The sequence below is a fragment of the Oncorhynchus clarkii genome, chromosome 24 (assembly GCF_045791955.1).
Source record: "Oncorhynchus clarkii lewisi isolate Uvic-CL-2024 chromosome 24, UVic_Ocla_1.0, whole genome shotgun sequence".
In the NCBI taxonomy this organism is placed as follows: Eukaryota; Metazoa; Chordata; class Actinopteri; order Salmoniformes; family Salmonidae; genus Oncorhynchus; species Oncorhynchus clarkii.
The window spans coordinates 25,985,141-26,117,596 of NC_092170.1; the positions used below are offsets into that span (position 1 = coordinate 25,985,141).

The 132,456-nt window shown below is 43.7% G+C and overlaps 4 protein-coding genes and 1 pseudogene across 12 annotated transcripts in view; 1 reads left to right on the forward strand and 4 right to left on the reverse strand.

Annotated features, from left to right (window-relative positions):
* LOC139383202 (unconventional myosin-XVIIIa-like) overlaps nucleotides 1-10,439 on the reverse strand; it is a 198,639-nt gene extending 188,200 nt beyond the window's left edge. For all 4 annotated transcript variants that reach the window (XM_071127667.1, XM_071127665.1, XM_071127664.1 and 1 more), the window contains exons 1-2: nucleotides 10,356-10,439; nucleotides 4,583-5,789 (exon numbers count right to left, since the gene is read on the reverse strand). In XM_071127667.1, coding sequence (XP_070983768.1) covers nucleotides 4,583-5,617 — 1,035 coding nt within the window. In that variant the 5' untranslated portion in view covers nucleotides 5,618-5,789; nucleotides 10,356-10,439. The remainder of the gene's footprint in view (nucleotides 1-4,582; nucleotides 5,790-10,355) is intronic.
* Nucleotides 10,440-19,263: 8,824 nt separating this feature from the next.
* Nucleotides 19,264-19,948, forward strand: LOC139382620 (phospholipid scramblase 1 pseudogene; annotated as a pseudogene).
* A 23,810-nt stretch (nucleotides 19,949-43,758) lies between these two features.
* LOC139382621 (galectin-9-like) lies at nucleotides 43,759-48,271 on the reverse strand. The gene is made up of 7 exons (XM_071126723.1): nucleotides 48,233-48,271; nucleotides 47,455-47,543; nucleotides 46,375-46,582; nucleotides 45,643-45,762; nucleotides 44,733-44,821; nucleotides 44,268-44,424; nucleotides 43,759-44,021 (listed from the first exon to the last, which is right to left on the reverse strand). Exons 1-7 carry the CDS (start codon nucleotides 48,269-48,271, stop codon nucleotides 43,875-43,877), a joined length of 849 nt encoding a protein of 282 aa, XP_070982824.1. The 3' UTR covers nucleotides 43,759-43,874.
* Nucleotides 48,272-59,157: 10,886 nt separating this feature from the next.
* LOC139383130 (kinase suppressor of Ras 1-like) lies at nucleotides 59,158-120,647 on the reverse strand. 6 transcript variants are annotated; one of them, XM_071127471.1, is made up of 21 exons: nucleotides 120,256-120,647; nucleotides 98,375-98,515; nucleotides 74,639-74,777; nucleotides 74,137-74,539; nucleotides 73,764-73,900; nucleotides 73,496-73,565; nucleotides 72,955-73,038; nucleotides 72,803-72,864; nucleotides 72,571-72,683; nucleotides 72,265-72,445; nucleotides 71,608-71,649; nucleotides 71,171-71,228; nucleotides 70,949-71,006; nucleotides 66,367-66,603; nucleotides 65,435-65,631; nucleotides 65,169-65,265; nucleotides 64,933-65,072; nucleotides 64,287-64,418; nucleotides 63,340-63,475; nucleotides 62,990-63,123; nucleotides 59,158-60,068 (listed from the first exon to the last, which is right to left on the reverse strand). In XM_071127471.1, exons 1-21 carry the CDS (start codon nucleotides 120,388-120,390, stop codon nucleotides 59,990-59,992), a joined length of 2,775 nt encoding a protein of 924 aa, XP_070983572.1. In that variant the 5' UTR covers nucleotides 120,391-120,647; the 3' UTR covers nucleotides 59,158-59,989. The 6 variants fall into 6 exon arrangements, with proteins under 6 accessions (XP_070983572.1, XP_070983574.1, XP_070983576.1 ...); XM_071127473.1 differs by lacking the exon at nucleotides 71,608-71,649 and having other exon boundaries at nucleotides 120,256-120,609; XM_071127475.1 differs by lacking the exons at nucleotides 98,375-98,515; nucleotides 120,256-120,647 and adding an exon at nucleotides 91,844-92,048.
* Nucleotides 120,648-128,639: 7,992 nt separating this feature from the next.
* Nucleotides 128,640-132,456, reverse strand: part of LOC139383131 (WD repeat and SOCS box-containing protein 1-like) — a 37,154-nt gene continuing 33,337 nt past the window's right edge. Inside the window, exon 9 of the mRNA XM_071127478.1 lies at nucleotides 128,640-131,456. Within this exon, the coding sequence (XP_070983579.1) occupies nucleotides 131,294-131,456 (163 nt within the window). The 3' untranslated portion in view covers nucleotides 128,640-131,293. The remainder of the gene's footprint in view (nucleotides 131,457-132,456) is intronic.

Below are 132,456 nucleotides of genomic sequence, written 5' to 3' on the forward strand. Positions count from 1 at the left end.
GTCTCCTGCTTCCTGTCCTCCTCACATTCCTTAGCTATGGAAGAGGATAATTTCAACATGTTGTTCTCATTCATATGGCTGAGGAGGCTGCACATTCCTTCATTAACTTTTAGTTAAAAAAAAAAAACATGATAGTTGATGTTTATGAAACAGACTCTGCATTGAATGTCTTTCTACCATGGGCCTGGAGACCCGTTGGAGAGTCGTTCTAAATCAAGAGAATGTGAAGCGTACCTCCTGGCTGTGTTGCGCCATTACAGCCTTTGTTGAACTGAGAAATTACCGTTCTGTTGGTTCTCCTTAATTTGAACGGATGACCCGACCGTACAAGCTGTTGATGTTTGTTTTAAAAGACAAAAGGGATGGAGAGCTGGCCTTCTGCTTAGTGAGACTGGGACATATAAATCAATAACGGACGTAACCACACATACACAACCCAACCCCCAAGCAGCCCTCACTTCCTGTTTGCGTGATGGAAACAGAGCGCTCGGCCACTTGGTTAAAAAACAACTCTCTTATCCACACTGTGACTCAAAGTCTTTTAACAAGAAACCAACTCTAGTGCCCAGGGAGGGAGGGCCCACATTCCCAGTCACTCTCCGTCTCCGCAAGAAAATACATTCTTTATTTTTCTCCCCAAAACTCCAGAGAACAACATGTGGCCAGAACACGGCTCGCGCTCAGCAGATTAATTCCATTGCGGTTTGGGGAGATTAGACTTTCATTAGGACTTTGTGTCACAAGGGCCCTTGTACCTCAGCCAATTGAGGGACACAAACAAAAAACTCAAAATTGGCCTCCCTACCTCCCTTAGGGGAGAGGACCGCTCGCTACGTGATAGAGCTACATGACAAGCGATAACAAAGACACAGTATTGTAGAGGGGGCATCAGCTGGAAGATGACAGATGGGAGTGGGAGAGTGCTGGCAGGGGTGTGGAACAGAAAGGGAGCAGGGTTGATTGCAGAGAACAAAGAAGGAGGAGGGGGGGGGGGGGGGGGGGGGTCGATAGTTACCTATTGCAATAATATTTTAGACAATATTATAATCAATACTTATAAATCGATAGGCAGCTGTACCTACAGTATTTTTTATCCTATAGCTTGTTCTCCATCTTTAAAAAAAAAAATTGTGAGTCAACATGTTTTCAGCACATGTATTTCCATGACTGAGCAAAACAAATTTTCTCATGCTCTCGCTTGTCTCTCTGGAGCAGGCAATATGTTTGGAACATCAAATCACAATAAAATCACTTTATCGAATTGCAATACATGGTGTGAATCACAACATATCCTACCACATATGCCACACTTGCCAAATGCTATCATGAAAGAGGACCGCAATGGAAATAATTTCTAGACTTGTGTTTATCATGGATGATTCTTAATTAATCAAGAACTTAATGTTGTATGTGTACCTTGTTTAAAATGATCAAATAAACTAAACTAAAAAGCAATACAAACCGTATAGTATCTTAAGTAAAAGATATCTTACTAATATCGTATTGTGACGTCCCTGACAATGCCCAGGCCTACACCAAAGCACACTTCTCAGGGTTTTGACTGCATCATCATGATCTGTCAGATTGAGACTCTAACCCTCTCACAGCAGTGGAATTCAGTCTGCGCCTGGGATCTAATTCTGATCTACTCTCCCTGTTTCTGCTCTAGGACACAGCAGTGGAATTCAGTCTGCGCCTGGGATCTAATTCTGATCTACTCTCCCTGTTTCTGCTCTAGGAGACAGCAGTGGAATTCAGTCTGCGCCTGGGATCTAATTCTGATCTACTCTCCCTGTTTCTGCTCTAGGAGACAGCAGTGGAATTCAGTCTGTGCCTGGGATCTAATTCTGATCTACTCTCCCTGTTTCTGCTCTAGGAGACAGCAGTGGAATTCAGTCTGCGCCTGGGATCTAATTCTGATCTACTCTCCCTGTTTCTGCTCTAGGAGACAGCAGTGGAATTCAGTCTGTGCCTGGGATCTAATTCTGATCTACTCTCCCTGTTTCTGCTCTAGGAGACAGCAGTGGAATTCAGTCTGTGCCTGGGATCTAATTCTGATCTACGCTCCCTGTTTCTGCTCTAGGAGACAGCAGTGGAATTCAGTCTGTGCCTGGGATCTAATTCTGATCTACTCTCCCTGTTTCTGCTCTAGGAGACAGCAGTGGAATTCAGTCTGCGCCTGGGATCTAATTCTGATCTACTCTCCCTGTTTCTGCTCTAGGAGACAGCAGTGGAATTCAGTCTGCGCCTGGGATCTAATTCTGATCTACTCTCCCTGTTTCTGCTCTAGGAGACAGCAGTGGAATTCAGTCTGTGCCTGGGATCTAATTCTGATCTACACTCCCTGTTTCTGCTCTAGGAGACAGCAGTGGAATTCAGTCTGTGCCTGGGATCTAATTCTGATCTACGCTCCCTGTTTCTGCTCTAGGAGACAGCAGTGGTTTAGGCTACACCACACAGGGAGGGAGGCGCAGAGCCAGGAAAAGCACAAAGAGAGAAGCTGGCCTCAAACTGAACAGCACAGCAAAGTCCTTTTTTGTTTATTGGTAAATTCCAAAATAGAACAATGCAGAAAATACCAGAGTGAGGAAGACAGGAGGGGTGGAGGGAACAGATCATTTTGGGGGAACGGATTATTTCCCCAGTGTTTTTCAAGTATCTCCAAGGTGACTTATTTCGCATGACCCGAGGTTCTCAGTAGCCAGCCATGTCTTCACTGTGTAGCTTAGACAGGTTTGCTAAGACAAGCTTGTGCCTTGGTATTCCATGTCCTTTCACAGACTAGACTAAAGAACGAGTAAGGTTCTCCTATTGGGACAGCTGAATAAACCTTTTGGAACCCTTTTTTCTAAGAGTGTAGGCTTTTTTACCTGTGCATTAAGATTGGTCCATCTAATGCCCTCAAGCTTCAAATAACCAATTATACCAGGCTGAAGGTCAGATACAAAAATCAAGAGGAGCAGTTTGATGTTGGGTAACAACAGAAATGGCCATGAATTGCCAGTGTATGTTACCATTTAGTAAACCTAGTTATTAGGCACAGAGTATCCTTCATGTTTCAAAACACTCCCTGACCCTAAGTGCAATCAGACCACTGTGTGCCACCTAACCAGGGACAAGGCCTACCACACTACACACATAAACACAGACACACAACACACTATCAAGTATCCAGACACATAATTGTACACACACAACCAAAAACACACCCTTTTCACCGCTCCACAAAAATCCACTATTGCACTGAACAGTAACATAACCGTCTTACTAACCAACATCACAAACATCCAGTCCACAAGGCTACAAACAAGGACAATTCTTGGATAGGAATATATTTTTTTTTTAATCCCTGATACATAACTTACGCAGCAGTAAAACTATTTGCAAATGACTGAACAAACATGATACATTGTTCTTGAGTGGTTACAGGACATGGTGAACACATAAAACACACACTGTTTATAGCAGTGTAATACACGGAAGTCATCACAAACGGATTTAAATCCAACTGTTGCAAGTTGCATGAGAAGGGTGTGGCCCATCTTTCCTAACCCTAATGTGATTAAAGAAATAAGTCTTATCCAACCTACACACAACCTACACACACACACACACACACAGGTTGTAGAGCCTAGTTTGCCTTGACCACACTTTATCTTTATCTTTGTCTGAACTCTGAACTGGACAGCAGTTCCAGAACAGCAGCCTGTTCACACAAACACAGACACACCCTTTACTTATTTCAGCATGCAGACATACTTACATACAGACCCACACACTTACATACCTATCTACACTCACAGAAGCTCCAACCTGGGCAGAATGCCTTTCTTATATAAAACCAACGAGGAAGCAGAGCATAAAATACAAGATTAGCCTCAACAGCTTCCGTTTAATATCAACCGGGCGGTCCGGGCAGGATTTGACTCTTCTGGGGCTGGGCTGCACACACCAAGGTGACATTTCTACATCAAGCCCAGACACCCACAGAAAAGCATGGCTGAAACCTAAACATTGCAGAAGGTCTGTAAGGAGAGGAATAAATATAGCAAGCAGAGCCTCATAGAAACTGCTTCAATCCATCAGAGCTGTGGTAAGTTCGTCACTAACTTTTCTCAAAATAACATTTTTATTCAGTAAAAGTTTTTTTTACTTCACAGAAAAAACACACTGGACTTGGATTGCCCTGTGAAAACAATGAGAGACTGTTAAGTGTCTGGGCCAATCCATAGGTTGGGCCACCTGTAAACGACTTGTGTGGGGACTGGGAGGGAAATGTGGTTATTTGTTAGACCTAGTTAGAGAGGAGCAACAGTGATCATCATCAGACAGTTCCAGAGTTACAACACCCATCCTGCTAAAACATGAAACACAACCTTGGCATTGGTGAATCATTCCACCAAGTTACCACACTGACTTTGCTCACACCCACACTAATGAGTGGGATGTGTTGGGAGGGTTAGGTCCAATTCACCCGTACCTTATAGAAGAATCAGCCTGTGGGTTGCCTCTCTAGAAGTTGTAGGTATGAATGGGATGTCTATCTAGGTGATAAGGGGAAGAGTGATTGGGGATAACTTACATCCAAGGCCTCCCGGCGCAGGCCGTCTGTGTTCCTCAGCCAGCAGCGGCTCAGCTCACTTAGCTCCAGGATGGCCTGCACCTTCAGCCTCACCGTGTCCCCAGACTGACGGATCATCTCCACAATCTCGTCCCGGGTCTTGTTCTCCACGTTTCCCCCGTTGATCTCCACCAGACGGTCTCCCGGCACCAGCCCCAGGGCCAGGTCCTTAGCGCCGGCCCCGGGCTCGGCGAAGTGCACCACCCTCCGGTAGACCCCGCCGTCGGCTCCGCGGTCCAGCATGGTGGTGCGGCGCAGGGAGAAGCCGAAGTCACCCGTGTTGCGACGCTGGAGCTCCAGCTCCCGCGGCTCCGGAGACTGTGGAGGGATGACGGCCGGGAGCCTCAGGTCAGCAGAGAAGGTCTTGTCCACCACCTCAGGGATGCGGGCCTTCTTGACCTGTACTGGCCAAGGTGCTGGCCCGACCCCCGGCCCAGGCTGCTGGAGGCTGTGCTTGTGCTGCGGTTCGAACACCTTGTTCTCCACCTGCGGGGACGGAGTGGCTGAGTTCTGTCCCGAGGGTGTGGAGGTCTCTGAGGGGCTCTCCTCTTTGCTCCTCTGAGAGAAGGAGAAACGCTTCATGACCTGAGAGGAGTTGTGCTTGGCCATCGAGCCAAAGTGGGCCACGCGGTCTCGTACCGAGCCCCGGTCCTTTTCCATACTGCCACCCCCATCACCTTTTAGGTCGTCGGTGGAGCTGGCAGCGCTCAGGCCGTCTGCGTCCAGCACCATGCTACTGCGGTTGCTCAGGCCGTCTGACTCGATGTCAGTGAGGCTGAGCTCGTGGCTGCTGGCCACCTTGATGGGAATGGGGTTGGAGATCTCCAGCTTGTTCTTGGAATCCCGCTTGGACTCCCTCTTGAGATTGAAGAAGCCACGCCTCATACTCATCTCCTCCAGGCTGCACAGCTCCGCCGCAGACATCCTCTCCTTCTTGTCCTTCTTATCCTTCTTCCCTCCATCCTTCTCCTTGTCCTTTTTGATCAGACTGAACATGGTGGTGTGGCTGCTGTGTTGCTCCACACAGTTGGTTGTCCTACCGGTTTGGCTCCTGTTTCTTCATGCAAGGGGGATTTTTCCATACAGAAGCAGAGGTCCAGTTTTTTTGGGGGGGTCCAGTCTTTCGTAACCTCTAAAAAGGGGTTAAGCTGCCACTAATTAAAATGCCCTGAGGGAGAGAAAAAACATGTTCAGTCAATATTCACATCTGGCATAAGAGAATGAGTAACAGAACTTTCATAAATACAATTAGATCACACACAATATATCACTCCCAGTGAGGAATTTGTCACAGAAAATAAAATAGTCCATTTAATAAACACCCATTTTATTTCTCCTCCTAACCAAACATCACATTTACATATTTAGCAGATGTTATTGCGGGTGTACAGAAATGCCTTTTGAGTAGGACTATAGACAGAGTGACCCACGACTTAACCTTTTGCAACAGTCCATTAGCATGCCACACAAAGCACTAGTCGCTTATTTGAACATGGAAAAATATTACACATATCACAACCAAAGAACAGTTTAAGTGATCTTGGCAAAAGAGAAACATTCCTAGCCTCCATTAGAGCTGTGTTTGCCAAAACCACAAAACTCAAGGAAGATATTTTTGCCAAAGAGCCACTCTCAACATACTGCAGAAGGCAGGCAGGAGCACATTCCCAAAATCTGGGTTTTATTACTATTTTTCTGCCTCAGGGGTGCTACGCGGACCTAGGGCTGTTGCGGTGACCGTATTACTGCCACACCGGCATTCACGAGTCACGAAGACAGTCAAATTCCACATGACCGTTTAGTCACGGTAATTAGGCTTCTCCGAGCTCTGATGCTGCTGATGGTCATTAGTAGCCTACCAAACTGCTTACTACCTTGTACTCAGCACTCTATTGTCCCTCTAATCACTCTGACATCAAAGCAAATGTTTTCAAAAATCTAATCAAACACTTCATGAGAGCCAATAAGCTCATGTTCGCAACATTTCTATAGGCTATGCAATTGCAGGAGAAAACAGAGTGATGGCCTCTATTAAAAAGAGGAGGATCAGATTTCTACAGGCTAGGCTTACTATATTTATTTCTCAACTTTCCTAATATTAAACACATTGCTCATATTTACAACAGAAGTATAAAAATAAACCAAGGGGAAAAGAGTACATAGATGACATGTATCTATTTAAGTACATAGATGACATGTATTTTTTCCCGCTGCCCCTGTTTCGATACAGATGCAAGATAATGGTCCATTCTAGATCAAAACAAATGTCACACCCATATTATTTAGTATATTTAAAGACAAAATTAAATGAAGACTAGTCTGATGGGTGACAATATTATCCTATCACTTGTGAATTATATATTATCACTTGAATGATGCCCAGCATAAAAAACAATGTCTTTTTTTGTGAATTGTTCGAATCATAGTCACACACCTCATGTAGCCTAGCCCATAGGTCTATATGTTTGAATAAAGTTTGTATAACTAAAGTGGCCAAATAACTTTGTTTAATTAATCACATTAATCTGATTGACAAGGGGTATAGAGCCTAACTGGAATTTATAAGCAGCGTGTGAGTTTCAAGTTTGGGGAAGATCATTTTCACCATAAATATGCACCTTTTATAATAAAAGCATTACATGCATAATTGCATTTGCGGTCACTTTTGATAATGGTGTTTTCCGCTAATGGAACATTCGCACTTATAATCTACTACCATGTGCGCATTGCTGTGCTTATAATGTGAAGAAATAGCATAATAGTTTATCAACATTTTGGTCTCCCGAGTGGCGCAGCGGTCTAAGGCACTGCATCTCAGTGCCAGAGGCATCACTACAGTCCCTGGTTTGAATCCAAGCTGCATCCCATCCGACTGTGATTGGGAGTCCCATAGGGCGGCGTACATTTGGCCCAGTGTCGTCCAGGTTAGGCTTTGGCTGCGGTAGGACGTCATTGTAAATAAGAATTTGTTCTTAACTGACTTGCCTAGTTAAATAAAGGTTCAATAAAAATAAATTAAAAAAGCTCAAATGTTCTGTTCTGTTGCGTCAGCCACATTGCATTAAAATTTTTTGGGGATGCTAGTGGTTGTATTAATTTGTGATCTATCGTATCCCACAACTGTCCCAGACTATGTTTGGAATATTTATTTCTCACTATATATGGAATATTTATTTCTCGCAGTTTTAGAATAGGTCGACTTTTGTACTATGGGGACAGTGGTTTGACATAGGCTAGTGCTTTTGTTGTTCGTTAGGCCAACTCATCTTGTTGGCTGATGAAAAGTAAATGTGGACAGTTTTTCCAATATCTTCAATATGCACCTCGGAATTGGATAAGGACACGCACAGTTCCGTCCCCGATGTGTCTGCCTTAACTTGTAGCCTGTGAGAAAGACCCGATCACGTGACGGATTGTGCTGCACAACGTAGCACTCCGGGCCACAAAAGTTATGGATTTTGTTAGGGTGCATTAGGGCCACAAAGGGCATGCCGCCATGAAATTCGAGACATTATCAAGTGCTTGTCAAATTGTGAATGAGAGACTGTTGGAGTGTGTACAGCCTGCGCAAAAAACAAAGCAGAGCTCATGCCATTCAAGCGACGTTTTTCAAATGATCATTAGTCGCATCATATAGCCTTACAACGAATTAAAAATCCAAACATATAGCCCAATGTTTGTATAACAACTAAAGTTACATTAATAACTCTAAATTTGTCACGACTTCCACCGGAGTTGTTTATACTGGTGTTTTCTTGAATTAAATACCTTGTCCACGCATCTCAGCTCTCCTGCGCCTGACTTCTTTCACCAGTTACCCACAGCCTTGACAAAATTAAGCATAGGAGTACCTATTTATTTATTAACCGTTCAACACAGAATAGCCGCATGTACGCACTCCCTCAAATCGTTTGTAGAAAAAATATATAATTTATTCAGGTTTGTTCAATTGTATTCTTCATACTACAAAATAATGCCATAGAATTATAAGCAAATCTTGTCTACTAAATGAACTAGTGTAGCCCACAGCCATTTGGCATAAACCACATCAGGACCTAACAAAAGGACAACTTAGAATATGCTATTATTTTCTTCTGAAATAGACTATACATTTTCTTCATATCATGCTTCTTAAGACTTGTCTAAAATAAATAATGGATTTATTGAGAAGGTGTAGGCTATATTACATGGATTTATTAGCCTACAATCCATTTTAAAAAGTCTGTGTGGAAGCCAGAAGATGCTAAATGTGTTTATGTTAATTAACGGCAATTAATGTGAGAACGACAGTTATTTCCTTGACAATCACCAGCTGACGAAATTTCGTGACCGCCACAGCCCTATGCGGATCACCCTCTCCATGGTGTAGCATAGAATGACAAACAGCCTAAGGCTTTACCCCCAAATGATGTAGGCTTAAACTATATTTCAGCCTCCGTTTCATGTGTGTAAATCACAGTCAATGTAATCCAAAACCCAAATTGACTTATGATAGCAGATATTTTGAATGTGAACTGTTTAGACTAGCTGTTGTTTCAGTGAGGGATGGGGGCGCTCAAAATGGGTCAGAATGCACACAGTCCCACTCTGGTAGTCAATGGGGTGAAACTTTGGTGACAAAGTTCCAGTTCTATCTGACATTCCCAGAGTTCCCAGCAGCAGGAGACCCCTACATCTAAACAAGCCTCTAGCAAGGGGCCAGATTCTTGCCCCCCAAAAAACAGGAAGCAAGGTTTTTTCAGGACCAGCTATAAAATGGTCTGGAGGATAACCATAGACAGAAAAACTAGAAATAACTCATATGTTCCTCCTTGTAGGAGAAAATGACCAGACAACAAGCATAATGGACATACTCTAGCAATGTGAATATACTACACAATACATAAGCTTTATTCACTTCTAATAACGGGCTTGGCAGCTACAACCACATGCACAGTTAAAAATATACTGCCAATTGCAACACTTTACATCAGTCCCCCTTTAAAGGAGGTAGGCTACTAAAAGTTTGGGATAAGTAAGCTGTCTCACTTTTTGGCAGCATGTCAGCAAAAAAATGCCATAGAATCAAAGTTGCATGAAGCTCCCAAACCGCTTCATTATCAGCTGACATATTTCATACACTTTCGTGGTTATAACCAATCTTGCTTGTTGCTACAGATGTTTACACTGTTTTCTTCCCACCACCGCAGGGATGCTATGGGCACATAATTTCGCCACTTACATCAAGGCTTTATGTTACAACAATGAAATGCCCGCTGAAATACCAGGCACTCTCCACTACGCTAGCGAGTGAGGTGTCATCGTTCCCCATTCACTCAATGGACAGGGGGAAACAAAAAGCGAGACAACTACTAGCTAGCCAGCTAGCTGATGTCACATTGGGAATTATACTATTTTACAGGCCATTGTTATTTACTACAACTGTAAAGTATTTTCCTCTAAACCCGACTGTAACAGAAAAGCCCTGGCTACAATACTCCATTGACAAAAATGTTATTTTGAAACTACCAATGCGCCTTTAGTTAGCTTGGAGGATTAGCTGGCATCTGTTCTTTGCCAACATTAATTATGGTGTAGGCTATCAGCTACGTTAGCTAGCTGCTACAGCACTGGGAAAATATTTTGGTATTTCGGAGACCTCTATTCATAGCTATCTTGCTAAGCCATTCTGCTTTCAATGTTTAGCTCAAATTGGTGCATCGATTCCATCTTCATGAAATGATGGGTGACTAACCTTTTTTAGTGTGTTCTTCCTCTGTGTCGGTGGGTTGACACTGGTGTGTTCGATTCCGAGGCAGCTGTGTTGATGGGATGCAGCTCATGCTAGAAAGCAGCTGCGTTGACTGTTTATGATTAGCTAGATAGCTGGTTACAGCATGCATGCAACATCACTGAAAATCTATCGAATAGTGATTCCTGCTGGCCAGTTGGGTTTATTGCAAGTTGGACAGGATGAACTATATATGGAAGATGAGATTATGACTTTATGATGATAGATTTCTATTGGTTGCTGTTGCATTTGATATTTTCTGGGTAAAGTATTAATGCATACACAGTTAATAACCTAGGAGTGACTGGTTTGTTTATTTGGGATTCATTCAAACAAGCACTATTAGGCACCATTTCGTACCAGGTTACCAATACTTTTATCACCGACCCTATCTTTTTGGGGGCCCTAAGCAGAATCCGGTTTAGGGTCCTCCTCACAGTTTGTGGGGAGACCCTGAACATTGGGGGGGCCTAAGTAGTTGTTTATTTTGCTAATAGCCCATTAGCTGCCTTTGTGGTGTCGGTTTACCTTAGTGGAAATTCACACCACACCTTCGCTCATGCGCAGTGAACTGTTTGTCTATACGTCTGGTTGCTGCATCAACTGTAAGCCTAAAAGGTGGAAACATTATGCATGGTAAAGTCATAAACTATAAGGTATAACAAACTTTATTAAATAGTAGGCCTAGGCTTCTTTGAAGCTTACGTAAAGCTGTAAACTGCTGGATATAAATGTGCCAGACAGTTACTCCGTTACTGGTAAGGCAGCGTTGCTAAGGGAAATAGCTCTTTGTGTGATGCTGTAACTTGACCTACGTGAAAGAGAGGAAGGACCCTTGGATTCTGTAGACTCACAAAGGAGTTTGAAACAAGCTGAAGTTTAGTTTTGGACAACAATTTCCTAAATTGTCTAGTAAATGTCATTGTCATAGATAAAAAATAGGAAGGAAAACTAATTTTTGCATTTTGTATGTTCGATGGTAGATTGAGTTTCAATAGTGGAAGTGCCTTGTTCCTTATGGCCACCCAATGATGGTTTGACACTTCCTCAGGACAGATACCCCAGGCACCCTTTAACTCAGTAGAGGCGCCTGGCCATAATGCTGTCTTCACCCCTCTCACGAGCCCCAGAGTCCCCCACTACCCCCAGGCTTTATGCCCCCTGTGGTGGAGACATCAGAATTAGCTAAGTAACATAGATAATTAAGATGTCTTGTCGGCAGAATATGCCTACATGATTGAACTGTTGAAACTCTTTGTTATTAGAATGTCTCCTTTCGCACTCTGGTGTTGGCAGCTGCACTTCCTCCCTCAAATGGGCCTCAGCCACCTTGGTTCCAGAGAGGGGAGAAGTCAGGCTTGTCTATCACATGTCCCTGTTGCTATGCAGAATTTCTGCAAGGAGTATGGCAAAGGAGGTCAGAAGGAAACATTGTTTCCATATGTGAACTGTGTGTCTTTATTGCAAACCATGTGAAGGGATGCGTGAGTAATGGGGAACCAATCACTTGTCTCCACAATGTCTGAGCATCAATCAACTCCTCCTAGGGGGAGATTGTTCTCTCCCCTAGCTCAAGGTGGAAACTAAGTAACAACAAATGTCCAAAGTTCTTAGTACTAAACAAAACAACAAGTTCCTTGTATTTGGGGCCTAAGGTCTGGCACTGGATGTGTGGGGTTAGTGTCTGGAACCATTGTGCGTCATCCATTGTGCGTCACCATTGTGCGAGATTGCACCTATCCTGACCTATCCTGAGATAGTATATAACTCAGAGGCTCACTCCACTCAGTGAGTACTCACTCCATTAATTTGTGTTTGATGTGACCTGCTCCCTTATTAATAAGTGAATAAAGATTTTGTTTAAGTATAACTCTGACTTGTGTGATAAGTTTGGTTGCTCCTGAAGATCTGGGTAAACTGTATCTCAGGGGAGCCGCACACCGGAAGGAGCAGCTGGACTGCCTAAGATCTGAGAGAAAGCGGACACCGGTGGATACCAGATTCCGAACATAGTATTGAGAGAGGGGAGCAAGATGTTCCACCAATATCCTGATCGGTGATTGACCTTGTCTCTTCTCATTATTGAAAAGGAGGTAAGGGAACCACACAAAGTCAAGTTTTTAAGAAAAGCCTCTGTTACGTAGGCTCCGAGTGTGGTCCTGTGTGAGGCGGCACCTTGGAGGCGTAAGCAGGGCCGAGTCAGAGGAGAGTAATCTGAGGATTTGCAGACTCAACGATACTCTGTCACTGCTCGGTTGCGGGCGACCTAGAGCTGTCCTGACACTGAATTGATTACAGTGGGGATTGGTGCGGTCTGTAGGTGCGAGGGGCCAGGGTGACTGTGGGTTCTGTGGGAAGCATGGTACCTGGTGAAGTCCCATTGGATGAGGGACCGCTGTCTGAAGGAGGTATCTACGTGTCTAAGTTACTGATTGATCCCCAGAAGTGGTTAAATCCATTTATTTTAAATGTGCTAGCCAGGTATGCCCTGGGTTACGATAGTTAGATGTTATTGTGAGTGTTTTGTTATTCCGGGCACTTCACCTGAGGTGGAGGTTAAAAGATACGAGGTAAGATTGGATTTTTGGGACCGTGTTACACAATTAGATAGAAGACACAGTACTCTGTAGGTAGTTTTGTACATTTGGATAGACATAAGAGAATCTATACAACAGTAATTGCAGTAGGCGATATCCTCGTGTGGAGATAATACCCCGTTCTGGGGCCACTAATTAGGCAGTATTTTAATGAAGATATGAATTACCCTGTTCATATGGATAAAATATAAAATCATAAACAGTGCTAACTGGTTTTCTTTGTTTTTCTACCCCTGTGTGTGTCTGTGTTATCTTTGAGTGTGTGTGGACAAAGAACCAGGCATTCCAGACCCTCCTACAGGAGCCTTGAAGGTCACGGTAGATAAGTGGGGAAGGGATATTATGGCATAGAGAGGGTGGTTTTCCTTTGACAGGGACACTAAGTGTGATGCTGTTAGACAAGGTAAGACAGAAATTGGTAGAGAAAGAAGGTAAACTAGGGAAAATGGATCAAATAGACAGGGTAAAATTCAGGAAATGGGAAATGGAAGCTGACAAACAAAAGGAGAAACAGGACCCATTTCAGGGAAAGCCCCATCAGAATATGGTATTTCAGACTGAGGAAGAAGAAAAGAAGAGAAAATATGAAACAGTCAGAAAGAATAGGAAAGATGATGATGACAGAGACTGTCCCCCTCCCTATGCTACTCCTCAAACTCTCTATCCAATGTTGCCTCCTCTGCCGCCTCCTCTGCCGCCTCCAGTTGAACCACCGGATGCCAGACCACTGCAACCTGCTGCCCCACCCCCTGTCTCTCCCAACACCCCGGTGATTGATCATCTGGCGCGGAGGCTGACTGAAGTCCTGACAGGGTCTGGGGTGACCCCGGCCCGTCCCACTGAAGATGCAGTGGGGGGAGCACGCCAAAAGGGAACGAAGACCAATCCTTTTCTCAAGACTCCTCCACCCAGCTCCAGTGAGGAAAGTGAGGACGGAGGGGCACCCCTGCTGACTCTCCTGCTGAAGGACCATCTACGGGCCAGGATGGAGAGGCGTGCCTCTACCCTCTCCCCGTACAACCCAGCATCAGGCCTACATCAACAATATCCTCTAATGGCCTGTCCCAACCTTCAGCCTTGACCTGACAATGCCAATGACGCTGCCGCCACAGCCTGGAATCCAATTGTGAATGTCCAGAGGACGTAAAGACATGATGAAATCAAAGACATTGTAGAAGACCTACCAGACCCAAGTATGGACGCTGTGAAATATTCAGCAGAGATGAGGGTATTGGTGGGTCAGTACAAACCGAGATAGCCCATATCTGTAAAAAATAAACTGGGACTCAGTGCTACGGTGGGGGTAGGACGTGGGGTGCTACAACTGTAGGAAGCTGGCAGAAGTGCTACAACTGTAGCTACAACTGTAGGAAGCTGGCACAAGTGCTACAACTGTAGCTGCAACTATAGGAAGCTGGGTCATTTTGCGGCTGACTGCTCTGAGCCACAGAAGAGCAAAGGCGGGGCAGACTGAGAAGGGGGGCCCCAAAGGGGGACCCCAGAGGAGAGGGAAGTGGAGCACCTCAAATCGAATCAAATCAAATGTATTCATATAGCCCTTCGTACATCAGCTGATATCTCAAAATGCTGTACAGAAACCCAGCCTAAAACCCCAAACAGCAAGCAATGCAGGTGTAGAAGCACGGTGGCTAGGAAAAACTCCCTAGAAAGGCCAAAACCTAGGAAGAAACCTAGAGAGGAACCAGGCTATGTGGGGTGGCCAGTCCTCTTCTGGCTGTGCCGGGTGGAGATTATAACAGAACATGGCCAAGATGTTCAAATGTTCATAAATGACCAGCATGGTCAAATAATAATAATCACAGGCAGAACAGTTGAAACTGGATCAGCAGCACAGCCAGGTGGACTGGGGACAGCAAGGAGTCATCATGTCAGGTAGTCCTGAGGCATGGTCCTAGGGCTCAGGTCCTCAGAGAGAGAAAGAAAGAGAGAAAGAGAGAATTAGAGAGAGCATACTAAAATTCACACAGGACACCGGATAGGACAGGAGAAGTACTCCAGATATAACAAACTAACCCTAGCCCCCCGACACATAAACTACTGCAGCATAAATACTGGAGGCTGAGACAGGAAGGGTCAGGAGACACTGTGGCACCATCCGATGACACCCCAGGACAGGGCCAAAAAAGGAAGGATATAACCACACCCACTTTGCCAAAGCACAGCCCCCACACCACTAGAGGGATATCTTCAACCACCAACTTACCATCCTGAGACAAGGCCGAGAATAGCCCACAAAGATCTCCGCCACGGCACAACCCAAGGGGGGCGCCAACCCAGACAGGAAGATCACATCAGTGACTCAACCCACTCAAGTGACGCACCCCTCCTAGGGACGGTATGAAAGAGCCCTAGTAAGCCAGTGACTCAGCCCCTGTAATAGGGTTAGAGGCAGAGAATCCCAGTGGAAAGAGGGGAACCGGCCAGGCAGAGACAGCAAGCACCTGCATGGACGCCCCCCTTTCAACAACAGCCGTGGCAGCCACCCCGCAACCAATGGCAGGGTGGGTTACCTCACGGGGTCCACAACAGCAACAGTGGGGCCCACAAGAAGTCCCTCAAGGCTGGGGCCAACCTGGGGCTTGGCAGACGGAGATACCTGCACAGACGACCCTGTACAATCCAGGACAGGGACAGGAGGAGTATTGATGAGGAGACAGGGACAGTTGTGTTAGAATCATCAGAGCAACCAGAGCATTTGTTTTTAAGGAGTCACACTCTTCCCAGAGTAGGGCCAACCGTGGAGGCTTGCGTCAATGGTTAGTCAATAATATATCTTGTTGATACGGAAGCGACAATGTCTGTGATTGACTGTAAGGCTAATAAGAAGCCTCCCATGTCTAGTGAAACAGTCCAAACTGTAGGGGCTTCAGGCCTCCCATTCAGAGCTCATGTAACTGTGCCTGTTTCCTTTTGTGAAGAGAAATGTCAGCATCAATTCCTCTTCTCTGATCACTGCCCTGCCAATCCCATGGGCAGAGATGTGTAAATTGGGTATTAACATAATAGTTGTACAGTACAGGAGAAGAAGGAGGGGGAGCAATTGATGCCGATGTAAGAACTGTGTGACTGGTACTATTCAGTGGATATTGATAATGAGGTGCAAACTTGCACCTCCCATTTTGCACCATTGACAAGATATCTCCATTATGAGAAGCAATGGCTATGTGCTACATTACAGGATGAGTCAGTGCAGTGTGAGGGTTTATACTCTAGCAGTGATTTCTGTGCTTTAGGGGTTAATCTAACCCCTGCACAGAAAGAGCTCTACCTGTTTGAGGAGAGCGCACCACATGTGTCCCTGGCAAAATCAGACAGAGTAGAATGGGCGGATACTGGAATGTGGATGAAATGCTTGGTTGATGCTATTGACGGGGAGATGCGCCCTGATGGGTTAAATTATTCACCCAGCACACTGACAAGTTGTTACCCACTCAGTTGGGAAACGCCAACTGAGAGGGGTGTGCATGGTGTTGATCAGGTTTCTTTTTCTACCAATATCATGTTGTTGAGTGAAGACTCACCCCTCCTGAGAGGGGTTCCTGAATGCCTATGGGCAAGGGAGAAGTATGATTTGGGGAGAATAAAGGGAGCTGAGCCAATGGTAGTCACTCCTAAAGATACCAGGCGCCCATCTACAGCACAGTATCCACTCAGTAGGGAGGCAATAGCAGGTAGTACTCCTGTTCATGCATCCCTGTTAGCTAATGGCACTTTAATTCCCTGTCCAGAATCACCCTCTAACACCCCTATCTTGCCTGTTAGAAAACCTTCAGGTAATTGGAAGTTTGTCCAGGACTTAAGGCCTGTGAACGATGCAGTTTTGCCCGTGCCACTGTGGTTCCTAATGTTACTGCTCTGTTGGGGGCGGTACCACCCACAGCAGAGTGGTTCTCTGTGATTGATTTGGCTAATAAGTTTTTTTTACTTCTCCCGTTGCAGAGTCACAGTTCTGGTTTGCTTCACGTTCCTCGGAAGGAGGTACATTGAGTCCCCCACAATTTCTTTCAAACGCATTGGCACAAATGTTGGAGGTTTTCATTCCCGTGGAGGGGAGCACTCTAATATAGTATGTTGATGACTTGTTATTTTGCTCTGAAACTCTTGAGGTGTATGAAACTGATACTTGAGCTATTTTGATCTTTCTGGCAGAGAATGGCCACAAAGTATCAAAAACAACCAAAAAATACACCAATTAAAATTGTATTTAATTCAATTTAAATTAAAAAAATAATATATATGACAGGGTACTGTAGGGCATGGCTGCCTGACTATGCCGAGGTTGTCCAGCCTCTCTTAGATCTCATTTAGGGTCACAAGATGGCTATGAATGATAAGATAAAATGAACCCCTGAATGACTGACTGCCCTGACGCAACTGAAACAACTCATGACTACTTCTCCATGTCTGGGTCTCCCTGTGCACATTCTAAACCCTTTCAATCTGTTTGCGGTGTGTGTAAGAAGAATGGGTTTATGTCTTCTGTGTTGACTCAGGACCATGGGTGGGAAACAGAGACCAGCGGGTTACTATTCTAAGCAATTGGATGGCATGGCGAGAGTGCCTGGTGTGTCGTTTGACAGCGGTTGCTGCAGCTACCGAGGCTGTATTGGCGTATGCTGACATCGTTGCTATGTGTGAACTAACTGTGCATGTACCAGACGCTGTTTATGCCCTCTTCTCACAGGCCAAGACTGCTCATCTGACTCCAGAAAGGCACTATCAGAATGTGCTTCTAACCATGTCTCATGTGACCCTGAAAAGGTGCACTGTGCTAAATCAAGCTACATTGTTACAAACTAAGAACAGGAGAAACCCACGACTGCACAGCGCTGGTGGAGCTTGTATCTAAACCAGATTTGACTGATGTCCCTTTGCAGAATATTGAATTGGAAATCTTTGTAGATGGCTCCGCTCAGAGGTCTGAGAAAGGAGAACCACTTGTTGCATATGCTGTAACAACAGCGGCAACCACACTTGAAAGTGCTAAATTGCCACCACATCTCTCAGCGCAGACTGTAGAACTTTTTGCAATCACAAAAGCTTGTATAGTGGCGAAGGATAAGTCAGTTACTACCTACACTGATAGCCGCTATGCATTTGGGGTAGTACATGATTTTGTTACATTGGGAAACAGCGTGGGTTCCTCACGTCCTCTGGGAAAACTATTTCTCACTGGAAACTTGTTGATAACCTATTGAAAGGTATTCTTCTCCCTTCTGAAATAGCTGTATGTAAATGTTTGGTTCATACTAACTCTCCAAGGACAACATAATGGCTGATTTGGCAGCCAAAGTAGCAACTGTGTCTACTGATTCTCCTGTGTTGCAGATGGGTTCACATCCTATTATGAATCTCTTCTCCCCCAATGACATTTCAGACTTGCGATCTTCTGTAGGTCCTGTCGAGCTGAGGAAGTGGAAGAGGCTGTGTACATATGACAATGTGCAGAAACTGTGGTTGGGCCCACAGTGGAAAGTCAGGTATTTGAGAGAAAGAGATATGTAGTTAATAGAAAGTAACAAAGAAAGTGGGAAATAAAGGAAATGAGAAGTTCATTGGAAAGTAAAATTGAAAGTATAAATTCATATTTTGAATTGTTTGAACATTATGATGGTGAAACTCATGGCAGGAACTGGCCTCCCCTGGGTCACGGTAATGCCACTCACATTGATGTACATGAGGGGGCGGGCACACATAACTACTGGGTTGGCCCCCCATGAGATTTTGACCCCTTTCCTACAGAACAAGCTGAACCTGATGGGCTGTAACGATGACATAGTAAGTTATTGTACTGCTCTAAACAATGTTCTGAAGACTATTTTCCCCAGGGTGAAAGCAGCTCTGCCCCAGCCTCTGGTGGGGATCCTGCACAAACTGCAACCAGGTGACTGAGTGGTGGTGAGACCTGAGACGAAGGCATTGGAACCACCAGAGGTGGACTGGACCATACCAGGTGTTGCTGTTCGCGTAGCTAATAGGTCTACTTGAATCCATGCCAGCCACTGCAGGAAGGTGCCATACTGCCCACCAAACCCTGAGGATGGAGGATCCGAGACTACACCCCTCATGCTCCTGTGATGATCCCTGCCCCTCCTGGCTTAGGACAGGCAATCATGGCCGAGGGGTGCAATAATGCTTCCCACCCAGCAAACACAAGCCCCGGTGTCCCTCTATCCCCAGTCCTCTACCCCGCACCCATGATTCCCAGAGTACCTCTAACCCCAGGCTTTGTGCCCCCTAGGGATCCTGTGATGATGCCTGCCCCTCTCAGACCACAAGCCTGCCCTCCAGGACTGGAAAACCTGACTAAATTGATCAGCTCCTCATCCATCAGAAAGTTAATCTGGCTGAAGTGGTTCTGGGCTGGGAGGTGAAACATAACTACATTGTAAAGAACAGTGTCGGGCAGCAAGTGTTTGCTGTAGCAGAGAAGGAATGCTGCACTCTACAGTTCTGGGCCGAGACCGACCTTTCACCCTTCACATCCAGGACAACCTGGGAGAGGAAGTGATGACCCTGATACGGCCTTTGAGGGGTGACTGCTGCTGCTTCCCCTGCTGCCTGCAAGAGCTGGAGGTTCTGTTCCCCTGGTAGCCCCATAGGCAATGTGGTGCAGGAGTGGCACCCTTACCTGCCCAAACTCACTGTGCAGAACAAGAGGAGACAGCCCCAGCTTAAGATCCATGGGCCAAATGTGTTTGTCATTGCAGTTCAGATGTCAACTTTGATGTGAAGTCTCTGGATGAGACAGTGGTGGTGGGGCAGATCAGTAAGCAGTGGGTTGGATTCCTGCGAGAAGTCTTCATAGATGCAGATAACTTTGGAATCTCCTTCCCTATGGAACTGGATGTGAAGGTAAAGGCAGTGTTGCTGGGAGCCTGCTTCTAAATTGACTTTATGTACCTTGAGAGAGGTAGAAGAGGTGGATTACATTCCTAACCCTATGGGTGATGTTTTCTGCCCACTGAACAACACTAGGATTGAAATTAAACAAAACCAGTGTGAATTTAGGACGTCCATCCATTGATGCTCAATGTAAAGTATGATGAAATGTGACGTTAATAGAATGTTAAAGGCATAATCTGGGATATCACCTGCTGCATTTATTCAATGAAAAGAGTTTAGTATGTTTAGTATTTCCAACCTAGCCTACAGCAAGGATTTTCTTAAAGAGCTCTGGATGTGTTTCCTTAGTAACCTCACTAGCTTGTCTGTACATTCTCCCGTCAACATGCACAGATAGATGTTTTAACACATAGCTACATTTCGAGTAGTTTCCTGATGAAAATGAATAGGCTGAATGACTGATGTATCAGTTTAACGATCTACTGACATGTGACCAGATACTCTTCACTTCCGTAGGCTATGTGGGTGTAGAAAAGTGCTTTGGTGCGCTCCAACACAAGTGCGTCCGAAGGCTTGATTTTTGTTCCCTCTACGAATGCACGCAGCAAGAACTTGTCTATGGTATGCTCGCGTTCCTGAGGAACGAAACAGCGCTCGCTAGCAAATCCCAAGGCTAGCACCTACCTGGCTGTCGCGAATAGAATTCACTGCCCATCAGTGACGTGAAAAGACCTTTTGGGGGCCATGTACTCAAACAAAAAAAAGGGCACACCCAAAAAATGTGTCCCGCAACCACGGTCACAGACTCGCTTTATTACAACAAGAGGAGACAGCAGCACAATCTGATGAGTAAAGTATTTTCATAACTATTTTAAACTGGAATAATTGCTACACTTATTACCAATGAACAACACAATTCCAGTCAAAAAAGAAGAGTGTAAGAAATACTGTACATATATAGGATCTTAATTTGTTCACCCTGTTGCAGGAGTACTTTTCTGAAATGCAGGAAATGTAAAACTTGTAGTGTATTTGAGGTGTCATGTATGCACCTGGAGTGCCTGAGGGTCGCACTGTTACTAATTCCTACTTGACCATCTGTACTTGCACTTGACATCTGATACATTTTGTTATTCTACCCAAATCCCTGCCTCAGTGTGCTAATATATTAGATGGTGTCAGAAGTTAAAAAGTAATACAAGGAAAGCTCAGCATTCCGAAATATCAAACAAATGAGACCGCCAACTACTCTGAACCTAGAGGGAAATGTAGCCGAAAATTGGAGTGTGGATCCAGAAATTCAACCTTTATATCAATGCCAATGGCATCTCCAAGAAATCCGGAAAAGTGAAATGTGCGACATTTCTGCACGTAGCCGGAGATGATGCAATCAAGGTATTAAATACTTTTGATTTGGATGATGATGTAGAGGACTTGGATGTATTAAAATAGCTTTTCCAAACATATTGTGAGCCAAGAAAAATGTGGCTAGTGAATGTCAATGAGAAAAATACTGAGAATTAGCAGTGGCCAGAAACACTGAAAATAAACAACCACAAAGTTACTATTAAGCTGGATACAGGAGCTGAGTGTAATGTCTCGTCCATGAGAGACTTGAAAACACTGACAGTGAATGTGAGTGGTGATTCCATGCAAAAATCCAACTGCTAGTGACGTCTTCAGGCCACCAGATGGAGCCAAAGGGTAAGAAAACACTCAAACGTCAATACAAAGAGAACGTGTTAGACCTGGAATTTCAAGTGATAGAATAAGATGCACCTGCAATACTTGGAAGATCAGCTTGTCTGCAAATGAGCTTAATACAGAGAATATTCAAGCTTGAACAAAGGACAGAGACTGACATTTTGAGTGAATATGAAGATTTATTCACTGGACCTGGATGTGTTCCGGGAGTTCATCACATACAAATAGACCCAGAAGTCACACCAGTGGTTCAGTCACCCAGAAAAGTGGCATGGATGTCGTCAGGCAAACTGAACCTACTGAAAGGGTAAACAACTTGGTGACAATCGTGAAGCCAAACAAATTACAGGTATGCAGGGACCCACAGGATCTAAACAAAGCCATCAAGAGAGAACATTATATTTTGCGTACCATTTAAGAGGTAGTTTCTGAAATGCCTAACGCCAAGGTATTTTCAGTAGTTGATGCAAACCAAGGCTTCTGGCAAATCCAACTGGATGAAGAGAGCTCCCGACTCTGCACGTTCAATAAGCCGTTTGGGAGGTATTCATTCAAGAGACTGCTGTTCGGAATCGCGTCCGCTCCAGAGGTGTTCCAGAGGTGCCTCACCCAGCATTTGGAAGGTGTCATAAACATCATGGATGACATTCTTGTCTGGGGTGATGACACCAAACAGCACGACCGGAGACTGAGGCAGCTACTAGACAGACTGAGAAGCATCAACTTGAAACTGAAAGTGCAAAATCAGAATGACAGAAACTCGCTAAATTGGACATGTGTTAAACAAAGGCCTGAAACCAGACTCCGAAAAGGTCAGAGAAATACAAGAAATGCCAGAGCCAGAGGACAAAGCAGCACTTCAGAGGTTCATGGGAATGTTGAAGTATCTCGCAAAGTTCATCTGAAATCTCTCAGATATCAGCACACCACTGACACACAACTGCTGGAAGGAGACATTCAGGAGTCTTCACAGTAACAGCTTCAAAAGCTTGAAAACACTTGGCAGCCAGTGTTAAAGCACTACGGTGTAAATAAAAATCTAAACAGTGACACTATCTGTGGATGCCAGCTCAGAAGGCTTGGGAGCTGTGATCCTGCAAGATGGTCAGCCAATCGCATATGGGTCAAGATCCCTCAGACTGTCAAAAGAGATACGCTCAAATTGAAAAAGAGCTACTGGTGATGGTGTATGACTGCGAGAAGTTTTATCAGTACCTGTATGTAAACCAGATCCAGGTGGAGTCAGACCACAAGCCCTTGGAAACAATCTTCCAGAAGTTGCTCCAGAAAACACCAGCCAGACTGCAAAGGAAGCTGATTAAACTACATTGATACTGTCTACATGTGACATACAAATCAGGAAAGGAGATACACATCGCTGATGCACTGAGCTAAGCACACCTGAAGGAACAGATAAAGAAATTACTGGATGGTGAGCTGGATGTAATGTACATTGCTCATCAACTTCCTGTTTCAGAAGAGAAATGGCAGCAATTTAAAAGAGCAACAGCAGAAGATGAAGAGTTAAGACTGGTCACAGAAACAGTTAAATAGGGGGCCTCCCGGGTGGCGCCGTGGTCCAAGGCACTGCATCGCAATGCTAGCTGTGCCACCAGTGATTCTGGGATCGATACCCAGGCTCTGTCGCAGCGGGCCGTGACCGGGAGGTTCATGGGGTGACGCACAATTGGCCTAGCGGTCTTCCGGGTTAGGGAGGGCTTGGCCGTTTTTCTTAATTTATTTTTTTATTTCACCTTTATTTAACCAGGTAGGCTTGTTGAGAACAAGTTCTCATTTACAACTGCGACCTGGCCAAGATAAGGCATAGCAGTGTGAACAGACAACAACACAGAGTTACACATGGAGTAAACAATAATGTAATAATAATAATAATAATGTACAGCTGCAGCGATCGGTTAGCTGCTCAGATAGCAGATGTTTAAAGTTGGTGAGGGAGATAAAAGTCTCCAACTTCAGCGATTTTTGCAATTCGTTCCAGTCACAGGCAGCAGAGAACTGGAAGGAAAGGCGGCCAAAATAGGTGTTGGCTTTAGGGATGATCAGTGAGATACACCTGCTGGAGCGCGTGCTACGGGTGGGTGTTGCCATTGTGACCAGTGAACTGAAATAAGGCGGAGCTTTACCTAGCATGGACTTGTAGATGACCTGGAGCCAGTGGGTCTGGCGACAAATGTAGCGAGGGCCAGCCGACTAGAGCATACAGGTCACAGTGGTGGGTGGTATAAGGTGCTTTAGTAACAAAACGGATGGCACTGTGATAAACTGCATCCAGTTTGCTGAGTAAAGTATTGGAAGCTATTTTGTAGATGACATCGCCGAAGTCGAGGATCGGTAGGATAGTCAGTTTTACTAGGGTAAGTTAAACATAATGGAGTACCGTGATTAATGGACAGTCCAGCAGGCATCAGCCAAGTGATCATAGTGTCCAGGGGGCAGCAGTAGATGGAACAGGGAAGCCGCCACTACATAACGACACGGCGTTTAAAGTTAGTAGCCCGGGGCTAGTAGGAGCGTCTGCTCCGACGGAGGCCGGTTGAAGGCACAGCGGATAGAGTATTCGTCGGCAGACCAGTTGTGGTGGTGCGGCGGGCGCCGTGTCGACAGAGAATCCAAGCCAGATGGTGAAAGAGGTATTGTAGAATTTAGTTTGCTAGCCGGGAGATGCGCCTGGCTCACGGCTAACTGGTGCTAGATTCGTGGCAGTGGCGTTAGCCACTATAGCCAATCGGTAGCAGCGGTGATCCGGTGCCAAGGTCCAGAGTTTACAGCAAGGATCCGGTGGAGTATTGGGCTCTAGCCGTGTATGAGTGGGGTTCGGGTGAACAGCTCAGTAGGCCGGGAGGTGGGCCTCAGGGATAGCTTCAGTACTGGGTGCCACGGTGAGTGCACGCTAGCTGTGAGCTAGCTAGCTAGCTGCAAGCTAGCTGTGAAGATCAGAAGTAGTGGTCCAGGGATTACGGCAGGAATCCGGCATTGTTGTGGAGAGACAGTCCGATACTGGTAGACTAGTGAGTATTATCCAGGCTAAAAACAGGGCTGGTATCTGTGCAGAAGGTAAAAGCCGCAAGCAGTGGCTAAAAATGACTAAATAGCTTGTAACTAATTAGCTGGTTAGCTTCTAGAGGTTCTTGAATGTGTTATAAAATTGAAAATAATAGCGAATCCGTATCACATTGGGTGAGGCAGGTTACCGGAAGGTATAATCGAATTAAAAATCGAAAAGAGATTGAAAATAAATTGAAATATATATATAAAAAAATATGAAAAATACAAAAGTACACAAGATGATGAACAAACACGTCTTCACTGCTACGTCATCTTGGATCTAGTGATATCCTTTTCTCATCACGCACTAGCGACTCCTGTAGCGGGCCGGGCGCTGTGCACAGTGTTTCCTCCGACACCTTAGTGTGGCTGGCTTCCGGGTTGGATGTGCGTTGTGTTAAGAAGCAGTATGGCTTGGTTGGATTGTGTTTCGGAGGACGCATGGCTCTCGACCTTCGTCTCTCCCGAGCCCGTACGGGAGTTGTAGCAATTGGATACCATGAAAAAGGGGGTAAAAAAAAGGTTAAGTGATGGACAGACATAGGGTTGGAAACTTTCCGGTAAATTTCCAGAATTTTCCTGGAATTTTTCTATGGGAAGTTAAGCCCGGGAATTTTGGTAAATTTGCTTAAATTCATTAAAAAAAGTTAGCTTATAACGTAGAATTCTAGGTATTGTGGCATATTTTGGTTAAACTATCCCCAATTCAATGAAATTGCAACCCTCTGCATGCACAGTGCACTCTTCCATCACATGTACAGCTGATTCTCAAGATCTTGCACACTAATGAGATGCTACTGAGTCCACACTACTACACTGTCTGAGCCAAGGACTACATGCTTTCTGGTAAGAATTGATTACAATACTGGGTGAAGTGAATATATATGACATACATTAACGGGATGATATGACAACAAATTGCAGGGCGCCAAATTCAAAACAACAGAAATCTCATAATTAAAATATCACAAATATACATGTATCTTATACCGTTTTAAAGGTAATCTGGTTGTTAATCCCACCACAGTGTCCGATTTCAAATAGGCTTTACAGCGAAAGCACCACAAACGATTGTTAGGTCACCACCAAACCACAGAAAAACACAGCCATTTTTCCAGCCAAAGAGAGGAGTCACAAAAAGCACAAATAGAGATCAAATGAATCACTAACCTTTGATGATCTTCATCAGATGACACTCATAGGACTTCATGTTACACAATACATGTACGTTTTGTTTGATAAAGTTAATATTTATATAAAAAAATCTTTACATTGGCGCGTTACGTTCACTAGTTACAAAAACATCCAATGATTTTGCATAGCCACATCGATTCAACAGAAATACTCATCATAAATGTAGATGACAATACAAGTTATACACATGGAATTATAGATATACCTCTCCTTAATGCAACCGCTGTGTCAGATTTTTAAAAAAACTTTACGGAAAAAGCAAACCATGCAATAATCTGAGACGGCGCTCAGAAAAATAATAAAATTAGCCGCCATGTTGGAGTCAACAGAAACCAGAAATCACATTATAAATATTCCCTTCCCTTTGATGATCTTCATCAGAATGCACTCCCAGGAATCGTAGTGCCAAAATAAATGCTTGATTTGTTCGATAATGTCTGTTATTTATGTCCAAGTAGCTACTTTTGTGAGGGCATTAGGTACAGATATCCAAACGCTCGTGCAGGTCAAGCATGACTTCGGACAAAAACTTCAAAAAGTTATATTACAGGTCAAAAAAACATTTCAAACTAAGTATAGAATCAATCATTAGAATGTTTTTATCATAAATCTTTAATAACGTTCACACCGGAGAATTCCTTTGTGTGTAGAGAAGCAATGGAACGCAGGTTGATATCATGTGGAATGCGCGTGAACAGGAAATGGCTCTCTGCCAGAAACCTGACTCATTCAGCTCTTATTCAGTCCCACAGCACAGTAGAAGCCTCATTCAAGTTTCTAAAGACGGTTGACATCAGTGGAAGCCCTAAGAAGTGCAACTTCATTCATATCCCACTGTGAATTCAATAGGGCCTGGGTTGAAAATCGACCAACCTCAGATTTCTCACTTCCTGTTTAGATTTCTTCTCATGTTTTTGCCTGCCATATGAGTTCTGTTATACTCACAGACATCATTCAAACAGTTTTAGAAACTTCAGTGTTTTCTATCCAATACTAATAATAGTATGCATATATTAGCAACTGAGACTGAGGAGCAGGCCGTTTACTCTGGGCACCTCTGGGCACCTTTCATCCAAGCTACTCAATACTACCCCTGCAGCCATAAGAAGTTAAATAATTTCTAACTTGTTAATGTGTTAATTCACCTGTTTCCATACATGTTTCATTTTAAAACATGTATCTTACAAAGGACTTGTTTAATCTAACTGCTTAACTATTTATCTGTACGTGGAATTGTATTTGGGGTTTTTTGACAAAAAAATGTCTAATCTTTACAGGAAAATGCCACGGGCACTATCTGATGTGTGGAGAAATTCCACTGTAGCTAATGTAGAAGGAGAAGCTGTGTACATTTACAAATACTGTGCCAAATCATATGTGAAGCATGTAACAAAGATGCAGAATCATCTGGCCAAGTGCATAAAGTTCCCTCAGCGCTCACAACAAGCAACCTCTGACAAAAGTTCCTCTACTTCTATTCGAGTTGAGAATTATGAATCACACACCTTGTCGATAGCAACAGCTCATGGTCCTCCTGGAATCAGAAGTTTTTTTGACTCAATGGAGGAACGTAGTCAGAGAAATGCTGATGAATGTCTTGCTTGAACTGTGTATGCAACTGGTTCACCTCTGATGCTCACAGGCAATGTGTATTGGAAGAGATTTCTGAATGTTCTTTACCCCACATACACCCCTCCAACCAGACATGCTTTATCTACTCATTTGCTGGATGCAGAGTTCAACAGAGTTCAAGTGAAGGTCAAGAAAATCATAGAGAAAGCAGACTGTATTGCAATCATCTCTGATGGGTGGTCGAATGTTCGTGGGCAAGGAATAATGAACTACATAATCTCCACCCCTCAACCAGTATTCTACAAGAGCACAGACACAAGTGACAACAGACACACCGGTCTCTACATTGCAGATGATCTGAAGGCAGTCATCAATGACCTTGGACCACAGAAGGTATTTGCACTGGTGATAGACAATGCTGCGAACATGAAGGCCGTTTGGTCTAAAGTGGTGGAGTCCTACCCTCACATCACACCCATTGCTGTTGTTGTGTCTTTGGCTATGCCGGATTAAGTGATATGACATGCTATTCTATAAAATAATTTCTCTGTAATTAATATTACCTGATTAAGCTAATCAGTTAAATAATTAACTAGAAAGTTGGGGCACCACGAAATAATGTTTATAGAGCTGTTATCTTCCGAATAAACTCTTAAAGACCTGGTCATCTTTTACGTCAGTAGCAGTCAATATTTAATCCTCACCTTATTTTGTCTCATCTGAGACCACCCCTCATCAGTGTCAAACGCTCCCTAAAACACTTCAGCGAGCAAGCCTTTCTAATTGGGCCGACTCTTTTCTCTGTATACATCAATGATGTCGCTCTTGCTGCTGGTGATTCTCTGATCTACCTCTACGCAGACGACACCATTCTGTATACTTCTGGCCCTTCTTTGGACACTGTGTTAACCTCTTGAAACTAGGGGGCACTATTTTTATTTTTGGAAAAATAATGTTCCCAAAGTAAACCGTCTATTTCTCAGGACCAGATGCTAGAATTGTGCATATAATTGACAGCTTATGATAGAAAACACTCTAAAGTTTCCAAAACGGTAAAGATATTGTCTGTGAGTATAACACAACTGATATTGCAGGCGAAACCCTGAGGAAAATCCAATCAGGAAGTGCCTCTTATTTTAAAACCGTTGTTTATCTATGCACCCCTGTTGGCCATTGAAAGGGATATCAACTCGATTCCTTTTTGTACGTATTCCCTAAGGTAGTTTCACGCCTTTATGTTGAAGAATGAGCGTAAATGACTACATTGCGTAAGTGGCCAGCTGAGGGCTCTCAGAGTGATTCTTGCATAAAAGACAGAGGTAGTCATTTTTCCTCTCGCTCCTACTGAAAAGCCAATTTTCCCGGTTTATATATTATCGAATAGATATTTGAAAAACACCTTGAGGATTGATTATAAAAAACATTTGCCATGTTTCTGTCGATATTATGGATATAATTAGGATTTTTTTTTGCCGTTGTCGTGACCGCTATTTCCGGTGGATTTCTCAACATAACGTGACCAACAAACGGAGGTATTTTGGGTATAAAAATAATCTTTATGGAACAAAAGGAACATTTGCTGTCTAACTGGGAGTCTCGTCAGTGAAAACATGCGAAGATCATCAAAGGTAAACGGTTAATTTGATTGCTTTTCTGATTTTCGTGACCAAGCTTCCTGCTGCTAGCTGGACATAATGCTATACTAGGCTATCGATAAACTTACACAAACGCTTGTCTTGCTTTGGGTAGTTCCAAGAGGTTAACAACCCTCCAGACGAGCTTCAATGCCATACAACTCTCTTTCCATGGCCTCCAACTGCTCTTAAATGCAGGGAAAACTAAATGCATGCTCTTCAACCGATCGCTGCCCGCACCTGCCCGCCCGTCCAGCATCAATACTCTGGACGGTTCTGACTTAGAATATGTGGACAATTACAAATACCTAGGTGTCTGGTTACACTGTAAACTCTCCTTCTAGACTCACATTAAGCATCTTCAATCCAAAATGAAATCTAGAATCGGCTTCCTATTTCTCAACAAAGCATCCTTCACTCATGCTGCCAAACATACCCTCGTAAAACTGACTATCCTACCGATTCTTGACTTCGGCGATGTCATTTACAAAATAGCCTCCAACACTCTACTCAGCAATATTGTCTATCACAGTGCCATCTGTTTTGTCACCAAAGCCCCATATACTACCCACCACTGCGACCTGTATGCTCTCAACTGCTGGACCTCGCTTCATATTCGTTGCCAAACCTACTGGCTTCAGGTCATCTATAAGTCTTTGTTAGGTAAAGCCCCGCCTTATCTCAGCTCACTGGTCACCATAGCAGCACCCACCCCATAGCATGCGCTCCAGCAGGTATATTTCACTGGTCACCCCCAAAGCCTATTCCTAATTTGGTCGCCTTTCCTTCCAGTTCTCTGCTCCCAATGACTGGAACGAATTTCTAAAATCACTGAAGCTGGAGACTCGTATCTCCCTCACTAACTTTAAGCATTAGCTGTCAGAGCAGCTCTCAGATCATTGCACCTGTACATAGCCCATCTGTAAATAGCCCATCCAACTACCTCATCCCCATATTGTTATTTTTTTGTTGTTGCTCCTTTGCATCCCAGTATCTCTACTTGCACATTCATCTTCTGCACATCTATCACTCCAGTGTTTAATCGCTAAATTGTAATTACTTCGCCACTATGGCCTATTTATTGTCTTACGTCCCTAATCTTACCTCATTTGCACACACTGTATATAGACTTTCTCTATTGTGTTATTGACTGTATGTGTGTTCATTCCATGTGTAACTCTGTCTTGTTGTTTGTGTCGCACTGCTTTGCTTTATCTTGGCCAGGTCGCAGTTATAAATGAGAACTTGTTCTCAACGGGCCTACTTGGTTAAATAAAGGTGAAATAAAAAATAAAATAAAAAATAACAAGTTGATTTCAGTGTTTATATTATTGCTTTCCGCTGTTTTTTATTTTGGTGTTGTTGGTGCTGGAGAACACACAGATGAGTAGTTTTCTTTCAGGCTGACACTTTTCAGGTTCTCTGTCCACAGGATAAGGTAAGTCCATTTTGGTTTCGGAGTGTCTCTCTGGGTGTGTGGTTTCATGTGTTTTTAACAGGTGTCTCTGGTTCCTTCTGTAGATCCTCTCGTTTGGTGTTTGGTGTTTGTACTATGTATGAGTTGGCCGGTCATGTTTTCCAAGTACAATTGCTGGTTGCAATTTGCTGTCTTGTCTGATCCTGACTCGTTCTCCTTCCTTCATCACCAAAATCTTACATGTGCCTTGGTCAAAATAGTGTTTTTGTCTCTGTTGTCTGCTTGTGAGACGGCTCTTGACATGCTGCTAGAGTCCTGGCTTTAATAATCTCTTTGATGTTGGTATCTTTGTCTTCAGCCTTAGAGAGAATAAAGTAGACGGTGCGCGTCAAACGTCTGATTTATGACCCTATACCAGATGACGCGTACATGCCCAAATATGGGCGCCAGGACATCCTGGCGGGAAGGTGTCACGTGTTTATGGCCATATAATGCATCCTGTTGTCACGTGTTAGAGGGTGTGTTATTTTATATCTATATTGCATCTATTCATTTGAAGTTGTCATGATGATTGATGTATAGGGACCTGGTTGAACTGGGGGGGATGTGTTTGAACATTTCAAAGAGAATGACCCCACACCCACCCTATTTTATTGCCCTTAGGATTGTTGTCTATGAAGCAGGAATGTCCGGGGGGTTGGGTTTGCAGCAGACGCATTATAAATAAAGCCCAGAACAACACATGCGGCCCCAGAACACTAAACAAGATTTTAAAAATAAAACCCAGAACATTAAACAGAAAATGATGTCTCCTAGGCCAATTCTCGGGGTGCTATGCGTCTCTTGTCACGAATCCAATGATAAAAGCATCGAGGACGTTTTGTGTGAGGCCCTTGAATGTTTTAAAGGAGTTTTTGATATGAGTGATGTATGTCTTACATATTCCAACCTGAGGATTCTACGGTGAAAAATTTCACAGACAGTGGACCCAAACCCCTTTATCATGCAAAACCCGGGAGTTTTTCTCCTTCGCTGCGTATGAGAGAATGGCTTAAGATAAGGCTAGCGCTCTGTCAAATTGAACAGGCCCTGAGTAGTACAACCCTGCCAGGATATGCAATGGAAGAGCATGTGTGCGGGCGCAGTGATTTGAAGGCCATAAGAATTGCTTCAATGGCGTATAGCCGAGTCCAAAGTGACAATTTTAGCATGTGAACAATTTGGTAGTACAAATGCAACGAAGTCTGTCAGTTCATATGTATTTTCCAAAGCCTGCAAGGTAAACTTTTTTTATGCCAGTGTTTAGCTTTAAATGGATTGATTACCCTATATACATAACCCTGATGAATAAGCTGGACAGTCTTTTCCAAAATCGTGAACAATTACGGCGCTGGCCGCGTCTATCCTTAAGACATACCCAGGATCTACATGCCAGACGTTTGATCTATCCCTGGAGGGAAAACTTACGGAGCCTTGACGGAGTGTGTGTGGGATATCCTGTGAGCAAGAGAGTCTGTCTTGACGTTGGTGAATTGGAGACGGATGGCAGTCAGGGCTAACCTGCCCCTTTATCTGTAAAAAAGGAATAGTAAAAATGTTTTAAATAATTATATCATTTTTTTAAAGGTCTGTACTAAATATTATGAATTAAATAAATGGTTTTAAAGAGGTATCTCACCTTTAACGAAGGGGCTGTCTTTTAGCTCTATCATTATGAATGTCTCTGAGAAAAATAATTTTGGAAAAGACTGTGTGTGTGTGTGGGAATGTGTGTGTGTGTGTGTTTCAAAACAAAAGGGGGTGGGGGTGTGTGTCTCTGCATCCGGCGTTTGAAACCAAAAAAGTGCGTGAGGCTGTTTTAGAATTGGGTGTGCGTCTCTTCAAATGGGCACTTTCGATTAATTTACCACATGCCTTTCAAATACGTATTTATCTCACCACCAAGGACGTGGGGGGCTAAAAAGTCAAACAACCCAGGCAGAATATATCTTGTCTAGACAACCTACCGTTTAAAACATATGTTATTTATAATCAGCCCATATACAAACGCCCCCCACCCAGGTCTATACATTTTTTCGGACACCCCCCACGCTGCTACCCATGATGGTGTAGGAAATCAAAAGGAAATACCGGCAGGCAGAATATGTCGAGACAACCACCTGTGGTTTTGGGGTCTCTAAACATTCAGAGGCAATATATGACAATTTTTTTGCATACGGGATGCCGCCCGAAAAAACATCACCCCCGCTCTGTAAGCGGGTGACAACACATCCACTCTGTACGAACGGCCAAAAGCGCAACTCCAGACACCAGGCCAACAGCCCAGAAGAGTTATCAACCCAAACAGCTAAAAGACCCTCCGTGAATCCGTCCCAATGGAGCTTTCTGAAGGTGAGTTCAGATTAGATTAGATTAGATTCGATTAGATTATTAGATTTGGAGGCGGGGAATTGTATGGATATTATTGGAATATTAAACAGGAGTTATATGTTTTTTAAACGGGGGGATTTTAGGTAATATGTCATATGCACGTATTATTGTAATTTAAAAATGTATACATTTAATATAAATACCTGTTAATATTATCTAACGTGTGTAGGGTATCCATCCTTTACGCAGTTGCTCCAGGGAATAAATGGTCTGGAACAGCCTTTGTTAGAAGGGGGTTCAGAGGAGCAAAACGCATGCAGCCAGTCCCCATCACACTATTGTCGACGTAAGTCCAATAATAAAATACATAAGAATATTTATACATTAAAACAAAAAGTGTACACCCTATATTAAAAGCTATTTTTGTGTTTACAGCTGACAGACCGCCAAGAAGGATAACGGCTGCATTATTTACTCTGAACGACTATGGCGGAGAAGATGACATAGATGCTATTCTCCCGTTCTGTACGAACGTTTTTTCAAACACACCGAGAACCGAAGATTTAAACGTCCCATCAACCCCCCCTGGAACCTCCACCCGCTTGCTCCATATTCCAGACCCAAACAATCAAGGCACAACTCGCGCGCAAGTACATTGCGCAGAATCACCCCAGACCGTAAAGTGTTACTGGGCAGGGAACTTACTGCTTCAAGAAACGGCGCTACATGTACACGGTATGAAGCCATTATACACTGCTAAAAAAAATAAAGGGAACACTAAAATAACACATCCTAGATCTGAATGAATGAAATATTCTTATTAATTAAATACTTTTTTCTTTTCATAGTTGAATGTGCTAACAAAATCACACAAAAATGATCAATGGAAATCAAATTTATCAACCCATGGAGGTCTGGATTTGGAGTCACGCTCAAAATTAAAGTGGAAAACCACACTACAGGCTGATCCAACTTTGATGTAATGTCCTTAAAACAAGTCAAAATGAGGCTCAGTAGTGTGTGTGGCCTCCACGTGCCTGTATGAACTCCCTTCAACGCCTGGGCATGCTCCTGATGAGGTGACGGATGGTCTCCTGAGGGATCTCCTCCCAGACCTGGACTAAAGCATCCGCCAACTCCTGGACAGTCTGTGCAACAGTTGGTGGATGGAGCGAGACATGATGTCCCAGATGTGCTCAATTGGATTCAGGTCTGTGGAACGGGCGGGCCAGTCCATAGCATCAATGCCTTCCTCTTGCAGGAACTGCTGACACACTCCAGCCACATGAGGTCTAGCATTGTCTTGCATTAGGAGGAACCCATGGCCAACCGCACCAGCATATGGTCTCACAAGGGGTCTGAGGATCTCATCTCGGTACCTAATGGCAGTCAGGCTACCTCTGGCGAGCACATGGAGGGCTGTGCGGCCCCCCAAAGAAATGCCACCCCACACCATGACTGACCCACCGCCAAACCGGTCATGCTGGAGGATGTTGCAGGCAGCAGAACGTTCTCCACGGCTTCTCCAGACTCTGTCACGTCTGTCGCATGTGCTCAGTGTGAACCTGCTATAATCTGTGAAGAGCACAGGTGCCAGTGGCGAATTTGCCAATCTTGGTGTCCTCTGGCAAATGCCAAACGTCCTGCACGGTGTTGGGCTGTAAGCACAACCCCCACCTGTGGACGTCGGGCCCTCATACCACCCTCATGGAGTCTGTTTCTGACAGTTTGAGCAGACACATGCACATTTGTGGCCTGCTGGAGGTCATTTTGCAGGGCTCTGGCAGTGCTCCTCCTGCTCCTCCTTGCACAAAGGCGGAGGTAGCGGTCCTGCTGCTGGGTTGTTGCCCTCCTACGGCCTCCTCCACGTCTCCTGATGTACTGGCCTGTCTCCTGGTAGCGCCTCCATGCTCTGGACACTACGCTGACAGATACAGCAAACCTTCTTGCCACAGCTCGCATTGATGTGCCATCCTGGATGAGCTGCACTACCTGAGCCACTTGTGTGGGTTGTAGACTCCGTCTCATGCTACCACTAGAGGGAAAGCACCGCCAGCATTCAAAAGTGACCAAAACATCAGCCAGGAAGCATAGGAACTGAGAAGTGGTCTGTGGTTATCACCTGCAGAACCACTCCTTTATTGGGGGTGTCTTGCTAATTGCCTATAATTTCCACCTGTTGTCTATTCCATTTGCACAACAGCATGTGAAATGTATTGTCAATCAGTGTTGCTTCCTAAGTGGACAGTTTGATTTCACAGAAGTGTGATTGACTTGGAGTTACATTGTGTTGTTTGTGTTCCCTTTATTTTTTTGAGCAGTGTATATATATATATATATATTATTAGTTATACTTATTTTATTATTCATACATTTTTATGATTGAATATGTTAAAACAATGACAAAGAATGTTTTTTCAGACTCCAACGAGACAGGCCCGGAAGAATCTGAAATACCTGGTGAAAAAAGTCAAGAGCCCCCGGTTTCCACGATTCGTCAGAACAGCCCTCGTCAAAAAAGCCGAGGTCATTTAATTATGTATTGTTAATATATAATATTATACCTGAAATGTATGACATTTATCTAATATATTTTATGTTTAATAACCTATTTTGTGTGTATTATTTTCTTTCAGACTCCTCCCCGGCGTATAACGCCACAGAACCCCCTACACACCTAGAGCACGCTGAGGATTTCGGCTCACCGGACATTCACAATAAAACGCTGAAACAGGAGGATTTCACCATTTTAAATGACATTTCAGAGGTAGACGACCTGCTATTATGTGAAGCAGCCAACCTTCTTGATTCCTCCAATTCTTTGGTGGAAACACCCGAACCTGAAATAGAACAAGCTAGGTTTTTCACAGCCTTTTGCAGCGCTCTAAAATACAGAAAGATTTTGCTCCACAAACGAATGGGGGCTTTACTCGAGCGACAATACAGTCAGGATCTATCCTTCTGGCATAGAACAATGCCACGTTTGTTAAACAGCAATCCGATTAAAAAATGCAAATACAGGCACTAAAAACATGTATGTAACATGTATCCTTCCAGAATACCACAAGAACACACATCCTTAATTATCCAAATGGCTGAGCCAACAGACATAATTGAGACAGTTGAAACCCTGTCATCCCAGATACCGCCCGAACTCCAAGCTATAATTAACCATATGAATGAGGCTGGGGTAACAGACATAATACGGATAGATAAAACCATATTATCCCAGATTCCCGCCGAACGAATAGAAATAATTAATCGTATGAATGAGTCAGGGGCGACCGATGAAAACCTGTTATCCCAGATTCCTGAAGCCCTCATATCATTAATTAACCCGATAAATGAGAGCCTAAGATCTTCTACACTGGACCCCCCACAAATCCCGCCATTAACTCCCATGTCCGAAGAGTCTGAAATGCAATACAATGTTTTTGAGGAATTGGAAAATTGTCTAATAAATCAGGAGGGCGATGATATCGACAGAAGTGTCCCGGTTGTGTACCAAAATAAATTCTGCAATACAGAGATTCAACAGTTTTTCAATTTCACATAGGTGAATCAGAATCTTGACTATGCAATGTTTTATGTAATGATATTGGATACTCTGAACGAACTGTTAGACAGGGAAAGAGATTATGGCGAACCTCGTGATGTCTTACAGTTGGACATTTGTGGAGATAGCCTGCATAACACTGTATCTCTCATTTTACCCAATGGTGAAGCAGATCTTGAACAATTTATAGCCCTGCTGGAACGACTTGTTCAGTCAAATTTATCCTTCATAGCCGATAGGACTCTCGAGCTTGTAGTGCAAATAATACATCAACCCCTGGGTGGCGGGGGTCAGAGAAGGAAACTAGATAGCCTAATGCAATCAGAAATCATAAGCAATAAAAGGGCATACCTCATAAATGTTCACAATCCAGGTAATAAGCTATGCTTTGCAATAGGTCTAGCACTTTTACTCAACCCTGGATGTACGGATCTAGAGGCGTTACACAAGGCTAGAGAGCTCAAAACGGCCGTGGGTCTCGGTATACAGGATGCGGTGGCTTTCTCGGACATAGTCAAATTTGAAAACTTTCTGAACATCAAGATTGTGGTTTTGTACCACAGTAGAGCTAATGCAGCTCTCTTGAAATTCCAAAACAACCACCAACCTCGCCCTCAGATTCTGTACTTTTATGTGCAAAACGCGTTTTTAGGCGCACCATATGTGTGGCCATGCTGCCATACCGGCTACACCCGAAAGGGGGGGTGGGGCACTCGTGCCATTATAACTGTCTGGATGAAAATTGTCCGATGCAGCTCTTAAACCTGACACCCTGTGCGGATTGTCACCGCACATGTCGTTCGGCCTACTGTTACGAAAAACACAACATTGAAACATGGCCCAAGGCCTGTAAATCTGTAAGCAGTTGTGACATTAACAAGAAATGTCCAAAATGCCATTGCAATTACAACCTTAAAATAGACAGCCCTAAAGCTCATGTGTGTGGAATCATACATTGCCCAATCTGTAAAGGGCCTTTGAAAAGCAGAGATGCTGAAGTGGTTCAAGAAGTGCCACACGAGTGTTATATTCAGCCCTTGGCTGAAGATGAACATTCAGATAAATAAGTTTTTTATGATTTTGAGACAAATCAGCAATCAGGGATTAATTTGCCTATTTTTGTATCTACCCTGACTTTCAATGGTGAAAAGTGTTCGGCAGAGGGACCCAATTGTGCACTGCTCTTTCTAAAACACTTTAGAAAACCCCAGTACAGAAACTTCACGTTTATAGCACACAATTCTAGGGTCTATGACTCCTACCTTCTTTTGAACCCCTTGATACAGCAAGGCGTTGCACCCAGCTCAAGGTAGTAAAAAAGTGTTTTGTAGACCCCGCCTTCAACCAGAGATACATTGACAGTTTAAGCTTCTTACCCATGAGATTGGCTCAAATGCCAGAGGCAGCTCACAAGGTTGCTGAGGGTGGCATCAGTTTCTTAAGGCCCTGGCAATCCTCAACATTCCCCTCTCGGGGGTACCCAACTATAAGCTTCGTCAACAGATTCAAGCTTTAAAACAAAAACCTTCAACGAGCTACAGCACCCCTAAAGATGTCCCAACAACCCGCCCCCCTATGAAAGGGCTGATGATAACTCATTTACCCCCCTGAACGTCTCCGGACCTTTTCCTAATCCCGATCTCTCAGGGCGGTTAGACTTTTTAATGACTTTTGAATGACTATGATTCAATTCAATACATTTTATTTGAAAAATTAAGCAATTTAACATTTGTGGCATTCTTGAACCATTTGACGTGAGCATACGCCTTGATTACACGGTCTTAAATGACACATATTTGAACACTTTTGATATTTTCTAACAAAACAAGCTACAACGTTATCATTACTTCTTAAATCATCATTATAAAAGAGACATAACATCTTCAAAAAGAAACTCCCCGGCTGCTCCGGCCATTTCTCAATAGGTAATTCATCACAAGCCAACACTCCACAAAATTGTTTTCCAATCAATCAGCTCATGAGCCCTTCCAACGCTTGGGTATTCATGTCTTTGCTCACCGATCCTTAATAATAATCCACCAAGACCTGTCTTCGGGCATTCACCTCCAAGATTGAATCAGAGCATGCATAAACAATCATGCTAACTGTACAGGCTAAAGGTGTACGGAAACGCATTTCCAGCCTGAGGTTACCTTGGGACACCACAGACAGATTTCCGGAGGTGTCATCATCAGGTGATAAATTGAAGCATACAATGTGTAAACCTCTGCAAAATCATTTCTGTCAATAGGTAAAGAGAGATCTTTTAGATGCCTCCCGGTAGCCAGGAATAGATTGTAAAATTCTCGCACAGATATGTTGTTATTAAATTGCGGTTGGAAAGCCTTAGCAGGGACCTGACGTCAGTCCTGACCAGGAGCTACATACTCTGCATTGAAGTGTTGAAAATTAAATGGGTTTTTATGTAAGCTGCCCGTATTAGAGGCGTGATCAACCAAACCTATAACAATGTATAAGGGTAAAGGGCCTAGAAAAATGTTTTCTTGACTGCAGATTCTTTGGAGAGGGTAAAAGGCATTTCCTTTCATCAAAGCCTGTGAGTGACCCAGGCGAACTGCCAGAGATAGACACTTTTTTCATAAAAAGCGTTGCCCCCAACACTTTAAACTAAAGTCCCCGTCCTGGGCAGACATCAAGCAAAACTCATCCTTGGCCCTGGTTAATTTTAGTCTTAAATCAACCGAATTTAAGAGTAAACGTTCTTGACAGAAAATGTCAGAGTGTATAGGCCCTAGCAGATGAAACTCTCGAGATTCGGCACAGTAGCGAGCGCCTGCCTCCAGTCCTTTGTTTGCACCGGTGGAAGGGTCTATCGATTCCATAGAGACTCCTGCAGTATCCATGCTAAACAGCCCAGCGCTGAATTGTGTCTTGAGAGTGTCTTCGGAGTAGTTGAGTAAACACTCCATGATGGCCCAATAAGGGTATGTGGCACTGCTTTGACTGATTAGACGTTCACCCAAAGTCACATCCACTTGGGAGAAGATGGTGGCCATGGGGTAATTAATGAGACTCACTTTGGCATCGTCTGCAATATTAGTACCATCTCTTTTGGTCACTTTTAGACGTCAATGCACCAAGGTGTTGTTGAGGTCCAGATAGTTGTCACCGTGGCCCGGTATGGCAAATTCTATGGGACCGTTGTCTGTAATGGCAGAGAGTGGGGCTATCTCCACATAACTGGACCTCTCTACTGAATGTTGGGTTAAGGGGGCCGTGAAAAGATCGAGCTCTGTCTTTATAGCTTCAGAGGACATGCGGTGTAAAAGAGCCATGGTGCTTGTTCTTTTAGAAAATATTTTAGAGTATTCTTTTTACCGTTTTTGGTCCAGACCTCCTCACTTTACCACATCTTTGACTTACTGGGTTTCTTTTAACAGTTAACCTCCGCTTTTTAGGGGCAGCCCTGCGTCTTATACCCGGAGGTCTCTTTTTTGGTCTTTGAGACAACATCATAAGCCCCGAGCCTTCTTGATGCTAGACATCTGGCGACGCCCTTCGGGTCATAGCATTGGCTACAACCTCACTTACTATATTTTTAGCCGCTGATTTTAAATGTGGTTCGGCTATGCTGAGGCCTCTCTTCATAAACGGTAAAACCATCTTAAAGAGGTTACGAAATATACCGCCTATCCCCGAACCGTACATGGTCGGGGATCCATAATAGCCGGGTAACCCATTACTTGAGCCACATAGTATGAAACATAGCGGTTAGGGTCGAGATGTTGGTGGTCCATAACCCTTTTAATTGATTTGTTTTATGTTTATAAAAATATGTAATACTAATAATATATTATATATGTAGAGAGGTTTTGGTGGGTCTAAAGTGGAGCTTTACAATCGTTTTACCATAAGTAAATTCAATGTTTTCGTTCTGATCTGTTTTAAGCTCAACCAGAATGTTTTCAATATATTTCTTGCTTACAGGTACGTAGTGTGGCTTGTCGTAGGTGACAGTGACTATATCGCCATCCTTTCCATCTATATGAACTGTTCTCAGGAGGGGCACAGAACTGTCTCCTACCCTTTGATAGGATATGATGTGGGTATACACAAATATGTTGTAAAATCCTGCATGTATATCCACGGGGAATGGGAATAGTTTATCTTTCACATACGTCCATTTATTGGGACCCATCCCCAACATGTAGGCTAAATTACCGCTGGTCTTTATACCCCCATCAGCATCCCCTGAGATTTGTACACGTTTATGTATAGGGTTGTAGATCAAGAGTAATTTCCATATTGTTCTGGGTTAGCAGTTCATTCAACTCTGAGACGATCCTGTCGACGGTTCTATAGAACCCTTTTAATAAGTTTCGCAGGTTCCGATATGCTTTTGCAATAAAATACACGGTCCTTATCCTTGATATTATACCAGCTATGGGGGTATGTAATCTCGCTGAGACCTACTTCCCAGGCCTCTGATAACTCTATAGGCTTTGGAAAATTTGTTGTATAATTCGAACTTTGGTTATTACGATATGTGCAGACGCATTACTGGGGAGTCAGGTAGAAGCCGCTGTGTTCCATAATGCACTCCTGTGTACACGCGAATGATGTTGTATTTATCATGCATGAGGGTTTAAGTTAACCCCTGATGCCTCCACCACATCGTGCTCTAATACCCAACTGTTGAACTTTTGGGGCCAATTTTTCCAGTGGACCAGCACCCATTTTGTTTTACCCTTTTCTCTCTTTTGATCTAGAATCTCCTCCACGTGAAAGACTTTGTCTTTACCCAACTGTACCTTCTGTCATTCCTTCTCATAAAAAGATCCCTCTATAAGCTCCCCGTCATTTCTTTAAACTTGTAGACGGGGTATGCGCGGTAGACATTCGGTAACGGTGAACACCTCTTCGCTGTAACCTTGCTCATATTTTTTGTCGAAAACACCCCTCAACTTGGAAAAACGCTCCAAGTCCCCCACTATGAATTCTAAAAATTCTTACAATGAAGGGGGAACAAACCATACAGATTTTTAAAGACTTGAAAAGAGTTTTCAGAAGAGACCTCGGAGGGCTTCATCCGTATACTGTTATGGTAGCTGTTGTTGTACCCCTTTACTAAATCTTGAACTATATCGATATATCTATGCATGTTGTGAGCTGTAATATATTGCCATATCCGCTCCCTCAGAGTTCTGTTAAAGCGCTCAACAACTGAAGCTTTCAAATCAGAGCCTGTAGCAAAATGTACTATATTGTGCTTCTTCATGAGTTTCTGAAAAGTATTATTAAAAAAATATTTTCCGCCATCAGTCCGCACTTTCTTGGGGGCTCCTCCTTCCTTCAAGATAGAGTCAAAGTCCCGGGTCACCTCTGCCCCGCTCTTATTTTTTTAAGACTCATACAAATGCTATTTTAGAGAAAATGTCTATAACCGTTAGCATGTAGCGATTTCCGTCATTTTTATCTGCAAGGGCCTGCATGTCACATATGCCTCGAGACCGTGATATACAGGCCTAAAGGCTGAGACAATAAGAAGACACAGTGGCAGAATAAATTCAGCCACACCTTTGTTTTATCACAAAGCCGGATAGCAACCTCTGTCCAGTGAAGTCCACAAAGCATATTGCATGTACAGTAACAGACAGTTACATTACCTACAGCATGGTCAAGCAAGTTAATGTTTCCGACATTTTCGGACCACTAAACAACTATTGATTTAGAACCACAGAGATTTACCGCAAGTCGCAAAGATAACAGGAGCTGCCTCCACTATTCCAGCACCATTTCAACTTCAACATCATCTAATCACCTCTGCTTAGTCTAATACAGTGACAACTAAAATGTAGTCCAATCAATTTAAACTAATATGATGTGGCTATCCATGGTTCTGATTTCTGTGTGAGTGTATTTTATATGGATGATAAATGTAGGCCTACTCTGTTTTTGCCAGGCTATTACCCTCATGTAGGTCTATATCTGTATAACAGACGCAGTAGCCATCTGACTGACATAAGGAAATGCATGTCGGCATGGGCGCAACTTTGGTTTTAGAAGTGGGGGGGGACAATCTTTTTTTAATACAGACAACCTACCCGACCGCTCGGAGGCATGGTCCTAAAGCAAACAGGTGCCTCGTTTTGTATCACATTACAATGATATAACTGGTTGTGAAAAATGCAATTTCAGAATGTGGGGGTGAAAGTTGCACCGCTTGATGTTGCATTGCAACATGCAATCCACATATCTCTTTCTCTCTGAGATTAGGCCTAAGCTTCTCTTCCTTTATATAATATATATACAATATCAAGTATTCATATACAGTGGACACCTAAGCCTGTAGGCCTATGCATGCAATTACCCTGATACATTTAGTGCTCAAATTTCTGACAGCCGAACCATGAGGTAGATAATTATTGTTTTAGGAAAGTAACCTATAGCTGAAACACAGTTCTTAAAACATGTTTATTTTTATTTAAGCCTTGTTCATATAGGCAGTTTGAAGTGACTCAAATAACTTTCTTTTTGCATATTCGAGTCAGTTCTTTTTCCTGCAGCCTGAACAGCCAAAAAGCACATGGAATCAGATATTTCAAGCCACGTACAATCTGATTCCTGGCCATGCGACCTGTGTCTGAACAATCAAATCTGATTTATTTGCCCTCAAGTGTTATTTGGCATATATTGTTGCCGTCTAGCTACTCTGTTGACAGTTTGACAAGAACACGTCGAACTAGTTCTTAATTGTTTACAAACAAATTAGTGAATGTGGTAGAAAGCAAAACAGCTACCTAGTTAGCTTGACTGATGTGGCTTGCCAAAAAGGACTTGTTTTGAAAGCTGGATAATCTTATCCTCTGAGGCTTTAAAAGTGTTCTTACACTATGATTTTGAACATTCAAAGCAACTGGGAAACGTCCATGGCATTCATTGTTGTCATCTTAACTTGCTACATAACTTCTGAGTGATAGGAAGCACAAGCACCACCAATCAGCCTACACCACGGTGCACACACCCATTGTTAATGACAACTAGCGTAGCCATGTCAGCAAATCACTGCTGTCTGAACACATACTGCAGTTCACTTTGAACAAGGGTTTTGGCATAGCCAGTCTCACGCAACATATTGTCACACTTAACTGTATATACTGTAACTTAATGTTATAAAAAAAAGTGTCTAGAGACCACTGGTGATAAACTAGGTTACATATGGAATTACTAGGCATTGTCCTCAGGGTACGTCTCATGAGAGTTAACGTCAGGTCTGGCATTCTATCACAATGTGATTTCTAATGGCTTTCTACCTTGATTTATAACAAACAGGAACACATTTCTCATCCTTGAAGTCAATGGCACGGCACTCACTAATAATACATGTGCAAATGGGGTAGTCTAACAGGCACTGCAAGCAGTAAGGAAATAAAGTGAATGTAATTTTTATTGCAGCAAAAACAGATCAAAAAGATGTGTGGTGGTTTGGGTCAGAGGTGCCACAAAATTAAACAAGTGGCTGAGTCACAGTTGTGACCCACAGCCCTAAACCATCACGGAGGTCAAACTGAGGTCTCCATTCACCTCCAGAACGTTGACCTGCTGGAGGAGGGTGTGGCGGTGTTTGTAGGTGCTCGTCTGATTCCCGTTGACCACTATCTTGTAGCACTGAGCCTCACAGGTAATAGACAGCTGAAAATACAAAACTAGCCTTATTAGTACTCCGTCTCTGATATAGAGAGAGAAACCGTCCGGAATCTTTAAAGTGGATAATCTCTCTAACGAGCGTCATGCCATTGTCTGAGTGACTAAACCATCAAGGAACTCTGTATCAGGAAAGGGCTTGAGTGGCATGCTTTGGGTTGAAACAAGAAATAAGTATTCATCCTTGAAACTAAGAACGTATAAAGCTGCTTCGTGTTCATGGTGGGTAGTTACCGTGAAGGCCTGGCCCCTGTGGAAGGGCATTCCACCAGAGCGCTCCTCCTTTCCCCATTGGTCCCTCAGCCTGCTGTTGCATACCACTAGGGTCTCGTCAAATCGGGGGTTGTAGTGCAGCACAATCTCAGAGTTGCAGAGTAGGTTAACATTAAACCTATAGGCAAGGAGAAAAGGATAAGATCAGTGTTGGTGAGAAACCATGACAGGAGAACTGCTATAGTTGCACCCTCCAGGATGTTTTGTAAGCCTACCTCTTTCTAAGCCAAGGGGTCATTGACACACACTTTCAATACCACGCAAATGAGGAACTAGAATTGCTAAAGTTCTTCTATACTTTTTTTTTTAAGGGGAACAACTTTAAAAGATATAATATGATTTTATAATTGTGCCTATAACTCCAGGGGAAGTGAATGTCTCACTGTGGTCCCCCTTTACAGTAAAGACAATAAGACAGGATCAGACCTATTTGCATTGGGGTTAACCACTCCCTGGATGTTGATGGTGCGTCCAGGGTAGAGTCCACCATTGATCGTGTTCTTGTATGGAACAGCCTGGATGAAAATTGAAGATTTGAATAAATCACTCATTATGACAGACATTGATGTGATACAGTAAGTAGAAGGTCATTTACAAAGAATGGTGGCTGGACATATGGAGGAGGAGCCTGTGAGGAGCAATAGGAGAGAGGGATCTTGACAGCATGTTGATTAATGTACTACAGGTTACTGTATTTTTACTGTAGAAATCTGCCTAAAGACAATGACAGGGGTTATACTCACATAACGATACAGTCACTGTACTGAATGAGGAAGTAAATCACTCTAAACTAAATATGAACTTTAGTGATCTTAAAATTCCCCATCACAGGCAATATCAGTAGTACTGAACATAAAACCAACATATAGAGACTGAAAGACAATGAAAGGAAAACAAATCACAGATCTGCCCCCCAAAAATTATGAATCCGATAACCAAGAAGTGGTTGGCCAATAAATGATCATTAATGATTCAGATTAACTTACTGGACATCCTGGTTGTGTGGGAAATCCCGGTTGCGTGGGAAATCCCGGTTGCGTGGGAAATCCCGGTTGCGCGGGAAATCCCGGTTGAGCGGGAAATCCCGGTTGAGCGGGAAATCCCGGTTGAGCGGGAAATCCCGGGTGAGCAGGAAATCCCGGGTGAGCAGGAAATCCCGGGTGAGCAGGAAATCCCGGGTGAGCAGGAAATCCCGGTTGCGCCGGAAATCCCGGATAAGAAGGGAATCCTGGCTGTGCAGGAAAGGTGGGCTAAAAGATATTAAATCCCTTTAAAATCAGTGGAACTTACCTTCAAATCATCTGTACATCTAATAAATGTGTTAGGTACTACTCACTGCAGGGTTCTGGAAGGCGATGGAGGTCACCTCCACTTTTCCCTCGACTGAGATGGTGTCCACTGCGTCAAACGGAATACGGTGCTTAAAGGTCATGAAATGTTTCCCATTCGCATTCAACTGAAGGCAGAGAACAGAGAACAACCATGAGCAGAGTCATCATGGACCTGAGGACAGCGAGTATTCCAAGTAAACCCATGAATTGAAATCCATTTTTTGAATTGAAATGAATTGAAATCCATAAATTGAGTCACACTGTAAAATAGATAAAAAGAGAATAATGATAGAATAACATAACATACAATTTCAAGAAAACAAGAGTGAAACACCATGTTAGATCATGAGTGCCTGACTTCATTAAAATCATGGGGGAGCTCTGTAAGCATAATCTTTTACAATCATTCACACACACAGACGGAAAAGGTTATTGTGTAGTCGGAATGTACAGATGTAGGATCTTAATCTGATCCCTCTTTTGTTTCTGAAAATGTTCCTACACAGCAGGAAAAGCAAACTTTTCGTGTATTCAAGATTTAAAAAGAATTCTAAAGTTTGTAACTTCCCTTTTAAAAATGTCAGACTTGATTTGTCCTAACGAAAAATGTATCATCCCAATTAATTATAATCCACATAATAATTCACATTTCTTGTTACTGCGGGATTATTTTGGCTTAAATTAAGATCCTACATCTCTATACTCCATATACTATAGTATGGGAGGGTTTGGGTGACCTGGAAGCCGTCCCTCTGGACGGTGATCACGAGGCTGAAGCCAGAGCCATGCTGAAAGGGGGAATGCTGCTTCCGCTCCTCTGTCCCCCATCTGGACTGCTGCAAGGTGTTGGCCACCACATATCCAGGTTGACTGTCATATCGTGGGTTGAAGTGAAGGGCAATGTCCGCCCCTGCCCTAGAACCACACTGCAAATTCACATGGAACCTGAGCGAGAGAGAGAAACCGAGAGAGAGAGAGAGCGAGAGAGAGAGGGCGAGAGCGAGGGAGAGCATGTGGTTCCGGAGATGTTAACCTCTATGGGATCGGTGTCCCCCCGCGGGACGGTTGAGCTAACGTGTGCTAATGTGATTAGCATGACATTGTAAGTAACAAGAACATTTCCTAGAACATAGACATGTCTTATATGGGCAGAAAGCTTAAATTCTTGTTCATCTAACTGCACTGTCCAATTTACAGTAGCTATTACAGTGAAAAAATACCATGCTATTGTTTGAGGAGAGTGCACAGTTATGTACTTGAAAATGTATCAATTGATCAATTAAGCACATTTGGGAAGACTTGATACAGCATTTTGAACAGTAATGCAATGGTTCATTGGATCAGTCTAACACTTTGCACATACACTGCTGCCATCTAGTGGCCAAAATCTAAAATTCTAGACTCCTAAGTTATTTATGGCCTTTCTCTTGCATTTCAAAGATGATGGATCAAAAAAGAGAAAATACATGTTTTTTTTCTTTCTATTATCTTTTACCAGATCTAATGTGTTATATTCTCCTACATTAATTGCACATTTCCACAATCTTCAAAGTGTTTCCTTTCAAATGGTATCAAGAATATGCATATCCTTGCTTCAGGTCCTGAGCTACAGGCAGATAGATTTGGGTATGTCATTTTAGGTGAAAATTGAAAAAAAGGGTCTGATTGTTTTAAAAAGTTCTCCAAACAAGTTTTAAATCTGCACAGAAAATGTGTAGTATGCATTACCTAGACTAGAACGCAAACCCCTGAATCTCTGGAAGACAAAGAATGAGGTAATGTGTTAACAAAGTTTATATCGGTGAGTGGTGACCCACCTGTCTGCCCCATGGTGAAGTTTCCCAGTAATAGTGATCGTCTTCCCCTCCTGCAGCCCACCTTGGATAGTGCCGGTGAAAGGGAGTCTCTGCAACAGATATTAAACATAATCATTGATGATAAACTGAATAAGAATAGATAAGAGCTATTACAGTGCATCCAGACCCCTTCCCTTTTTCCACTGTTTGTTACGTTACAGCCTTATTCTAAAATGGATTTAATCAAATGTTTTCCTCATCACTCATCACTCTACACACAACACCCCATAATGAATAAGTGATTTTCTTTTGTTGAAATGCTTGCAAATGTATTAAAAATACACAACAGAAATACCTTATTTACATAAGTGTTCAGACCCTTTGCTATGATGCTCAGGTGCATCCTATTTCCATTGAGATGTGTTTTTACAAGTCCACCTGTGGCAAATTCAATTGATTGAACATGATTTGGGAAAGCACACAACTGTCTATTAAAGTTCCGACAGTTGCATGTCAGAGCAAAAACCAAGCCATGAGGTCGAGGGAATTGTCCGTAGAGCTCCAAGACAGGATTGTGCCGAGGCACAGATCTGGGGAAGGGTACCAAAATATTACTGCAGCATTGAAGGTCCCCAAGAACACAGTGGCCTCCATCATTCTTAAAATGGAAGAAGTTTGGAACCACCAAGACTCTTCCTAGAGCTGGCCGCCCAGGCAAACTGAGCAATCAAGGGAGAAGGGCCTTGGTCAGGGAGGTAACCAAAAACCTGATGATCACTCTGACAGATCTTGACAGTACCTCTGTGGAGATGGGAGAACCTACCAGAAGGACAACCATCGCTGAAGCACCACCAATCAGGACTTTATGGTAGAGTGGCCAGACGGAAGCCTCTCCTCAGTAAAAAGGCACATGACAGCCCGCTTGGAGTTTGCCAAAAGGCACCTAAAGGACTCAGACCATGAGAAACAAGATTCTCCCGTCTGATGAAGCCAAGATTGAACTCTTTGGCCTGAATGCCAAGCGTCATGTCTGGAGGAAACCTGGCACCATCCCTACGGTGAAGCAAGGTGGTGGCAGCATCATGCTGTGGGGATGTTTTTCAGTGGCAGGGACTGGGAGACTAGTCAAGATCGAAGGAAAGATGAACGGAGCAAAGTACAGAGAGATCACTGATAAAAAACTGCTTCAGAGCACTCAGGAACCTCAACTGAGGTGAAGGTTCACCTTCTAACAGGACAATGACCCTAAGCACACAGCCAAGACAATGCAGGAGTGGCTTCGAGACAAGTCTCTGAATGTCCTTGAGTGGCCCAGCCAGAGCCCGGACTTCAACTCGATCTAACATCTCTGGAGAGACCTGAAAATAGCTGTGCAGCGACGCTCCCCATCCAACCTGACAGAGCTTGAGAGGATTTGCAAAGAAGAATGGGGGAAACTTGAGGCTGTAATCGCTGCCAAAGGTGCTTCAACAAAGTACTAGTAAAGGGTCTGACTAGTTATGTACATTTTTTGCAAAAATGTCTGAACCTGTTTTTGCTTCGACATTATTGGGTATTGTGTGTAGATTGCTGGGGAAAAAACAACAACAATTTAATCAATTTTAGGATAAGGCTGTAACGTAACAAAATTAGGAAAAAGTAAAGGGGTATCAATACTGTATGTAGGCTAGAGGCCATTGACTCTTTCCTCTTTACCTCCCTCCTGTCTCAGCCTCCAGTATTTATGCGTCGGGGGGCTAGGGTCAGTTTGTTATATCTGGAGTACTTCTCCTGTCCTATCCGGTGTCCTGTGTGAATTTAAGTATGCTCTCTCTAATTCTCTCTTTCTTTCTCTCTCTCGGAGGACCTGAGCCCTAAGACCATGCCTCAGGACTACCTGACTCCTTGCTGTCCCCAGTCCACCTGGCCGTGCTGCTGCTCCAGTTTCAACTGTTCTGCCTGTGATTATTATTATTTGACGATGCTGGTCATTTATGAACATTTGAACATCTTGGCCATGTTCTGTTATAATCTCCACCCGGCACAGCCAGAAGAGGACTGGCCACCCCACATAGCCTGGTTCCTCTCTAGGTTTCTTCCTAGGTTTTGGCCTTTCTAGTGAGTTTTTCCTAGCCACCGTGCTTCTACACCTGCATTGCTTGCTGTTTGGGATTTTAGGCTGGGTTTCTGTACAGCACTTTGAGATATCAGATGATGTACGAAGGGCTATATAAATACATTTGATTTGATTACTACATCCCGTATTACTACCTGTGTGATAATTATTTGTATTTTTTTGTGGGGGGGGGGGGGGGGGGGGGTTAATATTGACTGGGTAACATCAAGCTGCCCACTCAGGAAAAACTTCAAACTGTAACCAGTGGCTGCAAAACTGGATCAGGTTGTCAGTCAACCTACCAGGGTAGTTACAAACAGCACAGAAATTAAATCATCTACATGTATTGATCCCATTTTTACTAACGCTGCAGATATTTGCTTTAAGCAGTATCCAAATCCATAGGATGTAATGATCACAATATAATAGCCATATCTAGGAAAACCAAAGTTCCAAAGGCTATAGTGTATAAGAGGTCATACAAGAAGTTTTGTAGTGATTCATATGTTGATGATGTAAAGAATCTGTTGGTCTGTGGTGTGTAATGAGGAGCAAACAGATGTTGCACTTGACGCATTTATGAAACTATTTATTCCAGTTACTAATAAGCACGCAGACATTAAGGAAATGACTGTAAAAGCTGTTAAATCCCCCTGGATTGATGAGGAATTGAAAAATTGTATGGTTGAAAGGGGTGAGGCAAAAGGTACAGCAATTAAGTCTGACAGCCCAACTGATTGGCAAACGTACTGCTAATGAAGAAATCATGTTACTAAATAAAAATAAACTACACTATGAAACAAAGATAAATTATATAATGAATGATAGTAAAAAGCTTTGGGGAACCTTAAATGACATTTTGGGAGAAAAAAATCCAACTCGGCTCCTTCATTTATTGAATCAGATGGCTCATTCATCACAAAGCCCACTGATATTGCAAACTACTTTAATGACTTTTTCATTGGCAAGATTAGCAAATTTAGGGATGACATTCCAGCAACAAATGCTGACACTACACATCCAAGTATATCGGACCAAATTATGAGAGACACGAATTGTACTTTTGAATTCCGTAAAGTCAGTGTGGAAGAGGTGAAGAAATTATTGCTGTCTATCAACAATGACAAGCCACTGGGGTCTGACAATCAAGATGGAAAATTACTGAGGATAATAGCAGATGATATTGCCACTCGTATTTGCCACATCTTCAATTTAAGCCTACTAGAGAGCGTGTGCTCTCAGGCCTGGAGGGAAGCTAAAGTCATGCAGCTACCCAAGAATAGTAAAGCCCCCTTTACTGGCTCAAATAGCCGACCAATCAGCCTGTTCCCAACCCTTAGTAAACTTCTGGAAAAAAATAGTGTTTGACCAGATACAATGATATTTCACAGTATACAAATTGACAACAGAATTTCAGCATGCTTATAGGGAAGGACACTCAACAAGCACAGCACTTACACAAATGACTGATGATTGGCTGAGAGAAATTGGTGATCAAATTATTGTGGGAGCCGTCTTGTTAGACTTCAGTGTAGCTTTTGACAGTATTGATCATAGTTTGCTGCTGGAAAAATGTATGTGTTATGGCTTTACACCCCCTGCTATAATGTTATTATAATTATAATGTCTATTACTAAATCTTGTAATAAATCATGTGGACAATTTGCAAATTGAGATGACTAACTGCTTGGAGTAACACTAGATTGTAAACTGCAATGGTCAAAACATATTGATAGTAGCTAAGATGAGGAGAAGTCTGTCTATAATAAATGGGTGCTCTGCCTTCCTAACACTATCAACAAGGCAGGTCCTACAGGCCCTAGTTGTGTCGCACCTTGACTACTGTTCAGTCGTGTAGTCGGGTGCCACAAAAAAAGGACTTAGGAAAATTGTAATTGGCTCAGAACAGGGCAGCACAGCTGGCCCTTGGATGTACACAGAGAGCTAATATTAATAATATGCATGTCAATATCTCCTGGCTGAAAGTGGAGGAGAGATTGACTTCATCACTACTTTTATTTATGAGAGGTATTGATTGACATGTTGAATGCACCAAGATGTCTGTCTAAACTACCGGCACACAGCTCGGACACCCATTCATACACCCTCATAGATATCATCCTGACCAACCTGTCCTCTAAATACACCTCTGCTGAGATCCTGGTTGAAGACAGCAATCACGCCTCCCGGGTGGCGCAGTGGTTAAGGGCGCTGTACTGCAGCGCCAGCTGTGCCATCAGAGTCCCTGGGTTCGCGCCCAGGCTCTGTCGTAACCGGCCGCGACCGGGAGGTCCGTGGGGCGACACACAATTGGCCTAGCGTCGTCCGGGTTAGGGAGGGTTTGGCCGGTAGGGATATCCTTGTCTCATCGCGCACCAGCGACTCCTGTGGCGGGCCGGGCGCAGTGCGCGCTAGCCAAGGTTGCCAGGTGCACGGTGTAGCCTCCGGCTGGCTTCCGGGTTGGATGCGCGCTGTGTTAAGAAGCAGTACGGCTGGTTGGGTTGTGTATCGGAGGACGCATGACATTCAGCCTTCGTCTCTCCCGAGCCTGTACGGGAGTTGTAGCAATGAGACAAGATAGTAGCTACTACAACAATTGGATACCACGAAATTGGGGAGAAAAAAGGGGGTAAAATTATTATTATTATTTTTTTAAAGGAAGACAGCAATCACTGCCTCATTGCCTGTGTCCGTAATGGGTCCGCGGTCAAACGACCACCCCTCATCACAATCAAATGCTCCCTAAAACACTTCAGCAAGTAGACCTTTCTAATTGACCTGACCAAGATATCCTAGAAAGATATTGACTTCATTCCGTCAGTTGAGGATGCCTGGTTATTCTTTAAAAGTGCTTTCCTCACCATCTTTAATAAGCATGCCCCATTCAAAAAATGTAGAACCAGGAAAAGATATAGCCTTTGGTTCACTCCAGACCTGACTGCCCTTGACCAGCACAAAAACATCCTGTGGCGTACTGCATTAGCATCGAATAGCCCCCGCAATATGCACATTTTCAGGGAAGTTAGGTACTTAACGGCAGACTCAACAGCCTTGGATTCTCAAATGACTGCCTCGCCTGGTTCACAAACTACTTCTCAGATAGAGTTCAGTGTGTCAAATCGGAGGGCCTCTTGTCTGGACATTCTCTATGGGGGTGCCACAGGGTTCAATTCTCGGGTCGACTCTTTTCTCTGTATACATCAATGATGTCGCTCTTGCGGCTGGTGATTCTCTGAACCACTTATACACAGACAACACCATTCTCTATACTTCTGGCCCTTCTTTGGACACTGTGTTAACTAACCATACAACTCTCCGTCCGTGGCTTCCAACTGCTCTTAAATGCAAGTAAAACTAAATGCATGCTCTTCAACCGATCGCTGCCCGCACCTGCCCGCCCGCCTAGCATCACTACTCTGGACGGTTCTGACTTAGAATATGTGGACAACTACAAATCCCTAAGTGTCTGGCTAGACTGTAAACTCTCCTTCTAGACTCATATTAAGCATCTCAAATCCAAAATAAAATCTAGAATTGGCTTCCTATTTCGCAACAAAACATCCTTCACTCATGCTGCCAAACATACCCTCGTAAAACTGACTATCCTACTGATCCCTGACTTCGATGTCATTTACAAAATAGCCTCCAACACTCTACTCAGCAAACTGGATGCAGTCTATCACAGTGCCATTTGTTTCGTCACCAAAGCCCCATATACTACCCACCACTGTGACCTGTATGCTCTCGTTGGCTGACCCTCGCTTCATATTCGTCGCCAAACCCACTGGCTCCAGGTCATCTATAAGTCCTTGCTAGGTAAAGCCCCGCCTTATCTCAGCTCACTGGTCACCATAGCAGCACCCACCCGTAGCACGCGCTCCAGCAGGTATATTTCACTGGTCACCCCCAAAGCCAATTTCTCCTTTGGCCAACTTTCCTTCCAGTTCTCTGCTGCCAATGACTGGAACGAATTGCAAAAAAAAAAAACACACACATTTTTTTTTTGCTGCAGCTGGAGACTCATATCTCCCTCACTATCTTTAAGCATCAGCTATCAGAGCAGCTTACAGATCATTGCACCTGTACATAGCCCATCTGTAAATAGCCCATCCAACTACCTCATCCCCATATTATTTTATTTATATTTTTTAGCTCCTTTGCACCCCGGTATCTCTACTTGCACATTCATCTTCTGCACATCTATCACAGTGTTTATTTGCGAAATTGTAATTATTTTGCCACTACGGCCTATTTATTGCCTTACCTCCCTAATCTTACTACATTTGCACACACTGTATATAGATTTTTCTATTGTGTTATTGGCTGTATGTTTGTTTATTCCATGTGTAACTCTGTGTTGTTGTTTGTGTCACACTGTTTTGCTTTATCTTGACCAGGCCACAGTTGTAAATGAGAACTTGTTCTCAACTGGCTTACCTGGTTGAATAAAGGTGAAATAAAATATAAGAATTAAAATAAAAAACACTGCATGTGGGAATGTCTTATGTCCGTTCTACATGTAGTGTTGGTACATGGCATATTCCTCAACTGCATATATCATAAATTGCTATTGAAAATATAAGTATTATGTTCAACAACTGACATTTTCAGATATTATTTTGACAAACACAATAGATTAGGTGGGCACTGTCATCTTTGTGATATGACTTTAAGCACGTACTGATGAAACTGTCACTGCATATTTTTTTCTTTAAGTCTACAAACGCTCTACATTTATTCACTCTGTGATAGGGTTGGATCCTATATGCTACTTTTATTATTGTCCTGTAAATGGTTCAATGCCTATAATTTAGGCTGTGTGTAGAATGGGGCATAAAGGAAATTACCTCTACTACTAAATTACTACTAGATTATAGTGATAAGGAAAACAGCATACAAATTTGGCTTGTGTATTTGCCTATAACTAATCAGAATTCCATTATGTTTACATAAAAAAGAGAATACTTCAAAACGAGAAGATCCTGCCATGGAAAAGACAACTGGGTGGACATAAAGTGGAAAGGAGGGGAAATTACTCTCATCATGCAGCAGGACACCTTCAGCTCCAGGGTCTTTGTAATGCAGGTTTGATAGTTGTATTTTAATGAATGGTTAGCTGTTATGTGACAATTAAGTCAAAAGCTCCATTTTATTTTTTGGTGTAGATGGCCAAGGTAGTTGCACAGAACTTCCCCAAAATCCCCAACCAAATTTATATGGAACCTTCAAAAACACATGGAGCAACTGCGAAAAGAAATGGCTGAGGATATAATAAAAATGTCTGGTATGTAATGACATTTAATTCAAAGTAAATTCTTTATTTTCATGTAGTTGTGTCAGACAGCCATATGTTCAGTTCATGCCTATGATTTCTGAGTTCAACAAAGCCAACAACTGCTTCATGTGTGCCCCTGATGAAGAACCTGGATGTGGACCAAAGACTGACTGGGTTAGTAACTTTATTTAAAATGTTTATATATTTTGACAACAGTGACGGCATGCAAGACAATTTATGATATAACACAATGGATGGCTGATTCGTCATACTACATTGATATTATTTATAACGTGTTACGCTTTGTTTTGTTTTGATTGAATGTTTTGCATGCCAACGGTGGTTCCATGTGCTGTAACTAGGAATGAAGACAAAAGAGTTCAACAGAGTAAAGAACACAAACTGGAAGTGCTGCGTTTGTTGTTGAAAATGTATGCCATACCCCATCCACACTGAAGAGGCTCTGAAATGTACATCAACCAGGGATAAGAGAAAGTTGAACACTGAAATGTTTCATACTTATTTGAAGTTGTCTGTTGACATGTTGGAAAAGATTAAAAGGTCTACAATTTCTGTTTAATTTGTCAATATTCCATTTGTATCAATGGATTTACTGGTCACTGATTTACTTGCCACTGTGGTTACATGTTCAGGATATTGTTTGACCAGCAAACCCACTGCAGCCCACCTCACTAGCTCACTGTCCATCCATGCTTTGGACAATTAATAGCACGACTCTCGTACTCTGCCCTTTTTCTTTATGGTTGATAATAACGACAGAAGGAGACGTCTGTCCCTCTCCTATTGTGTAACGCTGTTAAATACTGGGGGGGGGGGGGGGGGGGAATAAGTACTTAGAACTAACAATTATTATTAGATAAATATGAAAGAAAAGGGTAAACACTGGACTGAACCCCCTAATTGTTAAACTGTAATTGACATGACCAAGGAGCTATTGAAATTTAAAACTATGAAAAATGTACAATACATCACGTGATTTTACGGTACACAAACAAGAGTGTGTAATATAGAAGGGTACATTCTGCACCGTGTTTGAAGTCAGGAGCTATTGAAATTTTACATTTTGAAAAATTCATGTAAAATCTTGTGAGATGAAAATGGACAAACTAAAGGGTGTGCAATATAGAAGAGTAGTCAGTGGCCATTCTGAACCTTGTTTGAAGTCATTAGGTCACATGACCAAGGAGCTATTGAAATTCAAAAATGTAAATAAATAATTTAAAATTAGTGCGAGATGTAAATTGACAAAAAAATAAGTGTGCAATGTGTGTCTATGCCATCGGGTTAACGAGAAACAGTTTTGAAAGTCTTAGGAGTAATTGGTAAATAGCTATTGTAATTTGAAAATGTTGATTTGTCACTATGTTGACGGTCCCTAACTGCTGCTGGTGGACGTAAGACTACAGGCGAATATCCAACCTGAAACTTTCTTTACCTCGATGAGGGCACACAGTGTGTTGTGAACGTTTTAAGTTGTTTTCAAATTGTATAAATTGCCTTAATTTTGCTGGACCCCAGGAAGAGTGGCTGCTGCTTTGGCAGCCGCTAATGGGGATCCATAATAAATACAAATTAATAAGAGTAAGTCTACATAACGGTGTACGCGAGACATTCACTGTCGCCTAATAAGATAAATATTACATTTGCACAATAGCATGAATTGATACTATGAATGTCTAGCTATGCATCTATTGATTTTAGCATTACATCTGTGAACGGAACAAGTCAGACTAAAACTGGTTAAATAATGTAGATTACTGAGCGGGGGGAGCACATGATGATTACCCGATGTGACCGTATGCACACGCCCAACTCTCAAAGTTAAACATTAAGTACATCTACATTTTAAATACACAACAAATCACATAAATGCTTATAATAAACATACCGGATTATGAAAAGGTTCTTGGTTATAAAATGCAATTTCTTCAAAGCTGTCAGTCGAAGCGTCTTTCTTCTCAGTTGCTCAACGCTCTCCTCTCAGTGATGATAGAATGTCAGAAATGTTCAGTTTCGTTTTTTCATGCGTTGAAGGGGGTGGAGGAGGAAGTAAGTAACAATGTGGCCTAGTTTAAAATGTCCTCGTTACATTTAGGGGTTTTAACCTAAGGAATACATTTGTCGAATACGTGTATATATGCTGCAGTTGCGCGTTATCGGACTTACTTTACTTGGTAGGCCTACACAGACTAGTCAAGAGACGATGCGCGCCGATATATTCTTATGCTTTTTTAATCATTAACCAGCAATCACTCACAGTCAGGTGATGTTTTCGGGAAGATGAGCCAAAGTTGGACAAAGTTTGCTGTGTGTAGATGTCAGTTTGTCTCCTTGCACAACACATACATGCTAACATCACCATGGAAAATGTCATCCTAATGGAACCTTTTTAATTTCAAATCAATTGTTATTCTATATCTGAATTAATTGCCCTATTGACACCTCAACCCGATAACTAACTGTAGGTTACAACTGTTCTTTAGCCTACTGAGGAGGGCAGCGGTACAGAGCAATGGTGTTTGTTTTTATGCTGCTTTTGTAAGCAATTGGGAGGTGGAATTTACCAATTGTGCAGTCATAAATACTAGTCGGATGCATTCAAGTGCTTTGAACTAGTCGAGAAACGCTGATTGGATAATGGCCAACAAGCTGGGTAAACAAAAAATACAGCTATCATGCTTGCAAACAAATGATAGTGATCAAAACCCATATTCATAGATTGCTTTTTATAAATAATGTTTTGTTGTTGCATAACTGTCAAACGCTGTTATCGAGGTCATTTCCTTAGTATGTGACGTCAGAGGTCACCATGTGGGAGAAGTGGGAGCTGATAAACCACATGATCAATTCCAAACAGGATGATGACTAAGGGGCCCCACATCCAAGTTAGACATTACAGTTAACCCTTACTCTGGCTTGGAAAGCCAGTGAGGGTGGAGGCTTTTGCTTTAGCCAAGCAGTTAGATACCTTTTAAAACATGGTCTTCTACCATATCATAGATTTTTATGTCATTTTTTTCCTTTGGGGAAAGACAAAAACTTAACACCATTTGAAGCTGAAGTTGCTTGTTTACTGTCAGTGGCCGCCTTAAGTGTGTACAAACACCAGTGTCCTGATAAAATGTTGCATACTGCACAGGTTAACAATGTCATAGGTCATGCCCTAAAATTGACGTTACAAATCATTATCGCTGGTGTTGCAAAATCTTAAACAAACCAAGGGAATATGATTAAACCGCATGATCGTTACACAGGTGCATCTTTTGCTGGGGACAATAAAAAAGGCCACTCTTAAATGTGTAGTTTTTTCACAACACAATGCCACAGATGTCTCAAGTTTTGAGGGAGTGTGCAATTGGCATGCTGACTGCAGGAAGGTCCACCAGAGCTGTTGCCAGATAATTGAATGTAATTTCTCTACCATAAGCCACTTCCAAATGAGAATTTGGCAGTAAGTCCAACCGGCCTCACAACCGCAGATCACGTGTAACCACGCCAGCCCAGGACCTTCACAACCTGCTTCTTCACCTGTAGGGTCATCTGAGACCAGTCACCTGGACAGATTATGAAACTGAGGAGTATTTCTGTCAGTAATAAAGCCCTTTTTTGGGGGAAAATCTAATTTTGATTGGCTGGGCCAGCTCCCCGGTAGGTGGGTGGCCTATGCCCACACATGGCTGCACCTATAGCTCCCAGTCATGTGAAATCCATAGATTATTTCATTGACTGATTTACTGAACTGTAACTCAGTAAAATCATTGAAATTGTTGCATGTTGCATTTTGAGTGAGAAGAAATCTGAACATTCTGATAAGGAGGCACTTCCATTTGTCTCTCCTGGATTCAGTGACGATCTTTATAATTTTGGTATTTTAGTAATAATGCCACAAATAGACTCACATTTATTTGTATTTGTCTCAAAATGTGCTAGAAGAGAAATAATCATGTACTACTTTGTACTGACATTTTGCACATACTGTATATTTTACAACACACTTTTTGATGTAATCCTGCATATCAGTAGCAGAAGTGTATTGGGACCACCATTGTCTCAGTCATCATGAACATGCCTGCTCTCTGCATCCTCCTCTCTCTCCTGGGAACTGGTGAGTCAGTGACACCCATATTTAAGGTCAATCAACATTTTGAATCCCGGATTGCCCCTTTAAATCAAATCAAAACACTTGGAGATAAATCAACTGTATAAAGGGTGTCTAGTGGAAAGTGTGCTTGTAATGTAGCTGCTTAAATCCTTAATGTAAAGTGATACCTTTATCAAACTGATCATACATTTAAACTGTTGTCAGCATTCCACAACAAGACACAGAACCAAATGATGTGAGTTCAGTTTTATCGTCTTTCACTGAGGAAACCAGAAACACCTTGAATGTAGCCACAATCTGTACAAAAATATACATTCTTATGACATAAAAAACACCAACCCATCTTTTAATGTACAATTTTTGTTTACACAGTGTTTTGTGAGGGGGAAATGTTTTAAAGTTCTACATAATTAGATGTGAAGTACCTATAATGTAATGAAAAAACTTTGTACACATAAAATAAATGTTATCTGTACATTAAATAAAACAATTCTATCTATATTTATATATCGGATACATTTATCTTTGTTATCACTGCTAACATTCAATCACTGCAGTCTTTCACAGGGTTAATCTGTGGTTGTCCAGTACATTACATTCAGCAACCAACCAAACAAGCATGTTGACACAGGCACACAAAGAGTGCACAAGAGGCAAGTCAACATCTTACATTGAACCTCATTATTACTTCATCTTGCATACTGAAGGCTACAACCTAAGTTGTAGGGTGAGAGAGAGCGAGAAATAGAGAGAGAAAAAAGAGGAGAGAGAGGAAAATTGAAAGAAAGCAAGTGGTTAGACTAGACTGTTTGCATTAGCCACTACTAGCACCAAAATGTTAATACACAAACTGCAGTTAGGCAAAGAACAAGAAACTAACAAACAACCCAGACAGTGCATTATGGTACATTTAGCAAGTTGACAAAGATACATGACTCTATATATTGGTGGCACTATTGGCTTTGATACCAGTTATTCTGCTGGGTTGTCCATTCCTCTGAATCTAATACCAAACAGGCTATTCCTATGGATTGATAAGCACCGGTGATCACTGAGATATGTGTTATTTGTATATGTAGGGGCAGCGAGACTGCAGACCCTGACTGCAATGGTCCCGCAGGCAATGATGATGAACCCAGGGTCTTCATACAGAGAGCAAGGAAAGAAGAAGAAAGATAATGGGATAGATCAAGGAGTGGAGGAGGGAAAAAATAATATGGGGAAACAAGAGTTGATGTTTGAGGGGGGTGGAAGTAAAGAGGAGGTGGAGGGGACCAAGGGAGACAGGGAGGGTGAAGTGGAGCAGGAACAGGTGGAGTCAGTCAGTGGTCATCCAGGAGAGAGCAGCAGCGCCCAGAGAGGAAGAGCGAGAGGGAGGGAGGGATGGTGAGTGAAGTGGAGCAGGAACAGGTGGAGTCAGTCAGTGGTCATCCAGGAGAGAGCAGCAGCGCCCAGAGAGGAAGAGCGAGAGGGAGGGAGGGATGGTGAGTGAAGTGGAGCAGGAACAGGTGGAGTCAGTCAGTGGTCATCCAGGAGAGAGCAGCAGCGCCCAGAGAGGAAGAGCGAGAGGGAGGGAGGGATGGTGAGTGAAGTGGAGCAGGAACAGGTGGAGTCAGTCAGTGGTCATCCAGGAGAGAGCAGCAGCGCCCAGAGAGGAAGAGCGAGAGGGAGGGAGGGATGGTGAGTGAAGTGGAGCAGGAACAGGTGGAGTCAGTCAGTGGTCATCCAGGAGAAAGCAGCAGCGCCCAGAAGGGGAGGGGGGAGGGAGGGAGACCCAAACAAAGATGACAAGTGAGGTATGAAAGAAATATTGACAGAAAGGGGGACACAGGAGAGGTGTGACACTCAAGCCTCCAATCACTGCCCACAGGGAGAGGGGTAGGGGGTGGTGCTATTATAAAGTACACTCCCTTTTAAAACATGGACAGATTTAGGCATTCAGCTCTGAAATTAACAGTCACAAACCAAACAGTTTCAACAGGCTATTAAACCTTTTGTCTTGTTCAACTTTACTTAAAAATGATTTTTTAGCAAAAATTCCCTATTTAAGACGACATTTCTTCTCACTGTATAAAGCTGGTAATTTGCATCACATTCATCCATTTTAGTTATTTAAATCAAAGGTCCTACAAAAAAAAACATACAGTAGACCCAGGTTTGTCGGATGGCTACACCCCTCCACCATAAACACATTCTTATTCACACACTCATATCAACACCTCCTGTTCTCCCAGCTCCATCCAATGTGACATCACTGGAGGGACAGGGATCAACAGGTACATCCAGCCATGAGAGAGCCCAAAACCAACAGTGGCATCCCCATAGACGTAGGAGAAGTAGTGTGTGTATATATATATATATATATATATATATATATACACAGTGAGGGAAAAAAGTATTTGATCCCCTGCTGATTTTGTACGTTTGCCCACTGACAAAGAAATGATCAGTTTATATTTTTAATGGTAGGTTTATTTGAACAGTGAGAGACAGAATAACAATAAAAAGATCCAGAAAAACACATCAAAAATGTTATAAATTGATTTGCATTTTAATGAGGGAAATAAGTATTTGACCCCCTCTCAATCAGAAAGATTTCTGGCTCCCAGGTGTCTTTTATACAGGTAACGAGCTGAGATTAGGAGTACACTCTTAAAGGGAGTGCTCCTAATCTCAGTTTGTTACCTGTATAAAAGACACCTGTCCACAGAAGCAATCAATCAGATTCCAAACTCTCCACCATGGCCAAGACCAAAGAGCTCTCCAAGGATGTCAGGGACAAGATTGTAGACCTACACAAGGCTGGAATGGGCTACAGGACCATCGCCAAGCAGCTTGGTGAGAAGGTGACAACAGTTGGTGTGATTATTCGCAAATGGAAGAAACACAAAAGAACTGTCAATCTCCCTCAGCCTCGGGCTCCATGCAAGATCTCACCTCGTGGAGTTGCAATGATCATGAGAACGGTGAGGAATCAGCCCAGAACTACACGGGAGGATCTTGTCAATGATCTCAAGGCAGCTGGGACCATAGTCACCAACTACACTACGCCGTGAAGGACTGAAATCCTACAGCACCTGCAAGGTCCCCCTGCTCAAGAAAGCACATGTACATGCCCATCTGAAGTTTGCCAATGAACATCTGAATGATTCAGATGACAACTGGATGAAAGTGTTGTGGTCAGATGAGACCAAAATGGAGCTCTTTGGCATCAACTCAACTCGCCGTGTTTGTAGGAGGAGGAATGCTGCCTATGACCCCAAGAACACCATCCCCACCGTCAAACATGGAGGTGGAAACATTATGCTTTGGGGGTGTTTTTCTGCTAAGGGGACAGGACAACTTCACCGCATCAAAGGGAAGATGGACGGGGCCATGTACCATCAAATCTTGGGTGAGAACCTCCTTCCCTCAGCCAGGGCATTGAAAATGGGTCGTGGATGGGTATTCCAGCATGACCCAAAACACACGGCCAAGGCAACAAAGGAGTGGCTCAAGAAGAAGCGCATTAAGGTCCTGGAGTGGCCTAGCCAGTCTCCAGACTTTAATCCCATAGAAAATCTGTGGAGGGAGCTGAAGGTTCGAGTTGCCAAACGTCAGCCTCGAAAACTTAATGACTTGGAGAAGATCTGCAAAGAGGAGTGGGACAAAATCCCTCCTGAGATGTGTGCAAACCTGGTGGCCAACTACAAGAAACGTCTGACCTCTGTGATTGCCAACAAGGGTTTTGCCACCAAGTGCTAAGTCATGTTTTGCCGAGGGGCCAAATACTTATTTCCCTTATTAAAATGCAAATCAATTTGTAACATTTTTGACATGCGTTTTTCTGGATTGTTTTGTTGTTATTCTGTCTCTCACTGTTCAAATAAACCTACCATTATAATTATAGACTGATCATTTCTTTGTCCGTGGTCAAACGTACAAAATCAGCAGGGGATCAAATACGTTTTCCCCCTCACTGTATATATATATATATAAACACATATATACACACATATACACATATATACAGTGAGTATATTCAGTATATCTCAAAAGGGATCCTGGTCTTTAGGATACATACTCGGCTGACTTCCAGAAGTGTCCTGGGTGGGAAAGCCTGCGGTTGAGCTTCGGCAGCTTTTCCAGCATGTCAGTCAGCTGGGTGAAGGAGGGACGCTCTTCCAGCTTGAAAGACCAACAGGCAGACAGTATCTCCTACAGGAAAGGAGGGAGGGGGTATGTATCTAATCCCACATCCATCCTTATGGCTATAAACAGTAGATGATAATCCATCCAAATGTTTTGGCTCTGGTAGTGCAATGTCAGTCTGTTTTATATCACTCGCACACTGAGAATAATATTGTTTGGTTTATTATGTCAATACAGTATACTAAGCTTCCCAGAGGACATCACACTGCTCTTTGACCTTACCGTAACCTCCTTGCCCAGGCTGACCTTTGCCAAGACCTTCTTTATGCCCTCTCCACTGCCCACCTGCCAGATGGTGGCCTCCGCCGGCTGGTTGGTGAGTGGCCAGCCACGGGCCTGCAGCTCATACCAAATGGTGCTAGGGATTGAAATATACTGTATGGTTAGCACCTGAGTCCTAACCCTGTATACAAACAGCATACACCTACTCACACATTCATTTCATGGGGAGCCACATTTCAGCATATTTATGTATGTATCGCCCACATTTTCTTTTTAAAACATTCAGATGTCCTATATTTAAGTATACTGTACAAAAATATAAATGCAACAATTTCAATGATACAGACAGGAATACTCCTCAGCACCCCCACCATCAGATGATCCCACAGGTGAAGAAGAAAGATGTGGAGGTCCTGGGCTGGCGTGGTTACAGTTCCGCGGCTGTGAGGCCGGTTGGATGCACTGCCAAATTCTCTAAAATGACGTTGGAGGCGGCTTATGGTACAGAAAAGAACATTACATTCTCTGGCAACAGATCTGTTGGACATTCCTGCAGTCAGCATGCCAATGACACACTCACTCAAAACTTCAGGCATCTGTGGCATTGGGTTGTGTGACAAAACTGCACATTTTAGAGTGCCATTTTATTGTCCCCAGCACAAGGTGCACCTGTGTAATGATCATGCTGTTTAATCAGCTTATTGATATGCCACACCTGTCAGGTGGATGGATTATCTTGGCAGAAAAAGGCTCACTAACACGGATGTAGACACATTTGTGCTCAAAATTTGAGAGAAATACGCTTTTTGTGGGTATGAAAAATGTCTGGGATCTTTTATTTCAGCTCATGAAACACGGGACCAACATGTTGCATCTATATTTTTGTTCAGTATAAATGCAGTATTATTATTATGGCAGGATGTAAGATGAGATGAAGTTGTGTGTACCCAAAGGCATAGACGTCTGCAGCATTGGAGAAAGGCAGGCGGTCCTCATGGTTTCCAGTGCCCATTCTGCGGACGATCTCAGGGGCCAGGTAGTAGATCCAGCCATGAGGGAGCCTCAGCTCGTTCTCTTGCCTGGACACGCACACAGACACCCACAGATGGACAAACATACATTTTTGATCCTTCATCTGGACTGAAAAGGTGTAGAAGTATACTCCTCAGTATGTTTAATTTGTTTATATATATATACTTCTCCCCAATTTTGTCATATCCAATTGGTAGTTACAGTCTTGTCACATCGCTGCAACTCCCGTATGGACTAAGAAGAGGCGAAGGTCGAGAGCCATGCGTCCCCCGAAACACAACCCAACCAAGCCGCACTACTTCTTGACACAAGGCCTGCTTAACACGGAAGCCAGCCACACCAATGTGTCGGAGGAAACACAGTACACCTGGCAACCGCATCAGCGTGCATGCGCCCGGCCCGCCACAGGAGTCGCTAGAGCGTGATGGGACAAGGACATCCCAGCTGGCCAAACCCTGCCCTAACCCGGTCGTGGCTGGCACTGCGATGCAACGCCTTAGACAGCTGCGCCACTTGGGAGGCTAGTGTGTTTAACTTTTGACAACGTTTTTTTTTGCTTACCTCTTGTGGTACTCTTGTACCACTCCGGACATTCCAAAAAGGCCAAAGTCTGTGATTACCACTTTGTTTGTGTCATAGAACACATTCTTGGACTTCAGGTCCTTGTGAACGATTCCTTTAGCGTGAAGGTAGCCCATACCCTGAGGGAGAGGTCAGAGTTTCGTCATTTCAGTGAAAGGAAGAGTAGGCTGCTTACAATGTACTTACAATTCAAGAGAAGTTGAGTAGTACCACACCTTAACAATTTCCTGAGCGATCTGCCTTGTCTTGTTGATGTCTAGCGTGTTTTTGGCATCTCTTACAACAGAGAATAGTGTCCGACCTTTGCAGAAACTGAGAGAAAACCAGAGGAAATGTCAAAACAAAGCCTTTCCTGGTTTCCTCATTTGTTAAACCAAGACACATTTAATACCTCTCATAGATTGATTCAAGGGTTCCAGCTTTTCTCTGCTCAATTCCCCTAGACATCCCCACCTCCCTTTCCCACTTCCTTCCCCCTAACCTGGTGATGATGGCGAGGTGTGGCGGGGCCATGCAGGCCCCCATGAAGAGGACCACGTTCTCGTGGCGGGTCTGCCTGTAGTTCATCACTTCCTTCTTAAACAGCTTCAGGTGGTCCTGGTTATTACCATCTATCTCCAGCAGCCGGATGGCCACCTCTCCATGCCAGCGCCCCTTATGCACCTTCCCCCAACGGCCCTGGAATAGGGAAGTATGTATGGGTACTTGTGTTATTAGCTATTTTTTTCTGTTCCCATTCAAGGAACTCTAATTTAGTCCACAACAGGAACCGGGATTCGTCGGACCAGGCAATGTTTATCCACTCCTCAATTGTCCAGTGTTGGTGATCACGTGCACACTAGAACCTCTTCTTCTTCTTTTTAGCTTATAGGACTGGAATCCGGTGTGGTCGTCTGCTGCAATAGCCCATCCATGGCAAGGACCAACGAGTTGTGCTTTCCGAGATGCTGTTCTGCACACCACTGTTGTACGGCACCGTTATATGCCTGTTTGTGGCCCGCCTATTAGCTTGCACGATTCTTGACATTCTCCTTCGCCCTCTCTCATCAACGAGCTGTTTTCGTCCACAGGACTGCCACTGACTGGATGCTTTTTGTTTGTCCCACCATTCTTGGTAAACCCTAGACACTGTTTTACTTGAAAACCCCAGGAGGCCGGCCATTTCTGAGATATTAGAACCAACGCGCCTGGCACCGATGGTCATACCACGCTCAAAGACACTTTAGTCACTCGGTTTGCCCATTCTAACTTTCAATCCAACAGTAACCTAATGCCTCCATGCCTGTCTTCCTGTATTCTATAAGCAAGCCATGGCAACATGACTCACTGTCTGTAGGAGCGAACGAGTAGGTGTACCTAATAAACTGACCGCCGAGTGCAAAATTACCACCATGTAAAGCTGGAGTCATTCACCTTGCCAATGAGCTCCCCCAGCTCCAGCTGCTCATAGGGGATGTCCCACTCCTGCAGATATACGCTGGTCTGGCTGGCCTTACGGGAGATAGGCCCCCTCCATTGGCCACCGGCTAGTCGGCCCCGGTAGCTGGGCAGGTCCTCTATCTCGTCCCCATCACACTCTCCGTTTGAGTGGCCCTTCTCTCTGCCCTCCTTGCTTCCGTTTCCCTCATCCCCTGGGTATTCCTCCTCTTCCTGAATACACAGAGACAAAGCATGCACAAATTGTGTCATGTCAACCCAGACAAAACATACAATCAGGGGGATATTCAATCAATTGCAGATTGAGATTTCTGGGAATCAGTTTCAGAAGTCAGTTTGATTTTTTTTGCTGGTTTATTTGCTCACAACAGCACAGTTAGAGAGATTGGAATAAAAACTGAAACCCAAATGAAATAAAATAAAATGTATTTGTCACAGTGAAATGCTCACTCACAAGCCCTTAACCAACAATGCAGTTCCAAGAAAAATACGTGTTAAATAAAAAATAAAAGTTACAAATAATTAAAGAGCAGCAGTAAAATAACAATAGCTATATACGGGGGGTACCGGTACAGAGCGTAAAAAGGGGATTGGGGGGGGGGGGGGGCAATGCAAAAATCTGGGAACCATTTGATTAGTTGTTCAGGAGTCTTATTGCTTTGGGGTAGAAGCTGTTCAGTCTTTTGGATCTAGACTTGGTGCTCCGATACCGCTTGCCGTATGGTAGCAGAGAGAACAGTCTATGACTAGGGTGTCTGGAGTCGTTGACCATTTTTAGGGCCTTCGTCTGACACCGCCTGGTATAGAGGTCCTGGATGGCAGGAAGCTTGGCCCCAGTGATGTCCTGGGCCGAACGCACTACCCTCTGTAGTGCCTTGCGGTCATAGACCGAGCAGTTGCCAAACCAGGCAGTGATGCAACCAGTCAGGATGCTCTCGATGGTGCAGCTGTATCACTTTGAGGATCTGAGGACTAATAGAAAATATTTTCAGTCTCCTGAGGGGGAAAAGGCTTTGTCGTGCCCTCTTCACGACTGTCTTGGTGTGTTTGGACCATGTTAGTTTGTTGGTGATGTGGACACCAAGCAACTTGAAGCACTCAACCTGCTCCACTACAGCCCCGTTGATGAGAATGGGGGCGTGCTTGGTTCTCCTTTTCCTGTAGTCCACAATCATCTCCTTTGTCTTGATCACGTTGAGGGAGAGGTTGTTGTCCAGGTCTCTGACCTCCTCCCTATAGGCTGTCTCATCCTTGCCGGTGATCAAGCATACAACTGTTGTGTCATCAGCAAACTTAATGATGGTGTTGGAGTCATGCCTGGCCATGCAGGGAGTACAGGAGAGGACTGAGCACGCACCCCTGAGGGGCCCCCATGTTGAGGATCAGCGTGGCGGATGTGTTGTTACCTACACTTACCACCTGGGGTTACCACCTGGGGGCGGCCCGTGAGGAAGTCCAGGATCCAGTTGCAGAGGGAGGTGTTTAGTCCCCGGGTACTTACCTTAGTGGAGCTTGGAGGGCACTATGGTGTTGAACGCTAAGATTTAGTCAATGAATAGCATTCTCATAGGTGTTCCTTTTGTCCAGGTGGGAAAGGCAGTGTGGATTGCAATAGAGATTGCATCATCTGTGGATCTGTTGAGGCGGTATGCAAATTGGAGTGGGTCTAGGGTTTCTGGGATAATGGTGTTGATGTGAGCCATGACCAGCCTTTTAAAGCACTTCATGGCCCCAGACGTGAGTGCTACAGGTCGGTAGTCATTTAGGCAGGTCACCTTAGTGTTCTTGGGCACAGGAACTATGGTGGTCTGCTTGAAACATGTTGGTATTACAGACTCAGACAGGGAGAGGTTGAAAATGTCAGAAGACACTTGCCAGTTGGTCAGCGCATGCTCGGAGTACACATCCTGGTAACCATCTGGCTCTGCGGCCTTGTGAATGTTGACCTGTTTAAAGGTCTTACTCACATCGGCTACGGAGAGCGTGATCACACAGTCGTCCGGAATAGCTGATTCTCTCATGAATGTTTCAGTGTTACTTGCCTCGAAGCAATCATAGAAGTAGTTTAGCTTGTCTGGTAGCCTCGTGTCACTGGGCAGCTCGCGGCTGTGCATCCCTTTGTAGTCTGTAATAGTTTGCAAGCCCTACCACATCCGACGAGTGTCGGAGCCGGTGTAGTACGATTCAATCTTAGTCCTGTATTGACGCTTTGATTGTTTGATGGTTTGTCGGAAGGCATAGCGGGATTTCTTATAAGCTTCCGGGTTAGAGTCCCACTCCTTGAAAACGGTAGGATATACGTGCTCATAGTTTGTCTATCATTTTATCCAATAATTGTACTAATAGGACCGATGGTAAAGGCAGATTACCCACTCGCTGTCGGATCCTTACAAGCACCCAGACCTACGTCCCCGATTTCTCCATCTCTTTCTCCTGCAAATGAAGGGGATGAGGGCCTTGTCGGGTGTCTGGAGAAAAAATCTTCTTCCAGTATGGGGTGAGTAATCGCTGTCCTGATATTTAGAAGCTCATTTTGGTTATAAGAGACGGTGGCAGAAACATTATGTACAAAACAAGTTACAAATAATTTGAAAAAACACACACAATAGCACAACTGGTTAGGGGACCATACAAGAACGTCAGCCATCTCCTCCGGCGCCATCTCCTTAGAGAAATAGAGAACCAGCCTTTTATTCATTTTTCTAGATGGTAAAATGATCATATCAGTATCATTGCACCACATAATCAACTCGACTAGAGAACTCTCACTTGATCAGGTGGGGGTGATTTCCCCATTGCAAAACATGGAACCGTCTTCTATTTCACTTCCTCAGCAACTACCGAACAATGCAACCAATTTGTTGAGTTCTTCAAGGCTAAAATCAACACCATTGGACAGAACATTGTATCCTACAACCTCAACCCCACTCTTGCTCCTACCCCACCACCCATATCTAAAAAATGAAGACTACCGGTGGCCCCCATGACCCTATTGTAACGTCAATGTTCAAAACATGCTCAGCTGCTTTCAACCTGTTCAACAATTATCTCCACACTGACCAGGTGCCGTCACTGTTCAACATTGCTGTCATCACCCCCTTGCTCAAGAAACCAAGACCTCATCTCAAACTACAGGCCTATTTCCAACCTCCCATTTTTATCTAAAGTCCTGGAAAAGATAGTGGCAACTCAGCTTCACTCACACATCAGTGCTAACCAGCTTTGTGAAGCTCACCAGTCTGGCTTTAGGTCCTTGCACAGTACTGAGACAGCTCTGGTGAAGGTTGTAAATGACCTGCTCATGGCTGCAGATACAGGATCTCCCACCATCTTGATTCTTCTGGATCACGCCATTCTACTGGAGCGCCTCAGAGAGCACATTACCAATCTGTGGGACTGCACTAAACTGGTTTAACTCCTACCACTCTAACCGCAAGCAGAATGTCACCCTCAGTGAGGCAAGATCAGAGGAGTCCGCCATAGCCTGCGGTGTCCCACAAGGGTTGGTGTTAGCACCTATCCTATTCCTGCTCTACATGCTCCCACTTGGCCAGATCTTCAGACAGTACAGTGTCCAATTGCACTGCTACGCAGACAAAGCCTGACTCAACATCTGCTCTGTCAACTTTGTCAGACTGTCTGGAAGAGGTCAAATCTTAAAAGCAGAACAACTCCTTCCAACTCAACAGCAGCAAAACAAAGGCAATACTGATAGACAGCCCCCAGCAGATCAACTCCTGTAGCATCCGCCCTACAGCATTCGCCATGCAGCATCCTCCCTGCCATAGACAGCCACATCATCCCACTCTCATCAGTCATCACTAATTTGGGTGTGAAATTTGACCCTGCTCTCTCCTTCAATGTCCACATTAGTCTGTTAAACACCATTCTTTCACCTGAAGAACATCTCCCGCCTAAGACCCTCCCTCACAACATCTGACGCAGAAAAGCTAATCCATGTATTCATTTTCTCCAGAATTGATCATGGGAACGCAGTTCTTGACATAAACTAAAAAGTCTGCCACCCCCCCATTCTTGCTGAGCTCCACCTGTTCCTCAAATAATTGACTATAATATTCTCCACTTCATCTGAAAAACCTTGAATGGCATCTGACCCACCTACCTGTCAGACCAATTCTCCCCCATGAACCTCCACGCCCCCTACGTTCAAGCCACGTTAAACTCCTCCATGCCGTCAGGACCAGGCTCCGCACAATGGGGGACCGTGCCGTTTCCTCCCAAGCACCACACCTATGGAACTCCCTCCCTGATAATGTCAGGGCTGTTCAGACTGTTGGGGCTTTTAAAGCAGACCTTAATGTTTTTCTCTATCATCAGTCCTATCATCTGTCCTACCCTTCCTCCTACACTTTGATTGTTGCTGTTATGATTTGGTTAGACACACAGTACATATTTGTTTTTGAACTAGTTTATTTATTTTTAATCTTATGCACTTTGAGATGATTGTATAATGAAAAGTGAAAAGTGCTTTACAAATGTAATTAATACATTATTATTATTATTATTATTTCTGCCACCGGGGATTTTGAGTACTCACCGCTCCACATTCCTGTCCTTGACATGGAGGTTCTGATTGTGCCAGTTGCTGTGTGTCTCTGTGGGGACAAACATCACCATAAACAGCGGTTCCTAATTTTAACGTAACCCTGTCTAGTAGAAACTATGGTAAATTATGGTGGGACTTACAGTAGACAATGTGGGTGAAAAACCACAACATTTTAAATGGTCTTTACTCGGACTCTAAGCTGTTGCCTCTTACCCAGTGTCATGGTAGCCTTCAGAGTGTAGTCCAACAGGATATGGTGAAGAGGAAACATCTGTGTGTGGGACAATGAGGATGTTGAGCAAAAGAACACAAATATCTGATTCATAGTAAAACTATTATTTAACTAACCCTATCTGTCTTCACTTCACTTCAGAGCATGCATCCTCTAAATTGTGATGGCTGCCTCTAACTCTGTCCGACTATACACAGCGCCAAGCAGCATTCAGTCAGTTCACCTTTTTGTCCACCAGAGAGCAGCCATGCACTGTAAAAGCCAAAGCCATCAGCATGTAATAGTATGGCTTTGCTAAAAGCTTGTCATAAAGGACAGTGGCAGATGACAACACATGAAAAGGGGATGGTATTTTACGAGTTGGGCGGGACTACAGGACACACATGGAGGGAGCGATATTAACTCAGTGTTAACTCACCAGGGAAAATAAACTGTTGTCTAGGTTGTAAATAACCGCCAGCTAAAGGACAAGATGAGAAACAACCACCAGAGGAAAATGGAGAGGAGAGAGCGATATGATTGGGTTAGACAAGGTTAGATAAGCCACAAGCAGTTAAGGAAATGTTATAATAGGATATGATTAGTGGTAATAGAGCAAATTAAGTGTGATTATGAATTGGAGTATGATTAGAGATGTTATTTTACTGGCTTAGGGTGGATTTGGAGTTCAGTGTTGTGAGTTAGAAGAACAGAGTAGGAATCTAGAGTCTTTGGGGTGGGGGCCTGTGAGAGATACAGGAGTACTGTAGCTTTGGAGTTACATGTTTGTGGAACAGAGTAGGAATCTAGAGTCTTTGGGGTGGGGGCCTGTGAGAGATACAGGAGTACTGTTGCTTTGGAGTTACATGTTTGTGGAACAGAGTAGGAATCTAGAGTCTTTGGGGTGGGGGCCTGTGAGAGATACAGGAGTACTGTTGCTTTGGAGTTACATGTTTGTGGAACAGAGTAGGAATCTAGAGTCTTTGGGGTGGGGGCCTGTGAGAGATACAGGAGTACTGTTGCTTTGGAGTTACATGTTTGTGGAACAGAGTAGGAATCTAGAGCGTGCTTGGGCCTGTCATTGTGAGGGCCCGACCTGGGAAGTGGAAGCGGCTGTCTCGGGGCCCTTGGGGGCCGGGCGAGGAGTTGGGGGGCGGTGTGGCGTTGATGCTGGGGGGGTTGCTCTGCTGGAAGGGGGTGGGCGAGGAGGGCGTAGAGGAAGTGGTGGAGGAAGGGTTACTGCTGGAATCCATCTGGCTCAGCATGGGAGGGTTGTCCTGAAAGAGAGGGTTTTCAACAGAAAGGTTTCATAAATTAAGGTTCAGGACAAATTAGAGGTTCCATGTATGGTGACATTACTATTAATACACATACACACGTATGCTAAAACATTTTTTTCTACCTTTTTGGTTAGCACCTTAGGTAAAGTGCCAAACTGGATTGGTAACTCTGCCGTACGGTCAATTTGATTATTGATATCGGACGGTACGGATTCTGCCCGGCGGATTTGCGGGACTGAAATATAGGGAACAATGACTCAGTACTAAATTTACATTCTTGGGATGTACCGGGAAAAGGATCATTACAGTGTGCATTTTTTGCCGTTTTGTATGCAGGAATGGACCAGGTCTTACGTGGGAGAAAAGATATCCTGCAGGGAAGGGCTTCTTTGGTACATTTGTTATGGCACTTTAACCTGGAAGCAGAGGACAGAGTAGTTCGAAGAGGAGCAAAGAATGACTTGTGAACAAATGAAAGCAGCGATGTATAGAAGGTTTCTTCTTACTTGCAGTGTTTGCATTTAACACCAAACATCATGTTCTTCTGACACACCTGGCATGTCTGTGAGAGCCAGGATTTGGTTGAAAACCTTAGAAGGAGAGAGAGCAAAGCATGAATATATTTCAGTTATATCACAGCTTCTAATGTTGGAGGTGCCTACTGGGTAGTGGACAAACTGGGATGTTCAAGAGAAGTGTGTTGGAATTCTGTCATATCCGAAATGGTTTTCATTGGAATCTGTTATTTATTTTCCCAGAACTTTCATGCAATATCAAAATGAATAAATATACACTTTCCAGTCAGATAAACACGGGTCTGGCTGAGTGTCTGCATTACTCAAATTCTCAGATTCTTGAGACGCCATTCTCACCAGACCGATGCAAGAAATGTTTGTGGTCTGTGCCAAGGTAGAACGCTGAGCTCAAAACCGGGATGCATTTTTTCACAGTCCCATCACAAACTCCACTAAGACCCTGAGGGCCTCTAGGGCTTAAACGATAGATACTTAAGTATGATGTGACACAGGTCTTGATGATGTGTCCTACCTGTGTGTTACAGAGAGGCCGATATCCCTCCTCATCATCTGTGGAGACCCCCGGTGCAATGCTAGGTTATCTGGAAGGGAATGAGAGAGAGTGTGAGAGGAACTAGACAGAAAGGGGAACAGAGGACAGGAGCTAGAAAGTTGGAGGTGGAGGAAGAGAAACAAAGAGTGGGAGAAAGAAAAAGGAGAAAAGTGATGTAGTTCCAATCAAGTAGAGAGGGAAACAGAAAGGCAGAGTTCCCAGGTTCCACTGGGGCATCAGGACTCACGCTCCAGCAGCGTAGGGGTTCCTGGGAGGGTGTAGGGGGCGGTGGCTGGGCCAGGGGTCCGGGTGGAGTCTTCACACCCGTTTCCACTGCTACTGTTAATGTGCACATTCAGGAGCAGCTTGTTCTTCTTCCCACCCCTGCAGAACAAAGAGAGGGCTAGCTGTGTGGGTCACTCAGAGAACAGACACATCATTCACAGAGAAACCAACTCATTCCATAGGTTTTAACTCAAACACCCACACTTGCTATGAAAATTGTCGCTCATATTCAATAAAAGAAAACACAAAATAGCTAGTTCAATCAACAAAGGAACACAACAAAATGGCTGCCTTAATTAATTTAATTAAAGACGACATAATAGAGAAACACCCACTTGTTGTTGGGCACTGGCTCTTCTATGCGGTTGGCCAGCTGTGACTCGTGGCTCTTGCTGCGTGTGAGGGTGATATTGAAGGGGAGTTGCAGCAATTTTCGGGAGGGGGACATGCGTGGAGGGTGCTTGGCGCGTCTCTTGGAGGGAGGGGAATTGGAGAAGAGCAGTGGCGAGGAGGGGAAAGCGTCCGACATGCCTCCTGTGTAGACTTGATGCCCCTTATCGTCCACACAGGGTACGACAGTCACAGAGACAGAACGGGCGTGGGTATGCGGACTGAGGATGGAGCCACGGGGTAGTGTGGCGGGGGTGGAGGGGCGACGGTCCGGAGGAGGTAAGGTGTTACTGTCACGGCGGGGAGGCTCTGATATCCAGGTTCCTGGGTCTTCTCTGATGTCCCCACCTAAAGCAGAAGTCAGAAGTTAGAGTTACAAACATTACTAAACTACAGAGCACACAGCATCAATAAGCACTGTTATTAATTACAGAAAACATGTCTCACTGGCACTCTTTAGGCAGGAGAGGGCAGCAGTGAGTCGGGAGCACTCCTCTGGTTCAGAGCCCAGCTGTCTCATGGTGTCCTGCACCTGACAACTGGACATCTGCAGCAAAGCATCCAGGGACAGCTTCACTGGTACAGCCTGGACACAGAGAGAGAGAGATGGAGAGAGGAATGAGAAAGAGGATGGAAGGAGACCTGAAACAGATGGGTAGAAGACTGAGACAGGGAGGTATGTGTGCCAGAGATCAAGTAAGGAGAGAAGGATGAGAGAGAAATGTGGGAAATGTGTGCGTGGTTGTCCCAAACAAGTTGCTATGACATTCTACACAGACGTGCTGTGACACACTATCAACCCAACCCTTAGACAGGACAGTGTCAACACTGTGTCACTTCAGGGCAGGCAGGGAGTGGGGGGACATTGTGTAATATGTGACATTTGGTCAATCTGGAGGTTACTTGGTGGCTATAGTCCAATGAAAAACACTATCCTTAAAGAGATGGCTACACTGAACAAAAATATAAATGCAACATGTAAAGTGTTGGTCCCATGTTTCATGAGCTGAAATAAACGATCCCAGAAATGTTCCATACGCACAAAAAGCTTATTTCTCTCAAATGTTGTGCACAAATTTGTTTACATCCCAGTTATTGAGCATTTCTCCTTTGCCAAGATAATCCACCTGAGATGTGTGGCATATCAATAAGCTGATTAAACAGCATGATCATTACACAGATGCACCTTGTGCTGGGGACAATAAAAGGCCTTAGTGGCCACAATGCCACAGATGTTTTGAGGGAACTTGCAATTGGCATGCTGACTGCAGGAATGTCCACCAGAACTGTTGCCAGAGAACTGAATTAACTTCTCTACCATAAGTCGCTTCCAACATCGTTTTAGAGAATTTGACAGTACATCCAACCGGCCTCACAACCGCTGACCCCGTGTATGGCGTCATGTGGGGGAGCAATTTGCTAACCTCAATGTTGTGAACAGAGTTCCCCAGGGTGGTGGTGGGGTTATGGTATGGGCAGGCATAAGCTACTGACATTTTATTGATGGCAATTTTAATGCACAGAAATACAGGATGCGATCCTCAGGCCCATTTTGAGACCCATTATTTTAAGGTATCTTTGACCTACATATGCATATCTGTATTCCCAGTCATGTGAAATCCATAAATTAGGGCCTAATGAATATATTTCAGTTGACTGATTTCCTCATATGAACAGTAACAGAGTAAAACATTAGAAATGGTTGTATGTGGCCTTCCGAGAGATGCAGTGGTCTAAGGCACTGCATCGCAGTCCTAGCTGTGCGACTAGAGATCCTGGTTTGAGTCCAGGCTCTGTTGCAGCTGGCCATGACCGTGGGACTCATGGGGTGGCGTACAATTGGCCCAGCGTCGTCCGGGTTAGTGGAGGGTTTGGCTGGCAGGCATGTTCCTGTCCCATCGTGCACTAGCGACTCCTGTGGCGGGCCGGGCGCAATGTACGCGGTCGGCAGGTGTACGGTGTTTCCTCTGACACATTGGTGCGGCCGGCTTCCGGGTTAAGCGGGCGTTGTGTCAAGAAGCAGTGTGGCTTGGTGGAGTTTGTTTAGGAGGACGCGCGGCTCTCGACCTTTTCTTCTCCCGAGTCCGTACAGGAGTTGCAGCGATGGGACAGGACTGTAACTACCAATTGGATATCACAAAATTGGGGAGAAATATTTAAAATAGTTGTTTTGTTCAGTATAGTTTACTCAGAGATTTCTGAGATGAGGTACCCAAGTGCTGGACTGGTGAATTCCGGAATCTACTGGCAAGCCATGAAAAGAAGATTTAACCCATATACCACCATCAACCCCTGTTATTTTACCACAATTAATTTTCCCACCTCTGGTCTCCCTGGCGATAGTCCATCACAGGGTTTCTGTGATGGAGTCTTAATTACCTGGCAACCATGTGGTTCCTGCATTGTCTCCATAGTAAACGGATGAAATGGACAAAAGGGCGCATGAAGTGGTGTTTGGCCCAGTGTGTCACACCCCTCACATCCTGATCAGTTTCACCTGTCCTCGTTATTGTCTCCACCCCCTCCAGGTGTCGCTTGTTTCCCCAGTGTATTTATCCCTGTTTCCTATCTCTTTGTGCCAGTTCGTCTTGTATGTTTGGTTTTGACCCTTTCCTGTTTCTGGACATTGTGCCTGACCATTCTGCCTGCCTTGACCACGAGCCTGCCTGCCACTCTGTACCTCCTGGACTCTGACCTGGTTTTGACCTTTTTGCCTGTCCACGACCATTCTCTTGCCTACCCCTTTTTATTATTAAACATTGTTAGACTCCAACCATCTGCCTCCTGTGTCTGCATCTGGGTCTTGCCTTGTGGCATGATACAGTGAGGGAGGCAGGAGACTGAGGAGTTGGATATTATCTAGGTCTATTAGTTTTTGTCACGATCTAGAGAGCCACTGAGTATACATTTCTACAGTTGGGAAAACTGGGGCTTGAATCAACTTCAAAGTCCCGTTGCCTAGTTTCTTACTGTGGCATGTTCATTTTATTGTAGTACCTCACAGGACTCATGGAAATAAAAAGCTATTTCTTTCCCTGCTTCACTGAAATGATGAGACCTGGTTATCAGAATTCTACTTCATAAAGCCTATTCCCAATAACCTAGCTGACCATAACGTTACTAAGCCCACACAACAATGGACCTCAATGCATTTAACATTGAGTCAGCAGCTGAGAAAAGCACTGAGACTAATGAGTAGGAAGAGAAGGATTTTCTCCAGACCCCCGACGAGGCCCTCATCCCCGTCAGACGGCGATATCACAGAAGGAGAGCGGGGTGCCTTGTAAGGATCCGGCGACAAGTGGCTAATCTGCCTTTGCCATCGATACTATTGGCCAACGTACAATCGCGGGATAATAAAGTGGAAAAATCTACAAGCACGTATAGCAGGTTACACACTCTATCGAAAGGATAGAACAGCAGCCTCTTGTAAGACAAGGGGTGACGCTCTATGTATATTTATAAATAACAGCTGGTGCACGATATCTAAGGAAGTCTTGAGGTTTCGCTCGCATGACAATGTGTGGACGACACTATCTACCAAGAGAATTTTCATCTATATTCTTCGTACCACCACAAACCGATGCTGGCACTTAGACAGCACTCAATGAGCTGTATAAGGCCCTAAGCAAAAACCCTCATCCAGAGGCGGCACTTCTAGTGGCCGGGGACTTTAATGCAGGGAAACTTAAATCAGTTTTACCTCATTTCTACCAGCATGTTAAATGTGCAACAAGAGGGGAAAAAAACTCAAGACCACCTTTACTCCACACACAGAGACACATACAAACCTCTCCCTCGCCCTCCATTTTGAAAATTTGACCATAATTATATACTCCTGATTCCTGCTTATAAGCAAAAACTAAAGCAGGAAGCATCAGTGACTCAGTCAATAAAAAAGGGGTCAGATGAATCAGATGCTAAACTACAAGACTGTTTTGCTAGCACAGACTGAAATATGTTCCGGGATTCTTCCGATGGCATTGAGTACACCACATCAGTCAATGGCTTCATCAATAAGTGCATCGATGACGTAGTCCCCACAGTGACTGATACCCCAACCAGAAGCCATGGATTACAGGCAACATCCACACTGAGCTAAAGGGAGCTTTCAAGTAGTTTATAAGAAATCTTGCTATGCCCTCCGACGAACCATTAAACAGGCAAAGTGTTAATACAGGACTAAGATCGAATCATACTACACAGGCTCCGACGCTCATCGGATGTGGCAGAGCTTGCAAACTATTACAGACTACAAAGGGAAACACAGCTGCGAGCTGCCCAGTGACACAAGCCTACTAGACGAGCTAAATTACTTCTATGCTGGCTTTGAGACAAGTAAAACTGAAACATGCATGAGAGCACCAGCTGTTCCGGACGACTATGTGATCACACTCTCTGTAGCCGATGTGAGTAAGACCTTAAAACAGGTCAACATTCACAAGGCCGCGGGGCCAGACGGATTACCAGGATGTGTACTTTGAGCATGCGCTGACCATCTGGCAAGTGTCTTCTGACATTTTCAACCTCTCCCTGTCTGAGTCTGTAATACTAACATGTTTCAAGCAGGTCACTATAGTCCCTGTGCCCAAGAACACTAAGGTAAACTACATAAATTACTACCGACCAGTAGCACTCACGTCTGTAGCCATGAAGTGCTTTGAAAGGCTGGTCATGGCTCACATCAACACTATTATCCCAAAACCCTAGACCCACTCCAATTTGCATACCGCCCCAACAGATCCACAGATGATGCAATCTCTATTGCAATCCACACTGCCCTTTCACACCTGGACAAAAGGAACACCTATGTGAGAATGCTATTCATTGACTACAGCTCAGCGTTCAACACCATAGTGCCCTCAAAGCTCATCACTAAGCTAAGGACCCTGGGACTAAACACCTCTCTCTGCAACTGGATCCCGCCCCCAGGTGGTAAGGGTAGGTAACAACCCATCCGCCATGCTGATCCTCAACACGGGGGCCCCTCAGGGGTGCGTGCTCAGTCCCCTTCTGTACTCTCTGTTGACTCATGACTGCATGGCCAGGCATGACTCCAACACCATCATTAAGTTTGCTGATGACACAACAGTGGTAGGTCTGATCACCAACAACACCAAGACAGCCTATAGGGAGGAGATCAGAGACCTGGCCATGTGGTGCCAGGACCACAACCTCTCCCTCAACGTGATCAAGACAAAGGAGATGATTGTGGACTACAGGAAAAGGAGGACCGAGCACGCCCCCATTCTCATCGAAGGGGCTGTAGTGGAGCAGGTTGAGTGTTTCAAGTTCCTTGGTATCCACATCACCAACAAACTAACATGGTCCAAGCACACCAAGACAGTCATGAAGAGGGCTAGACAAAACCTATTCCCCCTCAAGATTCTGAAAAGATTTTGCATGGGTCCTCAGATCCTCAAAAGCTTCTACAGCTGCACCATCGAGAGCATTCTGCCTGCCTGTTATGGCAACTGCTCAACCTCTGACCGCAAGGCACTATTAAGGGTAGTGCGTAAGGCCCAGTACGTCACTGCCATCCAGGACCTCCATGCGGTGTCAAAGGAAGGCCCTAAAAATTGTCAAAGACTCCAGCCACCCTAGTCATAGACTGTTCTCTCTGCTACCGCAGAGTAAGCAGTACTGGAGCGCCATGTCTAGGTCCGAGAGGCTTCTAAACAACTTCTACCCCCAAGCCACAAGACTACTGAACATCTCATCAAATGGCTAACCAGACTATTTGCATTGCCCCCCCCCCCCCCCCTTTTACACTGCTGCTACTCTCTGTTTATGATCTACCTGCATGTACATATTACCTCAAATACCTCAACTAACCCCGGTGCCCCGACACATTGACTCTGTACTGGTACCCCCTGTAAATAGCCTCACTATTGTTATTTTACTGCTGCTTTTTTTTAAACTGCATTATAGTTTATTTACATTTTAGGATACCTGAGGATTAAATAGAAATATTGTTTGACTTGTTTGAACAAAGTTTGCGGTAGCTTTTTGGACTCCTTTGTCTGCATGTTGAACGAGTGGATTACTGAAATCGATGGCGCCAACTAAACATACATTTTGGGATATAAAGAAGGATTTTATCTAACAAAACGACCATTCATGTTTTAGCTGGGACCCTTGGGATTGCAAAGAGAGGAAGATATTCAATTTAAGCGCTATGTGTGATTTTATGTTGAAAAATATATTGATGTGGGCCGCCGTCATCAAACAATCGCATGGTATGCTTTCGCTGTAAAGCCTATTATAAATCGGCAATGCAGTTAGATTAACAAGAATTGAAGCTTTTAAACGATATAAGATACTTGTATGTTCATAAATGTTTAATATTACGATTATTTATTTGAATTGTGCGCCCTCCAATTTCACTGGATGTTGTCGACAGGTGTCCCACTAGCGGGACGCCTAGCCTTAAGAAGATTTAAGGGCTTGTAAGTACTGCATTAGCATCGAATAACCCCCGTGATAAGCAACTTTTCAGGGAAGACAGGAACCAGGAACCAATATACACAGTCAGTTAGGAAAGCAAAGGCTAGCTTTTTTTCCTTACTTAATCCAAGATGGTGTAGCAGTCGGATGTGTGTTTGTCTTGTCCCATCTTGTCCCATGTAAATAGTTGATTTCCTCAATTTTTTTCATATATATTTTTAATCTCACTTTAAACATACGATCTAAATATACTTTCCTGCAACCCGCCTCACCCAATGTGGTACAGATCTGCTTTTTTTATATGTTATAACTGGAACCTCCATCAGTAACTAGCCAGCTACTAGCTAGTAGTCACTTTTAGCCACAGCTAGCGGTCTTCACTTTTAGCTCGGACACCAGCCAGCTTTAGCTCGGTCACTACCGATGCACAAAGCGATATCAACCCAGAGCATATCGGAATCCTTTTCTCCACCACATCGCCGGATTCCTGCGGCAAACTCTGGGCCATTACACCGGATCATCACAACTAGCTAGCTGCAACCAAGTAGCTACTGCTGGCTAACGCCTCTGTACTGAAGCAAGCACCAGTTAGCCTTGAGCTAGCCTTGAGCTCGGCCCATCTCCTGGCTAGCCGAAGAGGTATACCCACTAATTTGTGGGCTACAATACCTCTTTTGCCAATTGGCCTGGACCCTTTATTGCCAACATGGAGCCCCGCCAATCTATCGCGACTGGTCTGCCAACATAATCATCCGATGTGGTTTCAGCAGGCTTTTCCGTGGTGATGTCGCCGAAGACCCATCTGCTAGCTCCGGCCGCTAGCTTTCTGAACGCTGTGCCTCCTGCTCGCCTAGCATAGTAGCGACTACCGAACAGCTCCCTGACTCACCTATTGCTGCTCTTTGGACACTATGATCACTCGGCTACATATACCTCTCTCTAATGTCAATATGGCTTGTCTTCTGCTGTTTTATTTCATTGTAGATCCTTTAGTCCAGCTTAACATGCCTTAGATAGCTCTTTTGTCACACACCCCAAACATGGGGAGACCTCACCTGGCTTAACTGGTGTCTCCAGAGATGCAAGCTCTCTCATCGTCACTAAATGCCTAGGTTTACCTCCACTGTACTCACGTCTGTACATTATACCCTGAATCTATTCTACCACCCCCAGAAATCTGCTCCTTTTATTCTCTGTTCCCAGTGCACTAGACAACCAGTTCTTATAGACTTCAGGCGTACCCTTATCCTACTCCTCCTCTGTTCCTCTGTTGATGCAGAGGTTAACCCAGGCCCTGTAGCCCCCAGCTTTACACCTATTCCCCAGGCACTCTCATTTGTTAACTTCTGTAACCGTAAAAGCCTTGGTTTAATGCATGTTAACATCAGAAGCCTCCTCCCTAAGTTTGTTTTATTCACTGCTTTAGCATACTCCGCCAACCCTTATGTCCTAGCCATGTCTGAATCCTGGCTTAGGAAGGCCACCAAAAATGTGACATTTCCATCTACAACGTTTTCAGTCAAGATAGAACTGCCAAAGGGGGTGGAGTTGCAATCTACTGCAGATATGGCCTGCTGAGTTCTGTCATACTATCCAGGTCTGTGCCAAAACAGTTCGAGCTTCGACTTTTAAAAATCCACCTTTCCATAAATAAGTCTCTCACTGGTACCATTTGTTATAGACCCCCGCAGCCCCCAGCTGTGCCCTGGACACCATATGCGAATTGATTGCCCCCCTACAATCTTCAGAGTTCGTACTGTTAGATGACCTAAACTGCGATATGCTTAGCACCCTGGCCGTCCTACAATCTCAATGAGATGCTCTCAATCTCACACAAATTATCAAGGAACCTACTTGGTACAACCCTAAATCCATAAACATGGGCACCCTCATAGATATCATCCTGACCAACTTGCCCTCTAAATACACCTCGCTGTCTTCAACCAGGATCTCAGCGATCATGCCTCATTGCCTGCATCTGTAATGGGCCCGCAGTCAAACGACCACCCCTCATCCCTGTCAAACACTCCCTAAAACCCTTCAGCGAGCAAGCCTTTCTAATCAACCTGGCCCGGGTATCCTGGAAGTGGAAGAGGATGCCTGGTTGTTCTTTAAAAGTGCTTTCCTCACCATCTTAAATAAGCATGCCCCATTAAAAAAATGTAAAACTAAGAACAGATATAGCCCTTGGTTCACTCCAGACTTGACTGCCCTTAACCATCACAAAAACATCCTGTGGCGTACCACATTAGCATCAAATAGCCCCCGCGATATGCAACTTTTCAGGGAAATCAGGAACCAATATATACAGTCAGTTAGGAAAGCTACAGCTAGCTTTTTCAAACAGAAATTTGCATCCTGTAGCACTAATTCCAAAATGTTTGGGGACACCAGAGAATAAGGGCAACTCCTCCCAGCTGCCCACTGCACTGAGGCTAGGAAACACTGTCACCACCGATAAATCCACGATAATCGAGAATTTCAATAGGCATTTTTCTACGGCTGGCCATGATTTCCACCTGGCTACCCCTACCCCGGCCAACAGCCCTGCACCCCCCACAGCTACTTGGCCAAGGCCCCCCCCCCCCCCCCCCGCTTCTCCTTCACCCAAATCCAGATAGCTGATGTTCTGAAAGAGCTTCAAAATCTGGATCCCTACAAATCAGCTGTGCTAGACAATCTGGACCCTCTCTTTCTAAAATGATCTGCTAAAATTGTTGCAACCTCTATTACTAGCCGATTCAACCTCTCTTTCATATCTTCTGAGATCCCTAAAGATTGGAAAGCTGCTGCAGTCATACCCCTCTTCAAAGGGGGTGACACTCTAGACCCAAACAGTTATAGACCTATATCCATCCTGCCCTGCCTTTCTAAAGTCTTCGAAAGCCAAGTTAACAAGCAGATCACCGACCATTTCGAATCCCACTGTACCTTCTCCGCTATGCAATCTGGTTTCCGAGCTGGTCATGGGTACACCTCAGCCACGCTCAAGGTCCGAAACGATATCATAACCACCAAAGATAAAATACAGACTGGCATGTATTGTTCGAGCTAAAGCTGGCGGTGTCCGAGCTAAAAGGAGAAGACTGCTATCCGTGGCTAACAAAGACTATTAGCTAGTTAGCTGGCTAGTTCCTGATAGAGGTTCCAGTTATAAGGAATAAAAATAGCAGATCTGTACCACATTGGGTGAGGCAGGTTGCAGGAAAGTATATTTAGTTCGTAGATAGAAAGTGAGATTAAAATGTATACGAGAAAAAGAAGGGGAAAAAACGGCTATTTACACAGAATAAGACACGGGATGAGACAAAGACGAACACAACACACGACCGACTGCTACGCCATCTTGGAATTACACTTTACCTCCCTAATCTTACTACATTTGCATACACTGTACATCGATTTTTCTATTGTATTATTGACTGTACGTTTGCTTATTCCATGTGTTTTTTTTTATTTTTTTTTTATTTCACCTTTATTTAACCAGGTAGGCTAGTTGAGAACAAGTTCTCATTTACAACTGCAACCTGGCCAAGATAAAGCATAGCAGTGTGAACAGCGAACAACACAGAGTTACACATGGAGTAAACAATAAACAAGTCAATAACACAGTAGAAAAATAAAAAAGAGTCTATATACGTTGTGTGCAAAAGGCATGAGGAGGTAGGCAAATAATTACAATTTAGCAGATTAACACTGGAGTGAAATGATCAAATGGTCATGTGCAGGTAGAGATACTGGTGTGCAAAAGAGCAGAAAAGTAAATAAATAAAAACAGTATGGGGATGAGTTAGGTAAATTGGGTGGGCTATTTACCGATGGACTATGTACAGCTGCAGCGATCGGTTAGCTGCTCAGATAGCAGACGTTTAAAGTTGGTGAGGGAGATAAAAGTCTCCAACTTCAGCGATTTTTGCAATTCGTTCCAGTCACAGGCAGCAGAGAACTGGAAGGAAAGGCGGCCAAATGAGGTGTTGGCTTTAGGGATGGTTACACGCGCTGGAGCGCGTGTAACTCTGTGTTGTTGTTTTTGTCGCACTGCTTTGCTTTATCTTGGCCAGGCCGCAGATGTAAATGAGAACTTGTTCTCAACTGGCCTACCTGGTTAAATAAAGGTGAAATAAAAAATAAATAAATGAATAAAAAGTAAGTCAGCATTTCACAGTAAGGTCTACCTACACCTGTTGTATTCGGCACGTGACAAATGGAATTTGATTTGACTACACAGATGTAGAACAGCAGGCCACCTTCCCCCAGCCCTCATACTGACTCCCTCATCCTCTAAGAACCACTGGCCTTCACAGCAGGGCCCAGGAGGTTCGGCAACTGGTGACAACAGACACGCCACGCCAGGTTCTATTTTTAGTCATTGTTGTTATTTTGGAAACTTTTGTTTTGCTTGACAGAAATAAACTAGCTGGACTGCACAGGTTTGGAGGAACCCACCCACCCTGGAGGAACCCACCCACCCAGTCAGTCAATGTTTTGCTATTATATTTAAAGATAGTGTAGCGTTGTGAGTGTGTGTGTGCATGCACACGTGGGAGAAATAGGTAATCAATTCAACAGCTTGTATCTTAAGTGCTATAGAACTGAATCCCTTTTATGTACAGATTATTAACGACAAGGTAATTGTGTAAGGGACATGGTTGGGACCAGAGGCCTAGATAAGTGCCCACTTATTCCAGTAGTAACAAAGTGAGGGTGGAGTGGGTGGAAGCAGGCCCGACCAGGGTTACTGTTCTGTATCTGGGCAGATGGATAGAATCCCAGGATACAGAGCCCCTGGCTGGAACCTCCCCATTAAAACCTGATTACTCCTCTGCCTGTCATACATATTTCCTATAGCAGCAGGTATCACTATTGCCTAAGGTATTGCTTCTTCGCTAAGCACTGTGGCACTTAATATGTATTGTGGTGGCAATGGTCTACCATGGAACTCAATCCCTCCATAGAATGATTTGTTTCTCCAGGGAGTCACTTTCTTCTTATCAGCAGACAGACTTATTTCCCACAACAAAAGACAAGCTGAGCTGGACATTCACCAGGAAGCAAGGTGTCTAATGGGGATATGGTTTTGTTTGAAAGTACCTTTAGACTCTTTATCTTGGGACTATATGACACAATCTCAACCAACTGCACTGTCATGCCAGCCAGAGACTAGAGTCAGTACAACCTTACCAACTATTCACTCATCTGTTGAATGCGCACACACACACACACACACACACACACACACAAGGAAAACAGAGCACACACAGCAGGTGTGTGTGTGAGAGAGAGTGTGTGGGGCAGGCTAAAACTTCAAACTGAAAGTGTATGAAAAGGCTGGGTGTCAGCCTGTCTGGGCATGTCATGACTGGCTGTGTTTGGTTTTGACGTAACCTAATAATGACAGAACGAATGACTGACAACACACAACCAGAGAGAGATTTCCAAAAACAGCTCAACTAAACAGTCCCTTAACCACAAACAGACGCATGACCACGCACACCATGAACACACACAAACCACTTATCTCATCCCTGTCCCACCTGCACGCATTAAACCTCTAAAAGTCTAAGCCTTTACTATTATAGCCCATAGAAACGCGTTGAATAACACATTCATAAATGGCAAAAAATAAATCATAAGGAATAAGGTTTTGAAGTCGTATATCTTGGAGATGTATACGAAGGCTCAGGAAATACTTTAGTTCTTTTGGATACATATTTAACCCCTTATTTTTGTTGTCACAAAACTACCTCCATAGTTCCATTAATTAGTATGCGTTACCTTCAGACGAGTCCTGTTACACTTGGGGGGGTCTTAGAGCAAAATGGAGACCACCTTCGTGTTTGTCATGCCCTGATCTGTTTCACCTGTCTTTGTGATTGTCTCTACCCCCCTCCAGGTGTCCCCCATCTTCCCCATTATCCCCGGTGTACTTATACCTGTGTTCTCTGTTTGTCTGTTGCCAGTTCGTCTTGTTTGTCAAGCTTACCAGCGTGTGTCCTGTCAACTCCTGTTTTTCCCAGCCTCTCTTTTTCTCACCCTCCTGGTTTTGACCCTTGCCTGTCCCGTGTCTGTACCCGCCTACCCTGACCACTCTGCATGCCCCTGAGCCTGCCTGCCGACCGGTACCCTTGCCCCATCTCTGGATTATTGACCTCTGCCTGCCTTGACCGGTCTCTTGTCTGCCCCTTGGACTATTAAACCATTGTTTATTCAACGTGTCTGAATCTGGGTCTTACCTTGATTCCTGATAGTGTTCGTAAGAGTCTCATATTTCCATACAGTGTAAGCCAAACCGTTCGGACACTACAGACGTTTTGTTAGAAGACCAATTTTGGAGATGTCTCATGGTCTGACAAACACAGCTCGGCCACCTTCCACCGCAGATGCGAAAGGCCAACATAGGTGGATCAGGCATATAGAAAAAAACAATATCGCTAGCTTAAATTGATGGATTTTGATGGGGATTATTTTATTATGTTACTTAGATTGACACACGGGTGGGTCAATCAATAGACTCTTAAGGATTTAATAACACCCAGGACAAGCCCCCTTCTATAAATCATCAAACAAACACACTCATCCAGACACCCAGAACATACACGTGAGCCAGGAGGTGAACACATTAATCGGCCAAGCTACTGGAATACATATAGAAACTTATGTAGGTGTAGTGAGATACCCAATGGGCTGGACGATTCTCTTCTCATCCCTCATCTTGAAAAATCATACAATAAAAACTTGGAAATCAATCCACCAATCATTACCACAAGGTAAAAATCAAAGGATTTATTATTGAAATAGCATGGGTGACTGCGAAAAACAAATGGAATCAATTTAAGGCCAAGTGGCAAACAATAACGCAGGCACTAGGGATAGGGGTGTGAGAATGTGGGTCTGAGCAGAGGAGATTAAGTCATCGCTTGTGTGGGTCTGTAAATTGTTGTTTGTATGTATAATCTGGAGTGAAATTAAATACTATAAACAAAGAAAAAGAAACTTAGAGAGGGACACACATGAACACACACACACACAGACACAGACACGCACAAACACACACAGACGGAAGCATACTAAAACCTGTTAACATCAACAAACTAAACTAAACAACCGCCTCTTATATCCCCACATTAAAATAGGCCAGATTAAACAACATTAATCTTCACTGTGCAACTAAATCCCATATATTGTGTACTAAAACAGTATTATCAGTTAATAATTTAGCGTACGCAGAGCTACAATCTATCAGCACTGCGGAAACAAGTCACTCTCTAGTAAAAAACTTGCAGCTAACAGGAAACAAGGAAACACCTGGTAAAATCAGCCATGTTGCTGTACAAAAGGCTTTCCTTCAGTAGATTGTTCTAAAGCTTTCCTATAGTACGTACCATGTGCTCCTTATGGACCCTGTTGTGTTGTAGCCTCTTCTCTAATGTCCCAGTGATATCCCTAGTGCTCCAAACCGCTGTCAAAAACACTGTGAGAACTCAACTCCTCTCTCCAGTCTCTCACACTCCCTGTTTTTTCTATCTCGCTCCCTCCCTCAGTCCCTCCACTCCCTTCCCTCCCTCCTTCTCTGTCTCTCTCTCTTTTATTTCCAAGCAGGCTCTGCCAGATAGCCAGACTGTCTGTCTTCCTGCTTCTGGCATGCCAAAGCGGTGCATCAGCAACTGGTGATGGTAAACTCAGTTGATCACCCCTGACCTCTCTCCCCCCTCTCCATGCTGCCCTGGGCATACATACACAACAATGTCACAGGGAAGCCATACAGAGTAGCCCAACACAACAGCAACCCGCCAAACACAGGGGCCCAAGTAACCCCACAAAGCAGCCGCAGTAGAATAGGAGACTGCTAGAAACAGTAGTAGTAGAGAATCTCAACAGATAGGCAGTCTGTGCAGAATGCAGCCAGTGACCTCAAGTCTAACAGCCATAGAGACTACTTTATGTGGTTGATTCATATATCTTTCTCAGTCTCTGATGGCTCAGGATGTCCTTCCTGCAGACAGGACCCTGAAGACGAGGAGAGACCCATAACTAATCAGTGCTTTGCCACCCAATCTCAGAAGACTGCCTCCACTTCCTCTGAAAACGAGCATTTTTCCACAGGCCATCGTCCTGGACGCTCTGGATAAGACAAATGCTGGCCATAAGACCAGATAACAGAGGATAGTGAGAAGGGAGGATGGAGGAGGAGAGGGGAGGGTGGGAGGGGTATATATCTTCCACAAAGGCACAGGAAACAGAGGATTTGTTGAGGTACTGAGATTACACTAACTAACCCCTGGTTCTTCATACATGTGTTGATTGAATCTGGTCCCAAATGACACCAAATCATCCTTAACACATATTGACATTTCCCATTAGTTGAAGGTGTACACAAGAATGTCCCAAGTCTTTAAGTAGCTATATACATGTAAATGAGTAAATATTTATAAAAATGGTTGATTATTTGATAGGAACGAAAAGTGAAGATATGCTAACTTAACACAGCTCTTTTCCCCTGGTTATCACTGCCTCTTCACAAAACTGTCCAGTCATGCAAATGTGGTAGAGAGGCACGTCTGATCTGGGCTCTGCCCTGAGGGCCATTCCTCACCTCTTCCTGTGGAAACAGTGGCCCTCTCTCTAATATCTCCTAGGGTTTACAATGGCTGAGGGCTGGGAGAAGAGCGTTCATTATTTGGCATCTTTTATAGCCTAGTCTGAGATCTGTTTGCGCTGTCTTCCTAACTCCTATGGTCATTGTTACCGCCAGGACTTGGCAAGACAGCACAAACCGATATCGGGACCAGGCTAGCTCTTTTAGCACATCGGATCCCAAATGTACCCAACAACAGAGACTGTCAGCCGACTGGTGACATTTTTTGTGTGATGAGGCATACATTCCTGCACTGTGAGTCATATAGTGAATGGAGAGGAGCCCTGGCTAAATGAATGGCCATTTTTGTCAGGACACTTTCATAGGGAGGGAAAAACGTTATGGAGTGAATTGACAATCCCATCATATGAGCTGTGGTAGCATGGTCCACACAGATGCTAAAGTAGAGAATGGCTTGTAGTCTAACCTATTCATTTAAAACAGCGCAACAGATTTACAGGAAAAGTCTAAACATTCTTGTTCTGCAAGGACATTTTATTTTTTATTTCACCAGGAAGGGCTCATTGAGCTCAAGAGCGTCCTGGCCAAGATAGGCAGCACCAAGTCATTACACAATTACAAACAGACAACATGAAAAACTACAAGTAATCTAGTAAAAACCATAGAATTCACAAGAGTATAACAAAATCATAAAACAGCAAATTAAAAACATTGATATGTCAGGGAATCAGCTTCAAAATCCTTCATCAGTGATTTAAAAACACCAATCGGGACAAGTTTAAACGGATTTTGTAAGGCGTTCCAAGCCGATGGCGCAGAGTACATAAAAGCCCTTTTACCAAATTCAGCTCGGACATTTGGAACAGTTAGCAGGATAAAGTCCTGTGAACGAAGAGTACTCACCACATTTCTGAACAATAAAAATGGCCAAATAAAATGGTAGTAAACCCAAAATGGCTTTGTAAATAAAGGTATGCCAGTGAGACTACAAATGCAGTGGTGCATTTGAATTCATGGACTCAACAGAACAATGTTGATAAAACAATGTTGTCAATCAATTGCAATCCATTTCGATTCACATGCACCTGCTTTCTTGCTGTGAGTGGAGAATAATGTTATTTTCAATTAGACGCAACATTAGCCTACCTCAGTGATTTGACCATACTATCTACTGGTTTGACCCTACTATCTCCTGTTTTGACTCTACTGGTTTGATTCTACTATCTCCTGGTTTGACTCTACTATCTACTGGTTTGACCCTACTATCTCCTGGTTTGACCCTACTATCTCCTGGTTTGACTCTACTATCTACTGGTTTGACCCTACTATCTCCTGGTTTGACTCTACTATCTCCTGGTTTGACTCTACTATCTCCTGGTTTGACTCTACTATCTCCTGGTTTGACTCTACTATCTCCTGGTTTGACCCTACTATCTCCTGGTTTGACTCTACTATCTCCTGGTTTGACTCTACTATCTCCCGGTTTGACTCTACTATCTACTGGTTTGACCCTACTATCTCCTGGTTTGACTCTAATATCTCCTGGTTTAACTCTACTATCTCCTGGTTTGACTCTACTATCTCCTGGTTTGACTCTATTATCTCCTGGTTTGACTCTACTATCTCCTGGTTTGACTCTACTATTTCCTGGTTTGACACTACTATTTCCTGGTTTGACACTATTATCTCCTGGTTTGAAAATACCTCCTCTGTCTCTCTTTCCCTGTAAGTCCACCTGTTGAATCCACTGCTAAGGTCCTGAAGTTCAGCCACTTATGTTCCTGTGTTGTAGTCTGTAGCGACAATCCTACACTGTCCAGTGCTACGTGTCTGTGTGAGTGAGCGTGCTCAGGTCCATGCATGTGTGAGAGAGTGCCTACATCCATGCGTGTGTGTGAGAGAGTGCTTACGTCCATGCATGTGAGTGTGTGTGTGTGGTATGTGGGAAGGCAGGACCGTGTGTATAAATAGCGTGGCAGGCAGGGACAGAGGGGGGAGCAGCTGACTGTGCACATTCTGGGCCCTCCATGCAGAGCTAGAGCCAGGCAGAGCCAGATTTGGTGAGTGTTCATCATCAGCGAGAGAGAGGGGAATGTACTGTAGCTGGTGTGGGCCCTGAAAACACTACAACCTATCCACTAACTCTATACCACACTATGTCTTTAATTCTATCTCTTTCCTGGGGCTCACTCTTTCTTTCTGTGTCACTATTTAAATGTATTTCTTTCACTAGCCTTAATCTTCAACGTAATCTTAGCCTTTCTGTAGGATTCTGCAGAATCTCTCATATTGCAGTCTTAAAAACTTCTTAGGGTTAGGCGTCCTGTCAGCAGGGCACCTGTCGACAACTTCCGGTGAAATTGGAGGGCGCGCAATTCAAATAAATAATCATAAAAATTATGGATCTTAGACATTTAGGTACATACAAGTGTCTTATATCGGTTAAAAGCTTAAATGAATTGTTCATATAACTGCATTGTCCAATTTACAATAGGCTTTACAGCGAAAGCATGCCATGCGATTGTTTGAGGACGGCGCCCCACATCAACATATTTTTCCACTGGCACAGGCTTCATATAATCACAAATAGCGATTAAATATTCACTTACTTTTTGAAAATCTTCCTCTGAATTGCAATTCAAAGGGTGAAAAAATACGAAATTACCAATGTCATCACATTAAATGTTTTGTTGAAATGACGTGGAAATAACGCTGATTCAACCACTTTTTGCCCAGTGGGCTGTATTTGCAAAGAGGGCTTGGTAGAGAGGAGCAGGTTAAACTGGTCTGTGATAGACACAGATTAGTGACAACACGTGGGGCCAGGACACGTATATAACAAAACAGAATCCTCCTATTCTGTTTTTGACAGTTGCCAACTCCTGAATAGCATGATCTGCATAAACCTGCTGGGTGTGCATTATACATGCATACATGTTCTGTCATTTTAGTACATGGCTGGAGGCCAGGGACAGTAGCAGGAACATGGATTGGATCACGTGAAGAGTTGACTACAGACCAATAGGGTTTGGGGGTGGGTCGTTTTCAGAACCCAAAGTGTACAACGACAGTACTAAATGCAGGTCCTGGAGAGAAGAAATTGATGGTAAAAAGTGATCGCTCATTTTCCATTGGCAGAACAAATAGTCTCTATAAAAACACCAGATTAAATGTTTTTGTGTCTGTACTAGTCCTGACAAAATAGTGGCAGAAACTCTCCCCATGAAGCTGCTACTGCCAACTGGAAGGGTGGATACAGAGCAGAACTACCAAAGCTTGCTTTCAGCTTCCAGCAAAGGCCTTAATTGCTATGAAATATGCCCTATCATAAGCATGTTACTGTCCAAAAGAAACAAAGACCCAAATCCAATCTGACACAGATAAAGGGAGATGGTACTGCTAGTTCACTAATGATGCTTACGTTGCATTGGAGGAGTTAACGATGTTTTGTATCGTAAGAGTTAACCATGTTCTGCATTGGAGGAGTTAACCATGTTTTGTATCGTAAGAGTTAACGATGTTCTGCATTGGAGGAGTTAACCATGTTTTGTATCGTAAGAGTTAACGATGTTCTGCATTGGAGGAGTTAACCATGTTCTTTATTGGAGTTAACCATGTTCTTTATTGGAGTTAACCATGTTCTTCAACAATGTTTAAAGTAAAAAGGCTCACAAGCTGCTCCTATTGTGGAAATTTTCATTGGATATTGATGGGAAACCACACCTGTCCTGAAATTATAGTAAGCAATGTGCAGGAACGTCTTCTCTTGAATAACAAACTGTTATGCCATGTTAATTTAGTTTGATTTATTTAACCTTTATTAAACTAGGCAAGTCGTTTAAGAACAAATTCTTATTTACAATGACGGCCTTGTTCAGGGGCAGTACAACAGATGTTTACCATGTCAGCTCGAGGGTTCAAGCTAGCAACCATTTGGTTACTGGCCCAACGCTCTAACCACTAGACTACCTGTCGCCCCAAAATGATGTCCCCATCAGCTTAGGGCAAAATGGACCTGGTCCAGAGTACATGGAATCTGAGGAGTCCAACATGATTGCCCTCTCTAAGTCGGATGCAAACTAACCAAACTAACCTGGTTACTTGAACCTTTCAGAGGGGATTGAACAGGGATCTCATTACATAGTCGCTCAGTTGCTTTCTCTTTCTTCACAAACCCACAGACACACACAAACACACAGTCACACACACACACACACGTGCACGCTCTCACAAACACACACACACACACACACACACACAAAATCCACATTCTTACAGTATGTGCAACTGAAACGCTTCTAGACCTATAAATATTAAATTCAGTGCCAAGTCAAGTAATAAATTGGCCTCTTAAGAACCAGAATTGAAAATGGCCTTTATTCAAGAAAATAAATGATGCCGTATTACCGTTCCCCTTTGTTCTTGTGGTCTGGAGAATACATTTTGTAATCAATGCAGGAGAGTGGCTCCACACATTCACAACCATCCCTTCACCCCACCAACCCTACTCACTCTCCCCTTAACCGGGCAAGACCCAGTGATGTACTGGGCCGTATGCACTACCCTCTATAGCGCCTTTCAAAGCACTTCATGGTTACCGACGTGAGTGCTATGGGGCAGTAGTCATTTATGCAGGTTACCTTCACATTCTTGGGCACAGGGACTATGGTGGTCTGCTTGAAACATGTAGGTATTACAGACTCGGTCAGGGAGAGGTTGAAAATGTCAGTGAAAACACTTGCCAGCTGGTCAGCGCATGCTCTGAGTATACGTCCTAGTAATCCATCTGGCCGCGGGGCCTTGTGAATGTTGATCTGTTTAAAGGTCTTGCTCACATTGGCTACGGAGAGTGTGATCACGCAGTGTGATCACACAGTCATCCGGAACAGCTGGTGCTCTCATGCATGCTGTTGCTTGCCTTGAAGCAAGCATAAAAGACATTTAGCCCATCTGGTAGGCTTGCGTCACTGGGCAGCTCGCGGATGGGTTTCTCTTTGTAGTCCGTAATAGTTTGCAAGCCCTGTCACATCTGATGAGCGTCAGAGCCTGTGTAATACGATTCAATCTTAGTCCTGTATTGACACTGCCTGTTTGTTGATTCGTCTGAGGGCATAGCAAGATATCTTATAACCATCCGGATTAGTGTCCCGCTCCTTGAAAGCAGCAGCTCTAGCCTTTAGCTCGGTCTGGATGTTGCCTGTAATCCATGGCTTTTGGTTGGGATATGTGCGTACGGTCGCTGTAGGGATGACGTCGTCGATGCACTTATTGATGAAGCCGGTGACGGAGATGGTATACTCCTCAATGCCATTGGATGAGTCCCGGAACATATTCCAGTCTGTGCTAGCAAAACAGTACTGTAGCGTAGCATCCACATCATCAGACAACATCCGTATTGAGCGAGTCACTGGCACTTCCTGCTTAAGTTTTAGCTTGTAAGCAGCAATCAAGAGGATATAATTATGGTCAGATTTGCCAAATGGAGGACAAGGGAGAGTTTTGTATATGTCTTTGTGTGTGGAGTAAAGGTGGTCTAGAGTTGTTTTCATCTGGTTGCACATGTGACATGCTGGTAGAAATTAGGTCAAACGGATTTAAGTTTGCCTGCATTAAAATCCCCAGACACTAGGAGTGCCGCTTCTGGATGAGCATTTTCTTATTTGCTTATGGCCGTATACAGCTTGTTGAGTGTGGTCTTTGTGCCAGCATCAGTTTGTGGTGGTAAATAAACAGCTATGAAAAATATAGATGAAAACACTCTTGGTAGGTAGTGTGGTCCACAGCTTATCATGAGGTACTCTACCTCAGGTGAGCAATACCTCAAGACTTCATTAATTGTGGACCAGATGTATCAATGTGAAGCATCCGCTTAGCGTTTCCACTCACTACCAAATATGGTAGAGAGAGGAAGCCCACTGGTTGGCAGTGGAAGAAGATGGAACGAGATGGATTTTACACACACACATAGGCTTTCCATAAACAAAATATGCATATGTATGTAAGAACGCGCCAATAGAATCTCTCTAGCTCGTGCTTGGCTCTGCCTACTTCCTTGCTTGTTCTGCCCACTATGACTAATTTGTTCCCATTGTAAACAACAGGCTGTGGTCTATCTTGGTTTAGTTATGAAAATCTTTGACAAAGCTAGGCCTCTCTTAATTCTCATTGGCGAACACTGAACTCTGGTTATGGGTTATACGTTAGACTCTCCTATACCACTTTGCCCAACATGTTATACCCCAGAGGTTGTAAGTAAACCCTTTTTAAGGTGATATAACTTGTATAGTTATTATAGGACTGTGAAACCCATAGCCGAATGGCTTCAGACTAAGCATTTCTCACTGGAATTGGCTGCTTACTGTAACGTCTGCTTCCAACTCACACCCTCAAACAAACACGTAGATCCCCTGAACGCAGCTCACTCTCCAGATCCCTATCACCTGAATTCTGATCACCTATTCACACACCTGTATGTCATTATCACACACTATTTAGTTCAGTTCTTTGTAAGGTATTGTTTGTATTGTGGCTTTCAGAGCTCTGGTTTTCCCGTGATTGTCTCCTCCTGTGTATGATAATTTTTTGCCTACCTCACTAACAACGCCTTTTGCCTATCGGATTTCCTGTTATCAATCTATTGCCTGATCTCCCGGACTACATTACTAGCCTTTTCCCTGCCTGTACTGTTGCCCTTTTGGACCCCCTGTGTATGGCCTTCTGCCTGCCCCTGGACCCAGCTACCTGCCTCCTCCTGTGTATGACCTTCTGCCTGCCCCTGGAGCCAGCTACCTGCCTCCTCCTGTGTATGACCTTCTGCCTGCCCCTGGACCCAGCTACCTGCCTCCTCCTGTGTATGACTTTCTGCCTGCCCCTGGACCCAGCTACCTGCCTCCTCCTGTGGTCCTTTGCAATAAACACCTGCTGCGCCCTGCGTTTGAAACGAGCTCTCTGTTCATTACACAAACATTGAACATAGCTTAGATTAGGGTATTTAATTCCTTTCAGAGGAGAGAGCGCAGGTATAAAATAATGACAGGCAGACTAACTAGATCACCAATTCAACACATAACTTGTAGCAGTTATCTCGTTAGCTAACTATAGCTAACTAAGCATTCATTTTGTTGTTGCATTTCCACCTGCACTGTAGAGCCTTCGATAGCTAAGTAATGGTAGGCATAATGCTCTCAAGAGAGTATGTGAGTTTAGGGAGGAGATAATTGCTTTTCTCTGCGATTGACACCACAACAAACCCAACACATACTAGTGAAAATGCTTGATGAGGAGTTTGCAGCTGAGGTTTGTTTTTGAGTGACATTTTAAAATCACTTGAATGGACTTAATTTTGGACTACAGGGGAGGGATAAAACAGTTTTTGGCATGCTTGAAAAATGTATTGCTTTTCAAAATAAATTTGTTATTTTCTCCTCTGATATGAGCCCACAAACAAAATCATCAATTTTCCTACAGTGCGTAACTATATCCAGTCATCATCAGTACAGATGTCAGAGTTTTTAGTTAAACTGAAAGATAACTTTGAAACAAGACTTGATGAGTTCAGTCTCCCCACAAAGGTGATTCAGTTTTTTAGGGACTTATTACATACTGATGCAGAGCGGAGACTTCTCTGCAATAGCTAAACAAGTGCCGACTTCACATGATGTGGGTCCCCTCTCCCTAAAGTTCATAGACATGCAAGCATCTTATCTGAGGCAGGCGCATCAATCTATGGGCTGTGCAAAGTTTTGGACTGAGCATATTATTGCAGAAAAATTCCCAAACATACAGGATTAAATATTTTGTTTAATCTAAAATACAACAATATATAAACAATTAAACTAATGAATAATATGTGTGTAGATTGTGTGTGAAAGAGTGCACATGTTTAACTATACTTGTGGGGACCAAAAGTCCCCATAGAAGGAAGAGTAAGGAAGGAAGAGTAAACTAATAGATATTTGACCAATTGGGGAAATTTTGCCAAGTTTTAGGTATGATACAAAGGTTACAGTGTATGTATAATACTCAAATAATGCTTGGGTTGCTTTTCACTTGGGTTTGTTTAATGTTGTTACAGTTTGCCTACTAGTCTACATAGCCAGCTAGCCTATTGCAGCCAACCTAGCCAGCTAGCCTATTGTAGGCAACCTAGCCAGCTAGCCTACTGTAGGCAACCTAGCCAGCTAGCCTACTGTAGGCAACCTAGCCAGCTAGCCTACTGTAGGCAACCTAGCCAGCTAGCCTATTGAAGGCAACCTAGCCAGCTAGCCTATTGTAGGCAACCTAGCCAGCTAGCCTATTGTAGGCAACCTAGCCAGCTAGCCTATTGTAGGCAACCTAGCCAGCTAGCCTATTGTAGGCAACCTAGCCAGCTAGCCTATTGTAGGCAACCTAGCCAGCTAGCCTATTGTAGGCAACCTAGCCAGCTAGCCTATTGTAGGCAACATAGCCAGCTAGCCTATTGTAGACAACCTAGCCAGCTTGTGTTATGCTAACACATGTATTACAACGTTTGATGTTTTAATGGCAAAACATTGCCGATTGGTGTTTACTTATCAATGGCAGTTTTGCAAATCTATCTGATATTATTTGATCATACAATGCATTTAGCTAGTGTTTATTTTGACTATGTAATATAGACCTATTAATATAGTATGTGTGTCTGAAACGATTTGATTGGTAAGCATATTTTTCATAGGGAACCCTTCTGGTCAGGTATAATATATATTTTATTAATGTACTTTTATGGATAATTGACATGCATTTAAAAAAATCTACACAAATATGCTAATATGCTAATATTATGCAAATGCATTAGGAGCCTCATTAAATATGTACACTGCAGTACCAAAACCCAGGTACAGGGGGCGCTCTCTGGATACATACTCACATACACTGTGACTGAAAAAAAACACCTTCTGGGGACTGAACCCAAATAATGAGATATTCATACTAGACATATTAGCATGCAATTTTCTATCAGTTACAATGGTCTGCCTGAACATGAACATTATTTTGTCCCCAGTTTGTCAAGACGTCCACACATGGAAGGTGTGCAAACAGTTCAATGTCCCCATAGGGTCAGCAAAACAAGAACACACACACATACACACACACACACACACAGTGTGAACAAATAGTACCTGTATGAGTTCAGGTCTGAGGTTGATGGTGCAGAGCCAGTCTCCCAGTCGAGGGTAGCTGGCCAGGGCCTGGGTCCTCTGTCTCTCAGGCACTCTCTGCTTACACTGCAGCTGCTTACAGATGTACTTAGTCAGTTTCACCTGGAGGGGGTGACAACACAAATACAAGAGCGTTAAGACGCCGCTTGATCTGAGCTCCAAAAATATTTTTGGGGAAAATGTCATTAAGAAAGTTCCGAAAATAACTGAAACACAGATGATGCTAAGCAAAACCAAGTAGAACAACATGAGTGGATAATGAAACTTGCAGCACAACAAACAGTTGATCCTTTGCAAGCACAGTGTGTGGGAGTTTCATTTCATTTTAACAAAGGAGACTGACGACAAACTGACAACTGCGGGTGTGAAACCCACTGATGTTTGAGAACAAACTGAACTGCATGGTGTTTCTTTCTTGTTATTTTCAGCATGAGGTCTGGTGTTCTATGCAAAATACCGGTGAGAAGCGAGACTTGAGCTCAGGCTGAGGAAATCCCCCTGTCGACTAAGAGTTAGAGTGGGCCGCAGTGAAGTGAGAGAGAGAGAGAGAGAGAGAGAGAGAGAGAGAGAGAGAGAGAGGACAGAGAGAGAGAGAGGACAGAGAAATATATACTGTGGGGGGAAAAAGTATTTAGTCAGCCACCAATTGTGCAAGTTCTCCCACTCAAAAAGATGAGAGAGGCTTGTAATTTTCATCATAGGTACACTTCAACTATGACAGACAAAATGAGAAAGAAAATCCTGAAAATCACATTGTGAGATTTTTAATGAATTTATTTGCAAATTATGGTGGAAAATAAGTATTTGGTCACCTACAAACAAGCAAGATTTCTGGCTCTCACAGACCTGTTTGAACTTGTTATCAATATAAAAGACACCTGTCCACAACCTCAAACAGTCACACTCCAAACTCCACTATGGCCAAGACCAAAGAGCTGTCAAAGGACACCAGAAACACAATTGTAGACCTGCACCAGGCTGGGAAGACTGAATCTGCAATAGGTAAGCAGCTTGGTTTGAAGAAATCAACTGTGGGAGCAATTATTAGGAAATGGAAGACATACAAGACCACTGATAATCTCCCTCGATCTGGGACTCCACGCAAGATCTCACCCCGTGGGGTCAAAATGATCACAAGAACGGTGAGCAAAAATCCCAGAACCACACGTGAGGACCTAGTGAATGACCTGCAGAGAGCTGGGACCAAAGTAACAAATCCTACCATCAGTAACACACTACGCCGCCAGGGACTCAAATCCTGCAGTGCCAGACGTGTCCCCCAGCTTAAGCCAGTACATGTCCAGGCCCGTCTGAAGTTTGCTAGAGAGCATTTGGATGATCCAGAAGAAGATTGGGAGAATGTCATATGGTCAGATGAAACCAAAATATAACTTTTTGGTAAAAACTCAACAACAAAAAAAAAATACCAGCAACAGTGTGTGAAAACCTTGTGAAGACTTACAGAAAACGTTTGACCTCTGTCATTGCCAACAAAGGGTATATAACAAAGTATTGAGATAAACTTTTGTTATTGACCAAATACTTACAGTGCCTTGCGAAAGTATTCGGCCCCCTTGAACTTTGCGACCTTTTGCCACATTTCAGGCTTCAAACATAAATATATAAAACTGTATTTATTTGTGAAGAATCAACAACAAGTGGGACACAATCATGAAGTGGAACGACATTTATTGGATATTTCAAACTTTTTTAACAAATCAAAAACTGAAAAATTGGGCGTGCAAAATTATTCAGCCCCTTTACTTTCAGTGCAGCAAACTCTCCAGAAGTTCAATGAGGATCTCTGAATGATCCAATGTTGACCTAAATGACTAATGATGATAAATACAATCCACCTGTGTGTAATCAAGTCTCCGAATAAATGCACCTGCACTGTGATAGTCTCAGAGGTCCGTTAAAAGCGCAGAGAGCATCATGAAGAACAAGGAACACACCAGGCAGGTCCGAGATACTGTTGTGAAGAAGTTTAAAGCCGGATTTGGATACAAAAAGATTTCCCAAGCTTTAAACATCCCAAGGAGCACTGTGCAAGCGATAATATTGAAATGGAAGGAGTATCAGACCACTGCAAATCTACCAAGACCTGGCCGTCCCTCTAAACTTTCAGCTCATACAAGGAGAAGACTGATCAGAGATGCAGCCAAGAGGCCCATGATCACTCTGGATGAACTGCAGAGATCTACAGCTGAGGTGGGAGACTCTGTCCATAGGACAACAATCAGTCGTATATTGCATAAATCTGGCCTTTATGGAAGAGTGGCAAGAAGAAAGCCATATCTTAAAGATATCCATAAAAAGTATAGTTTAAAGTTTGCCACAAGCCACCTGGGAGACATACCAAACATGTGGAAGAAGGTGCTCTGGTCAGATGAAACCAAAATTGAACTTTTTGGCAACAATGCAAAACGTTATGTTTGGCGTAAAAGCAACACAGCTGAACACACCATCCCCACTGTCAAACATGGTAGTGGCAGCATCATGGTTTGGGCCTGCTTTTCTTCAGCAGGGACAGGGAAGATGGTTAAAATTGATGGGAAGATGGATGGAGCCAAATACAGGACCATTCTGGAAGAAAACCTGATGGAGTCTGCAAAAGACCTGAGACTGGGACGGAGATTTGTCTTCCAACAAGACAATGATCCAAAACATAAAGCAAAATCTACAATGGAATGGTTCAAAAATAAACATATCCAGGTGTTAGAATGGCCAAGTCAAAGTCCAGACCTGAATCCAAATCAAAATCAAATCAAATTTTATTTGTCACATACACATGGTTAGCAGATGTTAATGCGAGTGTAGCGAAATGCTTGTGCTTCTAGTTCCGACAATGCAGTAATAACAAGTAATCTAACTAACAATTCCAAAACTACTGTCTTGTACACAGTGTAAGGGGATAAAGAATATGTACATAAGGATATATGAATGAGTGATGGTACAGAGCAGCATAGGCAAGATACAGTAGATGGTATCGAGTACAGTATGTACAAATGAGATGAGTATGTAAACAAAGTGGCATAGTTTAAAGTGGCTAGTGATACATGTATTACATAAGGATACAGTCGATGATATAGAGTACAGTATATACGTATGCATATGAGATGAATAATGTAGGGTAAGTAACATTATATAAGGTAGCATTGTTTAAAGTGGCTAGTGATATATTTACATCATTTCCCATCAATTCCCATTATTAAAGTGGCTGGAGTTGAGTCAGTGTCAGTGTGTTGGCAGCAGCCACTCAGTGTTAGTGGTGGCTGTTTAACAGTCTGATGGCCTTGAGATAGAAGCTGTTTTTCAGTCTCTCGGTCCCAGCTTTGATGCACCTGTACTGACCTCGCCTTCTGGATGATAGCGGGGTGAACAGGCAGTGGCTCGGGTGGTTGATGTCCTTGATGATCTTTATGGCCTTCCTGTGACATCGGGTGGTGTAGGTGTCCTGGAGGGCAGGTAGTTTGCCCCCGGTGATGCGTTGTGCAGACCTCACTACCCTCTGGAGAGCCTTACGGTTGAGGGCGGTGCAGTTGCCATACCAGGCGGTGATACAGCCCGCCAGGATGCTCTCGATTGTGCATCTGTAGAAGTTTGTGAGTGCTTTTGGTGACAAGCCGAATTTCTTCAGCCTCCTGAGGTTGAAGAGGCGCTGCTGCGCCTTCTTCACGATGCTGTCTGCGTGAGTGGACCAATTCAGTTTGTCTGTGATGTGTATGCCGAGGAACTTAAAACTTGCTACCCTCTCCACTACTGTTCCATCGATGTGGATAGGATGGTGTTCCCTCTGCTGTTTCCTGAAGACCACAATCATCTCCTTAGTTTTGTTGACGTTGAGTGTGAGGTTATTTTCCTGACACCACACTCCGAGGGCCCTCACCTCCTCCCTGTAGGCCGTCTCGTCGTTGTTGGTAATCAAGCCTACCACTGTTGTGTCGTCCGCAAACTTGATGATTGAGTTGGAGGCGTGCGTGGCCACGCAGTCGTGGGTGAACAGGGAGTACAGGAGAGGGCTCAGAACGCACCCTTGTGGGGCCCCAGTGTTGAGGATCAGCGGGGAGGAGATGTTGTTGCCTACCCTCACCACCTGGGGGCGGCCCGTCAGGAAGTCCAGTACCCAGTTGCACAGGGCGGGGTCGAGACCCAGGGTCTCGAGCTTGATGACGAGCTTGGAGGGTACTATGGTGTTGAATGCCGAGCTGTAGTCGATGAACAGCATTCTCACATAGGTATTCCTCTTGTCCAGATGGGTTAGGGCAGTGTGCAGTGTGGTTGAGATTGCATCGTCTGTGGACCTATTTGGGCGGTAAGCAAATTGGAGTGGGTCTAGGTTGTCAGGTAGGGTGGAGGTGATATGGTCCTTGACTAGTCTCTCAAAGCACTTCATGATGACGGATGTGAGTGCTACGGGCGGTAGTCGTTTAGCTCAGTTACCTTAGCTTTCTTGGGAACAGGAACAATGGTGGCCCTCTTGAAGCATGTGGGAACAGCAGACTGGTATAGGGATTGATTGAATATGTCCGTAAACACACCGGCCAGCTGGTCTGCGCATGCTCTGAGGGCGCGGCTGGGGATGCCGTCTGGGCCTGCAGCCTTGCGAGGGTTAACACGTTTAAATGTCTTACTCACCTCGGCTGCAGTGAAGGAGAGACCGCATGTTTTCGTTGCAGGCCGTGTCAGTGGCACTGTATTGTCCTCAAAGCGGGCAAAAAAGTTATTTAGTCTGCCTGGGAGCAAGACATCCTGGTCCGTGACTGGGCTGGATTTCTTCCTGTAGTCCGTGATTGACTGTAGACCCTGCCACATGCCTCTTGTGTCTGAGCCGTTGAATTGAGATTCTACTTTGTCTCTGTACTGGCGCTTAGCTTGTTTGATAGCCTTGCGGAGGGAATAGCTGCACTGTTTGTATTCGGTCATGTTACCAGACACCTTGCCCTGATTAAAAGCAGTGGTTCGCGCTTTCAGTTTCACACGAATGCTGCCATCAATCCACGGTTTCTGGTTAGGGAATGTTTTAATCGTTGCTATGGGAACGACATCTTCAACGCACGTTCTAATGAACTCGCACACCGAATCAGCGTATTCGTCAATGTTGTTATCTGACGCAATACGAAACATCTCCCAGTCCACGTGATGGAAGCAGTCTTGGAGTGTGGAGTCAGCTTGGTCGGACCAGCGTTGGACAGACCTCAGCGTGGGAGCCTCTTGTTTTAGTTTCTGTCTGTAGGCAGGGATCAACAAAATGGAGTCGTGGTCAGCTTTTCCGAAAGGGGGGCGGGGCAGGGCCTTATATGCGTCGCGGAAGTTAGAGTAACAATGATCCAAGGTCTTTCCACCCCTGGTTGCGCAATCGATATGCTGATAAAATTTGGGGAGTCTTGTTTTCAGATTAGCCTTGTTAAAATCCCCAGCTACAATGAATGCAGCCTCCGGATAAATCGTTTCCAGTTTGCAGAGAGTTAAATAAAGTTCGTTCAGAGCCATCGATGTGTCTGCTTGGGGGGGGATATATACGGCTGTGATTATAATCGAAGAGAATTCTCTTGGTAGATAATGCGGTCCACATTTGATTGTGAGGAATTCTAAATCAGGTGAACAGAAGGATTTGAGTTCCTGTATGTTTCTTTCATCACACCATGTCACGTTGGCCATGAGGCATACGCCCCCGCCCCTCTTCTTACCAGAAAGATGTTTGTTTCTGTCAGCGCGATGCGTGGAGAAACCCGTTGGCTGCACCGCTTCGGATAGAGTCTCTCCAGTGAGCCATGTTTCAGTGAAGCAAAGGACGTTACAGTCTCTGATGTCCCTCTGGAATGCTACCCTTGCTCGGATTTCATCAACCTTGTTGTCAAGAGACTGGACATTGGCAAGAAGAATGCTAGGGAGTGGTGCGCGGTGTGCCCGTCTCCGGAGTCTGACCAGAAGACCGCCTCGTTTCCCTCTCTTTCGGAGTCGTTTTTTTGGGTCGCTGCATAGGATCCACTCCGTTGTCCTGTTTGTAAGGCAGAACACAGGGTCCGCGTCGCGAAAACATATTCTTGGTCGTACTGATGGTGAGTTGACGCTGATCTTATATTCAGTAGTTCTTCTCGACTGTATGTAATGAAACCTAAGATGACCTGGGGTACTAATGTAAGAAATAACACGTAAAAAAACAAAAAACTGCATAGTTTCCTAGGAACGCGAAGCGAGGCGGCCATCTCTGTCGGCGCCAATCGAGAATCTGTGGAAAGAACTGAAAACTGCTGTTCACAAATGCTCTCCATCCAACCTCACTGAGCTCGAGCTGTTTTGCAAGGAGGAATGGGAAAAAATGTCAGTCTCTCGATGTGCAAAACTGATAGAGACATACCCCAAGCGACTTACAGCTGTAATCGCAGCAAAAGGTGGCGCTACAAAGTATTAACTTAAGGGGGCTGAATAATTTTGCACGCCCAATTTTTCAGTTTTTGATTTGTTAAAAAAGTTTGAAATATCCAATAAATGTCGTTCCACTTCATGATTGTGTCCCACTTGTTGTTGATTCTTCACAAAAAAATACAGTTGTATATCTTTATGTTTGAAGCCTGAAATGTGGCAAAAGGTTGCAAAGTTCAAGGGGGCCGAATACTTTCGCAAGGCACTGTATTTTCCACCATAATTTGCAAATAAATTCATTAAAAATCCTACAATGTGATTTTCTGGATTTTTTTCTCTAATTTTGTCTGTCATAGTTGACGTGTACCTATGATGAAAATTACAGGCCTCATCTTTTTAAGTGGGAGAACTTGCACAATTGGTGGCTGACTAAATACTTTATTGCCCCACTGTATACTGAGTGCACAACATATTAAGAACAGCTGCTCTTTCCATGACAGACTGACCAGGTGAATCCAGGTGAAAGCTATGATCCTTTATTGATATCGCTTGTTAAATCCACTTCAATCAGTGTAGATGATGGGGAGAAGACAGGTTAAAGAAGGATTTTTAAGCCTTGATACATTTGAGACATAGATTGTGTATGTGTGCCATTCAGAGGGTGAATGGGCAAGGCAAGATATTTAAGTACCTGGTAGCGGGTGCCAGGTGTAGGGCTGTTACCGTGACCGTATTACCACCACACCGGCAGTCACGAGTCATGATGGCAGTCAAATTCTACGTGATCGTTTAGTCACCGTAAAATCTAAGCAAACACTTCATGAGAGCCCATGAGCTCATGTTGAGCAACATTTCTGTAGGCTATGCAATTGTGTGAGAAAACAGAGTGATGGCCTCTATTAAAAAGAGGAGTATCCCATCAGTATCCCACTATATTTATTGATCAACTTTCCTAATATTAAGCACATTGCTTCACTTTAAAACAGGAGTATAGCCTACCTGGCTGGCATGAAAAGGAACCACGGGAAAAGTGTCCCCCATTCGCTATTTAAGTGCATAGATTACATTTTTTCCCTCCAGACTAAATCAAAACTAATTTCACACATATATTATTTAGTATATGTAAAGACAAGATTACATCAAGAAGAGTTGTTATTAGCCTATTACTAGTGAATGATATATTATCACTTGTCATGATGCCCAGCATGTGTGCAGTAAGGCAAGAAATGCATGCCTTTTTCCCCCGACTTTTCCAAATCATAGTCACACACCTCATGTATCCTAGCCCACAGGCCTATATGTTTTGATAATGTTTATATCTCAACTAAAGTGGCCAAATAACCTAAAAGTAAGCACATTAATCAGCTTTACAATGGGTTTAAAACCTAACTGGCATACATACGCAGCATGTGAGTTTCAAGTTTGGGGAAGATCATTTTCACCATAAAAATTCACCTTTTTAATAAAAGCATTACTTGCATAATCGCATTTGCGGTCCTTTTGAGAATGGTGTTTTCCCGCTAATGGAACTTTCGCGCTTATAGCCTACTGCCATGTGCGCATTGCTGCGCTTATAATGTGAAGAAATAGCCTAATAGTTTATCAACATTTTAAGCTAAATGTTCTGATCTGTTGTGTCAGCCTCAATGCTTAAAAAAGTAGTTTTGATGCTAGTGGTATTCATTTGGGATCTTTCCTAAACCACAACTGTCCCAGACTATGTTTGGAATATTTATTTCTCTCACAGAATAGGTCAAATTTTGTACTATGGGGAAAAGTAGATTGACATAGGCTAGTGCTTTTGTTGTTCGTTAAGCCTACTCATCTTGTTGACTGACGAAAAGTAAATGAGGACAGTTCTTCCAATATCTTCAATATTCACTTCAGAATTGGATAGGACTCGCACAGTTGCATCCCCAATGTGTCTGTCTGAACTTGTAGTTTGTGAGAAAGACCCAATCACGTGACGGAGAGCCATTTGAGTGAAATGGGCTTTGGAGCATGCAGCCTGGAGAAGGGAATTATAATGATTATATTCAGCCCAAGGGCACAACGGCCACTGGCCGCAAAAAAACACACAAAGGGGATTATCAAATGCTTGTCAAATTGTGAATGAGAGACTGATGAAGTGTGTGCAGCCTCACAAAAAAACAAAGCAGAGCTCATGCCTTTCATGCAACTTTTTTCAAATTATCATTATAGTCGCAGACTTAGAATATATTAAAATCAAAACATACAGCCCAATGTTTGTATCACAACTAAAGTTACATAAATAACTCTAAATTAAGCATTTAGGAGTACCTGTTTCTTTGTTAACTGCTCAACACAGAATAGCAACATGTGCGCACTCCCTCAAATCATTTTGAGAAAATATCCTTTCTATTTCATTCAGCTATGTTCAATTGTATTCTTCATACTATAAAATAATATAATATAATGCCACAGAATTGTCTGCTAAATGATCTAGTGTAAATGTGTTTATGTTAATTAACAGTCAATTAACAGTTATTTTCTTGACAATCACCGGCTGACGAAATTTCATAACCGCCACAGACCTAGCCAGGCACATCAGGTTTGAACTGCAACGCTGCTGGGTTTTTCACAGGGGGGTGCAACTCAATATTAGGAAGGTGTTCTTAATGTTTTGTACACTCAGGCCTAAAAAGTAACAACTTTGTCTCAGAAGCACCTCAGTGTTATAAGCTCTCAAGAACATGAATGGAGAACGTTGATGAAGGAGAGGAAACAAGGAGAAAATGTCTCTGTAGAATATTGATATGCACTCCTACCTCCTAAACAGAGAAGGTGGAGATGGAGTGGCCAGTTCCAGTTCATCCTTGACTGACTGGGTATTTAACAGTTCTCCCCTCAGAACAGCAAACAGCAAACAGTCCTCATTACCTACAAACTCAGAGGAACACCGAGCTGCCTTTCTCATGGGGGATTCGGCTTGTGCCACTGCCATGACAACCGAGCACCATGGAAACCCTGCAGCCACAGACAGCGGAAACGGTTTATGTAAAAAATGTGATTATGGGAGATGCTGGGCTGGGGTCACAGAGAGGACTTGAGAGATCAGTTAGAGCAGGGATTGGCAACTTTGATGGGGTTAGGGGCCACAGAAAATCTGAATTTATTATGAGGGATGCAGTGGGGGGGATCAATCCGGGGGCATTAAAAGGGGGGGCCAGTTGCCCATCCTTGAGTTAGATTAAAGCAGAGTCAAGTTGTCCACCTTACCTTCGGACACCAGATCCCAGAAAGCAAGCTTTTACCTGGCAACCAGTGGACTGAACTGGACTCACATATACTGTACCTCTTATCCTTCTGTCCAGCCACAAGCATTACTTCTAGTCTTATCCCTCTGTCCAGCCACAAGCATTACTTCTAGTCTTATCCCTCTGTCCAGCCACAAGCATTACTTCTAGTCTTATCCTTCTGTCCAGCCACAAGCATTATTTCTAGTCTTATCCCTCTGTCCAGCCACAAGCATTACTTCTAGTCTTATCCCTCTGTCCAGCCACAAGCATTACTTCTAGTCTTATCCTTCTGTCCAGCCACAAGCATTACTTCTAGTCTTATCCTTCTGTCCAGTCACAAGCATTACTTCTAGTCTTATCCCTCTGTCCAGCCACAAGCATTACTTCTAGTCGTATCCTTCTGTCCAGCCACAATCATTACTTCTAGTCTTATTCCTCTGTCCAGCCACAAGCATTACTTCTAGTCTTATCCCTCTGTCCAGCCACAAGCATTACTTCTAGTCTTATCCCTCTGTCCAGCCACAAGCATTACTTCTAGTCTTATCCCTCTGTCCAGCTACAAGCATTACTTCTAGTCTTATCCCTCTGTCCAGCCACAAGCATTACTTCTAGTCGTATCCCTCTGTCCAGCCACAAGCATTACTTCTAGTCTTATCCCTCTGTCCAGCCACAATAATTACTTCTAGTCTTATCCCTCTGTCCAGCCACAAGCATTACTTCTGAAAGTAATACGTCTGCAGAATTTCAGTCAGTGTTTTAAGTATTTTGTTTTTTAAAAGCTGGATGTTTAGCTTATTTCAACCAAAAAGCTGGGGCTGAAGGTGAGTGAGTTAAGAGGGTAGGCAACTGTAAATAGGTTTAAGGTCATGTTTAGGCTCCCATCGTTAGTCACTGATGGTCCTGGTAGGTTTTAGAGAGCCTGGCCTAGTGGAACAGCATTAAAGTTTCATTAGCACTAGACCAGTCTGACGGAGGCTGTCTCTGAATGACCTCCTGTCTCTTTCCCTATCAGAGAATGGCCATGGCTGATTTGATGTACTTCACTGAGCGACTAGAGGAAACCAGGCGGTGTTGGTTTGCACCCTACACCGCCTGGCCTCGTTCCGCTGTGGCGCTCTTCGTTATTCACTGTCTATCTTTCTCTCCATCTCCCAGCTCTGTTACAAGGCAGGCACATGCAGCGAGGGGTGGGGCAGGCTGAGTGGGGACCATGGGGCAGACAGGCAGCACGTATCTGTGCCCACATATTTTACCACAGTGTGTGTAACTAAATTGTGTTTATTGTGTGTGACAATGACCCAAGGAAAGGGCCTTTTCACAGAAAGAATAAAGGAGGTTGCCTTGGCTGCCAGTACTCAACCTTTGAATGTTAGTCTCTAAGTACCAGACAACGCCTGTGTGGGGGAGGGACGATACTGGTTCTCAAGATATCATTCTCAACTACTACCACAGTTCATTCCTTGAAGCTGACTTGTATATTGCAGTTATGAAAAATACCACAGTACGCAAATGGTAAGCATCACTTCTCCGTGTAAGTTTCCATCTATGGAAAAAACATTTGTGTGTCTTAGTTAAGGCAAAGGAAACAGTGATAGATGTGACAAAGAGAGCGAGCAAAAAGGTCAAGAAAGGAAGGAGAAATCGAACAAGACAAAGAGAAAGAGGGGTGGGGAGGGGAACGAGAGACAGATTGTTTGCAAAACCACATGGGAGTTTCCTGACACTACACGACCCATCATTTTGTAGTTCTGTTTCTTCCACTGACTGCACTGTAGCTGCTGCTTAGGATAATCGCCAAAATGATCAAACTAGCACTTCTATGATCTTTCCAAAAAAGTGTGACAAGAGCCTCAAAAGTAAAAATCTCTGCAAAATGATAGTCATTTAATGAGTGTTTATTTAATGACAGGTTTCCCAGAAACAGACAATGTGGGCAGATAATATGGGCCATGTCCATCCCTGGGATGCCAGATCTGATTACAGAGTAGAAGCTGACCACCTTGGCAAAATTAGTTAGTGTATGGAAATCAGATGAAGTCTGTTAGTTAGGTGTGGTCAGTCTGTAGATTTAACTTTCGACTGAAGGAGTCACAGAGCCCTGTAATAAGGTGCCAGTAGCACTAGGGCTGTGACGGTCATGACATTTTGTCAGCCGGTGATTGTCATGCAAATAACTGCCAGCCTCAAGGTAAATGACCGTTAATTAACATAAACACGTTTAGCTTCTCCTTGCTTCCACGCATAGCCTAGAAGCCACTGATACAGACGTTTGGAACATCTATATTTTAAAAAGTCAAATTAAGAGCAATAAATCCATTTAATTTAGCCTACATCATCACAAAAAAATCCATTATTTATTTTAGGCAGGTCTAAAGAAACATGATATGAAGAAAATGTAGTCTATTTCAGAAGAACAGAATAGCATAGTGTAAATTGTCTTCATGTTAGGCCCTGATCTGGCTATGCCATACATCTGTGGGCTACACTAGTTATTTTAGCAGACAAGATTTGCTTATAATTCCTGTGGCATTATTTTATATTATTTTGTAGTAAGAAGAATACAATTGAACAAAGCTGAATAAAATAGAAAGGACATTTTCTCCAAAAGATTTCCAAGGGAGTGCGCACAACACTATTCTGTGTTGAGAGGTTAACGAAGAAACAGGTCCTCCTAAACGGAACAAAAATATAAACGCATCATGCTCAATGGGTGACATGTCTGATAACTATGCAGGCCATGGACGAACTGACCATTTAGGGGCTCCCGAGTGGCGCAGCGGTCTAATGCACTGCATCTCGGTGCTAGAAGTGTCACCCTGGTTCGATTCCAGGCTCTATCAGAACTGGCTGTGATTGGGAGTCCCATGAGAGAGTTTCATCATAGCCCTTGATGTTTTTTGCGACTGCACTTGAAGAAACTTTAAAAGTTCTTGACATTTTCCGTATTGACTAACCTTCATGTCTTAAAGTAATAATGGACTGTTGTTTCTCTTTGCTTATTTTAGCTGTTCTTGCCATAAAATGGACTTTTACCAAATAGGGTTATCTTCTGTATACCACCCCTATCTTGTCAGAACACAACTGATTGGCTCAAACGCATTAAGAAGGAAAGAAATTCCACAAATTTACTTTTTACAAGGCACACCTGTTAATTGAAATGTATTCCAGGTGACTAGCTCATGAAGGTGGTTGAGAGAATGCCAAGAGTGTGCAAAGCTGTCATCAAGGCAAAGGGTGGCTACTTTGAAGAATCTCAAATCTAAAATATATTTTGGTTTGTTTAACACATTTCTGGTTACTACATGATTCCATGTGTTATTTCATAGTTTTGATGTCTTCACTATTATTCTACAATGCAGGAAATAGTCAAAGTAAAGAAAAACCCTTGAATGAGAAGGTGTGTCCAAACTTTTGACTGCTACTGTATACTAAATAATATACAGTGCAATCAGAATGTATTCAGACCCCTTTTCCCATATTTTATTAAGTTACAGCCTGATTCTAAAATTGATTAAATTGTATTTTTCCCTCATCAATCTACACACAATACCCCACAAAGAAAAAACAGGCTTTTACAAATTTTAGCAAATTGATAAAAAAAATAAGAAAACGTAAATATCACATTTACATTAGTATTCAGACCCTTTACTCTGTACTTTGTTGAAGTACCTTTGGCAGCGATTACAGCCTTGACTGTTCTTGGGTATGATGCTACAAGCTGGGCACACCTGTATTTGGGGAGTTTCTCCCATTCTTCTCTGCAGATCCTCTCAAGCTCTGTCAGGTTAGATGGGGAGCATCACTACACAGCTATTTTCAGGTCTCTCCAGAGATGTTCGATCGAGTTTAAGTCCGGGCCCTGGTTGGGCCACTCAAGGACATTCAGAAACTTGTCCCAAAGCCACTCCTGCATTGTCTTGGCTGTGTGCTTAGGGTCGTTGTCCTCTTGGAAGGTGAACCTTCACCCCAGTCTGAAGTCCTGAGCAGGTTTTCATCAATGATCTCACTGTACTTTGCTCCGTTCATCTTTCCCTCGATACTGACTAGTCTCCCAGTACCTGCCGCTCAAAAACATCCCCACAGCATGATGCTGCCACCACCATGCTTCACTGTAGGGATGGTGCTAGGTTTCCTCCAGACGTGAGGCTTGGCATTCAGGCCAAAGAGTTCCATCTTGGTTTCATCAGACCAGAGAATCTTGTTTCTCATGGTCTGAGAGTCCTTTAGGTCCCTTTTGGCAAACTCCAAGCGGGTTGGGGTGGTAGCGGTTAGAGCGTTGGGCCATTAACCAAAAGGTTGCTGGATCGAATCCCCGAGCTGACATGGTAAAAATGTGTCGTTCTGCCCCTGAGCAAGGCAGTTAACCCACTGTTCCCCGGGCGCCGAAGAAGTGGATGTTGATTACGGCAGCCCCCCTCGCCTCTCTGATTCAGAGAGGTTGGGTTAAATGCCCCCTGACCAAGGTCACCTCACTGACCAAAGCCCTTCTCTGCCGATTGCTCAGTTTGGCCAGGTGACCAGTTCTAGGAAGAGTCTTGGTGGTTCCAAACTTCTTACATTTAAGAATGATGGAGGCCACTGTGTTCTTGGGGACCTTCTATGCTGCAGACATTTTTTGGTACCCTTCCCCAGATCTGTGCCTCGACACAATCCTATCTCGGAGCTATACAGGCAATTCCTTCGACCACATGGCTTGGTTTTTGCTCTGACATGCACTGTCAACTGTGGGACCTTATACAGACAGGTGTGTGCCATTCCAAATAATGTCAAATCAATTGAATTTACCACAAGTGGACAACAATCATGTTGTAGAAACATCTCAAGGATGATCAATGGAAAAATGATGCACCTGAACTCCATTTCGAGTCTCATAGCAAAGGGTCTGAACACCTATGTAAATTAGGTATTTCTGTTTTTGCAATTTCTAAAAAACTGTTTTTGCGTTGTCATTATGGAGTATTGTGTGTAGATGGAGGAGGTACATGTTTTTATTTGATCTATTTTAGAAAAACGCTGTAACGTAACAAAATGTGGAAAAAGTCAAGGCGTCTGATTACTTTCTGAATGCACTGTATGTGTGAAGTACATTTTGATTGAGAATAGGCCATTAACATGTAGCAGGGGAAAAAAATACACGTCATATGTATGCACTTAAACAGCACATGGAAGACACTTTTCCTGAGGTTAATGTTCATGCTAGCCAGTTAGGCTACTCCGGTTGTAAAGCGAAACAATGTGCTTATTAATATTAGAAAAGTTGAGAAATAAATATAGTAGGCCTAGCCTATAGAAAGCTGATGGGATCCTCCCTTTTTTAACAGAGGCCACCCAAACTCTGTTTTCCCACCCTATTGCATAGCTTATAGAAATGTTGCTCTCATAAAGTGTTTGATTTGATTTTCGATTGCATTTGCATTGATGTCAGAGTGATTAGAGGGACAATAGAGCCCTGAGTGTCAGGCCATTAGCGACTGGCAGTTAGCAAGTTTGGTAGGCTGCTAATGACCATCAGCCAGTGCACAGTTTTGGAGAAGCCTAGTTACCATGACTAAACGGTCATGTGGAATTTGACTGCGGTCATGACTAGTGACTGCTGGTGTGGTGGTAATATGGTCACCATAACAGCCCTAAGTAGTACCCAGGATTAACCTCGCTATACATTCAACATCACACGCCTGAGAAGTTTACAAGGATAGCGACTTCAGTTTACGTGACCAATGACATGATTTTAAAAAGGTTACTTCCCTGGTTTACGAGCTGCACAGCTCAATCTTCTAAGACAGTGTTTTGGTTCAAACTATTCAAAGACAATCTTGTACACAAGAATGATCCTCTTCACACAATAATTACCTTATTGTTATGCAATTGCAGTACAACTAATATGAGGAAGTTGAAAACCAGTCGGAAAGACAACACCACTTCTGCAATTACATAAGATTCATGTTTCAGGCAGCACCAAACATCTCTCCAATTCTTCCTCATCTGGTGTCCAGCAACGCTCAAGTCTAGCCTATCCCAACCCAGAGTCCTTTATCCATCACTTTATGACAATGACAGTGTAGAACAGTGCTGCTCATCTCCAATATCCAATGTAAACACAATACAGGCCGTTTACATGGACAGACCTGAGTAACCCAACTCCCCATGCAGCCACTTAGCTCAGGCCTGACCACCCTATACAGACAGACAGGCCTATTGTGGGTTCGAGATGAAAGGGGGGGTAGAGAATAAGGGAGAGAGGAGAGAGGGAGAGGAAAGAGACAGACAAATACAGAGAAAGAGAAAGAGAGAAAGGGAGTGAAAGAGAGAGGGGTGGGGAGAAGGGAGAGAGGAGAGAGGGAGAGGAAAGAGACACAGACATACAGAGAAAGAGAGAAAGGCCTGGCAGTGGCTTAGGCTGCCTCTTTTGTTCGTAACCATGTTGTTGTCTGCTGGTTCCGTGGTTCCTCCAGTCCAGTCTCAAAGAAAGCCCCTCGATATTCAGCTTTAATAAGAGACAGCCATGTTGGATATCTCCTTCATATATTCCTCCCTTCTTTCCTCATTCCCCTTTTTCTCCCCTTCCTTCCTCTCCTCCCACTGTTTCTCACTCTATCTTTAGCTTTCAACAGCCCGCACTGAGAATGTGTGGGAGGGAGAGAAGTCCAAATTTAGATGCTGCTACATTAATAACGATGAGAAATCCAGATCAGACGGCCTTCTCCAGCGCTTTGAATTGCACAATCCCATGGGAGAGAGGCTAGTAGGCCAATTTAGTGTACCTGATATGACCTGTACAGAATAGGTGATGTTATCAAATCAAAATGTATTTGTCACATGCGCCGAATATAACAGGTTACAGTGAAATGCTGACTTACAAGCCCTTAACCAACAATGCAGTTTTAAGAAAAAAATACCCCAAATCAATAAAAGTAACAAATAATTAAAGAGCAGCAGTAAAATTACAATAGCAAGGCTACATACATGGGGTACTGGTACAGAGTCAATGTGCAGGGGCACCATTTAGTCAAGGTAATTGAGGTAAGAAACTCAACAAAAAAAGAAGCGTCCCTTTTTCAGGACCCTGTCTTTCAGGGTCTGTCTGTAAGGCAGGTCCTCACCAGACATCACTGGCAACAACGTCGCCTATGGGCACAAAACCACCATCGCTGGATCAGACAGGACTGGCAAAAAGTGCTCTTCACTGATGAGTCGCGGTTTTGTCTCACCAGAGGGATGGTCGGATTCACGTTTATCGTCGAAGGAATGAGCATTACACTGAGGCCTGTACTTTGGAGAGAGATCGATTTGGAGGTGGAGGGTCCGTCATGTTCTGGGGCGGTGTGTCACGGCATCATCGGGCTGAGCTTGTTGTCATTGCAGGCATTCTCAAAGCTGTACGTTACAGGGAAGACATCCTCCTCACTCATGTGGTACACTTCCTGGAGGCTCATCCTGACATGACCCTCCAGCACGACAATGCCACCAGCCACACTGCTTGTTCTGTGAGTGATTTCCTGCAAGACAGCAATGTCAGTGTTCTGCCATGGCCAGCGAAGAGCCCGGATCTCAATCCCATTGGGCACATCTGGGACCTGTTGGATGGGAGGGCTAGGGCCAGGGCCATTCCCCCGAGAAATGTGCGGGAACTTGCAGGTGCCTTGGTAGAAGAGTGGGGTAACATCTCACAGCAAGAACTGGCAAATCAGGTGCAGTCCATGAGGAGGAGATGCACGGCAATACTTAATGCAGCTGGTAGTCACACCAGATACTGACTGTTACTCTTATTTTGACTCCCCCTTTGTTCAAGGACACATTATTCCATTTCTGTTAGTCATATGTCTGTGGAACTTGTTCAGTTTATGTCTCAGTTGTTATGTTCATACAAATATTTACACATGTTAAGTTTGCTGAAAATAAACGCAGTTGACAGTGAGAGGACAATTCTTTTTTTGCTGAGTTTATGTACATGTAGGTAGAGTTATTAACGTGACTATGCATAGATAATAAACAGAGAGTAGCAGCCGCGAAAAAGAGGGGGGCAATGCAAATAGTCTGGGTAGCCATTTGATTAGATGTTCAGGTCTTATGGCTTGGGGGTAGAAGCTGACTTCCTGACGGACCTAGACTTGGCGCTCCGGTGTCGTAGCAGAGAGAACAGTCTATGACTAGGGTGGCTAGAGTCTTTGACAATTTTTAGGGCCTTCCTCTGACACCACTTGGTATAGAGGTCCTGAATGGCAGGAAGCTTGGCCCCAGTGCTGTACTGGGCCATACGCACTACCCTCTGTAGTGCCTTGCAAACTTGAGGCTGAGCCGTTGACATATCAGGCAGTGATGCAACCAGTCAGGATGCTCTCGATGGTGCAGCTGTAGAACCTTTTGAGGAACTGAGGACGCATGCCAAATCTTTTCAGTCTCCAGAGGGGGAATAGGTTTTGTCTAGCCCTCTTCACGACTGTCTTGGTGTGCTTGGACCATGTTAGTTTGTTGGTGATGTGGACACCAAGGAACTTGAAGCTCTCAACCTGCTCCACTACAGGCCCTTCGATGAGAATGGGGGGCGTGCTCTGTCCTCCTTTTCCTGTAGTCCACAATCATCTCCTTTGTCTTGATCACGTTGAGAGAGAGGTTGTTGTCCTGGAACCACAAGGCCAGAGCTTAGTGATGAGTTTTGAGAGCCCTATGGTGTTGAACGCTGAGCTGTAGTCAATGAATAGCATTCTCACATAGGTATTCCTTTTGTCCAGGTGGGAAAGGGCAATGTGGAGTGCAATAGAGATTGCATCATCTGTGGATCTGTTGGACAGTATGCAAATTGGAGTGGGTCTAGGGTTTCTGGGATAATGGTGTTGATGTGAGCTACAAAAGTGAGTGCTACGGATCGGTAGTCATTTAGGCAGGTTACCTTAGTGTTCTCTTGGGCACAGGGACTATGGTGGTCTGCTTGAAACATGTTAGTATTACAGACTCAGACAGAGACAGGTTGAAAATGTCAGTGAAGACACTTGCCAGTTGGTCAGCCCATGGTCGGAGTACACATCCTGGTAACCATCTGGCCCTGCGGCCTTGTGAATGTTGGCCTGTTTAAAGGTCTTACTCACATCGACTAAGGAGAGCGTGATAAGACAGTCGTCCAGAACAGCTGATGCTATCATGCATACTTCAGTGTTGCTTGCCTCGAAGCGAGCATAGAAGTAATTTAGCTCATCTGGTAGGCTCGTGTCACTGAGCAGCTCGCAACTGTGCTTCCCTTTGTAGTCTGTAATAGTACTGCCACATTCGACAAGCTTCGGTGCCAGTGAAGTACAATTCAATCTTAGTCCTGTATTGACACTTTGCCTGTTTGATGGTTCGTCACAGGGCATGAGATTTCTTATAAGCTTCCGGGTTAGAGTCCTGCTCCTTGAAAGCAGCAGCTCTACCCTTTAGCTCAGTGCGGATGTCGCTTGTAATTCATGGCTTCTGGTTGAGTTATGTACGTCACTGTGGGGACGACGTCATCGATGCACTTATTGATGAAGCCAGTGACTGATGTGGTGTACTCCTCAATGCCATTGGAAGAATCCTGGAACATATTCCAGTCTGTGATAGCAAAACAGTCCTGTAGTTTAGCATCTGCTTCATCTCACCACTTTCTTGTTGACCGAGTCACTGGTGCTTCCTGCTTAAGTTTTTGCTTGTAAGCAGGAATCATGAGGATATAATTATGGTCAGATTTGCCAAATGGAGGGTGAGGGAGAGCTTTGTACATGTCTATGTGTGTGGAGTAAAGGTGGTCTAGAGTTTTTTTCCCCTCTGGTTGCACATTTAACATGCTGGTAGAAATGAGGTAAAACAGATTTGAATTTTCCTGCATTAAAGTCCCTGGCCACTAGGAGTGCCGCCTCTGGGTGAGCGTCTTCCTGTTTACTTATGGCCTTACAGTGCCTTGCGAAAGTATTCGGCCCCCTTGAACTTTGCGACCTTTTGCCACATTTCAGGCTTCAAACATAAATATATAAAACTGTATTTTTTTGTGAAGAATCAACAACAAGTGGGACACAATCATGAAGTGGAACGACATTTATTGGATATTTCAAACTTTTTTAACAAATCAAAAACTGAAAAATTGGGCGTGCAAAATTATTCAGCCCCTTTACTTTCAGTGCAGCAAACTCTCTCCAGAAGTTCAGTGAGGATCTCTGAATGATCCAATGTTGACCTAAATGACTAATGATGATAAATACAATCCACCTGTGTGTAATCAAGTCTCCGTATAAATGCACCTGCACTGTGATAGTCTCAGAGGTCCGTTAAAAGCGCAGAGAGCATCATGAAGAACAAGGAACACACCAGGCAGGTCCGAGATACTGTTGTGAAGAAGTTTAAAGCCGGATTTGGATACGAAAAGATTTCCCAAGCTTTAAACATCCCAAGGAGCACTGTGCAAGCGAAAATATTGAAATGGAAGGAGTATCAGACCACTGCAAATCTACCAAGACCTGGCCGTCCCTCTAAACGTTCAGCTCATACAAGGAGAAGACTGATCAGAGATGCAGCCAAGAGGCCCATGATCACTCTGGATGAACTGCAGAGATCTACAGCTGAGGTGGGAGACTCTGTCCATAGGACAACAATCAGTCGTATATTGCACAAATCTGGCCTTTATGGAAGAGTGGCAAGAAGAAAGACATTTCTTAAAGATATCCATAAAAAGTGTTGTTTAAAGTTTGCCACAAGCCACCTGGGAGACACACCAAACATGTGGAAGAAGGTGCTCTGGTCAGATGAAACCAAAATTGAACTTTTTGGCAACAATGCAAAACGTTATGTTTGGCGTAAAAGCAACACAGCTGAACACACCATCCCCACTGTCAAACATAGTGGTGGCAGCATCATGGTTTGGGCCTGCTTTTCTTCAGCAGGGACAGGGAAGATGGTTAAAATTGATGGGAAGATGGATGGAGCCAAATACAGGACCATTCTGGAAGAAAACCTGATGGAGTCTGCAAAAGACCTGAGACTGGGACGGAGATTTGTCTTCCAACAAGACAATAATCCAAAACATAAAGCAAAATCTACAATGGAATGGTTAAAAAATAAACATATCCAGGTGTTAGAATGGCCAAGTCAAAGTCCAGACCTGAATCCAATCGAGAATCTGTGGAAAGAACTGAAAACTGCTGTTCACAAATGCTCTCCATCCAACCTCACTGAGCTTGAGCTGTTTTGCAAGGAGGAAATAGGGAAAAAATGTCAGTCTCTCGATGTGCGAATTACGGGGATGAGGGCCTGTCGGGCGTCTGAAGTAAATTCTTCCTGTCCGACTCGTTGAAGAAAAAGTATTCAGTATGTAGTAGTAATCGCTGTCCTGATATCTAGAAGCTCTTTTCGGTCATAAGATACGGTGGCAGAAACATTATGTACAAAATAACGTATAATGATAGTTGGCGTCTTCATGTACAGTATGTATGATCCTAAAGGGCTTTACATTATAAGGACGTTGCTCCGTTTGTAATACCTAGTTGATTAACAACGTGAATGGATTGCGGTGGAAGTGGCTACTCAATGTTCCTTTAGTGAGGAGTAGAGATGTGCATTGTTGGTTGCTTGAGGGACAGACTGACTTGAAGGAGAAGTGAAACTGACAGGATTCATTGAGGGGGACAGATGTGTGAGAATATCACACAGACTTTGTCTGATGACAGCCAGGCATATCCTTCATTGTACCCCATTTCCTTTCATCAATATGTTTCTGTCTTACAGTTCTAAAAGTTCATAAACTGTTAATTATTAGTTTATAATCTGTAATAAACAGTTTTAACACATTGGTTGAAACTTTGATTGTTAGGCTGTTTTGATGTGTGACATGTTGAGTGTTGCCTTAGGCTACAAAACTGTTATTGATTATGGGCATGGAAGGAACAAGGAAGTTGAACCTAAATACAATATACCTACTATAGGCCTACAACACATCAAGGACAGTTCATCTATAGGCCAGGCCTACATGCACGAGATTACTGTATTATTTGTATTTATTTTAAGAATGTGGAGCCTGCAATGTCTAGTCTATCGTTTTGTATATAAAAAAACAATCTAGTAGCCTATATCATGAGAACAACACACATCAAACATTTATATTTTCCACCATCACTCACTCTCCCTCGCACGCATGCACACACACACACCAACAAGCTGAACTTTATTAGGATAGCAGTCAAATTGTATGTTATGCCTATGCTACCCATACTGTACCTCCAAAGTGCGTATTTCTTGCTGAGTGAGGTCGCTCAATGCTGCGCATTTGGTTCGGAGTCCTTGTAAACTAGAGATGGAGATCTCGATCATATTCTGGATGAGTTCGCACTGGTGGAGTGCGTCCTTGTCCATCGCTGCGCCACCTACACTGTCCCCGTCCGATAGTTAATTACTTTGAACCATCCTTGCACCTTTGACGGGCACAATATCCATTCCTCGTCGTTGGCACGGCTTGGTAGGTTTAGTCGAGTTTGAACAGCGAACTAATAGAACAGTTAATCTACGACTTTTACATTGGTAGCTCTGTCACTTCAATGAACACACAGTGGGTTCCGTGTATTCTCAAGAGCTACGTAAATTACTTATTTCTGCATGGTGTTTGACAGAGTGGTCGCGTTCCAGGTCGTCTTTTAACTTCTGTGGGGCAACGGCCCACATTTCAGCAAATAAACGCCTGTTTCAAATAAACGGCGAGTCTAAATGAATTGTTTATGCAGTTACCATGAATTACCACACATTTTTACAAGGTTCAATTTGTTACATTAAATAATTCAGTATTGTCTCGAAAAAATGATGGCAATCATCTGTTTTTATCACCAGTAAGAAACTGCTAGCCGTTGGCTGCTAACAGCTAGCTAACCATAGACTGCTAGCTAACTATAGACATGTAACTATAGCTAACTGGCAAGCACAAAACTCATTACCCTCTGTAGTGCCCTGTAGTCGGATGCCGAACTGTTGCCATACCAAGCAGTGATGCAACCATGCTCTCAATAGTGCAGCTGTATAACTTTTTGAGGATCTGAGGTCCCATGCCAAACATTTTCAGCCTCCTGGGGGAGAATAGGCATTGTCTTGCTCTCTTCACTACTGTGTTGGTGTGTTTGGACCATTTTAAGTCCTTAGGGATTTGAACACGAGGAACTATAGCCCCATCAATGTGAATGGGGGTGTGCTCAGCCCTCCTTTTCCTGTGGTCTCTCTTTTGTCTTGCTCACGTTGAGGGAGACATTGTTGTCTTGGTACCACACTGTCAGGTCTCTGACCTCTTCCCTATAGGCTGTCTCACTGTCGTCACCATTGTTTCGTTGGCATACTTAATGATACATACTTAATGATGGTGTTGGAGTCATGCATAGCCACAAAGTAGTGGGTGAACAGGAAGTACAAAAGTGGACTAAGCACACACCCCTGTGGAGCCCAGGTGTCGGCCTGTCAGGAAGTCCAGGATCCAGTTGCAGAGGAAGGTGTTCAGTCCCAGGGTCCTAAGCTTGGTTACTAGATTGGAGGCGACAATGCTGTTGAACGCTGAGCTGTAGTCAATGAACAGCATTCTCAGATAGGTAATCGTCTTGTCTAGGTGGGTGAGGGCAGTGTGGAGAGCATTTGAGATTGTGTCGTCTATGGACCTGTTGGGGTGGGTCCTTGGTGTCTGGGATGATCGAGTTGATGTGTGCCATAACCAGCCTTTCAAAACACTTAATGATTACTGATGTGAGTGCTACAGGGCGGTAGTCATTCTGGCATGTTGCCTTAGAGTTCTTGGGAACAGAAAATATGGTAGTCATTTTAAAATGTGAGGATTACAGACTGGGACAAGGAGAGGTTGAAAATGACCTGCCAGCGGTTCTGAGCATGCTCTGAGATCTCGCCCTGGAATATCTTCCGGTTCCACGGCATTGCACGTGTTGACCTGATTAATGGACAGTAACCCTGCCATATGCTGCGGGCGTTGAAGCCTGTGTAATATGATTCCACCTTATTCCTATATTGTCGTTTTGCTCGTTTGATGACTGCGGAGTTCGTAGCGGGATTTCTTGTACTTGTTCCTGTCCTCAGCCGTAGCCTCAGGGTTGTCTATGATAGCCCTGTGCGTGGCAGCCCTGTCCTTTAGTGCCAACCTCTGTGTTAATCCAGGGCTGTCTACTGGGGAAGCAGCATATCTTTATTGTGGGGACAACGTTGCAGATGCATTTCCTAATGAAGCCGGTGATGGAGGTGGTTAGCTCATCAATGCTATCGGTGGAGTCTCTGAACATATTCCATTCAACGATAGCAAAGCAGTCCTGTAGCATAATCTCTGATTCTGATAACCATTTCTCAACGCAAAGAGTACTTCCTGTTTGAGCTTCTGCTTGTAACAGGAAGCAGGAGTACAGAGTCATAATCTGATTTGCCGAATGGGGGACAAGGAGGGCCTTGTATGCTTGCTTGTGGGTAGAGTAACAGGGGTCTAGGACTTTTTCGCCCCTGGTAGCAAAGGAGACGTGTTGTTGGAAGTTGGGCATCACGTGTGAACAAGGAAAGCAGCCTCCGGGTGCAAGTTTTACTGCTTGTTTATAGCCTCATGCAGTTTGTTAAGTGCCGGCTTGTTCTTTTTCTTGTCCTGAGATGGAATGTATACAACAGTCACAATAATATCTGAAAACTCCCTCAGGAAGTAGATGGGTCGGCATTCGACCATCAGGTAGTCCAAGACGGGTGAACGATGGGCCAAGACTTCCACTGCGCTCGAGTCGGCACACCATTTGTTGTTGATGAAGAGGCAAACCCCCCCCCACTCTTGATTTCCACGACTTCACTGTCCTGTCCACTCAGTGAATGGAGAATCCATCAAGTTGGATAGCCATGGGGGGTATCTTGGCCAAAAGCCATGTTTCAGAAAAGCAGAGAATATTGCAGTTACGACAGCCCTGTTGATGGCAATTCCATGATTGGAAGATAATCTATTTTATTATCAAGTGATTCTATTGGCCAAGATTGTTCACTCGTCTTGGGCAATAGAATGGAGGGAAGAGGTGGCTGGTTGGGGGTCCTGGGTCCTGTTGGTTCCAGACTTACCGCTTGCCGTACTGTAGCAGAGAGAACAGTCTATGACTTGGGTGGCTGGATGCAATTTGGGGCCTTCCTCTCGGCCCTAGTGTGTGTACTAGGCTGTACGTACTACCCTCTGTAGTATTTGCCATACCAAGCGTTGAAGCAGCCAGTCAAGATGCTCTCAATGGTGCAGGGTTAAGGTTTAGGGTTAAGTGCCCTGCTCAAGGGCACACCGATTATCACAATAACCCTGGCTTAACTATCACCAAATACAAAGATCACAGCACATGCTCACTAAATGTTCTCTATGTATGTGATTTGCCAGTATACAGGTATAGTTCAATTTGTGAACTATGGTGGGAACCAGAGTAGTTGGCAGAGCGCAGAGAATAACCAGGTTTTTGTTAAATGTGTGTGTTGAGATGAAGCTCTGACTGGCATGCTGTGATCTGCCCTCCCTGTGTTTCCCATAGGAAAGCTCCCCTCTCCAAAACAGCTGGGAAAAAAATCTCCCTACATGGGCAAGAGAGGAGGAGGAACCAATTCCCGGAGGACAGGAGTCCTGGAGTCCTGGAGAAGTGCCTTAACTCTGAGAATACTTTAAGGCTCTGTAAGGGAGGCAGATGCAGACAGAATTCAAAGACATTGGATTTCATACACTCTCAAAGCCCAATGCAACTCACCTAGAATTTTTACAGTAATGGGTAATTAACCCAGAGGGTTCTGGCATCAGGCAACTTGCTGTGTTTAATGAAATTCTAATCACATTCACACCGATTGGCTCTATAGAACAGCACTGACATAGTCCTCCTCAGAGCCCTCGGGCCAAGTTGCCTAGATTTCAGGTGATTAGAGAGAAACTGGTCCTTCGTGGCACTAATGCCCGCTACCCTCAACAAAGTTGACTCTGCTCCCAATGTTTGGGGACGATTGTTGTAACATAATTTTGTATTACTGTTATTTTGTCCTCTTGTCCCTACTTTTTTGTGAGAATGTACTGCCATCTACTGGTACAATAAGGTCAGTGAATAGAGAGAGAGCGAGAGAGAGAGGGAGTCCCATTTCCCCTCCCGTCAATTCAATGAATGAATTCTAAAGTGGCCCTTATTTTCGATGTAAATAATATATATATATTATTTAGGTCTGTTAAAAGATTGACGTAGTTGGCAATGAAGACACTCAACAAGGACAGGGAGTGACGCTGTACAGAGATTGAGAGACAGGAAGTGGACACAATTGGAGGAAGGGAAAGAATGTTAATTCATCCCTTGATATTTACAGCCCTCTATAATGTATCCACATACCCGGTAACGTCATTGTATCAATATTTATTTCTGCATATCCGCTTTGTTCTTTTTATATTAATATTTTTTTATCAATCCTCAAATGTCATGCCACGTTTAAGAAACAAGATCTTTGTCACATTAGTACACAAATAAAATGGTTGTATAAATGTAATCAACTGCAAGTGAAACAGCTATTGCACAAACAGCTGATCTGGCAACGAAACAATGCAAATGAACGTGCAATTTAAGTCGCACATTGCCTGCTTTAAAACGTGTACTAGTCACAGTTCCACCATATTCTCCCTGTTCTCAGTGCATGGATCAATTTGTGTCTTTGTCCATGTACACATCACTATGAGAACAACGTGATATTTCACAGGCACAAGGAGAGGCCTCCTGTGGTGCCAGATTCTCTTAATCCGCCATTCCAAAACATAGTTTAAAAGTAGGGGTTGTGCACCTGAAATGGCATCCTATTCCCGTTATGCCCTACTTTTGGCCAGAGCCCATGAGGGATAGGGTGCCTGAGTCTATTTTAGGCTGCTGAGCTCCTCCATCTGCTGACCTGTGACCCACAGAGGCAGCTTTACAGTCAGATATCAGGGGCCAACTAGGCCAGTCACTGATGCACAATAGTACTAAATTGACAGTAATCACTCAGAAAGCACTACTGAGTGAGACTGAAAACAATAAAATCAACACACTACAGATGGCGAAAGAAAGAAAAAGAGAGAAAAAGTGAAAAAGACAGACCAGTTTCCAAATGAAGTGATAGTTGTTTCTACACGCCCACTCTCCCTACTCCCCTCCCTCTCTCTCCATTTCCGTTTCTTTCTCTCTCTCTCTCTATCCTTTTCCCCCTCTTTCCCACTTTTTTCCAAGAGGTGTCAATATTATTATGTTTCAGGAACCGTGGCCGTTGAGCATATGACTTGCGCTGCCCAACACATAATTTACAATCATTTTTCAAGGCTGTAAGGAAAAAGCCCTCCACTACGCCCTCAAATACACACAAGCACACAGAGGCAATCTTTATCCTATCAGTCAAGGACAGGAACTGATAACGGCTTTATGGAAGAGTTCCTGTCCCAAATAAATAATCTTGACTCGTTTGGAAATAAGACTAAATTAGATTTAGATCTCCACAGTAGCCATTTCTGTTTCTAAAATGTTCCATATTTTATGGATTAGAAAAACAAGAATGTTCCTCCTTTACCATTCTAAGATTGATCTACTCATGAGCGAGAATTTGTCAACATTTGTAATGTCATCATGACCTAATGGCATTAAAATAGAGACGTTGAGTCACCTGTTAACAATTCAAAAGAGTGATTCCAAAATTGCTAGACCCTTTAGGTTGCATGGCCTCTGACAAGAAACAATATTTTTGTTTACTTGGTGAATAACAAGACACTTCAAAACGCTTTAGGTGGGTCACAGTGAAAAAAATGTGTGGGAGGTGAATCCCTGAATGAGAACAAAGGTCATGTATGTATAGTTACAGCACAGTGCACCAAAGAAGAACTTGGAAGATTTACAGTCAGCTTACAGCACATCTGTTTTGATGGCTAGTGGGTCAGGGGACCTGCTCTTGCCCTCCTTTGTAATCATAGGTTACTTACTACCTCAATCTCTCATCTCTGATCTCCATCTCTGTGGAGCCAACAGCCTCCTGGTATGCTCTCTGCCTGCTCATGTCCTAATCAGTCAGGGCCATTAATGTTTAACTTGAGTATTAAGGGTTCAAGTCAATGATAAACCAGCAAATTTGTGATCCCAGACAGCTACAACGTATTTTTCCAGTACTGTGCTGTTATTGGGGAGGCAGGTAGGCTAGTGGTTAGAGCGTTGGGCCAGTAACCGAAAGATTGCTATATCGAATCCCTGAGCTGACAAGGTAAAAATCTGTGGTACTGCCCCTGAACAAGGCAGTTAACCCACTGTTCATAGGCTGTCATTGTAAGTAAGAATTTGTTCTTAACTGACTTGCCGACTTAAATAAAAATCGAGGACAGTTTTCCCATGTGAAATTTTAGCTATATGTGTATTTTTATTTAACTAGGCAAGTCAGTTAAGAACAAATTCTTATTTGGCCGGTTGTGATACAGCCTGGATTCAAACCAGGGTGTCTGTAGTGACACCTCTAGCACTGAGATGTAGTGACACCTCTAGCACTGAGATGCAGTGCCTTAGACTGCTGCGCCACTCAGGAGCCCACTCGGGAGTGTGTGATGATTTAGAATTTCCCATGACATGTTTTGAAGAGATTGAGATTGCAAAGAGATTGAACGGAATCTTACACACTTACAAATTTGTAAGTGTTTCTACCTGTGTAGAAACAGGAACACTGCCTAGGACTGATGATTGTGGTCTGTTTTAAACTGGATCTTCAGTACTGTGTGTCATATGTCAGTGTGGCATGGATCTGGTGTAAAATAAAACTGGGCTCCAGTAATTAACAGCTGATATTGTTCTAAACCAAAATGAAGCTTCAGGAGTGTTCTGGTCACTTGTGTCACAGCTGACAAAGCAGGACAGCTGGAGATATACAGTAACTCCTCACTCTCTCCTTCTCCCAGACTACTAGAATCTTCTGGAGGTCCTGGAGTCTGGTGGAGGCAGTTACCACAGCTGAGAAAGCTAAGGGGGGGGGGGGGGGGGCTACTGACACGGCAAACAACCTTGCTTTAATTTGCCTCATGCTCCTGTTTCTAAAACCTGGTTCACATTGGCAGGTTGAATGAAGTCACTCAAGTTTTTGCATATCGGATTCAAATCTGTTATTTTTCCAGCAATCTGAACAGCCAAAAAGCAAATGGAATCGGATATTTCAAGCCACATTTCATATCCCATTCGTAGGTGGTTTGAAGTCAGATACAAATCGCTGAAATCAGATTTGTTTTTAGAATGCTATTTGGCATATCTAGCTACTCTGTTGACAGTTTGACAAGAATACGAGGTAGCTAACTATTATCTTGTTAAGAGTTTACAAATGAGTGAATGTGCTAGACAGCTAAGCATCTACCTACCTAGCTAGTTGACTGCTGTGGCTAGCCAGAAAATGCTACCGACCTAGTTGACTGCTGTGCTAGCCAGAAACAGCGACCTACCTAGCTAGTTGACTACTGTGGCTAGCCAGAATCAGCCATCTAGCTAGCTAGTTGACTACTGTGGCTAGCCAGAATCAGCCATCTAGCTAGCTAGTTGACTGCTGTGGCTAGCCAGAATCAGCTATCTAGCTAGCTAGTTGACTGCTGTGGCTAGCCAGAATCAGCTATCTAGCTAGCTAGTTGACTGCTGTGGCTAGCCAGAATCAGCTATCTAGCTAGCTAGTTGACTGCTGTGGCTAGCCAGAATCAGCTATCTAGCTAGCTAGTTGACTGCTGTGGCTAGCCAGAATCAGCTATCTAGCTAGCTAGTTGGCTGCTGTGGCTAGCCAGAATCAGCTATCTAGCTAGCTAGTTGGCTGCTGTGGCTAGCCAGAATCAGCTATCTACCTAGCTAGTTGACTGCTGTGGCTAGCCAGAATCAGCTATCTACCTAGCTAGTTGACTGCTGTGGCTAGCCAGAAACAGCTACCTACCTAGCTAGTTGACTGCTGTGGCTAGCCAGAAACAGCTACCTACCTAGCTAGTTGACTGCTGTGGCTAGCCAGAAACAGCTATCTACCTAGCTAGTTGACTGCTGTGGCTAGCCAGAAACAGCTACCTACCTAGCTAGTTGACTGCTGTGGCTAGCCAGAAACAGCTACCTACCTAGCTAGTTGACGGCTGTGCTAGCCAGAAACAGCTACCTACCTAGCTAGTTGACTGCTGTGGCTTGCCAGAAAGGACTCATTTTGAAAGTTGGATCACTTTGCGGAGGATTTAAGTGTTTGTATGCTATGATTTTGAACATTCAAAGTAACTGGGGAACGTTCTTGGCAGGTATTATCACCTTAGCTTGCTACATGACTTGAGTGATAGAAAGCACGAGCACCACCACCAATCAGCCTCCACCACTGCACACACCACCATCATTACCATGACAACTAACAGTGTCACCAAATGACTGTCGCCTGAAAACACACATTTGGTCACTTGAAACTTGCTGTTCGGATAGTCATTTTTGCAAAATGGATTTGAAATTTTAAAAATGATTTCAGCATTAAGGCCTGCAGTGTGAACAAGACTTCAGTGTTTCTCAAGTGACCTCTTTTCCTTTTGCCTTGTGGGTTCCAGGATAAAGCTTGCCTGGAGACTTCAAGAAAAGGACAAAAACAAAAAAACATTTGACTTATTTTTGGTTTTCAAAAAAAGGCTTTATTCAAACTATAAATGCAAAAAAACAATACATGCATGAAGCAGACCAGAAAGAAAGAAAAATATTTAATTTAAATGTTATATATATTCAACATTTTACTTACACTTGGGGAAGCTATTCTGTAATGATATTGGTAGCTTGGTAAACTTACTTCACACTGAAAGAAGTTAAACTAACCCTTTGAAAAATATAGTTTACTTAACTAAAGTTACTTTGAAAAAGTAGTTCACTACATCCAAACTACTTTGTGAAAAAGTATATGTAAATCTGAAATGTCAGACTATAAATTGCAAGCAAAGATCACTTTGGGGTCATACAGTATGTTAAACAAAATGTGTAATTTGGCCTATTAAACACTAAATCTAATGTTCCAATTGAGAATTTGGCAGGTTTGATGCCCAAACATTTAGGAAATGATTGCCTACTTCATCCATAGTTTTAGTTAGCTACACCACTACATGGCAAACACATGTATTAACTACATTAAAAAAACAACCGAGATTGAATTAAGTAACCACCAAGCTTATGCAAAATGTAGTTCAATTACTAGTTGAACTACATGTAGTTTACTACTCCCCAACACTGGTGAGAACCCAGCGCTTGGATTCATTCACTGGCTCTAGATCTAATCAGCAAAGGCTTTACTAAACACACCAACCCAACCGGTTACTGAAGACAACAGCCTTATGACTTTACTAACAGGATAAATCTAATCAAATTCACAGATGCACAATAGTTAGAAGTTTTAGCCATGAGAGAGAAAAGTCACTGACTGACAAGAGCACAGGCTATAAACCGAGAGAGAAAGAGAGACCTTTGGCATCAGCATTGACAGACAGAAAACGTATTTCCAAGATTGATTAACAGCAGGCCTGTATCCACTACCTAGGTCAACATAAGACAAAATACAAAAAGTAGACCATTAATACTATTCCATTAGGCTCTTCTCAACATTCTGTTTGAAAATAATTAATTTTTCCCCCAATTAAATATTTACTATCAAATGTCTGCCTTCAAAAACCTGCCAGTCATGTATGACACAATCAATAAAGAGCCCATGCTACAGATGGCAACTGTAAATACTTATTTTCAGAAGATGTTGTATAGCTCTCCCCTATAGGTTATTTCTTACACACGGGGCGGCAGGGTAGCCTAGTGGTTAGAGCGTTGGACTAGTAACCGGAAGGTTGCTTTGACAAGGTACAAATCTGTCGTTCTGCCCCTGCAGGCAGTTAACCCACTGTTCCCAGGCCGTCATTGAAAATAAGAATTTGTTCTTAACTGACTTGCCTGGTTAAATAAAGGTAAAAAAAAAATAAAAACTTAGAAACACCACTTTAGAGTTGCGCAGCATAGCACAGGGTAGAAAATGGGTTTCAGACCGTCATTAATACGGATGGCAACCGCCTTTTAGGCTTTTTCTGTGTTTTTGAATAAGTCCTAGGGCACACTATAATCCCCACTTTCACAGTCTCCGTCTCACCGATTCTGAAAGAGCACAGACCCCCTGATCTCTACAATAAGAGATCGTCTCATTCATTCATTTACAGGTCTTCACATTAAAACGAGCAAAAACTATGTACAGAGGAAAAAACCCGTTTTCAACAGTCTATTATTCAAAAAGAAAACAGCAGTAAAAAACATACTACGCCCTCTGATACATTCATATACTGGTATAATAATAGGTATTTATAATATATTGTGTATATACACACATATACTTGCACACAATTGTCTATAAAGATTTGGTTTTTTTTACAGGTTAAAAAATATACATATTATGAGAAGCAAAACAGGTCAGGCCATGGGTCGCTATTATTTTGGAGTGAGATGTGAGACAGTGAAGGCTACAGGCCCTCATTTCCCTCCTGGACATGAGTGAGGATGGAAGTGTGGAAAGAAAAGCCCATTGAGGAGCTGGGGCAGCAAGTGAGTGAGGGTTAAGACCTGGGGAGATCTAGGGTAGCAGAAAACATTGGGAGGGCACTACACTAAATCTTATCAGCAGTCATTCACTTACCCCAGTGATGTTAAACACCGGATCCAGCCCGCGAGCGCATTCAAGCAGACCCGCAGATGGTTTGACTATTTTTTAAATAAATAAATAAAAAAAGGTATTTAGGGAAAGGGAAAACGATCTCAATTGATATTGAAATTACCAAAACCAAATGGAAACTGTAGAAAGGATAATGGACCTCTACATTTATAGTCTCCCCGATTTGCCCAGTTTTCTAACAAGCATTCGAAATCTAAGCTAGACAGTTAGAGAGCATCGAAAATCTAAAAGCGGCCAATTATCTACAGAGAACAAGTCTCTATTGCAGGAAGAATGCAGAACTATCCAGAGGTGACTGATATGGTAAGGCCATCTTAAGCAGAGAGACAGGCCACTGAAATAACTTAACCATTCAAGCACACTCCCTGAGGGACACCGTGGCTTGCACAAACGAAAGTAAACCAACAAAAATAAATACATAGAAAAAGAAGCTGCCTTGCCACAGAAGAGCATGGGGGTGTTAGTCTGTAAATCAAGTTTCTCTTTTGTTGTCTTCTTTATTCTGGGTGTTTTTTCTAGGAAGGTAATATTCATTGGTTTCCAGCGTGCGGTGTTGAGCGGTGAGGGTGAAGGGCTAGAGATCTTGGTAAGACAGGTAGGAGCGTATGCGGGGCGGGATGGGCAGCGTCTGCACCTGCTGGGTGGACATGACCCGTCGTAGTGCCATGCGACACAGGTGCTGCAGGCTGGCAATGCCCTTTGGGCACGCCCAGAAATGCACGCTGCCGTCTCGAGATCTGAGAGAGAAACGGGGCGAGAGAAAGTTATTCCCATGTCAATCTATCCATCACAACAGCACTGAAAGGTAGGTACTAGGTAGCCATGGTCTACCTAACAGAACTGGTTGAAGCATCATTGTAAGATACATCCAGGCTCCTGGATAACCATTAACATATAGGAGCCGCTGCGCTTCCTACAGCATGCAAAAAAGCTGGAAAACCAGTTTCTGGCAGTACACAGTCTTGATTGATCACCTGCCACTTGCCTATAGACTAGGGTGTGTGCAATTCAAACAGGATTAATCCCCCCGAGCACCTAAATGGACTGTATGGGTGTGTGTGGAGAGGTGTAGGTAGGTGTGTAGGAGTGTGTGTGTGTGTTGAGAGGTGTAAGCAGGTGTGTGTGGAGAGGTGTAGGTAGGTGTGTAGGAGTGTGTGCGTGCGCGCAGAGGTGTAGGTACAGTATTTAAACTCAGTTTTTCACAATTCCTGACATTTAATCAGAGTAAAAATTCCCTGTCTTAGGTCAGTTAGGATCACCACATTATTTTAAGAATGTGAAATGTCAGAATAATAGTAGAGAGAATGATTTATTTGAAATTGTATTTCTTTCATCACATTCCCAGTGGGTCAGAAGTTTACATACACTCAATTAGTATTTGGTAGCATTGCCTTTAAATTGTTTAACTTGGGTCAAACGTTTCGGGTAGCCTTCCAAAAGCTTCCCACAATGAGTTGGGTGAGTTCTGTCCCATTCCTCCTGACAAAGCTGGTGTAATTGAGACAGGTTTGTAGGTCTTCTTGCTCGCACACGATTTTTCAGTTCTGCCCACACATTTTCTATAGGATTGAGGTCAGGGCTCATTTTGCCACAACTTGGAAGTATGCTTGGGGTCATTGTCCATTTGGAATACCCATTTGCGACCAAGCTTTAACCTCCTGACTGATGTCTTGAGATGTTGCTTCAATATATCCACCTAAATTTCCATCCTCATGATGCCATCTATTTTGTGAAGTG

Excerpts from the sequence above, each read along its gene's own strand:
- LOC139382621 (XM_071126723.1), bottom strand. The coding sequence starts at position 48,271 with ATGGTTGTCCTTCTGGTAGGTTCTCCCATCTCCACAGAG. Across the intron at positions 46,583-47,454 it reads CTTCACCATGGGGCAGACAG|GTTCCATGTGAATTTGCAGT; the intron begins GTGGGTCACCAC and ends TCTCTCGCTCAG. Across the intron at positions 44,022-44,267 it reads ACAGGGGCCAGGCCTTCACG|CTGTCTATTACCTGTGAGGC; the intron begins GTAACTACCCAC and ends TTGTATTTTCAG.
- LOC139383130 (XM_071127471.1), bottom strand. The coding sequence starts at position 120,390 with ATGGACAAGGACGCACTCCACCAGTGCGAACTCATCCAGAATATGATC. Across the intron at positions 74,778-98,374 it reads TCAGACCTGAACTCATACAG|GCTGTACCAGTGAAGCTGTC; the intron begins GTACTATTTGTT and ends CTCTGTGTCCAG. Across the intron at positions 63,476-64,286 it reads GCAGACGTCTATGCCTTTGG|CACCATTTGGTATGAGCTGC; the intron begins GTACACACAACT and ends TTCAATCCCTAG.